This window comes from Pezoporus flaviventris, unplaced genomic scaffold (genome assembly GCF_033815535.1).
Source record: "Pezoporus flaviventris isolate CSIRO_AGI_PZ_B2104156 unplaced genomic scaffold, CSIRO_AGI_Pfla_v1 ptg000006l, whole genome shotgun sequence".
Classification (NCBI taxonomy): Eukaryota; Metazoa; Chordata; class Aves; order Psittaciformes; family Psittacidae; genus Pezoporus; species Pezoporus flaviventris.
In genome coordinates, this window is record NW_026892554.1 from 17630983 (window position 1) to 17735489 (window position 104507).

The 104507-nt window shown below is 37.8% G+C and overlaps 1 protein-coding gene across 4 annotated transcripts; it reads right to left on the bottom strand.

Annotated features, from left to right (window-relative positions):
- Positions 1-10070: 10070 nt before the first annotated feature.
- Positions 10071-101028, bottom strand: VPS13C (vacuolar protein sorting 13 homolog C). 4 transcript variants are annotated; one of them, XM_061447168.1, is made up of 85 exons: positions 100829-101028; positions 99153-99196; positions 95214-95256; positions 94364-94459; positions 93491-93592; positions 91115-91177; positions 88974-89039; positions 86699-86808; positions 85792-85851; positions 85133-85192; positions 84405-84485; positions 81024-81081; positions 80564-80691; positions 79554-79660; positions 78812-78983; positions 78245-78307; positions 76991-77126; positions 76330-76424; positions 74396-74538; positions 73451-73643; positions 73181-73295; positions 72810-72946; positions 71999-72125; positions 71246-71363; positions 70657-70786; positions 70203-70278; positions 69124-69263; positions 68395-68548; positions 67871-67947; positions 67651-67710; positions 67076-67229; positions 66355-66471; positions 65028-65131; positions 64562-64729; positions 63446-63750; positions 62985-63132; positions 62039-62147; positions 61473-61606; positions 59772-59928; positions 58922-59001; positions 58095-58154; positions 56880-57045; positions 55924-56040; positions 55305-55408; positions 54721-54888; positions 53992-54296; positions 53465-53609; positions 52237-52393; positions 51440-51570; positions 50617-50786; positions 49699-49937; positions 47760-47989; positions 47521-47613; positions 46610-46975; positions 45373-45462; positions 44826-44981; positions 43685-43949; positions 43256-43413; positions 42607-42728; positions 42074-42368; positions 40360-40749; positions 40056-40160; positions 39163-39327; positions 38677-38805; positions 36888-37021; positions 36411-36537; positions 35240-35475; positions 34803-34953; positions 33623-33763; positions 32529-32610; positions 32370-32439; positions 28214-28325; positions 27110-27223; positions 25666-25802; positions 25351-25432; positions 24804-24917; positions 24481-24556; positions 23715-23878; positions 22212-22257; positions 20369-20492; positions 19569-19683; positions 14191-14282; positions 13159-13282; positions 12266-12349; positions 10071-11785 (listed from the first exon to the last, which is right to left on the bottom strand). In XM_061447168.1, exons 1-85 carry the CDS (start codon positions 100926-100928, stop codon positions 11684-11686), a joined length of 11283 nt encoding a protein of 3760 aa, XP_061303152.1. In that variant the 5' UTR covers positions 100929-101028; the 3' UTR covers positions 10071-11683. The 4 variants fall into 4 exon arrangements, 3 of the variants coding, with proteins under 3 accessions (XP_061303152.1, XP_061303153.1, XP_061303154.1); XM_061447169.1 differs by lacking the exons at positions 88974-89039; positions 91115-91177; XM_061447170.1 differs by lacking the exons at positions 10071-11785; positions 12266-12349; positions 13159-13282; positions 14191-14282 and adding an exon at positions 15394-18760.
- Positions 101029-104507: the final 3479 nt, after the last annotated feature.

Below are 104507 nucleotides of genomic sequence, written 5' to 3' on the forward strand. Positions count from 1 at the left end.
CTTTGTATTCCTTTTTTCCTTTCTGAAAAGCCGTATCATGTGGGTTCCAAGGATCTTGATCTAATTATTAGGCAGGAAAAAAAGTGAGCAAAACTCAAAATGAGAAGGCCAAACCCACACATAATTAAAAGAGACAGATAAATTAAGGGTTTATGAAACAAGTAGTGAACATTCTTTTCAGATGAGAAATAGAAGCTTCCAGGTATTGGCACAGACCTCTTATTTAGTTCTATACACTTAGAAACCTTGTGTTTAGAAACCTTAGATAACACTTGATCTCAAACACTTATGTGAAACAACCTGTGTTTGTAAATCTACTTACGAGTTTGTTCCTCTGCTTAGTTGCTGTCTTCAGCTACACAGAACTTACATTCTGAAAGAGCATATTTTCTCATCAGAATCACTATGGCAAAAATAACCCCTCAGCAGTTGCTCCTCTATGGGACTTAAATTTGAAATAAAGATAGACCAGAAGGAAAGACAACTGTGTGCTTGCTCAGGGTTTCTGGAATTCCTTAAATGAGCCACTAACAAGACATTGTGGTCTAGCATAGAATACAAATAGAATACTAGGATCCTGCGTGTAGGAATTTACCACCAAACCAAGGAGAACTTGTTTGTAAAGTAATTCTATCATCAGGTATCATTAACAGTACCTGCCCCTCCATAGGGGGTTTTAATTTCTTGCAAGGTAGTTACAACTTGAAATCACAACTTTCTCCTTAGAACTGCCAGTTTTGATACTTCCTAGATTCTAAACCACTGAAAAACACCTTCCTATGTAGTCAACCAAACACTGTGTACAAAATTAGCTTCAGCCCAAAGGACAACTGAACTCAGAGCTAGTTGTTCAGACTTCCCTGCATGTAACAACCTGCTTGGAGAAACAATGGCAACTGTCAGCTACCATCGATCATTTACATTATATTTAGAGTGAATCTTAAATCATTGTCTCTTAGGAAAGAAATAAAACTGAGATAGATATTTAACTGTCAAAAGCAGAAAGCTTTGTAATTGAGGGTCTTTCATGAAAACTTCAGAGCTGAAGCCAACCAGTGGCTATGCAAGCTATTGAGCTTCTAAACATCACGATGACTCACTAGTGTGTGCAATCTGTAGAAACCCTACCCCAGACAAACGCTGTAAGCTTCATCAGGAACTAGAAATGGGAGTCTTGGGAAATATATGGATAAACAGAGCAAAAGCCAATTCTCTTACAGCATATATGAAAAATGCCTTAGTGAATTTCAGCAAGTAGAATCAGTTTAGAAGTATTATAAACAGTGCTTATTGGTTCAGCACTGGTAATAGTGAAAACAGAAACAAGTAAAAGACACAGGGCAACTAATTTTTGGTTTTCAAATTTTAAGGCTTTTTTTAAACTCTGTGGAAAATCTTTAAGGATTTTACTTATTGTAGAGCTATGATTTTTAACTAACTCAATGTAGGCTTCAGAACACACAAAGTAAATACTTCTGAATTTAAACATAACCTAGAAATGTTCACTGCTTTTATTTCCAATCCTTCTAAAGTTCTTAGGAAAACTCTCCAGATAATCACATCTTTTGTAAAAAGGAATGGCTACCCATCTGAATTCCCTCTGTAGATTAGAACTCTGGTTTAACTCTCACACTGTTAGAGAAACAGCTCACAAAGAAGGATCCAAAGTTTGAGCAGTTTGTTATCCCTAGAGATGGCCAATTTAAATGCTCAAAACACTGAAACAGGAGAACCATAGCTCCAACCTCTCTAGAATACTGATATGTCGATGAGAATTCAGCATTGTCTTGTACTCTCCATCCCATGGTATCTCGAGAAGACTGATGTACTCAGCAGACAACTTTTATTCTACATAACAGGAATTCAAGTTGCATTTCAAATCCAGCTTTGATTCACAGCTATAAGGAAATCTGATTTCCTATTCCACTAATACCTTTTTCACTTTTTTTTCATCACTTCATTAAGGAAAACCACTAGGTTTTGAAGGTTTTATGATGCAATCAAAGAAATAAGAGTTTCATCAGCATACAGTTATCTGGAACATGGGAGACTGGTGCTCTATCCATCATACAGAGGGAAGGAGAGAAAGAAGGTGCTTGTTTTGATTTCAGTTTTTAACTGAAAGCCAGCTTGTGTCAACATGCTTATGCTTGTAATGAATCTGCTTTTCTTCCCATTAACAAAATGTTCCATTTATGGAAATTCAATGATAACTCCCTTTCTCAAACTTATTCCCATAACATTATTTGGAAGGCTAACAAGCCAGTCTGTAATTTGTGTGTTCTCTCAGACAGTTTGGGCTCAATGCATTCATTCAGCTTTGCAAAAAAGTTCTCAAACTTTAAACATTTGTTTTCACTAGGATTGAAAATGTGCACATTGTAAAAAAAAAAAAAAAACAAACCAACATTTCCAAGATTGGAATGCTGCTGTAATAGGGAACTGGATTTCATCAAGCAGTAAGTAGGAGGTCTGGATAGCAAAGGATCAGTCTGTCATCAAACCCATTTCTTGTAAAACAAAAAAATGAGTCTTTTGACATAACCCAACAATTTTTTAGATTTCAGTGAATACACAGATTTGGATTAAGGTATTTTACAGCAATTATTATTGTATTTTCTGGTGCCCCACAGGAACTCTCCAAGTAATTGCTACAGAATTGAAGGGCAAGGTATACAAAGAGAGATACAAAATTTATTTGGCATGCTTTAGTTTACAAGCATCAGCCAAAATGAATGTATGCAAAGGGACTGATATTTTCTGAAGTTCATAAAACAAAGGACCACCAAACATTTATCATACTTTCTTACTGACATACTTGCACTGTCAATGCATAGGGTCACTTGAACAGAAATTTAACTTCAGTTAACAGCATTTACCTGATTATATTTGATTAACTTGACAATTTTAACCATCAAATACCAGTCAGTTACAAAAGCTCTGCAATCCTATTTGCCAGATGGGAAACTGGAGTGTTTAAGGGTGAGGCTTTAAAAAGCATCTACGGACTGTGCTGCAAGAAGTCTGGGCAGTGTTAGTAACTGCACAACAATCCCAAACTAGCATTGCAATTCCCAGCTCATTATTTCACAGTGAAGAGCAAACGCCTCAGTGAACCAGCTGTGAAACTAAATTATTTTGATCAGTAGCTACAGTATTGCTTATCGGGAGGCTAAGATACCTTTAAATGACTATCACTTCCATACGTTTTGTTGTAGAAGTCTGCTACTCTCACAGCATCCTCATGTTCCAAGCTGAAAGTGGTTTTTATGATCCATAATAGACTATTCTTGTCAGCACTTCCTTGGAGATCTCAACTACCTCATCTGGTATGTTGCTTAGCTTGTACAAGCTGATAGGATTGTGAAAGACATAATTAATTTCATATTCTAACACTATCACTACATTCTAATACAGACCAGACAACGCAGTACTTGTTAGCATACGGCACCGTCACCACTTACACACAAACTACCTTCTAGCATTCACAAGTTTCAACATAAAAGTGATTTCCCCCATGATCCACCCTTACATAACTTACTGGAACTGGAACTGAAGAAATGCAAGACTATATTGGGCTTTTTTTTCCCCTCCCCACCTGAGTTTTAGTTCTAGTCCAGAATGAATGCTAAAAGCAGGGTTGTAACTGTCTTAGCTATAAAAGTTTTTCCAAAATGGAAATGCGTTCCCCAGAAGACTTAATTTCTTAGCCTTTATCACCTGTAATGGACCAGACCTGGTGGAACATCTGAATAACATATTATGCATGCATTCACTTATGCTATGATCTCCACCTGGATGCTTAAAAAGCAGCATGTCTTCTTAGGAAAAAATCATAGTAGGATCATTCACCTGTTGAAAGGGCAATGCTGCTATTCTGCCCTCTATCAACTTGTATCTCATGAACTGAATCTACTTCAGGTTCCACTGAAAATGCACAGCAAGTCTCTTCAGTGAACTGCTATATATTTGGGTGGCCCCAGTTCAGACACATGTGCTCTCACACTGTTTTCCTTATAAGTTTATAAACCTAAAATGCTAACAGGTCTTTTTTCCTAGAACTCCTTGGAAAGCACTATAAGCTTATGGCAAGTGCATAGGTGCCCTGATGTCAAATGCATAGGTATGCTCACATCTTTGATGGACTTGAGCCTGCAAAGCTTTTATTTACCTTCATTAGGTATGCTGGTGGCTGGGTCCTAAATCAGGCCCTACTTATTGCACAATGACATCTGCCTGACTGATGTCATTGGAAGGATTTGGAGGTTTAACTGCCTACTTTTTGCTCATCTGGCATAGGCCTTTGGAAATGTCACACTTGTGCATCTGCTGGATTCATCAATTGCCCCTGGTTTTGGGGTGTTTGGGAGCATTTTTGGCTTCAGTCTGCCAGTGCAAACATTATTCACCTGCTCCAGAACCAACCAATCACAGACCTCAGCAAATGGAAATGAACAGAGGCAGTGAAGCCATCCGCACAAGAACACCTCGTATCTGACACTGTAACAGTTCAAAACCAGAGTATTTCAGCTTCCAGACAATTTTTATTTTCTAATTTTATTTTACAGTAGTCACTTCTTCAGTGATAAGAATGGAAACACTGTGGAAAGCTGTAAGTTTTCAATGAAAAGCTAAGTTTAAATGAAACACACCATCTTCAGTGTTCAGCTTCAGCCCTGCTAACTTCTGGGATGAAGCTGAGCCAGCCTAAAAGCTTGCCATCATCCAAAGGGAATATTTACTCCCTTTCCTTCCCCTCTCTAGGTACTCAGCTGACTGTTAACCGGGCAATTAATCCAGCATAGGAAAAGTGAAATATTCCTTCAATAACTAATCTGCTCCAGATAAATTTGTTTAGGTGTTGGTATCACAGTACTCAATGTATAGGCAGGGAATAATATTTAACACTTACAGTTCCCACCCTTCCATTGTTTCTTTGATCTTAAAAGTTAAGGCAGTTGGTATCACTGCCTTACATCTCTCTGAATTGACCAGATACAGAGCAGAAAAACAGGACGTACCTTACAGGACAGTGTCTGTTACACAGCCAGCTTCAGATCAATTCTGCAATTCAACAGTAGCATTAGCAGAATGAACACTTAAGTACAGACCGTACAGAAAGGCTTTTACTCCTTATTTCTTTTACTAAAGAAATTTGCACACATGGAAATCTGTACCAATTCCTAGAACACTGTGTACAAGTAAGGAATAACATGTGAACGATCACGGTAGTATTTTTTTTTTTAACACTTCTAAAACTCCAGGCTTAGATCTACAGTTTGTAAACCTTCTGACAGCTCTGATTTATAGCTCTATGCTTTGCCTTGACCACATGAACTAGATGTTTTTAACAGTACGGTATCCAGGCAGGAGGAGGGTGTGCAAGAAAGCTGTAAGACAACAGCGGTAAAATACAAAGATTCATTCCCCCACCTTGTGGGTAACTACTGAAACAACAATTTATAGTAGCATCTCATCATTTGCAACTTCAGAGACAGATTCATCTATCAAATTTCATACACAGATTTCTGCTATAACACAGGGAATCAAACTTAAAAAAAAAATCTTTGCAATTAACTCAGATTTCTGTATTATGTTCCATTTTATTTTTTAAATTCCACAAAAACTTAAGAGGATGTTCACTCTTTTCATACTTACCAGACCACCAATCGAGTGCTCAAGGCGGGTACACTCTGTTAAAGTGTGAAGATTGTCTTAACAGCGTGCAGAAAAGTGCTAGCTAACCAGGGTTTATGTTTAAAAGAAAAGCTTCTCCAGCACTGTCCCTGGGACAAAACTACTGATACTGTTCTCATTTCAAAATAATTGTGCAATTGCTCCCCAATATGTTTGTCAGAATTACACTAAATTACAAAGAATTTACACTAAACTCCCATTTTCTCGTTATTTGATTATATACATGTGAAGCCAGGATGAGAGATGATGCTGGATTACTTAAGTTACTGACTTTGAGATACTTTCTGTGCTGCTTTTACTGATAATTAATCTGCAAAAACCCTATGGGATCAGCTGCAGAAGTCCTTTTACACTCCTTAAGAACATCTTAGTCCAAGCTCTTTAAAAGTCAATGGCAAATTTCTTTCCAACTGGGAAATGAAAATACAGCCAGAGGCGAAGACAACAATAAACAGCAAAATACAGTCCTCATACATCAACTAAGTCAAGGGCAGATTCAGGGCCAGACTCATCAGAGCAGAGACTAGTACCTGCACAGCTCAGTGATTTACCTATAAAGCTTTGACTATCTATGACGGAATTTATGTCTTACGTGACGGGGAAAGGTTTTAAACCCCTAGAAGTAACTGCACTGTACAGCATACAAACAGCTTCCCTATTTTTCAAGTTTTCATCTTGGACAAGCACTTTTGAGAATTATGCATCTTTGCTGTGCTTACCTTTGAGAAACAGCAGAGCCTGGAAACAATGTGGACATACACACAAGATGAACACTGGAATTTGGGTATTGTCAATACAAAGAACTGTTAGAATTGGACAAACTGATTGTTTTCACGTAGCGCAGTCTGTCTTCATAACTAGATAAGGTGTTTTTCCAGTTACTAGTATAAAAGGAATCTGTAGCAGGATTTCAATGTATCAAATTAGCTTTTTAGCAACTTTTAACTTCTGAAGAGTTTGCCATTTTACAGATTTCTCACCATCCTCCTTCCACTTGCCTTCACCCCCAAACCCACCAATCTTCTGGGGTTCCTCCTACCTCCCTCACCCCCCCGTGCCAATCTAATCTGAAGACTAGATCAGGAGAGACAATGCACATTCTCATTCTAAAATAAATAATATAAAATAATTTCAAAGTAAAAGTTTACTTGTTGACCTGTAGGAAAGGCACGGATACAATGAACTCAACCAAGTTTTAAATTCGTACCTTCCCTTTTAATAGGTCAACTCTTTCCTTTCTAGAGTTATTTCTCCTTTCATGCTTGAACTTTTCTCCTTCAGACAAGTCAGGCGACTAGATTTAGCTACACCATCTTAGCTGCTGATAAACACCTTGAAAACTCCAAACCAGGAGCAAAATACAGCAGAGAGATAATAATACTAAAGTCTGATGATCTGTGTGTTTGCATCACTGTTATTCAGTGATTATGCAAATGAGATCCATAATCCCAGGAAGGGAGTCACATCAGGATCAGTAAACTGAACAATATGCATATGCTTGGAACAAATTTTATTTTACAGCTAGATGTCTAATAACCCTTTTTTCCCTTCAATCTGCCCTTCATGTGCTCTGTAGCATTATACATTTAACTGGTAACTGCCCTCTCCCTCAAACGCATACCTCTGTCCAGGAACTTTTAATGAAGACACTAAAACTTTGATTTCTCCAGTGGAACCTGAAGTTGTTGACGCTCAAAATCCCTCCACTTGTTTCTTATATTAAGATTTCTCCTGAAGTGCTCAGTCCACTGATGTCTATTCCAAACTAAGTCTTCACACTCAGGCTTGACTAAATGTGACTTTATAAGCTGTTGAAAGAATTATGTTGTCAAACAGAGGCTAGCTGGTTTCAAAAGGTTTCACAAGTCAGTTTTCACATTTGAAATTAAATCCTTTTTAATGTATTTTTCAATACTCTGAGTGACCCAAGATCCCATTATATAAATACCAAAGACTAAGATTAGGATATACCAAGTGTAACGAGTATGTTACTCTACTACAACAGACGCATATTTACTGCAATGAAATAAAAATATTAGTACCTTAATTGTTAAGCTCTATTACTTAATTCGACGCAGCCTTCAACTTCATAATTAATTCCCTCTAACACTAACCTCTCACTACTAAAACATTATTACGGTAATAAACCAAACATTCTTTCAGATTCTGCACGTGGTGAGGAAATAGTTAAACATGATGGTGAAAGGTGTCAAGTTTTTTTGATGATTGACTTTGTTTCTTTTTAAAGTCCACTTCAATAGTTTTAAGTGGCTGCCTTACTGTAATTCTGTAGAGAATGACTGGTAGTAGTAACCTTAATGAATATAGGGTCCCTGTAAGAGGCAAAAGTGAACACAAAATTCCCATTGAAAGAGATCCTACAAGTCCCTCTGAGGAGTTAACAGCAAAATGGACCAAGATCATGTAATAAATTAAAGAGGCTGATGGTGTTTTCAAAATACAATGTTTCAGCATGTGAAGATTTACCAGTCTCCAGATTGGACAGAAATTCCATGAAAAATATCCAAGCCAGATACCCCATAAAGTAAGTCCACAGACAAGTGCAATCAATAGCACCACCCTTTGAGAACCACAAATAATATCAGTTATCTAGTCCATGTCTTTCTCTTCTATTTTTCTTTCTTAAGCACTATATGGTTATAAAAATATAAGCAAAAGCATACTAAAATATTTTTACATTGAACAGTTTGATTATACCATCATTTTCTGCTACTATCCTTTAAATTGGTTACTAGGTTAAGGAAGATCTACACCAAGGAAGGACACACTGTTCTCTACCTAGCAACCAACTGAGCTTGCTGTCAAGAAAGTGCATGGAAAAGGGCTGAGAAGGTTTCAGAAAGGGGGCCACAGCTCAAGCAGGACACTGAGAAAACAGCTGCAAGGACCAAACACCCATCCAGGCCTTGGAAAAGAAAACAAAAAGTAATTCTTAAAAGCTGGAGGAACATACGATGAGGCAGAAAGCAATGGCATAACTGAAGCCAGTTAAGGACGAGACCCAACCTAACTGCTTGAAGTTCTAATTAACAAGTATTCCATGTCTTAGATTCAGTAAAATCTGGCTTTTGAGACAGCAAAATCTTACAGGAGCTCATTGTAAGGAAAGGTCTAGGAAGATCTCAACAGTCTGGCCAACTTGTGCTCTGAATTAATATTACTAATACTGAAACCATGGAGCTTCATTGAAACATATAATATAAAAGGTATAGGAAATGACTTTATTGCCAGATAGTAAAAAGAAACAAAACTAAAAAAAGCCCCAAACTTGAAAAAAATCTCTTTCACTTCATGTTGCAGCACCTAGCTGAAATTCATCACTACAGGTCATCTGAAAGCACGCTCTACACCAACACCTCATTCCTACAGATCATCTGAACAAGATCTAATTCTGCAGTTGTTCTTATGCTGGTTATATACTTAGGGACTAGACAAGAGACCCTCCTTGTCCCTGAACAGCCTGATCATTTCAAGAGAAGATGCACCTGGTTAAGGAAAGGAGCAGAAAGGGAAGAGGAAAAGAATGTTACCAAATTCAAGAGAGCAAAGCCCAGGAATAGCCAGCAGCATGGGCAGCTGGAGAGAAAACAGCAATAAAAAAGCCTGGATGAAAAACAAGAGGAAAGACAGAAGGATGCATGGTAAAATGGAATGGAACACTTGAGGAAAGCACAGGAAAAGCAGTGGAAACTTCTTGGTCTCGACATCCGTCTTCATTTAAGCAAGAATGGGAATTCCTTATCAAACCATCTCTCTTTTGTCCTCTTCAGTGCTTGATCCAAGTGGTAAAGAAAGTTGTTCATATCTCAGCTGGAATTTGTAGTGCCATCCATGAGTTCAAATTCAGCTAGCAACCCAAACTGCAAAGACATGCATTTCCAAACACAAAATCGTTCTATAGAATCCTACTGCTTCTTCAGACTATTTTAAATAGCAATCAACTTCGTTGCACCTAATCACATATAAAGTGAGAAAGTAAAGTAGCTACTGTTCACAGTTCAAGCTGGAAGTTTATAAATAACAATGAGGAAGTACAGAACCGAATCAAGCAGAAGACTGGAGCCAGAAACATGTCATCAGAACTAGCTCCAATTCTCCATCTCCAAATAGGCACATGGTACCATCTAAACACGCATTGAGAGTAGACTAACAGGAAATCTCATTTTAACTATGACTTCAGAGGCAAGACACATACAACTATCCCTAACATGCCAGAAACCAAGCTGAAGAAACATTCTTCTGCAGTACTCCAATACTCCAATAGCTTTTTTCACACAGTGCCAGTGACACGTGGCAAACCAACAACATATGAAGTATTTTAGAAGCAACAACATTTAAAATCAGAGCACAAATAACTGCATATAAAAATTTATTTTCTTTTTTAAAAAAACATGGGCTTGAAATACATACATCCCAGACAGCTAATTTAGTTCATGTTCGAGCAGAGCTTTCTAGAAAATAGGTAATATCACAGAGTTAAAGCTTGTACCACATTTGTTCCACCACAGCGAACCAGATTAATAGCCATTTGCATACAACAGCAATAAAAACATATTGCAGATGTTCTCTGAAGATTCTCTGTTCTGCAGCCAACTTTGAAACATCTTAAGCTTTCTAGTTTTGACGAGATCATAGGTACATGTTAAGGGTATATTTATAGAATTCACCAGCCCTTCAGTATAAAGTGAGTTTCAAAATCAAGGCCTGGTTCTCCTGATTGCTCCACTTACTGAATAGATCTATGCAAGAATATTGCCACTTTTAGTCTTTGAGTTTGTATCTATAGCTCTTCTCTAGTACGAAACCCAAAACCCCAGAACAGAAACCATTCTTTCCAAGTAAAATTAGAATGAGCAAGTTTTCATGAGTATTTTTAAAGACACTTCATCTCTTACTCGAGAGCCACAGAATGTCAGCAAGAGCTCTCAGTTCACTCATCACTGAGCTCAAATGTGTTTGCTCATAAAATCCTTGAGCTAGACAGTTACTGATGTATGTGCCTACTGTTAAGAATGGAACTTTTCTCAATGAAGTTCATGGCATTATTCCTACCATTAAGAACTAGGCACGTACTTTAAGTGTGCTTAAATATCTTGCTAAACTGAATACTAATAGTCTTCAGGAAGAGAAACTGCAGCAAAAGTATTATACCAGAAGTGACTTTGAGCTTAATGAGATGGCACTCTTCCAGCAGAGTAACTATGCACTGAAATATGGAAAGTTAATTACTTTGATTTAAGCTTTTGATACACAATTCTGTCTAAAACCAGTGTGCTGCTCCTCCTGAAGAAGTCTTTAAGCTACACTGATACAACCAAAACCATATAGATGCATGTGACAGGTGAATAATATTTTCCATTTTTAAAGTGCAGATGTTCATTTATAGTCTAAGTGACAACATTCTAAATTCCAAGCATTTCCTGACAACAAATAGCCTATTCTTTCCTACGTATTCATTCTTATGTTGCTCTAGTGCAATATTTTACAATAGTAAATGGACACGGAAGAAATTATAGTACCTAAATTATGTACATGTGTGTCTCAATTTTAAGAGAAAGCTGTCTAAAACAAAGGGGTTTTTAATTAGTTTCAATCAGTAACCTAAGTATTTTATTTTGCAAAATACTAGAACCATAACTACTACAACCTCTCTGTACACCATAGAGTGCAAATCAGATAGCCACTTTATTTTAGAACCCATGTACAAGAATGCCTGACATGAAAAAAGGCAGAAAAGAAAATTCAGAGTGTGATTTTTAAATTTAAAGTGTATTTTAGGATAACGAAATCCATATTTTAGAAAGAGGCATAGCTTCTTAAAATAAAGTGTTTATGGCTATTACCTTCAAAGGACGACCCCAAATATTTTATCTTTACTTTCTACACTATGTTTCCATGGTCCTTCTAATTAACTTTAGGGATAAAATTGCATACCAAAGGTCAAACCCGACAAATCCTGTCATTATCAAGATAGCATTTGTGGTTTCTTCAACCGCAATGATGCCTGCTTCACCAACTTCTGTTGCTTTCTTCTTGCCTGGGCTTCCTGAATGGCACAACAAATCCTCTGTAAAGCAACGTATTGACAGAAAGGAAATTAAACCACAGTTTTCTTCCATAGGATATGACTAAGAGAAGCTAATTCAACAAACTTTAAAACCTACATACTCACTGGCTAGTTTAAGTTAGATACACAGCTTCTGATTCACATGCATAATATTCAACCCAGAAAAAGCTTCAGTGATACTGTCAATACTTCAGGTATGTGAATTGTTTGCCTTTAATAAGTTTTAATATACAAAACTTAAGACACTGCAATTTCAACCTTAAATTATTATTGTATATAGTCTCTGGAATGCTTTAGACTATGTTATCTCATTTTTTTCCTTGGTAACTCGTTCTTCAACATGAAAGCACAGTGAACGGTCCTCAGGCAGAGCAGCCTATTCTATAACAGGTCTCTGAACATTACCATCTCTTTCACATGCTGAGTTGCAAGAACTGTTAACAATATCAAAAAGAAAGAAGATAAAAAAAATAAAGATACCCTTGCTGTAGTTTCATCCTGAAGCTGAACTGTCTTTACACATTCCTGACCTGTACCGTCCTTCCTCTGGAACATCTTTTGATCCTGTTGCAGAGGGGAACAAAAATGTACTTCAGGTGACTCACAAAACAGGAATGCAGAATATGATACTTAAATGGCTTGAATGTCAACTTCAGGTTACATTTCCATGTGGCCTCTGTCCAACCCAACATACGCTTTCAAGAAAACTTAGTAAATCCTGTCTCATAGTGCCATAGTTAGCAGTTAGAACCATAAAATAAGTTAAGAGCATGTTTGGACCTTGTCCTGGTTTTGGCTGGGATAGAGTTAATTTTCTTCCTAGCAGTTAGTGCAGAGCTGTGTTTTGGCTGTAGTCTGAGAACAACGCTGATAACACACCCATGTTATAGCTGCTCCTCAGTAGCACTTACTCTGATCAAAGACTTATCAGCCTCTCATGCTCTGCCACTGAGGAGGGGCACGTGAAGCTGGCAGCAGGCAGAGACAGGACACCTGACCCACACTAGCCAAAGAGGTATTCCATACCACAGCACATCATGCCCAGTATATAAACTGGGGGGAGTCACCCAGAAGGGACCAATCACTGCCCAGGGCTGGGTATGGGGTGGCAGGTGGTGAGCAGCTGTATTGTGCATCACCTGTGTTTTCTGAATTTGAATTTCTCTTTTCGTTGTTGATCCCTATTATTAGCAGTAGTATTGTTGGTATTATTTCTATTATCACTATATTTTACTTTATTTCAGTTATTAAACTGTTCTTATCTCAATATGTGGAGTTTATATTCTTACCATTCTCCTCCCCATCCCACCTGGGGGATCCATGACAGACCTCTAAATAATGTTAAATTAGAAATGTTTACATGTTTTTCTTACCAAAACAGTTATTTTTAAAACATTTGCTTCATAACAGGGACAGCGTGTAAAGTCTTCAAATAAGTAATCCCACTCTGTTGTTAAATGGCCCAAGATTTCCATTTCTTTTACATGTATCAGTCTCCTGTTCAGAAGAAAACAGTTAATACTCGATTTCTGCCTGGGATTAGAACTTGCCAGAAAAAATAAAACAAAATGAAGACATTTCTTTGAGAAGGTATTTTCTATCTGGACTCAAAGTACCCACTCAGTCACAGCAGAACTATATTTCTTTAATATATGTTCTGAGATAATAACTTTGTCCTTAAGACTCACAGATGATCTATGGTATCGCATAGTATGTGCAGCCAACTTCATCAAAATGCACCCAGCCCTCCAAATCCAAACATTTTGCTAAAATTGAATACTACACATTCATCAGTTAATTCAAACCAGTACCTCAAAGTCAGCCTCTACCAGATGAAAGCAGTCAAACAGCTACAAGCTAGCTCCACAGTGACACAACTACTACTAGACTGACAGAAGATCAGTTGCCACTGCATACAGTTGCTAGCTCTCTGCCTTTCAATTACTCCAAAGCTCCAAGGTCAGTCTGCACACTAAGACAAAAACAGGTGGCAGTTTTGATGAGTTTATTATCAGTTTTCAGACCTGTACAAAAACTTAAGTCTCCATTTACAGTATCCTTTAATTAATAAGATTGTAAACATACATTATAAAAATGTTGGTTTGACTGTAAAAACTGCCTACAAGCTAATGTGAAAAGTCAGAAACAATGATATCCATGGTATGATAAAGGGTCACTGACAGAGTAAACCATCTTCCTGAATTAGTACCTAGTACTGACAACATTACCATATTACATTTTCCATACAGGAAACAAAATAAACTTTAAAAAAGAAAAAAATGAGAAGAAAATGGATAAGGAAAGTAAATATGCGGAGAATAGCAATCGGTTTAAACCTAGCAGATGTCTAATCCCCAAGCTGAAACGCAGACAAGCCCTTAGAAAAAGCCTTCAAGACTTAATACCTATTGGTAACAATAAGGCTTGCTCTTCTGCCTCTTGGAAGTGCACAGTGGTATTGATAGCTCTCTTTTTCCAGCTTTCTGATGTGCAATTTCTGAAACAGAAATAGAAATTAATTTTTGGCCTGTAAAAAGGAAACTCTAAGCAGGGGTTTCAATTCAAAAACCTTTTTAAAAAGTTACCTCATTGAACTGCTTCTTTGAATGCAGTCTCAAAGTGTTCTCACTCGTGACGCTGAGTCACTGAAAGGTCTGATCAGTCCCACTCAAAAGGTGGAACATTGACACTGCAGGATCAGACCTTTTTTCAGCTTTAATTTCCTTTCTGTGCTAATAATTGTTTAGTAACCTTCACTCTGTTACACCCCATGCTGCAGACTTGCCTCAAGAGTGAAAATCCTGCAACAGTACCTTTAAAAGGTGGCAGCACATGACCCAGATCCTTAGAAATAATCTATCAAGTTACCAATACTCGATTTACCTCCAGATCAGGCTTCTGAAGCACTGCATGGACAAGTCTACTCAACATCCAAAATAAGAAGGTATATGAAAGTACAGAACAAATTACCCAGCATGTTTCTGCTGGACAATGATAACTCAAGTGACAAACTATGAATACAGACTGCTGGAAAGAAGATCTGCACACCAGGACTTTGCCTCATTCAGCCAGTGAAAGCATCTGGATTCCATGTATGCTCAAGCAGTTTTGAACAAACACAGGGCTCCAGCACAGGAGTCACAAAAGCCGAGTCAGGGTCACTAATGTAAGTTATATTCTTTGACCACCATGAGCAAAATATAACTTACCATCTATTTCTAAAATAAAGAGCTTTCAGCTTTCATCACAGAGCAATCAACTGAGATGCTGAACTTTAACCTATGGTTCATGCATCTCAAACATATACTCCACCATCTACCAATAAATTTCCCAAGTTGTTTCTGATAAACGAGTGAGAACCAATTGAGGAGGAAGGGCTGAAAATTCAGTATCTTTTTAGTTATTCCTTGTAAAGATGCATTTCCTTCTGTATTTCAGAGCTAGATCAATAAAACTGGCAAGATGAAAACAGAAGCACAACTTGACTCCACATTTATCTACGATCAACCTACCATATAGAGTGTAAGAACTATACACAGTTTAAGTAACCAAAATTATGAGATCTTTTATCAACTCAGCTTGCAACAGAATTAAAAGATGCTCCAACATCTATTTATGTTTGCATTTTATTTTCACATATTTAAAAGTTCAACAACTGTCTCAAAGCATCACCATACATTGCAACCAACCCCAAAAATCCTTTAAGCTCAAAAGTGGATTCATATTCACGAGTTTTAATCAACAGCATAGTGTTTTCCTGGGTTTATTCCCTAGTGATGCAGTGACTGAAAAACATTTTAATTCAGCATTTTACAGCAACCAAAAATAGAGGGTCCACATCTTCTATAAAAAAATATCGCTTTGACCATCTTAAAAATTCCTGAAACTGCTAAATGTACGTGAAAGGGAAAAAACCCCAAACACCAGAAAGACTGCTTATGTTAAATTCTCTTTAAACATCAGAAGAAAGATGGCAGCATATGACTAAAATCAAAGTGTTAACTTATGCTTTATACCTGAACATTAGCTGGTTTAAAATCAAGTACAAATTAAAGAAATACAAAACCCACCAACATGTAAGACTGGAATTCAAAGGCGGCAATCCATATTCTGAATCCTTTTGTTGGCTATGCAGTAACGAGATCACCTCATATTAAAACAGATTTATTCATAAGCATGATCCTCTATTTAAACTCAAAGCTTGGTTAGAAAGCCTGTTTCTCATAACTCAGTAACAATCCTGATCGTATTTTTAGACTTTATATGCAATATGTTGCTGGAGTAAGAGTTCCCACAGAGCCCTGTGCCTAAGAGATGCAATATTTCTCAGCGCTATTCTCAGCACACCTCACAGACATCAGCACAATAACACTATGTAAAAAGGGGATTGCTCTTGATGCAAATTACTCCATGATCTGCACCCTCTTAAAATTCAAGCATCTTTATCAGAAGCTTTTACTTTTATATGAATACTAGAGCACTTGAGAGAAGTTCAGCTCACTCTTATTTTACGTGGAAGTGAAAGAACCAGTGCTAATTTACACAGCAGAAAGCTACTCAACCAGAAACAGAATCTGCAGTTTCTAGCATAGTATTCTCTTCTGCCACATCACACTGTCTCACCACCAGGTCTCAATTATTCATGAAGTGTTCTGCATTCTTTATAAAGCTCCATGCTTTAACTGGGAAATGAAGCAAAGCAATGCCATAGACATTGAATAATGTATGAACTGCATCATGTCAGACTCTAAGTGCTGGGCTTAGGAGACAGTCTCCTCACCAGAGCAGGCATCAATACCTGCGTATTAAAAGGCAAAGACTAACAAAGCCAAAGGCATTCATTACAGTTCTAGCAAATCTCATCACTCCTCATACAAAGATTAAGACTCATGAGAACTTATTCCCTGCAAAACTGTTCTCCTCAAGGTGCCCTGTATGTTCTTTATTTCACCAGCTATATTTACTATGCATTTATGTATCATAAAATACATTCTGTACTACAAAGCCTAACTGCATGAGCTAGAGACAGGGCCTGAAAGACCTGACTTTCCAGATGTTGAATTGACTGAACAGACCCCTATGTATAAGCCCATATATATTAGATCCAGCACTTCTGGGAAAATGCGCTGCATAAACAAGCTTACGCAAGTGCATTGACCTACTCCATCTGGCTACTGTCCTCATCCTGCACACAAAACACCTGAGTGGAAATAAGCAACTTGGGTTTGAAAACCTGTGCATATGCTCCTCCTAAGATGAGCTGCAATGTCTGTCAATGTCTGTACTGCACATCCAAGCAAGTATTTAAGTGAAACTTTCTTTTGTTCAACCACCTGATAGTATTGAGCCATCCATTCCTTAAGGGAACCTTACAAGGTTTCACCCTTGTAAGCATATATTTTCAAGGGACATATGCATTGAAGTCGGTTAAGAAAGAGATGAGATGGTGGAGATTCTGGTTAAGCTACTCCTAACACTGGGCCAAAACTGGATCCAAAAAATCAACACCACTAGTACCTGTAAGTTGAGTTATTTGAGAATAACTTTGTAAATCTATATAAAACTGAATTCTGATTTGTCTTCCTTGTTAACTATCCTATTTCCTGTAAAGACACTGTCCCTCTCTGGCTTGTAATTTATTTCAGAAAACAAAACCTTCCCAACACTAACCTCTTGCATAATAATCAAAATTAGTTGGTTTAAAAAAAAAAACAACAAACACCACCAAACAAACCTGTATTCAGTTAACTGACTTTTGAAAAGATGAAACTGTATGCAGTGAAATATAAAGAGGATTCATTATTGGTTAGCATACAATTCCAATCTACACCATTCAGATCTAAGAAAAATACAAGTATTAAACATGCAGGAATTACATAATATCTATTTCTCAGTGTTACTTGTGATAACTGTTCCTTTTTGACAGATGCAAAAAATACAGTGCACAGAACAGAAGTATCTCATTACATGAAGAATTTCGGTCAGCTCAGTATGTCACAATGACTTCATTTCATCTAGTCAACTGAAATCAAAATTCACTAAATGATTTATTTTCTTAAGCAATTTTAAATTATATAAGCCAAGTATTCACATTAGGCTTTAGCAGAGAGATGTCTCTGCTCAACTACTTTTCTGTGTATCAGAGGCAACCAATTTGCTGAGAACAGCTTGTGAATTTATAAGATGGGGCATTAGAAATCATATTTATGCCAGCACTTAATTTAGAAACAGATATTTATATATCTGTTATATATATATATGTAAATTCATGTTAACAGCTGAAAATTTACATTTCAGTATGTTGAACAAGAAGGCCTCAGAAGACTCGGTGAATGAAACCAGAGTCAACTGAGCTGGCTGTGTCTTTTAATTGACAAAATTTCATAACAAAGTAGTAACAGCAGCTTGAAGTCTTGAAGTGATAGTGGATCATCACATGTATAAATGGCAGGCCTATGGCATAATTCAGAAAATACAAATCCAAGTTTTCTTAGCATTTAGATGGAAACAGTATTTCTATATCATGAAATTATAAGCATTTTCACAGAATATAATGTCATTCAATTTCACTATTTAAAGTTTTACCCAAGTATCAAAATGTTGCTTTCTCCCTTCTTCCACAGCCCTAGCTCTAGGAGAACACTTATAAATGAAGGAACAGCATCTACCCTACCATGGTTTGGTTTTTTCCCCAAGTACCTTTTGCTGCTGCCATTCATAAGGAGCTACAAGTCCTTAGAAAAACAAATATCTAGTTTTAACTGAAGATGGTTAGTTCAAGTTTATTTGTTTTTCTTAGGCAGGAGAACATGAAACTGTTTTATTCAATTGCTACACAAAAAAGATAGGAATGAAGTAGCAAGGACATGTGAAATGCAATCATGCCCTTAATCTAAATACTTAAGGCAGAGAAAAGACTGTGACAAAAATAAGGAAGAAATATGGAAAAGGTTTACTCCATTATTCCAGTTCTTGCTGCGTATGCCAGGGGAGAAAGAGAAAGAAGAGTAACATTAGAAACAGAATAGGAGACAAGGACTAAAAGAACATCTAGAAAGAAGTAGCAAATATGCACGTTTTGGTCTTAAATTGTTGGTGCAGACAGTTCTTTCACTTTTTAGCAACAAAACAAGCATTGTAAGATAAGTTTTGAGAACATGATAGCTGAAATATAAATTAACTGGATTACCATTAAGACTTGGAAAGAACTATTATTCATCCTCTATATTTTAGCCAGATCCAGATGTAAACACAAGTGCAACATCCACACAATGCATGTAGCTATGACACGTTGCTACTAAGAACAACATAAGGCAACACAAAAGGTGGTAGTTTGAGAATTCATGTAGTTTTTTCAACTGCTGCTACCACCAAAAAAAAAACCGAAAGCCAAATCCAAAACCAACCAAACCAAATTTCAGTAGTTGTATTTAAGCTCTTCCTGTCTCATTTAAAAGTTTAGTTTATAAATCAATCTGAGATTTGTTATAAAGCAAAACATTAGAACTGAGTACCGAAGTGGTTTTGTTGCCACATACTCAAATCATAATCTTAGTAATTCTTAATAGCACTACGTCCTTCCAGAGAGTGAGATATGCTATTACAGAACATAATGGGCAGAAGATCATTTAACAGCAAAACTGTAGGTTTTGTTGTAGGGGCAAATTTTCACTACAGGTAATGACTGCCACAGGTTCCTGGCAGCTTTATTTTTTTCCTAACATAATCCTTATGGAACCCTATGGTTAGAGAATTTTAACTGTATTTACAATGCAAGTCATACCTCAAATAAATCATAACCCTCAGCTTCCACCCTATCGTATGGTCGGATGATGCCATCTTCACGAATGAAACGTGGAGGACGGAGGTTGGATACTTCTTCAGTTGATTCTGCCACCCTGCAACAGACAATAATTCTGAGTTTCAACAATACATCTTTAAAAATCCCCCGTTCACTTGCCACATAACCCTCTTGAACTTCCTAGGTACTCTACAAGGTGTAGATAGTAAAAACACACTGCTAGTAATAAATCCAAAGTAACATTGGTCAACTAGATAGCTACAGAATAATTTGCAGAAGTCTACTCCCAACCACAGATAATTTACTAAGGGTTCTCATGTTTATTAACACATGTGTAAGTTCCCTTTAAAACACAAGAAGCCCACGATGTGCGCTGCTAACCAGATTTCAAACTGGCAAACAATTGCAGTGGTTGATTTTGTTGGAGCAAGTGTAAGTGCCATCTAGCTATCTGCATTCAGCACTACACAAATCTAACCTCAAAAGTGAAGTTTGCACAAGATCTTTTGGTTACTTTCTGATCAGGGGAGGGAATGACAAGAGAAAATTGAGTAGTTATTGATTACCTCCACTCCAGCGCTGCAAGATGTATTTTGAAGCAGCAATTTCCAGATCATCATAAAATACATTCATTAGAGGCTACTTCACATCTCTCAACCCCATCTATCCTAGTGCATATTGTACTTACTACAAACAGTTGTGTGTTACTACTGGACCACTTTACCACCTGGTACCCAGTATATGGAGATTAAGTACTTCAGAAGTTCCTCCTGACATTTTACCTTTGAATTCCCTGGAAGGTACTGCTTGCCATATCTACAATGCCTCCTGTTGGGCGGGCTACTACCCCTACAAGCCCCTTTCCAATGCCTTTAAAGAATCCAGCTGCACCTTCTTTTTTAGCTCCTTTAAAAAAAAGAAAAAAAAGAACATAAATAGTTTTGAAAACATAAAACACGGAATAAAACCATTACTGCTACAGGCTGCACTAGAACTGGTCTGTATGGGAAACAACCCACAGCAATTCATCATGTACAATCCACTCACAAAAAAGCCCTTCTCCATGGGAAGTCACACATAGCTTCCCTGTCTGTTCAAACACATGGCTATTCACTTAACACCTTACCAGCCTCTGAAACCAGCATAACTAAGATGTTAACTCTTTCCCATACTTCCACTCTGGACTGAAGGCCAAAATACTAATTTTTATAGGTGGATAGGTGGAAAATAACAACAAAATAATCTAAAGACTCTTAAGAATGCACAGGTACAATGGAAGTCAACTATTTCTATCTCAAAATTACATCTTTCTGCTAATACGCAACTATGGAAAAGCCAAGACAACGTTTAGAAAGCATGTGTTCATCCACCAGTGAGAGAAGGACTACACCTCAAAGTATCTGCCAAAAAAGTATAAAATACAATACAGTTACAAATAACTTCTAACATTTAAATCACTTTGACATGAGTTTTAATAAGAAGTATTTAATCTTGTATTTCTTCATCATCTGTCATACTGATAAAGTGACTGTGTTCACAAAAACATACTGATCTCAGACATAAAATCAAATATGCTTTTATAGATTACTCCAACCTTTGGAGTCTCCAAAAACCTTCTCACTTGTTGCTTTTTAATCTATTATTTTTAGTGGCTTTTTCTGTCTTCAAACAGTAAATTGGGTACTACAGCAGGCCTAACAAAATATATCATGAAGATACATTCACCTTTCCTTAATTCATATGAAGGCTGAAAAGGTGGTAAGCCAATAACAGCTAGGAATAGATTCGAGTAAATCATCACATAGGGTCACATTTGAATTAGAAATATAAAGATGATTTTTAGACTGCACTGGGAACATAAACCAGATCAGTTTCATGATCAATGATTCTATTGTATTACAAGTCATTACCATAAAGTACAATGGGATTGTCGTGGTTTAAACCCAGTCAGGTAACTTGTTCACTCACTCCCAGTGAGTGGTGCCAAGCTGACAACAATCAAGGTCCGTGTTCGTCTCCCCCCCCTCCCTGCACCGGGGCTCTCCCCTTCCCCGCTCCCGGAGGAACGGGGAGGAGGATCGAGAGAGTGCAACTCCTACGGGTTGAGACAAGAACAGTCCAGCAACAAATCACCACCGCTACTATCAGCTAAAACAATGATAAGGGAAAATAACAAGGGAAGAGAATACGATACCACCGGCCAAGAAAACGAGTTCCACCCGGAAGCCCCTGTCCTTCCGGGCAACTCCCAGTTACCCCCCACCCCGGGCATGACGTGCTGTGGTATGGAATACCTCCCCGGCTAGCCCGGGTCAGGCGCCCCGTCTCTGCTTCCTCACAGCTTCCCCTCCTCCCTGGCAGAGCATGAGCCTCACAAAGTCCTTGGTCAGGGTAAACATCACTTAGCAACAACCGAAAACATCGGCTTCACCAACGCTGTTCTCAAAACTAGAAGTCAAAACACAGCACTGCACCAGTTAACACAAAGGAAAAAACATGACTGCTACTGCTGAACCCAGGACATATGCCTTATCCACACTTGGTTTAATATTTCTTAAAATTACAAAGTAAATTATAATGTATTGGGAAACCATTCAAGCAGCGCTGTGCAGCCTTACTGCTTACCTTCTACAGGCTTCGTGATTATGCCAGTCACACCTCCAACAACACCCTAAAATGAAGGAGATAATTATGCTCCTACATAGAAACAGGAATGTTGTAAATCCAACTAGGCAACCAGTTGTCTCTCATCCTTCATTTTAGAACTTTATGATGAAGTTCAACATCAGAAACACTGTTTGGCCGGGGTTTTGGGTTTTGTTCTTTTTCACTTTAACATTTTAAGAAAATTATAAACAAGGGACAGAAAAGAGGGAGAAAACCTAAAATGGGTGAATCAATATTTATGCTAGCAAGAAAGACCAACAGGTGTTTTGTACAGCAAATCAGTCTTGCAATAATTAAGAAAGTCACTGTTTCACTTTCAGAATTAACAGGAAACTGCACGAATTCGGTCACGAATGAGTGATACCACATATTCAAGATAAATTAACATCAAATAACTTCTTTAAGTGAAGTTATTTAAAGGTCAAGTATTTTAATGACACTAAGGCAGAAGACTAAAACTCCACTTCGGTAACTTCCAAATTTGCAGCAAACAGTATCAGAAACAACTCCACAATGTCTATTACTTATAATTATTTAGAAATAAGTTGACTGCTTTGATTTTAAATGGAAAGTAATAGAACTTATTAGAAGACTCAAATGGCATTCAGGTAATACAGATCTCTCAGTAATGGTTTACATGATTAGATACTAAGTAGCTCTTCCCTGTGAGGGTGCTGAGACACTGGCACAGGGTGCCCAGAGAAGCTGTGGCTGCCCCGTCCTTGGCAGTGCTCAAGGCCAGGTTGGACAGGGTTTGGAGCACTGCGCTAGTGGAAGGTGTCCATGGGTTGGAACTGGATGAGCTTTAAGGTCCCTTCCAACCCAAACCATTCTATGATTCGTGATCCTACTTAACACTTTAACTAGGAACAGATGTGACCTTACAGCAACCTGAACAGGTTCCTGATTTTAGATTTAAAAAAAAAAAAAAATACAGGAGTTGAACAGCTTCTATTTCAGAAAAATCTCTCCAACCAAACACAGTACTTACCTTTATACACATTCCACTTGCTTTATGTTTACTTCAAGTCAAGAAAACCTAGCAGTTTTTATAAGACCTCAGCATAGAGAAAGCCATTCCCAGTATGCAGCACATGCCCAGAGCTCCTAATTCCAATTGATTTTAATAACAGAACTGACTGCAAAGTAAAGTAAGTGCCCAGTTACTTAAATTAGATAAAACATTCATTGAACATGGAAAACTACTTGTTTATTTATATGTCACGGGAAAAATTAGTAATACTTCCTACACTTTTCCTTTCTGAGACCCTACCTTCAATTCCCTCAGGTTTGCTAAAAACACAACCTTAAACACTGAAGCTGACAGACTATTCTCAGTCTCCTATAAATCAATTGCCTGTTTGTCTCCTGTATTTAGTTCATGAACTAATAAAGAAAACTTTTTTGCTTGTAATTTTCAAGCATTAGTTAAGGGTTGGCACATCAACTCCAAATTCCTACCCGTAACAAGCCTTTTCCTCCTTTTGCCAGGCTGTCACCAAAGTCTTTCGGCTGCCGACCCATTTCCTCTCTTCGTTTCTGCTGAAACTCTTTATCCATAGTAATAGCAGCCAAACCTTTTCCAACAGAACCCGTGATCCTAGACACCACTCCTGCTGCACCACCTGATGGAACAAGTCAGAAAGCAAAAGTCACTGTTTTTCGCAATTTAACAGCAAGCAACACACAAGAAACCACAGAGATCAGTGATTTCCTTCCATACTCAGTTTAGATATTCCAAATTATGCTGTGTAACTACCACATGCTGTCCCTGTAAAAACTCCAGAATCTAGCCTGAAATCCATAAATGCAGCAAAAGGTAACTCTTTAAATGACTTCAGTACATGTTATACAGCATACTGGATGGAATAATACTTCCCATCATTACCACAAACACATAGCTAAATAAAAATCTAAGGCAACTGCAACAGTAGCTGCTCTTAAGAACAGTTCTTGGGCTTCTCCAGATATTTTAGGACCATTAGAATCATTTTCCTTATTCATCCACAGCATATTACAAATGCCTCCCAGTTTGCTTGCTTAGTCTGCAAGACAGACATTTAGACAGTCTCAAGTAAGATAGGTATGAATGATATATCATGACTACTGGCAACAGTAACTGACATACACTCATCAAAAAATATCACATAGATATGTTAAAAATATAACTTTGCTTCAAAATAAGAAAAAAAAAAGCAATCCATGAGTTAACCTATGAGATACATACCCACTGTGTGCCCAAGAAGACTTCTAACACCAATTACAAAGCCTTCAGCAAATTCTTCAGGTCCTTGAACTGCACCCTAAAAATAAAGTTTATTAGTAATAACAGAAAACTATACATTTATGAGTCTGTTTCAAGAAATACTAGCAATTCCTTTACATTGATAAAAATAAGGCCATTTGAATAAGTTATTCAAGTTAGCATACAGAATTATTGTTTTCTTAGCTGTTGAAGGGGCAGAGTACAGTGGCAACAAAACCACAACTCTACCAGTATATTCAATCAGCCTACTATTCATCCACAGTTGAAGAATCAGGAAGTTATACCTGGAATGGCTCATAGAAGAAAGCTTCAACTCCCTCAGACAAGCCTCTGATTAAGCCGAATGGATTTCCAAGAACATCTAACCCAAGTACAAGAACATACATCTGTTTCAGGAACTAAAGAAAGAAAAAAAAGGGAAAAACAAAAGCAGTGTTATTATTTATTGTTACACACAGTTCCATGCTAGAGCCCACGGTAAATTTTTTACTTTACTATCCAAGTAAGGTGTTAGAGTACTCAACTAAGTATTCCTACTAGAATGAAGACAGGCTTGGGCAAAAGATGCAATATATGTGTGGATAACTACTAGAATACTTTGGTGAACAGAGATACACATAAAAAGAACAGAAGCAATCACTTAGAATTCTTAACACACATTGTCAGGACACTTCTGTATTTACATTTTCATAATGTGCCACCAGATTCCTACTTCAGCACCACGAAATACAAAATTAGTAGCTTTTAGAGGTATTCACCTTTTCTTTCTTATTTTCTGCATTCTGTAAGACACATAAAATCTTACACAAAAGCTTGATAAAATAAGCTTACTTGTTCACTATAATGTCTAACAACCCTCTTCATCAGCTGGTCTCTCTTGTAGAACTGATACTTAATTTCAAAGAAAGCAAGTCTGAAAGACAAGTAATCACGTTAGTTATAGATACCCTTCCTCCTTCTAAATAGTTCTCTTTTCTTTCAGATAATCCTGAAGCCCTCTTCTCTTAAAAATGAGCCCAAGCCCTACCTTCCCTCCACTCCTCCTTTTTCCCAATGGCTGCATACATTTAAACTAGAGTCAGTTTAGCATTGACCCAATTATTAAATGCATAGTAGCTTTTCTAAAACCAAACTTCCTTAGCTTACTTGAAAATAAGATCATCCACATCTGTTAGAGTAGCTCCAATACTTTTCAACAGCAAATTCAGAGAATGGATGGCTATCATCTCTTCCCCTTTATCTGAATCTTCTCCACCAGAAGACAGAGAGAGACTCAAATGCAGCTGTCATGACAGAATTAGTAAAACAAGACAAGTGAAGACAAAAAGATAAACGCCAGAGAGGCTGTGTGGTGCATATGCAGTGGTGCAACAGTGATAAGGTGGTTTTAGTTGCTCTGAGGAAACGTACAGTTTCAAACACGTTTGAACTGACAGTGGTATAACTTCCGTAACATATGTACTTATTACTATTGCCATAGAGAAGAGTCAGATTGCCCTAGCTTTTCTCATGTTTGCATCTGTAAACTTTGTGTAAACACTTAGAGAAATGACATGTTAAATAGGTGGAGCCTAATTTCCAATACAAGTTAAATTTTGAGTTCTGATTTCTTTAACTAGCTTGTGTGTATTTTTGCAAATAGTCATGCTTTTGGGGAAATACATGAACTTTAACACTGCAAAATGAGATTGCTTAGTGTGGATAAGACACTCACTTTTCTTAGGGGTGGAGAGGGCATTATCCAGTAGTTTAAAATATTAAGATAAGTCACTGAAGTAAGGTGAAAAAAAACAGGAGAAAAAGAAGCCCAAGCCCCTTGCTGTACTTAACAGTCAGTAAGTACATCTACACATTTCACATAAAAATACAAGAGAAACTTAAAATTATAACCATTTCTTCAACAACTTCAACCAGACTAGCTAGAGGTAATATTAAAATGCCACAATAGTGTCTTGTTCTTATAGCATTTTCCCTGGTTTCACATTCCTAAGTTTATAAGCACAATCATATAGGAAAAAAAACAGTAATAGGGAAATCTAAGGGTATCCTAACAGATACCAAGTGAAATAACTAAAAAGTTGAAAAAAGTGCTGGAATTTCATCATCTGTATTGAGGTCTATGCCTGTCTTGTATATCTTCAATGAAAAGAAAAGTAAGTGATTTTTTTTTTCTTTCAAATTCTTATTCAAGCTGATAGGGGAGCATCATGTTGATTCAGAACAATGAATAGTTACTGATGATCAACCTTTCTTGCTCCAAAAAATTGAACTGGTTCAAGACAGACATGAAGACAAGCCCAGGAAAGTATATTTTATTACAATTTATCACATATCACCTTCAGGTCAGCATTTTATCTAGCTTTCCTCATTATTATACCCATTGAATCTTCCCACTTGGTGGTGGTTAAAGGTGCATTGGCATTCATAGGCAACTAAAAGTTTTCCAGCAAAGTATTAAGTTCAAGAGAATGTAAATGTAGCCAGCCTGAAGACCTTGATTATTCAAAGTCTGCTCTGAGGATGTATTTAAGAAATTGAGAGATCATTGCTATAAAGTATTTTATTAATCAAAAGTACCTCTATTACATACCTTTACTGGAGAAATGTGGAAATGCTCAAAGAAGCTGAGCATTGACAGGTCTGTTAGGGAAGACTCCATTAGTTCAGTGTTAAGAGCATCCACATCTTGCTGAATTAACTTAGACTTTTATTAAAAAAGGAAGAAAAACAGAAGTTTATCTCATCAAAATACATGTAATATAATTAATAAAATTCTATGTAAATTTATATGAAATATACAAATGTAAGTAAACAGCAAAAATAATAATCATAGTCAAATCTAATAAAAAACTTACCTAACTAGTTAAATAGCCAACATCTCCAAAACTAGAAATAGACTAACTACTTCTGTATACTTGATTATAACTGCACTAATACATTTCTTTAATCCAGGGGAAAAACAAACCAACCAACAACCCCACAAAACAAAGCCCCACAGGAACCACACACAACAATTTCTGCATGACTTTCCATTTTATGCTTTATGACTTGATATTCCTTAAATTGCTCAATCACGCCAGGTCTCTCTTCTAAATTAATTTAGAAATATTAGTGAAGTAACTCACTTCCTGAGGGTCTTTGCATTTTTGTATTTCCTTACAAAATCAGAGTTTTTATATTGTACATCCAAAGATATAACTTCAACAAAAAAGAAACTTGTATGAATAACTCTCCTACACACACTAGAAACAAATGTGATCTTTCTGAATACTATCCACCTATATAAGAACTAATTTAGAGTCACAAAAATCTGTTCCTTCTGCTCTCTCAAGACAAAAGATACTGTACACTGACATTTAAAAGTACATTCTATAAACCCTAAGGTTGTTTCATGTCACCTGTAACACATTGTAGCCACAGCTAAAACAACTGTGTCAATCAATGAAACATTAAAACACCCAGAAAACAGTCACACACACCCAAGTAGAACAGTTACTCAAACTTGCCACTTGGTAATGTTCACAGCCAATTTAACAGAAATAATCAAAGCTTCACTGACAATTACCTCACCACATCCCTTTAGCTCCTGTTGTCAAATACAACGTTCACTCATTTAAACCGAATTTTCAGAAAATTACAATACTGCTACTATAAAGGCCCTGTTCTGCAAGAATGAGTTTCCCTCATACGTTACCCGTTGTTTCTCAGCTTCTGGGTCTGTAGATGGGGTGAGAAATTCACTCAGCGCTCCTAAAAATCCTTGATCGATTTTAAGTGCCATTTCCTGGATGAGAACCATGAAGTACCTAAAATGGGAAAAAACAAAACAGTATATAAACATAGAAGTTTAATTTAAATATCACGTTTACCCTATGTAACTCAAGTTTTGTTATGCAGTGTTGCATATTAAGACATACAATCTACAATATCAACTATTTACAGTTAGAAGAGCTTACCAGCCTCACAAAGCTGTATATTACTGTAGATTATTCATAGCCTAACACTATCAAAATAATCCAAAAAATACTAACCATCACCATATACTTATGCTCATACATTATGATTTCATATGCTCCATGAATAATATTATCTAAACAACATATTACTTCTTATCCTACAGCCTCTCCCCAAAAATCGTATTATAGAACCTTTCTTTTATTAAAATTCACCATCCTCAAATCTCCTATCCCTAACAGCTGGATACAGATACTTGCATTAGAAACAATCAGCGTAATGTTTTTAATTCATTTTTGGTACAAAAACTCCAGATGCAACTATATTAACTAAAGAATTGTTGTGGTTTAAACCCAGTCAGGTAATTCGTTCACTCACACCCCCCTTCTTTCCCTCCCCCTACTCCTGGAGGGACGGAGAGGGGAATCGAAAAGAATGCAACTCCCACGGGTTGAGATAAGAACAGTTTAGTAACTAAGGTATAACACAAATCACTACTGTTACCACCGATGATAATAATGATAAAGGAAATAACAAGGGAAGAGAATACAACACCTCAGCACCAGCTGACTGATAACTCGCCCCCCAGGCCCGACCAAGCTCCGACCGATACCTCCTCCAACCCTGCAGTTTCCCAGCCCTTCTGGCTAACTCCCAGTTACATCCTGGGCATGACGTGCTGTGGTATGGAATACCTCTTTGGCTAGCTTGGGTCAGGTGTCCTGTCTCTGCTTCCTCCTGGCTTCCCCTCCTCCCTGGCAGAGCATGAGGCTCACAAAGTCCTTGGCCAAACCAAAACATCCTTGTTATCAGCTCTGTTCCCGAGCTGAAAGTCAAAACACTTCACTACACTAGCTACCAAGAAGGAGAAAAAATGACTGCTACTGCTGAACCCAGGACATTATCCACCCCTTATTCCATACCATTCACGTCATGCTCAGATCCCACATTTTCAATATACCATCACTCTTATCTAAGTGCATGGACCAGTAGCTATAAAGCTGCTGAGTCCATCTGGTCCATGATGTCAGGCTCCATCTCTTGTAACAGTCTTCCAGAGCAGGAGAGACTGTGTGCAGTGTTCACACTCATGAATAATCTGGGCAATAGTGTCCATTGCTAAGTCCACCCCTCGATCATGAGTCCATCTCTATGTTGCATCTCTGCTCTGATGGCCTGAAGTGCCATGGGCCCACCAGGCTCAAAATAATTCACTGTCCCCTTCAGCAGTTTCTGCAGCTTGTTGCTGGGGACTCCACACAGCTGCCTTCCATCTCCGATGCTTCCAAAGCACTGGAGGGGCCCAGTGGACTAGATACTTGCCCATACTGTCCCACACACCCTGCCACTCATGACTGTCCAGCCTTGGGGAAAATCTCTTGGTCTCCCTGCATTGTTGTCTAACCCCAGACAAGACCCAAACCTGACTCTGCTTAACTTTTGAGATCAGACAAAATGGTTGTGGGTAGAACACAGCCTGTGTGTGTGCCAACATGCTGATCCCCATCACGATCAGCAGGCAGGTCCCAAGGATACCCAAAAGCCATTCAGAGCCTTCAGAACTCTCAGTTGATGCTGCTGTACTTGTCACTGGGGCTGGTGTAGCTGCTGTGCTTGCCGGCTCTCCCACCACCGGCTTCTCTTTTCCTGAGTCCAGCTCTTCCTCCTCTGCCTTGCTGGGAAATGCTGCGTGGTCTCCTGCATCCTCCTGGGGCTCGGCGGGTGGCTGCCGGGGAATGCTCTCGGCCGTCGCGGAGCTGGGCTCCTCCGCGGGGCTCGGCTCCTCCGCGGGGCTCGGCTCCTCCGCGGGGCTCGGCTCCTCCGCCGCCTTATCCCGCTGCTCGGCAGCCGCTTCCTTCTGCTCCTCGACCTCCCCGACCTCCTCCACCGGCAGCCGTCCCCTCGCGGCCTCCGGCCCCGCTCCCGCCGCCGCTCGGTCCCCGGGGCCGCTCTCCCGGGCCGGTTCGGCTGCCGCCGGCTCCCGGGGCCGCTCCCCCTCAGTTTCCCGCAGCCTCACGAAGACGGAGGCGAGGGCGAGGGCCAGGACGGTGAAGAGCAGCCGGACGGCCAGGTACAAGTCCACGGCCACGTCCGTCCCGCCCTGCTTCTGGAGCCCGCCCGTATTACAAGCCATTGCCATAAAGCACAGTGAGACAAGAACCTTAGCCCAGGCCCCACACTTGATAAACACTATCACAGCAAATACCGGCTCTACGTAAGTTACAACGGTCTGAAGCTGTGAGATCAAGAAGAACAACTCTGATACCCAATAAATCAGCATTGTGACGAATGACTATTAATCCAGTCAAATCTGTCGTTATCTCAACCCTTCGGGCCCCACGTTGGGCGCCAAAAAGAACTGTTGTTGTTTAAACCCAGTCAGGTAATTCGTTCACTCACCCCCCCCTTCTTTCCCTCCCCCTGCTCCCGGAGGGACGGAGAGGGGAATCGAAAAGAATGCAACTCCCACGGGTTGAGATAAGAACAGTTTAGTAACTAAGGTATAACACAAATCACTACTGCTGCCACCAATGATAATAATGATAAAGGAAATAACAAGGGAAGAGAATATAACACCTCAGCACCAGCTGACCGATAACTCGCCCCCCAAGCCCGACCAAGCTCCGACCGATACCTCCTCCAACCCTGCAGTCTCCCAGCCCTTCTGGCTAACTCCCAGTTACATCCTGGGCATGACGTGCTGTGGTATGGAATACCTCTTTGGTCAGTTTGGGTCAGGTGTTCTGTCTCTGCTTCCTCCTGGCTTCCCCTCCCCCCTGGCAGAGCATGAGGCTCACAAAGTCCTTGGCCAAACCAAAACATCCTTGTTATCAGCTCTGTTCCCGAGCTGAAAGTCAAAACACTGCACTACACTAGCTACCAAGAAGGAGAAAAAATGACTGCTACTGCTGAACCCAGGACAAGAACATACATTTCACAATAGAACACGCTGTACTAATGTAATGGGCTTCATTAGAGACTGTATGAGCTGTCTGTTGTTAGAGCACCTGTCCTGGGTTCAGCAGTAGCAGTCATATTTTTTTTTTTTTCCTTTGTGCTAGCTGGTGCAGTGCTGTGTTTTGACTTCCAGCCTGGGAACAGTGTTGGTGAAGCCGATGTTTTCAGTTGTTTCTAAGTGATGTTTACCCTGACCAAGGACTTTGTGAGGCTCATGCTCTGCCAGGGAGGAGGGGAAGCCGGGAGGAAGCAGAGATGGGGCGCCTGACTCAGGCTAGCCAGGGAGGTATTCCATACCACAGCACATCATGCCCAGGGTGGAGGGTGACTGGGAGTTACCCGGAAGGACAGGGGCTTCCGGGTGGGACTCGCTTTCTTGGCCGGTGGTATCGTATTCTCTTCTCTTGTTATTTTCCCTTATCATTGTTGTAGTTGATAGTAGCGGTGGTGATTTGTGTACATTGGTTGCTGGACTGTTCTTGTCTCAACCCGTGGGAGTTGCACTCTTTCGATCCTCCTCCCCGTTCCTCCGGGAGTGGGGGAGAACCCCGGTGGGGGGGGGACACGGACCTTGATTGTTGTCAGCTCGGCACCACTCACTGGGAGTGAGTGAACAAGTTACCTGACTGGGTTTAAACCACGACAGCACCCAATAAACCCAGCACTGTATGGCAAACAGGCAGACATGCATCTTGTAGCACAAGAGGGAAATCGCCCTGATTACTATGTAATTTGCATAACAGCTCCCTTCATGTGGTCGGTCCTGACTTTCTACAAGTAAGTTTCTTCTAGAATGATGTTTTTATTCACTGGAGCTGTTTAAAAATTCAATCCAGAGACAAGAATTGTTTGGCTATGAGAATGAGAACTTTAGAACAAGGTTCACTTCAAAAATGCATTGTCTCTCAAACTGTACTACAACACACTATTCAACTCACTTGAACTGTAGCACTTTGCTGTATTCATTGAATCTAGTGATGACACTGATGTCAATGAAGGGTTTTGGTTCTAAAGAGGAAAAAAAATGACTTAATTATATACAAAAATTATATTGCCATGTTACTACTTTCAACGCTGAATAAATCTCATTCTCTTACCTGAATCCAAAGCAATCGACTTTGGAGGGGCTACAGGGTGAAATACAACAGGAAACATCGATCCTGGTAATTGGTTATCAACCTAAAAAATTATTCCATAATTACAGTAATATTTTAATGACATCATAATCAAAGACCATTTCCATCTTAGAAGGCTTGAGGCTATATAGATTGTATTGAAGAGCCACCTCATTCTTATTTAGTGGGAAAGAAACAAGAGGAAGAGGATTACTCTCATTATTTTGGAATGTTACCTATTCAATTATAAAAGGTCAGATGGTTCAAAGTGTTGCAGAAGGGATGCTTTCGTAAGTTCACACTCACAAAGATTCATTTAGAGGGTCTGCAGCTGATGGCATACATGGGCTAGAAGAGTGAAAATTACCTTAAGGCAAAAATTAAAGTACAAAAGATAGAAGGAAAGAGGAAGCCCTTCCCCACCAGCAAATCAGAAAAAGGCTCAATGACTGCCCTCCCTTAGGAGACTCTGAAATGCAGCAAATGGAGCTGACAATGAGAATAATGATGATTTCTCATCATCATTTTCTTCTGGTACCAAAAACTTCTCACTAGTACCTCCTCAAGCACTTTACTGGTTAATTTAACAACACCATTAGTCCTGACTGGAGTATGCTAATCACTGCAAGTGTTGCACATTAAGTCACGGGTAATATTACATGCAGATATATTATTACATGCTACTTTTGAGTATTTAAATCTCTATTTTCCATCAGACAGGTAGTTTTTTTTTTTCCTGAACCTCTATATACACTCTCTAGAATAACAGTACACGACTATGTACAAGATAGAGCTTTTTGTTTGGTTTAAAACACTAAACACTCTCTTTTGAAATAAACTTTCATCATAGCACCCTGCTTTATATCTACCCAGTTTTGTGTATTTGTCTTTCCCATAGCACTCACAAAATCCTGGGATGGCAGTTCTGCAGTACTTCATAAATTTCTAGCTCCTCTGCTACTCTGATGCAGTGAGGAGAGCACCATATAGGTACAATTTAGAGATACTTCTTCATAGAAACCAAAAGCCTTAAAAGTGTCTGTTTAGTTTAGAGAACATGATAGAAGATGCGGTACCTGCAGCCAATACAATTGCGCCCGTAAGCTTCTTTGGTGAGGCGACTGCTTGAATTCAACCTTAATTCCTGGCAAGAAGTTGCGTCGGATGCTGCATCTGACTGGGAGACGCATTTCCATTGGAACCTTGCTAAAATTCACCTAAAATATAAGAAGGGAGAGCTTCCGCAGCTTAATAAAAGAAATAAAAATATGTCATGCTACTAATGAGCAGACTAGCAAATAAAAGCTGTGTTTTTCCTTATTTCATGATCACACAGCTACGGAATTACTCAATCCAATTATCTTCATGGAAAGGAACAAAAACCACAAGTTACTCCAATAAGCACATTACACTACAACTTCACATGCCCCTAGCAGGAACCTCTGTGTCATCTTAGTGACTATTTCTTTATGAGCTACACATTACACTGGCGTAATAATTAGATATTTACATGCAGCTGAGTACTTTCCCAACTGATGCTTTTACCCTGATCCTGAGAAGCAAAAGGAAAAACCTCTCATTTATTCCGAGTCAAATGTAATGACTTATATATACAAAGTTTTGATATGACATAGTTCAAATGCACTACTGCAATATACAAAACTTCAGTATTCATATAACTGGGGCACCCATGTTTTTCAAATGAAAGGATGATACTGAAAACAAGGCTGATTATGGTACTGTGAAATGCCTGTATTTTACTTAGCCATTTGACCATGTTACATTTATGCATGGAATACAGGCAGGTATAATTAATATCTGAAAAATTTCAGCTAAGTGAATTAATTTCCAGAGTCTTTGAGCACTATAGGCCCCTTCATCATACCAAGTCATGGGAACTGCAGCTTACTAAGAAGCTAAAGCCAAGATTCTGCAAGAATTTAAGTTACAACCCTGAGAACACAGGTTCATTACTAATGTGCACACACCAAGAAATCTTTTCTACCACACAAAAGCAAAACTCCTTGAGATTCTTTCTTCACAATACAATTCTTCTAAACAACTCAATACTGCCTCTGCACTGCCTCCATGCCAAAATATTCTCCTGTGTACAATGTGAAACTATTCCAAAAAAGAGCTTGCTCTTTTTCACGTTTCTTTTAAAGCAGCATCTATCCTTACTTAGCAGCACAGAAGTCTGTTTTAACAGTTACACATATTCTGCAATCATTCTAACTCTGAAACCTCAGAACATACCTCAACATTGCCGTCTAGTTTATGCCAACCTGGAGCTTGGGAAGCAGTCTTACAAAGATACTTCTGATAGGCTTGTTCCAACAGATTTATTTGCTTTTGATTAAATGGTTTCCACTTTTGCTTCTGTTTCTGTTCCCAAACGACACCAGAACTGCAAGACAAATAATGTTAATAGTTTAAAAGTAGTGAAACCTTTCCTATGCAAAACTATTGTTCACCATTTTTTTAATAGACTCTAAGAAAGAAGGCAGTTAAATCCTGTATATTCAAACTGCACAACAGGAATAAACGCAGAACTTTATTTTACATAGAAAGGATCCATTTATATTAATTTAATTTGAAAGATATCGCCTTCAACTCAAATGTACTGCTAACATTACAATATGCTGTCAAATTTTGATTACTCAAAGGAATAGTTAGGCCCCCATGTGCAGTACCTAGTAATTCCTATATAGGAGATTTCTTTTTTATTTTCATTGTTAACAAGAGAAAGTCCAAGACTATGGATTGACAAGTTTATTTCTTGATCAGGTTGCTCCAGCTCCTCTGCTTGTCGTGCTTTAGAAACTAATGCAACATCATCTGTGAAAAGTAGCACTCGTTGACGTCCATCCAGGAAGGACACCCAGTGTACTTGAGTATTTGCATTGTAAGGGAATTGGCCACATTCATCCTGTATTGGGAGGGGAAAAAAAAAAAAAAAAAAAAAGAAGTAGGTATATAAGTATATCACAGGAGTAAATTCATGAAGTATTGAACTCCAAGAAGTTCAGCTGTGAGAAACCAAACCCATTCCCAGTCTAACTAAAATACAAACTTGCTTTCCTGTCCCTACTTTTAACCACCAATATTCTCAGTTTTCTTAACTCTGTGCCTAGTCAACAGAAAAAGCAAGCCACCTCTGAATTCAGAGTTTGGTAAAAGGGGCCAGAGGGCAGCTATTTAGAGACAGACACACAGGACTTTATTTAGCCTACTGGCCAGTTAAGTGAGAAAAAGAAAAATATCTTTCTCCATCAATGCTTGCTTCTCCATTCTTTAACCAAATACTTGTGCCCAGTCTTACCCTAGATTTACTTCTGCTCCTAGGTATAGTTCCCTCTTTCCCCCACTCATTTTCTTTCTAGATCACTGTTCTTTTACCCCCACTTCATTAACTTTTCATTTTAATATTGCACAAGTCAGAAACGCCAAAATAGCTCTTAGTGAGCAACTCCATGCAAGCATTCCCCATAAGAACAGAGAGTCACAAACAGCAGGGTTTTTCTCCGTCTTCAGGGAAATTCTTTAGCCAAATGTAGCACTGCTAGGCAACTGGTGAATTACTCATCCTCTTTACTACTTGGATACATCCACAGCTCATACACTTTATCCTTCTTCTTTCATATACAAGAACACCATGGAGAAAATGCAGTTTGCAGTTTGTGTCCTGTCCTCCAATTACATTAATCTAAACATCTAAAATCTAGCTAATTGAGAATAGGTTCAGAAGTCTCTCACAGGACAAGTGAGACTCAAAGTTACTCAAGAAGCTTTCTCCCAGCTAATTTTAACCTTGTTGTAGTCCTAGATTGGTTCAGCATTTACTTCTCCCCTTCTGAAAATTACCTTAAGCAGGTCATGTTCACCAAAATTTTGGGAGTAACCCCAAATCAGTTTTCTTGTTTTAGTCGGATCTGTCCATGCAAACAGGCATACTTGCTTTGGTTTCAATTCCATTTCCTCTTGTAATCCACTGCAAGTTCAAAGAAAATGAGTAAAATGACAGCATTCCTTGGTTAAGACCACTGATTGAAGTGGTGCAAGGAGATCACAGCACTCTACCCCTCCCCAGCCTTATGGGGTGAGGCATGAAGAGCCGAGGGCATCCACTCCAAGCAAGTGAACTATGATCTCTACTCCCCCTTTATTCTCTGCAAAACTATGAGACTTCTTAAAAGTAGATAAAACTATTCTCTAAAATAATACAATAAAGAAAAGGGCTTTCTCTATTTTTCAAGGTACCATAATGGTAGAGAACTACTTGCTTCACAAAGGATGCCCCCCCGGTTAGACAACCAAAGGTGAATTGTTTCTTTCACATACCTCTGTTTGTATCTGAGAGAGTCCCATGAAGTATGGTTAACAATAAGAGCTGGAGCAGCTCCCTCATGGTAATCCGAGAAGCTTATGAGAGTAGAATGCTCAGAAACATTCACATCTACCAGCAAGCCCCCATTCTGGAGAGAAAGTTAGAAAGAAAGTTCAGTATTTGTTCTAGACATAAACTGAAGATGGAACAGACTAAACTTATTTTTAAATCAGTCTTACAGTGCCCTTTTACAAATCAAACAAGGAAATGTACTCTACATTATCCAGTAACAGTAAGCTCAAATACATTGGGCACTGTCTTAAGACAGACATCGGGAACATCCACATAATACTTACTGATTTAGCCTCATTGAAAAGTTATATTCAGATTGTATCATTTTTACTTACTTTATTTGCCTAAATTCAGTACCAAGTAGAGGCAAATACCCCTTTCAGTTTCTGTTACAAAACTTGACATTCTATTTAAAACCTGCAGTTTCCTGCATGCTCCTTAAAAATCTGAAGGACTACTCTAGACAAACATGTTAAAGTCTTTAAAGGTACGATAGACATAACAATAACTGATCACTGAGCAGAAAAGTTCTGTTGATTAAAACCCTCAACAAATCATTCTTGAGTATCTTCTAATGGCTTTCAAGATTCTGCTTTCTTCCAATATATTTGCAAGATATTTCCAAGATACATATAGCACAATTTTTCTCATTTGCTTATACAAAGGAGGCACCTCATGCTTTTGCTTTTGAATACTCTCTTCAGATGTCTCTATCAAATGCTTGTATAAGCAAGATAAATTGACATTTTTGTTGGTAAGATCTGGAGAAGAGATGGAAGGGGACACACCTACTTTTGAACAAGATGATTTTACAGATTGTCCAGCTCACATCAGAGGGATTTGAGAAATTATGTTTAGCACTCTACACAGTAGTAGTAAAACCTCACTACATACAGGACTAGAAAGGATTCTACTGCAAAGCTGAGCTATTTACTATTACAGTCACAGAATGGTTTGGGTTGGAAGGGACCTTTACAAAGCTCATCTAGCTCCATGAGATCAGGCTGCTCATGGCCCCATCCAGCCTGGCCTTGAACACTAAACACTTGAACACTATCGTAAAACAGTGAAGAACACCCCCCCTCTCCCCCCTGTTCTAATGAAGTGCAGCAAGCAACAGAACAGCAAATCACTGATGACATCTTGTTCCAAAAACATTTTTCTTAATTGTTTCAGCAAATGTGGAGAGTTCAACTATCCTCACAGTCACCTGTATTTCAGCTAGTTATGATAAACACCATCTCCAAACACTTGTCTGATCATTCTACATTTACATACATGCTTAATGTTAGGCTAGGGTAAGTTTTGAAATTATTAAAATTGAATCATAAACTATTTTAGCCATGAACTGTGTCTCCATGTATTAACTTATCAAGAAATCAAAAAATACATTCTATTTTAGGATCTTTACACCAACTGAAGGCATCTAAGAAATGCCCTAAGCAAAAGAACACATTAGAGGTGGAGTATTCCATTTTTAGTTCAATAGCAATAGAGCTGTTCGGCTTCCTATAAGCTTGTCAAAACAAAATGAGTACTTCCCACAGCTATGAAAACATTAACAACATTGATTCCAACATTTTTTATGCAACAGAACTGAAGTGCACTGCACCAACAGCTTAAGGAACAAGGCTGCAATCTTGATCACCCTGGTGAGTCAAGCTTTCCTAAGTTCAATATCACAGAGCTAAAATGAAGTATTAAAACCAGACCCCAGAAAGCCAGTCTCACCAATTCTTCCAGCCTCAGCAGAGTACCATTATCCTGGGCTTTAAACAAGAATGGTCTGGATGTGCTTTCATAGCCAACTACTCGTACACAAAGTTCACCAGATGAGTTTTCAGGCCAAAATGGAAGACACTGTAAAATAAGAAACATGCACAACTTCATAGTTCATATATGTTCAATATAATAAGCCAGCAGTAAACCAAAGTCTTGTGGGACTAAACCTATTTCAAATGCATTAGTTCTTACCCCAGTACCTACTGATTAACAGCTAATCTACCTTTAGTAAATTATCTAAAATGAAAGACTTGATGAATTTACTAACAAATGCAACCTGTGCTATTTAATTTATTCTGAGATGTGATGTATCCATATCCTGCCATCAGAAGTGATAGAGCTTCTGTAAAAGAGCTGCTTTTTCCTTAAGTGACAGCTAGAGACCAGTCATTTGTCTACAATAACTTCCAAAGGAAAAAAAACCAGAAACATTACCTCTGAAGCTGAGATATAATTCCATTTATTAGTTGGAAAAGAGCCATTAGGACCAATTTCTCCAACTTCTAGTTCCAGTGAAGATTTGTTTGCTATTGTGTAGAAGGGAGTGAAGGTAACAATCCTGGTAAGGTTAAAAGTACTCATCTTGATGCTAACCCCCACCTGTTGAACAAGGACAAACTGAGCAATCAACAAGCTTAAGAGAAAAGCCAGGATGAAAAACAAGAAAAGCCAACATTTCCTGTAAGTACAGACTAACATACAACACTTCTGTTCTGAACGCCTGCAACAGAAGAGCCAAACAACATGCAGTAAAATGAGCAAACCATGCAACACAGTTAACGCAGTGTCAGAGCTTTAGCTGTAGCATTTTCTAGCTGTAGCATTTTTAGGGAGAATCCAACAGGAATGCCTCTACAGTAAATCAAGACATCCTCAAATGATCATATCATGAGAGATCAGTTATAGAGTATACAGAAACACAACACCCCACATATCTGCATAATATTATAAAGTAGATCCTTTATTGTGCTTAACTGTGGAAATGCGGTCTTAAACAAGGCTGCTGAGTGAAGACCTAAACACTTGCAAATAACCTGGAATTTTGGATATGAACTCTCACATCCACTACCTGAGTTCTCCTATGTCTAATACTATACATTTAGGGTATAAACCACATGCTTAGGAATTACACTGGAACATCTGTTGGAGAAACTACTTGTCACATCATGCAGACCTGACTGGCTGGGGCATAAAACTTATTACCGTAGATGTTAAATACCATCATGATTTAAAAGCACTGCAAGTAGTGAAACAGAGGCCTTAAGGAAAAAAAGAAGACAAGCCAAAAGAACCCCACGAGAGCCCCACAAAACAGAAAAGTATCTTACCAGATAGTCCATGTTATTAGCTGGACACCTGACACATCCATAGCTTCCTACGGTATCAAGGGAAAAGCTACTGGACCACGTGCTAGTTGAAATACATAACTGGATCTACACACAAAAAAGAACAACATGGAAAGTACTTCAATAAATTAATTTTAATTGACAAAGAAGAAGAAAGCAGCAGCCAAATAAAAGTCTACAGATTTAGATACTACCTTAAAACCCCCTTAAACCAAATGTGTGTTTCCCCCCTCAGAGCAGGATTTTATACCACCACCACCACAACCAACACCTAAAATAAGCAAACCTTATTTTTACTGAAAATATTTTTCTTTTTAAAGGAGAACAAAACAATATCTCTGTAGTCTGCTGGATGCTTCACGTGAGTGTCCTCAGCTCGATACTGGAGAACACGGGAAGTCTTGTTGATTATCCAGTAAGGACTGAACACAGACAAGATCACACGGCTTCCAATTCTCCTTGTGTGTATGTAAATATCTACAGTCATCACTGTTGCAGAATGGGATGTGAAACACACAGAAAAAAATTCAGGCATCCCACTGCGGATTTTTAGATGCCCATTCCAGTCTTGTCCTTGATATTTCATCAACACAAGCTCCATTATTTCTCCATCAATTCTGGAATGAAAAACATCTGCAGCACTCCCTTCCATCAATTCACGAGCTTCTGCTGTCCCCTGTAGCCAAATTAAAAGAGGCAGATGAAGTTTTTAATCTATGAAATTCAGGTATTCAAAAAACAGCATTTTATTCTTTTCTTGCAGGATGCATGTTTTGGATACCTTAGTAACACATGTCCCAGTTTCCAGTCACTTTCATTAAGCCTGATCCTAAGAAAAATTAGAGATCAATTGCACTTTTTCTGCAGGACAGTAAAGACTGCTTAATTCTGGATTTCAGGAAGGCAAACTAGTTCCACTCCCTTGTCTCTGTTCTTCCCATTCTCCTCCATGATTTCCAGTGGATTTTGGCAATGAGTTCTTATTTATATACTTACAATACTGGCTACAACACTGAATTGGACAGTTCTGCAGATGTACAGCCAAGACTTTTCACATTAAGTAACACCCAAGGCAGAAAGCTGGCAGCTGTGCCATATTGTTTGATAGCCCAGCTTTCATCAGGCAGTAGCATCTAACAACAACAGCTTTCCTAATTTTTACTGAGAAACAATGTATTTTACTGTTTTGAATGGTAAGGGACGTGAAGACAATAAGCACATACTCATCTATGGGTACAGTGACTTCACAGAGATTTTACTCTATTTCTGGCTCCTCAGTCAAGGCACTGGCACTCTGTTATCCATTCTGTGACTCTGAGTGCTCCAGTACACAGTGAAGGTACGAAAACTGGAAACAGTGCCATTGGGATTTTGAAGAGAAGTGAAAGAAAGATATAGATAAATGCCACAGCCAGCTACAGGAGTAGGACACCACAGGAAAAAACAGGATGATAGTTCTAAATCCTCACACCTTTTCTGTTTGCTAAAATCACTCAGCTGTCTTAAAAAAAATACTAGATACTGGAAATACTGGAAGAGAAGGAAAAATAGTCTGTGTAGCACACCACAAAGAAATGTTCCCATTTGTGCAAGGGAGACCTTAAAATAGTCTTTAGTAAAGAACCAGTACCAGAACAGAGAAAAGTTGTGTTTTGTAAAGAGAAGAAAAGCATAAGGTTTTTCTTATGCCTCAACCTGTGAAACCAAAGATATCTTGCAAACCACAAACACGATCTCAGGAAAACGTAAAGGAGAAAGACCAATCCAGTACAGAAGTCACATTTAAGAAGCAAAACAGTACTGGCCAGGTACACACAAACTGAAAAGAACTAATCCCCAAAACTCCCAGAATCAATCCACCAGCTGACTCATTTACAATAGAAAATACAAAACCCAACGTTCAGTATCTTCCACACTACATTCACCTCCACTTGTAAGTAGATATAGCCTTACTTAAAATCAAATAAAGGATTTACAAATAAAACCATGAAATAACTTACCTCAAGTAAATATCTCAAGGAGTAAGGTAATAGATTCCTCACAGTCAGTGTAGGGTGAAGGTGGATAATGTAGGCAGGATCCCACTCCTCTCCGTAAGTTGAAATGAAGTTTAGTTCATCAGGTACAGCAGTTGAGCTGATGATTAGAGGCAAGAAGTTTGTCTCGGTGGCTGGGCACTGTAACAAGCACTTTACTTCATTGCTCCTATGCAGCTCTTCCCTCCAGGCAATGTAAGTCGTGGACTCTTTAAACTGACCCTCTAACATTCCTGCTGGTCGAATGTATAAATGACACCTATGGAAAGAATCAAAGAATGAGTAATAGTACACAATAGCTTTGCATTGACAACTAACTTCATTCATTTTAAGACCCTTTCAGAAAGGCTTTTGCAGCACACTCATTGCCTAGTAAAGGTAGCATTTTGGTTTTTTTTAGCCTAGGCCAGAAGAGTTCCAAGTGCAAATGTAAGCTTCCATACGCTGTATTTGTGCAGTCTCACAAAGCTTAGCCCTCCAGAACAGAAAAAATATACCTGTATGAATGTAAAGGAACATGAAATTCCTCTTCTGGCTTGGATATGCCAATTGGCTCCAGTGACTTGGAGTCTCTAGCCAATTTATAGATCATAAATGGGATGGAGAAATGGTTCTTAATCTAGGATCAAAAAGCATAATTCTCATTACATTTCTATGGTGCAAATTTCTAAAGGCAAAAGTATGAGTAACAACAAGGAAGAAAAAACATCGGTAGATTTAAACAAACTCCGTTGGAAACAGACTTCTGTGCATCTCAGTAAGAAATACAATTCTGAAGAATGATATGCAAGTACATGAGAAAACTGCTACTTTAAAGTTAAATGAACTGAACTTAATTGTAATTGAAGACATGCTTAAAATGTCAAGTCACATAAGTACCACATATTCCAACCTCAATGTTGAGGATATTGCAAAGCCAAAAGTTTAAAGTAAAAACCAAATTTTTCATTTATCAGGAAGACACACAACAAACAGAATATAGATAAAAAATCTTGTAATAAACAGAATCAATCTCTTCTTAATAATTTGCCTTTAGGTAACTTTTTGTTCTCAAAAAAGAAAATGCATTAAGGAGGAAAAGCAAAGTTGCTCTGAGAGAGAAGCATTGATTTCAGCTTTTTGGTTTCTTTGGTTGTTTTTTTTTACCTGAAGAGGAGATCGTACAGTAATAACCTTATTTCCTTCCGTAGCATCTATCTGTACAATGATTGAGTCTGAATGATTAACAAGGTTTCTGACGTTGTACAGTCGTCGACCTGGTTTGGCTATGGGAATGTTTACCCCTTCTTTATATCCGTGAAGTCCTAATCCATAAAAATATACAAAAGTCTTGTGAATTAGGCAAAACACATCACATCACCATTTTCCAGTTGAACAAACTTCATCTTCTCTAAACTCGGCAACAACCCAGATCAAAGCACTTTCTGGCAAAAGTATCTTGAAATGGGATTTGAGCACTACTTCTGCACATCTGCAGTACTTCTGAATTCTGATCACATGGAATTTAAGCATATTGACTCCCCCATCCTCCCATTCTTAACATGTCAAAACACATGGTGTTCCCTAGCATAATACCTAAAGTCAAGGAGAAGACGGAGCTTTCTTGTCGGTGCAATGCAGACAACTTTCCTTGTTGGGGCACTTCAAAACCAGAGTATTCCAGTTCCATGTTCTGACCAATTTCGATATCATTCATAGTTTCTTTTTCAGCTGAACCAATTATCCGTATACTTGAGCTAGGAAGCACTTTGAGAGCAACACCGAGGGCATTTTTCACTACAAAAGGTGCTGTGTCTTTAAAGGAATAGTCAAACGTGGATGCCGTCCCTTCTGAAAATGCCTGTAATTAACAACATATATAAGGTGTCGTACACAAATAGCCGCATCAACGTATATATAAAGGCTTTTAACGACCATTCCCAGGAACCACCATTTTAAAGAAAAAAAAAATAACACATATATTAATACCTATGCTTTGTATAGCAGTATTTCAGGGAAGTAAACTTTACTATCATGGGAGTAAACTATTACTACTATCAGGGAAGTAAACTTTAATATCATTACTATTCTGTGATTAGCAACACATGTTGATGCTACGATGAGCATTCACACTCCTCATACGGAATTTGCTTTAAGTTGTTGAGTACTAAGAGAAAAATCAGATCTGGAACACATAAGTCCCAAGTACCTTCAACACATACATACTTCATATTCAACCACAACTTATGCTTACAAACATCTGTTTGATTACACAGAAGCCATGGAAACTGACTGCCAATAGAGACTTACAGTGTAAGCAAGTACCAACTTAGAGAACCGTTACTCATTTAGAATGAAGAACTGAATAGCGATTACTCACATTCAGTAAAAATATCCTGCTTTAGTAACCAAAACTTTTCCCCTCCCCCTAAAAAAAGGGGGAAGAAGAGGAGCATAGGACATTCATAAGCACACACATATTACAAGAAAAAATAGGAAAAAAGTGTATTTAACACACTAAACATTCTATTTCTATGATTTGAAGGCAAATACCGAAATGAATACTTTTCTTAGTATTCTATTAAGGACAAAAGATGGAAGGGAAGTAAACTTCTAACACAGAAACGTCTTTCAAAAGCTAGCATCACCTTTTTGTTAACCATAAAGGACTAATTAGAGTGAAAAAAAGCTTCCTACAGAACCACGTAATTTGACACCTTCTGCCTGCTGGGACTACCTTGGCTAAATTACTGAACACAGCAAGACAACATTTGGATATTGTTATATTCATTGTATCCTTCGAAGCTATGTTAACTGCAGTTTGTGGCTCAGGAAGAACAATGAAGTCATCTCCAGGCATCAAACTCCTCTCTTGGACAGGGTTAGTCTTCATCTACAACAAAAATTGCATTAGGCAATTATGAACACATACGTTACTTTTCCTCTGTTAAAACAAAAAAAAAAAAAAAAAAATGGACCTACACTTGACAATTTCACCAAACAAAAGAAAAGCTACTTTCCCATGAGCATCCCGACCACCTTACACAAACAAATCGTACACCACTTGCTTTCCTCTCTGTACATGTGGTAACACACTACATTTTGCCCATGCATTAACTTCCTTCAGAAAAACCTTAAGATGTCTAAAGACTGATATTTTATAATGTAAAACAACCTGGCTCTCAAAGCAACAGCAATCAAGAGGTTCATGTTGCGTCACAAAGTTTTTTAAGAAGAGCTGTCTGTTACAGCTTCTTCACAAAGTTTCAAGTCCGTTTACATACTTCCAGCTTTAAACTCCATTGCTTCTTTCCCCCTTCAATTTGTTCAATCAGCGGCTCCCACACTGCATAGGTTTCATTGTAATAATGTATCTAAAGAAAGAAACAAAATTAAATAAGACAAACAAAAATAAAGAATGGAGTTCTTTCCACTAACAGTATAAAAAAATATAGTGCTGAGAAAACAATCCATGCTCATTTCACATTTTGGAGGTCTAGTATTAACTTTTAATAGCTTCAAAAATTAATACACAAATATGTAATGTATGATACATATTGCATAAGTGACATCATTTTTGAAGAACTGACAACCTGGCTTGCTTAAAGCAACCAGACAGCATGGTAACACCTCCAATTAATATAATCAAGTCTCTAACCTTTCCTACACTGTTTGAGAGAATGACTTTGCGATCAGAAATCTCAGCACTGCAAGTAGTTTATTGTACTATGAAACAACCATTAGTCTGAGAAACCTTTAGCCAGAACCTGGTCCACTGGAATAATTCATCTCACTCATAGCCTATACCTGCTTCTGGAAGCAGTGACTTCCCCAGTTGTATGTGATTAGGCATACACTTTTCCACAGCTTGTTATGACAGGCACATCTAGCAGCGAAAGAAGGCTACTGGTATATCCAGTATAAAATGGAGTATGAGGCACATTCCATAAACTGACAAAATACAAGATCTAGTTACTCTATCACACAGAGCAGCTGCAAATCTGGATGTATGAAATTTTAACATGCTGCCTCTGTAAAAGACTTATATCATCTTTAAATTACCATATCTTAGGGAAAAGAGTTTCAACAGCTGGCAAAACAAGTAAGGTGTGATTACAATTGAAGCTGCGATTTTGAGAATAGAGTGTAAATTCTATCTTACCGATACACACAATGCTACAGAAACAAAAGAGTGGTCAATAAGAGATAAATGGGAATAGTCAACTAAGCCAAGTTCATTGTTCTTACAGCAAGAAGTGAACATGCAAATACAATAGATAAAAAGGGAAGACTAGGCTATCCCACAGTAGCAACTGCCATTAAAATCTGCCACTGATTGCAAAGATTCTCTAAAACGGCATTATGCATAGTCACTCTTGCCTGACTACTAAGAAACTCCAAAGAGCATTCCAATTTAAACTTGCTACCAATTTAGCACATAGAAAGTGCACTGAACAGTTAGTTGAATGCTATGAAACATGCAGAAGTGTTTTAAACTGCTAACAAGTTGATTCTACATACCTCCAGTGACATATCGGCAGTGACTGCCATCATTGAGGACCAGTTTTTAATGACACCTGAAAACACAGATTCGACTAACAATAAAGGGACAGTACGATGACCCAGACCACATTCCAAGGTAATCTGAACAGATTTCACTACAATGTCAAATTTCTCCTGTTTCAAAATATGTTCACGGTCTGTAAAAGTTTCTGTTGCTTCCGTGGCTATATCAACACCAAGAAACCAAGCATTGCACTCGTCTATAGGCTTCACTTGCCACAGGTTCTCAGGAACTTCAGTCACTCCTCTAGAATCCTCCTCTGTTGGTTTGGGCTTTATGGCAGCCATAATGGTCATTACAGTGTTCAGAATTATTGGTGAGATCTTGAACAAAGAAAAAAAAAATCCCTTACAGCTTAAAACATTTTAAAACTGATACAAAAGATACCATCAATGGACACTGCAAATATCTCTCAGGTTCTTTATACAGGTAAGATAGGCAGCATTAAAGGCCCTTATAAAAGATGCAACTTAATCATGCAAATCATGTTAACAGCCTTAACAGTATATGTGCTTTTGTGCATACTTCTGCTTACAAGTCTCTCTGAAGAGAAAAGCAGTGGTGGAGGCAGCAGTGGGAAAGGACTGTTTCATAAATTTGAAAGACTGGTAGCAGGAAGCCCAGTATCTGAAGATTTTAGATTAGTCCTTTTTTTGACAAGAACTTGTCAAAACAAGGAATATGTAATGATTGTTTTCTAACCCAGAGCAGCATTAAAAAGGATAAATGGCTATTTCTGGCATTCAACTCATAGGGAAAATGGAAATTTTAAATAGCAATATGTAAAAAGTTAAAAAAAAACAAACCAACAACCAAGCTACAGCTTGAGAAACACCCATTCCTCCAAAGACAGCTTCAATCATCTTACCTTTACAGTAAGTTCTTCTATTGTTACTACCACAGTTTGCATCCCTGAGGCATGCATCATATTTTCCATGACCAAAGAACATGGTCGTAACACCTGAGTGAAAAATTAATTTGATTATTAATATAACTCCTGGAATCTAAGCTTTCCTAATGTTCTTGTACTTTTTATTCCCATAATAGAACAAAGGGATGCTGCTTCCATAAGATATCCCATTTCAGAAAAACAACATTATTTCTTACCGTAGTAACACTATTGTCTTGTTTTGGTTTGAGAAAAGCACAGGCCAACACTTTGAAGCCCTTCACTTGAGCAGTCATCCTTTGTGCAAGCTTTCCAGATGTCAGAGAAAAATCACATTGGAAGGAAACTTTTAAGGCAGGGGCATCAGCATTGGTCAAATTAGCAACAAATACAATTTCTGGATCTAGGATCACAGCTTTTACTGTCATATTTGGCCGTGTAGATATTTCTGTGAAGTAAAAAAATCCATTGAATATAAGATGTTTGAAAGCATTATCATGCACATAATACCTGAACCATGAACAAAAAATTGCTACATAATTTAGAGGTACAGATTTAACAAATAGTGTCTCAATTTTTACAGGAATACATTGCTGAAACGGAATAGGACACGGTGTTCAGAAATGAGCAGCAAACTGGTCACAAGTTTTGTTTTGAAGAAGCTCCTTAAAAAAACAGTATTAGCTCTATACACTGTAGTCAACCTAAGCACTGGCACTACAAATCCAAGTTAGAAATAGTTATCTTGTGGCTCAATTCCTAAAGTAACTAACTTCTTCAGAGTGAAGATTTACTAATTGAAACCAAATCAGCAATATACAATTTCTTGTCTGAACACTCAGTCTCCAAACAGAAGGGGAGAATCTTAACATATTTATCTAAGTTAAAAGCAAGACACTCTAACCTAGTGATGGATTCAAGTCACTTTGGTTCTCAGTGTCCTGGGTTCAGCAGTAGCAGTCATTTTTTCTCCTTCTTAGTAGCTCATTCAGTGCTGTGTTTTTCACTTTAGCCTGGGAACAGCACTGATAACACCGATGTTTTTAGTTACTGCTCAAATGTTTACTCTGACCAAGGACCTTCTCAGTCTCATGCTCTGCCAGGGAGGAGGGGAAGCCGGGAGGAAGCAGAGACAGGGCACCTGACCCAAACTAGCCAAAGAGATATTCCATACCACAGCACGTCATGCCCAGGATGTAACTGAGAGTTACCCAGAAGGGCTAGTTCACTGCTCGGTCGGGCTGGGTATCAACAGGTGGTATTGTATTCTCTCCCCTTGTTATTTCCCTTATCATCATTATTATTGGTGGCAGCAGTAGGGGGTTTGTGTTATACCTTAATTACTGGACTGTTCTTATCTCAACCCGTGGGAGTTACATTCTTTTGATTCTCCTCCCCGTCCCTCCGGGAGCAGAGATGGGGGGAGAAAGGGTGGGGAGTGAGTGAATGGGCTGTGTGGGTTACTGACTGCACTTAAACCACAACAGTTCTTTTTGGCACCCAGCATGGGGCACGAAGGGTTGAGATAAGGACAGGAAGCTGCAGAGGCATCACTGTTTGTAATTAGAGAAAGACGAAGTGCAGGACCACTACTCACACCAGGTTTTTTTACCCCATCCATCTTTTCCACCACCACATTATGGTAGTGTGTGACCTTCCTGCACACTAGGACCCACTGTAAGGGTTACTCACATCTAACACTTGTTGGCAATATCAGTTTATCACATCTATTCAATGGAACAGGTGCCAATTTGAAGCTTGGTGCACTAAAGGAAAAGCAAAGCCAGTAACACAGTTGGCTAGTTCCAAGAGTAAGTTGCTCTTTTTAAATCCTTAACTACTCTGTGCATGGCACTTTTTATCCTAAAGATGCTTCCTTTGCAATACTACATTGCAAAGGAATGAAATAAATCCTATCTAGCGTGAGTAATTTTTATATATTTAGCTCGGCTGAAGAGCACAACTCTACTAAACAGTCTTACAACTACTACTGCTTAAAACAATGGTATAAGTGGCCAATTTTCACATTGTGAAGAATAAAATTCTTAAGTCTGACAGCAAGATTGCATCTTAAATACTTAAGGATGATTTATTTTCAAGGATGGAGTTTGTAAAGGAAGGCAGTTGCAGTGGGAGGTGAAAGTAAGTTTTACAGACCTGTTTCTGGCTTGGATTTCCCAGGAGCAACATGCTTTAATTGCAACTGTGCAGATCTTTCAGTTGAGGATGCTGGCATTGAGTTAATGAAAAAATCTGCTACTGTCAACAAAAACTCCATACTGGCACATATGTACAGCTTGTCAAGGACAGCAACGACTTCAGTTCCATTTTTATCCTGCTTGTAGTTTATATCTATCATAGATGTGTCACTTATGTCATCTTTCTTGTCTATCATTCTAGAAAACAAGTTTAATAAGAAATATTTCAAACACCAGAACACAGATCTAGAAAAACAAGGATGTGTAAGTAGTACAACTTTTTTTCTCCCCATGCCATTTGTAAATAAGAAGTACAATAAGCAATCTATGTTTCCTCCAGAAATAAGATGGTATACAGTTCCACAGTAATTTCAATTTAAAATCTGTGTGCTACAACTTTTAACCTACATATGTGGCATGTACCAATCAGACTGAAGTTTCAGTGCATAGATATCTCTAGCTGAGGCTGGTTGCTCTCTACTCAGCTGTTCTACACAGTTTACTGCAGTATTTCCACCCAGGGGGTCAGAACTAGATCTTCTTTAAGGTCCCTATCCAACCAAACCCATCCTGTGATTCAATCCTCCCAGACATTTCTTTATTCTGGATAATCTGATTTCAATGTATAAAAGAAGAAACTTCCTCAATGTTATTAAAATGACAACATTCATATATTCATTTTATCCCCAATGTTTTTCTTCATTGCTACATTCACTGCTTTAGTGCACAGTATGACATTCAACAACTGACAGCCCTATTCCACTAAACAGTCTAAACTGAAGTTTCATCCATCCCATGTGAAGCAAATGACAGAACAAGGAAAGTCTTCCTAACAAACCGCATGAAGCATTTTCATTTTGTGTGCACTCAAACTTACCTTGCAGTCACATTCTGAATTCCTTCTCTGAGATCATCCAGGGTACATGCCTTGAGTTTAACATTAATATCCATTGACCCATCTGAAAACATCTTTCCTGATGATGCCATGAGATGCAGTCGAAGTTCACCAAGGCGTAATTTGTCACTATGCAGTGAAAGCAGAGACTTCTACATAATGAGAAACAGTAGGACTAGTTATTACAGTACAAAGTAAAAACCATGCTTCCCTTGCTGCTAGCCACATGAATTTAAGGATCTGATTAAATTTGTTGGTGTCTTCAGCCCTCCATTCTTATAAATTAAAGTACCTCAGTAAGAAAACAGAAAATACAAGTTGGCCTGTAGTACCAAGACTCAAAAAGCAAGCACCTTCCCACCAGGACAAAGGATATGAAGTCATAAAAATAAGACAACATTGCATATCTTTCTCTACTCTTTTCAGCACAGGAAAGATTCTCACTACTGCTCACAGTCAGAGATATGCAGAAGAGAAGCCTGGGCCATGTATACCTTGGATCTTTTTTTTTTTTTGATAGGTGGAATGACCAAATCAAATGCTGACTGGTTTTTCTAGGTTGGTTTAGGTTGGTTTCTTGCCTTTATTCAGTGGGATTTTTAGAAATGCACTTACATCCTTCAAATTAAGGACATCTTCTTCCCATAAAACCTCAAAATTCCAGGATAAACTGCATAAGCTCCATAAAGCAGGCATTCCAAAGCCAACACAACCAACAAAACTCTGGTTTACTATCCTGAGTTCCATCCACGGAAGAAGCCAAACTTCCCCACCCCACTTATATGATAGAAGCTTTGTCACAAACCTGATTCGTATCACTGTTGTAGAGAGTTACTGAAAGTGACTCAAAATTAAAGTCAAATGTAAGTGTTGTGTAACATTCCACAGAAGACTGAACTGCAGAAACACTTTTTTCTCCAGATGCAAGAAGAGGACCTGTCAGTGAAAAGAAAACAGTTTTACATTTCATTAGAACAGCAAGTCTGAGGTGGTTTTTTGGTGGTTTTCCTTGTTTGTGAATTTTTCTTCATTTGGGCTTTGTTGTTGTTGTTGTTTTGTTTCTTTTTCAATTAAGATCAGAAAGTCACAAAAGGAGGAAAAGCCCCAAATCTGTGAGACTACTCAGAACATGCCACACTTTCATTTACTCAACATCACTTTGTTCTATTCAATGCTTGTAAAGTTACTCAACACAGAGTGGCTTAAGAACCTTGAAAGAAAACTGTCATTAATTTACTGCAGTTCTTGATTTACTTTAATGAACAAGGAGTTTGCACTGCTCTTCCAGTTTTTTCTCATACTATAGTAAAACAATTGTTGGTTGAACAGTAGTTTTTTTACAATGAGAATGTTAAGTTTTGGACACAAAAAGATCTTTACAAAGTGTTAACAGTATTTCATCAAGAGATATACAGTGCTTACATTAACACACTATTTGAATACTAATAACATCCTCAATTGTTATAACTGTGCATAAACGTAATTGGTTTGGCTTTCTTTTTCAAACCACATGCAACTTACAAGAGTCATTGCTATACTGAAGAATTATCATATTAAAAAAGATGAATCACAAAAAGCACACTACAAAAGGTACGAACATACCTTCATAGAAATCTGATTCATTTGGAACTTTCCCTTTCTTAAGTATCTGTGTATCTTCGATGTTTTCTTGCACAGTATTTGGCTGGGAGGAAGCTCCTCCAAGGTTTTCAAGTAAAATTTTCATGACAACAGTTAGATCTTCTTCACTAAGCGCAATCTGTAAAGTGATTAACCCACAATTTCATTTTTAGTGACATTATTTCTTTCCAACACAGTACACAAATGTTGAGAAGAAGCAACATGCTGCTTCCACCATACACAAGCTGTCTAGTCAAAACGATCCTGGCCAAAAAACCCTAAATGATTTGCCCATTTTTCCTAAAATACCATTTGTTACTTGTTATGAACAGGAGTTACAACAAGCACTAACACTCCACATGAGAAACACCAGTCTTGCAAAAGCTTTTTGCCTGCTAAAAAGACGAGTAATTGAGGATCATAAGCACTTCTTAACAATTAAGCAATCCAGAAACATTGCCAGATAACATTAATGTCAAGATTTACATTGTATATGCTAAAGAAACTGTCATTCAGTAGGCTTTTAAAGAGTTAATGGATCTGAATCCAATTATAACGAGTGTGAAAAAAAATAAGCAGTATCAAGTCACAAGACGCAGTCACTAAACCCATATTACAGTGTTCAAATATTTTTTCTACATTTTCACAGTGCCACATTTGGCCACAACACAGATACAGCAATGAATTAGGACTCATGAACAAGTAAAAGCCCCCCCCAGTCCACTTTTACCCACTTATTTCATATGGTTAATGTAGAGAAAAAGTAAAACCCTCCCTCTGCAAACATATCAACCCTAATTTTTACCTGTTGTATATCAAAGTTTCACACCTACCCTTCACATTTCTAATAAATCTAAACACTCAAATAACTTGAACATTACAGATTAAACAATTTAAAATTTGAAATCTGGATTTTAAATGCTGACTCAACAGATAGCCACAAGGAATTTACTGACTGTTGAGTCAAAGGATAGCTCCAACAGACCCTCAGAAAAATTACAATAGGTTTTACTCCGTTTGTATGAAATACTTGCTGCTACACCAAAAATATTCATCATACAGATCTAGAAATTAGACAGTCAAGCTGGAAGTCTTTTAACACTGTAATAATTACAAATTGCAACTAGTTCACAAGCTCCTTCACTAGGCTAAATACTATTCTGAGAAAACATGTAACTTTTGATGCACCTCTGCTTTGCCACGGCATTACCTGCATTGGCTTCAAGTCTCCTTTAATACCAATCGTTGGTGCTTCATGATACCAAGTTGCTGCTAAATTTCTCTGGACCAGTAAAGTCAAACTCACAGGACGCAGAATTTCAGAATCTGGTTGAGACTCTGTGGATATGATGCACCTACAAAAGACAGTGGAAGCAGCAGAGGAAACGTTTAGTAGCTACAGAATCCCAAATATACTGATCTAGCAGGATTATGGGTATACTTAATTTCATAATAATAATGTGCACTTACATGCACTTACGTGCAGGTATGCACTTAAGATGAACTCAATTATTGCCCTATTATTCCTTTCTTCCCATGAAACTTCAGACACTGCGGACATATGCCCCTGTCTAAAAGCACTCCTAAACTTAGCTGTGGGGTGAGCAAGATAGGTGTTTGGGTTTAATATGTTTTTATCACCCATCATCTTTAAATAATAGAACAATTCTGCACATCAAACATGAGCCTGTTTTCCATATGAACACTTTTCTACTCAGAAGAAAAGCCTGTGTATACCTTGATAATTTCAAATGAGTTAGCTGCACGTCCATGTTGTCAATGACTGGAGGAAGCAAAGATTCATCTGAAGACACCAGCTTGAATTCATTCTGAACTCTGATTAAGCCAAGATCAGCTACCAAAGCATTAGATGAAGTTGAGGATTCGGGAACAACTATAACTGGCGCTTTCAGGTTGACATCCATTAAGAGGCGGAAGCTCTTTTTAGCAAAGTCTTTCATGCTGGAAGCAGCCATTTCTGCCGCCTGGACAGTGACTGCCGTCAGGGCTTCTTGTGCCGTTTGGAAATTGTTTAGGAAGTCCTGTTGGAAGGTAGTGAAAAAAGTAAGAGTTCTATGAGAGCAAATAAGCCCTGCAAAAAAGGCAAGACCCAGGGAAAACATAAACTTAAGAGAAGCAATATAGCTCTGGCAGAAATATGAACTTCCCATTCAACCAGATGAGTTTCAAACCAGAAAAAAGTTAAAATCATGCACAAGCTAAGACACTGCTTGCTTATTTAGGTTTTAAGATATTATTAAAGCTATCAACTTTAGTTCTGTATTTGTTCTGTCATCCTTTTCCTTATTTGTCATTCTTGCATAAAGCAGTGCAACTTAAGTGACACCTCTTCAGCAAAATAATTCTTATAAGCTTGTATAGAGCTCAGGTTACAAAGAGTTGACTGCATTTTATTTTCTTAATAAACTTCTAATGTCAAGAAAAGAACTGAAACTAATGACTTACCAAGAGAGACATAAAGAATTTATGTAGGTAAATTACTTGGATGCAGCCCACTTTCAGAGACATTTTACCATCCACCCTTGACATATCACTGTAGGCTTCCCCAGCAGTAGCATCTGGATAAAGTGATATGTGAAATCTAAACACTTCATCTCCCATTATGGAGACAGCCTAGAAGATTAAGTGTGTGTAGTTAATACTAGCAGACAGTAATCTGTGATAGAATTACTACTTAGGTTTATCAAACAAGAAATATTCCTACATAAAGATTAATTGCAACTTATCAGCAATACTTGGACATACATAGGTTAGGCACAAAAGGTTTGTCTCTTTGCACTTAGTTATCTGTAGCCCATTTTATATTTAACCCATGCTACACAATTAAACACATGAATGCAAACATGATTAGAAAGAAGAATGGAAACATGTTTTGCTACCCTGAGATAAAGGAAATTACCAGTGAAACTTTGCTTAACATTTTGTACATTACATTGCACTTAATATTATACAACACCACAAACCAACTACAGAGCTGTCATTAAACAAAGAACCAGCTAATTTTGTTTAAAGTCCGCACATCACATCACCTTTTTATGGACTGTTTTTGGATCAACGTTTGTAATTACAATGTCCTCAAGTCTGGAAAACACCTTAATCTTTTTAGGTTTCATTACTACAGATGCATCCATTCCTGATTTGAGACAAAAGGAAGAAGATAATAATTTGTTGAAGTGCATTTTTAAAGTCACCAGCTTTTTAAAATAGAAGCATTATTTATTACTGACTATGAAGAACAAGAACAGCTTAGAAATCAGCATTCTACCATGTAACAACCAACGCTAACCTTACTACACATGATAAATTTGCCAGCATAAATTGACTCTAAGAGTGGAGTAAAAATTCCCAACAGTATCTAGTATCTAGCTAGTGAAAAATGGAAGCTTGTTTTATTTATTACATAGTGCCTTCATTTCTTTTGAGTTTACTCCACTTAGAAATTGTCTTCTTTTTCCATGTCAAATATTTTCTTCCCTTGTAGGATTTTTGTTTATTAAAATATTTAATTGCAATCATATCATACAATGAAAACACATTCAAACATATACTAAACACATCTATGATGCACTCATGCTAACCTTTCAGAAGTGAAAGAATGGAGGGGAACAATATAACTTTTGCTACAGCCAAATAAACTGATACCCTTACCTTGTATTCTAATGTCTGCAAGGCTACAGGTCTGATCACACACTGTAATACTGAATGCATTTAGCTTTGCAGTGAGTTTTAGTTCACAGATATCATCATGGGCTGCATTACCAGACACTGGACAGGAAACACAAGAGTCATGTAAGAACTTCAGAAGAATGTCAGATTATTTGTTTTGTACATACATCAACTATTCCAAAAGCAACCTGGAGTTATTCCTTAAAAATTACTCTATTTTTTAGTTAAGACATGAAACAATTCTTCTATTAACACAGTTTTCTTCTGGCACAACAACAGTCAACAACTAACCCAGGCAAAGAGCAATCAAGATGATGTTTTTTGCTCCTTTTTTATATCTAGTTTTCATGCAACAGTATGCAGAATACAGTGGGCATTTCATTATTACAAACACTACTTCACATGAGGAATGCTCCCTGAATTTCCCAAACAATGCTACAAACACAAGAATCAATCACACAGAACCTGAGAAAACATTCTGAAGTAGATTCCATACAAAAACCTCACACTATTTCAAGGTTACAGTACCAATCGTTAAAAGAAGCACAACAGCCTTGAGTTCAGAACTTCTCTTTTCTTCCTCTAGGCTTAAGAATGTTTATTTTCAGCTATAGAAGCACCCTTTTGAGCCTTTTTCAATTGGAAAGCAACATGGTTGTGACACTGACGCTTTGGAAAGGCTCTAGTACTGGTCATTGTAATATCATTTATTCAACTTCTTTAATAAAGTCACACCGCTACCTAGGGAAGTTATATTGAGTAAGGAGAATCTGTAAAATTAAGCAATGGAAAAAAATATCTGGTGCCTTTTTTTTTTTTTTTTTTTACAAGATTATTTTCTCACCGAAATGTACTGCAACCACCCAAACCAGTATTCTGAAACCAAAGGTGAGATGCTGTTAAGCAACAAAAGCATGGCCTTTCTAATGCCACATTACCTGGTTTAACTGTACTTCCTTTTTCTTGTTCTTTTATTTGAGGCTTGTGGTATGATACTTTATCAGTACTGGGAAGACCACCTGATGGAATACTGAACGTGAGAAAACTCATGATGGAAAGCAAAGCCTCTGTGTGGAGTACTATATCCAAACATGAAAAGATGACCTAAAATGAGGGCAAGACAGAGTGACACTGTTATTTAGTAGCAGTCTATTGCATAAAAACTCAGCTTTATTATCACAGAATTAAGCTTCTATTTCCTCCAAGTTAACACGACACAAGCTCCAGAACAGATGAGGGAGCTATGGAACAGGAGCTTAATACAACTATAGAGGAACTGTGTCAATCTGAAAATGGATGCTTTGTGTGGTTATGCTTTTTCGGTAAGCTTAGTTCTGCTGCATTTCATTGTGGACTATTGAACACTTTGGTTGACACCTCCAGAACCAACCACAGGTAGGGATATTTTAGTATGTATGACAGAATAAAACAAGACGACTCAAACTCTGCAATCAGAATAGAAATTATGTGAGTAGCAACTACTCCATCCAGTACTACTTCATGAAACCAAATATCCGCTACCTGACTTCTGGCTCAAAGCAATTCTTGGTAAATGCTGGTTTTACTGGTTACATTAAGGATGTCATTCTCTCAACTCTGAAGTTGCTCAGGCACTTCAAACTCCACATACGGCTGTTAAGAAGCGAACTTCATCCACCACTACTACTTTAAAGGAAACGGTTTAAAAGCAAAAGGACCTGAAAATGCTTGTTTGACCTGTCACTGCACATCTAAATTTCACTGTTACAAACTTTTAAACTCTGAACACAAAGCCTTCGTTCCACACAGTACCAAGTGTATCACCCTAGAAATAAAATTTATCCTACAGGTCTCAGTTAGAAATATGTGCTTATAAATTATAACTAGCTAAAAATGTAAATCTTCTAGTTTAAAAAATTAATACAACTAAATACTTCTGTAAAATAATAATAATAATCCTTTTTCCCTCCTGGATTCCTCTTTGAAGTAGTTAAATATAAAGCAGTAAGCTCTCATAATGACAGAGTTAGGAGATTGGGTTTTGGGTTGAGTTTTTGTTTGTTTCCTGGGGCTTTTTTTTCCCTTAAATGAGAAAACAAGTGAGTAACTAACTATTTCACACAACTGTTGCTATTTGAGAAGCTTAAAGCAAATTACACACATCCAGTACTCACATTGATGTTTTGCTTGGTGCTTCCGTAAGCAGTAACAAAATCTGGTCCATCAGCATCTGCCTAAGGGAAGAAATAAGAGAGCCCAAGCACACAGTCAGTCTCTATTGAATTAACTGAATTTATTAACTGAATTAATTGAATTTGCCACACACACAGGTATAAGGATTATTCCCACTGCAAAGAAAACAAAGGAAAGTGATGCATAAACAAGTTCTCTAAATATAGCACATGATCAGTGCAACCAGAACAGGGTACTAGCAAATGCTCAGTGACATTTTATAACATACATGTTGTAAAAGTTCAACTGGCCAGTTACAAGATTTTCTCTTACCTAGGATGTTTTTAAACTGGATCAATTGATACTTAGTACTCTGTCAGAACGAATTCACTTGTTTATGCTATTATAGATAGGAAAACTAATAGCCCACTGGTTCTACAACCTATCAGCTTCCCAAGTTTTTGTGCAGTTTTTGGAGGTTGCTTGCTACCTGTAGAGAGCCACCTATCACTTACATAGGCAAAGACTCTCTCAATCTGCTAAATTTCACAAAGGCTCTAATCTGTGTTGTTCACAGAGAACGCATACAAACATTTGGCTTCACCAGTGATTTCAGTAATTGTGTTGACTTATGAAGCAAGCACTATATGGAAGCAGTGGAGTGTGGACGTTAAACAACAGGCATTTGGAAGAAGACATACATAAGCTTGAGATATAAATCCTACAGGTTTTAAAACCAGCAAAAAAAAACCCAACAAACCCAAACACAGCCCAAGTATGGAAGCCTTATTTTAATTCCCATATAATCTTAGTTAAAAGGTATTGAAACCTTAATGTATTCCATCTTCAGAAGATGTTCATCTGTCTCACTTGAAGAATTAATAATGCAAAGGGGATCTCCTTTTGAGTCTGAAAATTAAGAAATAAAACCATAAATTATTTCCACTGATGAGCTTTATTTCACCTATGGAATACCGCCATGCTAATTCTCAGTAATATATTATTGTTGCTTAAACAGTTAAGGTAAGCATCTCTTTTCATTGAGAAGTTGCAGATTAAGCATTACCTTGTGAAATGCTGTACTGATTTGATTTTATTTTTAATTAAGATAGAAAAACTAACTTTCTTGGTCCTGGAAGAATATTCAAAACTGGAAAGTTATTTGCATTCCTTTAATTAGTTTTTCATTCCTGTATTTACATTTTTCTATTTCTAGAAATAGACATTATATATTATAAACTTTATATATTTTTATACGCTATACTTTTCTACTTTGAATACTGGCTATTTCTGTCATTACTTCAATATTACTTTGAATTGCTACCTGACCCATCAAGGAAGCAGGCTGGATCTCCAGTGTTGTCAGAACTGGCCATAAAGCGCAGCTTCAGAAGTTCATCAAAACCCTCCGAACAGATGGAATACTTCTCGGGAATGACCCTTCCTACTCAAAGCAGGCAACTAACTCAGATTAACTCAAGCTAACTCTAGCAACAGGAGTAAAACAGATTAACTCAATCTAAATGACACATGACATTTCATTAAGTTAAATCAGAACATAGCTTTTCGCCCTTTCCTTCTCCCCGAGTTATTATTTATGACTGTGCTACCCTCTTACTACACAAGCTGCCTGCACACACTGTACTGTAGACTGCGTTTCAGCTTTCGAGATGACTTACCATTGATTTCAATACATCTCATCATAATTTTTTTCAGATATGCTGCTGCTGTCAACTCATGATTTCTAATTTTGGTTTCAGTTCCAAGCTGCAGCACAGTCAGAATATGTAACGGATGTCTCTCTTTCTGAACCTGCTTCATCAAGGTTATTGCAACCTGGAATACGGAAAGGGAAACAAGTCTGCTATCTCAGTAAAGCTGTCCAGATATTATGGCATGCAGTTGTAACTAGGCTTCAAAAGCAGTATTAATCTAGACTAAATCTGGCTAGAATTTACTTTTGTTGTGGCAGTACATCTTTATCTTATCAAGCTATGCTTCAGTGCTACAGTGCTACACAGAAAGTTTGATTATGGAAATAAGGATTACTACAAATCATACTGGTCTGGAGGGAAGGACAGCATAAAACAGCAACATGAATCTATCTCTGAATATCTGTTACTATGAAAATAACAATTAAAGCCACAAATGTTGCAACATTACAATTCCTAATTTATAGGAGGTTTTAAGCATTACATGATCAGAACTTTGGAAATGAGAAAAAACTTGTGTTTCTAAATGTAGCTGAAAATTAAAGTAGAAGTAGCTATAGTTATTTAGGAATTATGTTCATTTCAATGCATTTATTTCATAAGGCAATCATCTTCCATTGCTGCAAACTAAGAATTGCCTCGCCTAACAGTTTACCACATGAGGAATTTAAAGAATTCAGGTTTGTCGATACTTCGTCTGCATCACCAAGTGGCATACACTTTGTATATTAACAAATTAGCATTTTAACAGTAATAACCCAACATACAGAGTACACAGACAAAGTGGACGCTGGTAAAAAATTCCATGCGAAGCCTGTGTAAAACCATATTAAAGAAGACAAAATTGTTCATAAGATAAAATGATTAAATGAGACAACACAAAGCACCACAGGTTAGCCTGTAATAATGCCTCAGTCCTACCATTAAAATAAAATTCTTCACAGCCAAAACAGCTATTCTGAAAGCTAGAAGCTCCCACATGTACTAGTGATACCCACTGGATAACTACCTGCTCTTTGTTGACTGGTACCTCACCAGCCAATTGCAACTGTAATTCTGCAAAATCAGAAAAACCCAAAACCTGGGATGCTAGCAACTTGCTACCTGTTTACACTCCAGCTATGGAACAAGTTTTTCTAATGCCCTTAAAACTAAGGCTTTTTACATGATCTCCTACCACGCACATAGAATACATTTCCCTGCTGGCCCTGCCTGCCTGGATGATTTCTTAGGCATAGGTATCTTTGTTAACCGATTGATTGCATTAGCCAGTACTTCATCTACAACCTAACCTTCAGACTTAGTATCCCTAAAGGAAAAACACTAGTTCTAGCTTATTTCAGCTGGTTTGTTAATAAGAGAATCATATACAGCTTAATAAAGGATTAAGGCTAGGAGAGTGCAAAACATCTAAAATAAGTCTGGTTTTCCCCATTAGATGTATTGCCTATGTTAAATATTCCATAAATACAATCTCACATAATACAGACAAAGAAGACAGATCAAGAAACAGCTGAAGAATCTGGGTTCTGGGTTTTTATTCTCTTCTGGTTGCTGTGTATCATCTTAAAGCAGCTAAAATGGACTTGGGTAGCCCACTGCTTATGAGAAATAGACTTAATTCACTTACTGGAATCGTAACAGTACAGTTTACAGATGGATACATACCTCTTTGATTTCAAAATTAAGTAGCATATTGACTACATCTTCATTTAATGTTCTTTTTGTCTTTTCAGGCAGCATTCCTTCTAGAACACTCTTATCCTGTGTCAAAACAGATTTCTCCACTTCTCTGGTTTTACCTGTAACATTCACTAAATTGGTTAACTTTTGAAATTGCCACCACTTGCTTAGCTCAAGAAACACATCCGATTCTTTTATTCGTTTAGATGGCTTATGTTCACTTAAAATAAGCTAGCAACATTTCCACAAGCACAGCCTTTAACTTCAGAGCAAGCAAATGAAACAGAAACATGTTCTGCAACAAGAAAGTTCTGACATCTCAATACCTTGCTAGTTCTGAGACAATTTAGCTAACGTAATTACCAACTTTTATCTTGTAATGCTTTCACTTTTTTCAAGTATTAAACACTGTCCTTGCAAAATTATGACACATTTATCCGTCACACATGATGCTCTCAGATCTAAGCTTGCTTTCCAGATAATAAACACTTCCCCTTATTCCTGAAAGCTAACATACTTAACATTCATGACAACAAAATCCCATTTCTGACCTTCCCTTTGCAGTACTGATTTTGCAGGAGTTAGTTTTTCTTCTGCTTCACCAAGGTTTTCGGTCAACACTTTGAGAAAGACATTCAAATCCTCTTGACTCAATACAACCTACAAAATTGCAGATTACAGTTCGCAAGACAAACATACTGTTCTTTAATATATCACTAACTAGCAAAGCAGAGCAATGTTTCCTGGCAAGCAGAGTGCTTATTTACAGATCTATTGTCAGCTGCTTCCTCCCTTAAATAACACAATGAAATTCATTTAACCCTTTATTGTTGAAGGATTAGGACATTAAAGAGGTTCTAAAGTTGCATCAATATATATCACAGCCTTTATTTAGTGTTTCTGTGCTTTTAGTATTTTTGTATAAATGACATGTTACTTCATGTTAATTAAATTCCAGTTTCACTCAAAATGTATCTGGTATTTTCTTTCATAGTATATAAATTGCCAGGAAAAAAAACTATCTGGAGGTCATTCAAGGGAGACAGGAAGTAACGACGCTGGAGTCACTAAGGCAAATATTTGCATTAATTTCAACTCCTCTCAAGAAGATTCCATTTAAAACGAAAAAAAATGAAAAAGAGATTTGCTCAGAGAACTGGACACAAAAACATTTGATTTAAGTTGGTCCTGCCTCCTGGCAGGGGATAACACAGACTCCTTGACACCCCTTTCAGTTTTCTTATTAGAGTTTTTCCTTTTCTTTCTCTCAGTTCCACAAATGCACACAGAAGTCTGAGTAGTTTATATAACACTTTCAAACCTCCACATTCACACAGGTAGGTTAAACCTTATCAACATCCCTAAAATGCAACTTAAACCTTATTAACATCCCTAAAATGCAACTTTTGCATCTTTGTGTCCAGAAATAACATAAAGCTTAGCCTTGTGTTAAGAATTATCATGAGCTTCTCACCACCTTTTTTTCACAAGACTTACATTCATTGTATCCAGATACCCCGTGACCTCCAATACTGGTAATTCATGAAACCAAGCTGCAGATAGATTTCGTTTCACAGACAGGCTTAAATTAATAGGGTGAAGTATCTCAATGTCTGGATGCAATAAACCTGTCTCCATAGTAGTCCTTAAAACAAAGTGGGGGGAACAAAAACAAAACACATGGTGGACAAATTAGAAGTTGAGTCATATGCTACATTTTCAAAGCAACATCTTAAAATCTCAAATGCAGTATCTCTATAGGCTTCCACGGCTTACTAAGCAGAACAGTATCTTATTCTACTACTGATATATTTGCCTGAAGATAATAGGTTAGCATTTAAATTTGCCAATTTTTTGATACTGCCACCAACCATGGTTTCTAAGCAAGCAGATTAATATCCTACAGAGTATTAATATTACCAGTTAGCTACTGTGTTACTTAGTAAAGTGCACTTTACCTAGACAGCTTCAGCTGTGTCAGCTGCACATCCATTTTGTCAATGACTGGAGGGAGTGAACTGCCTGCTGGAGACACCAAGCTAAACTGATTCTGAACTTTAATCAAGCCAAGATCTACTACTATAGCATTGGGGGAAACTGAGGACTGAGGAATGACAATAACTGGTGCTTTCAAGTGAATGTCCATTGCAAGTCGAAAACTCCTTTGAGCCAAGTCTTTTACACTTGTAGCAGCCTTCTCTGCAGCTTGGACTGTAGCAGCACTCAGTGCCTCCTTAGCTGTCTGAAAGTTGTTCAAGAAGGTCTAGAATAAGAAAGGAAAGGAAATAAGAAAAGAAAGGAAAAATATCTGTAAGTGTTTTTTTAACCTAGATTACTTTCATTTTACATGATCAACATAACCAATATCAACAGCCAATTACACTGCCTAGTGTGTTAAATTCCATCCCGGGTAAAGACAACCTAGTGCCTTCTGTCATGACCTCCAACAGAGGGTCAAAAACATACTAACCAATACAATCACTAATTTTAAACCCATCCCTACATATTACTTTTAGATCCCCTCTTTGTCCCCAGTGAATACTAATTCCTTTCAAAGCCAGTACTGAATGACAGAAAGCTCACTAGTGCTGTAAAAAGCTAACATTAGGATATTAGAGGAAGGTACAAAACAAATGTTTACAGTGATTAGCTTGTAGTCCTCACGGCATCTAACCTTGCAGACAGTTTTGTCTCTAATGTTAGTTCAGATATGTCTGCAATCAACTCAGACTTTTGCCAAGGCAGAAAGGGTAGCAAACACAAAACCTCCAAATTACTTTAGTAGCACCAAGCTTTTCTCTGTTTCCAAAGCAGAATGTGGCAAGTGGCCTACCTGCACTGTGTTAGTTTTTGAATTTCAAACCAGTTAGAGCTTCAAGTTTTTTCACAGTACACACAAAAATCAAGCCCATCCTTTTCTTTCAGAAACTTCAGTTATCACTTGCACTGAGACAAACAAGGAAGACTAAAGTCTTGGGTCTGCACCAGCTACTAAGGAGAAAAATGACTGCTACTGCTGAACCCAGGACAACTAATTTGAGCAAGAACATACAAAGGAAGAAAAAAAAACTTACCAAAAGAGACATGAGAAATTTGTGAAGGAACACTATCTGAATACAGCCCACTTTCAAAGATACGGTACCATCCACTTTTGACATGTCAGTGTAAGCTTCTCCCTCTGTGGCATATGGATCTAATGTCAGATTGAAACTGAAAACTTCATCTCCTACTATCGACACAGCCTAGAAAGAGATAAACAGTACCTAGTAGCCATCAGCAGCTTCTAAAATGGGACTCAAGAGCTAAACATATCATCAGCCTAACAGATGCATACTAGCTTCATTTTTTTTTAATCTTTTGGGGCACCCATTCTTGTAATATGAAAACCTATGCTTTACCATCTATCTGATTTGAAAAGAGGTATTCATAACAAATCAATGTTTCAGAAAGAGTGGAATAAGAATATGCATTACATTTCACTTTTATACACACAAAACTAACCAAGAATCAAGTAAAACTTAATATCTTGTAGTTGAGTACTTTTTTATGAAGAGTCCTTGAATCAACATCTGTAACAATTATGTCCTTTAGTCGGGCAAAGAATACAGTGTGACTTGACTGAAGGAGAAGAGACGAATCAAGACCTGTAAAGGATCAAGAGAGAAACGGTAGTATCCCATAACAGAAGTAATCCTCATTTTCACACCACACCAGTAGTGGAAGTGAAAAAACTTACAGAAATTAGACATTGCAATAAACTAATAAACTTTTTTTAATAGTTTGCTAAATTCAACAATTTTTTTTTTAAAACCCACAACAAATACCTAAACACACTTGATTCTTTTGTCAGTTATGAAATTAATTAAGCCAGTTACCACATGCCTTGCTGAAGGGACTGTAAATAAAAGAGCTCTATCTGATCCAAGGCACTTTAGTTTTTCTGTATTCAGGTCAGAATAATTAGAGGTAATTCTCCAACTATCAAAATAAAGTATTCTAAGTTAAATTCTGGAAATAAAGACTTTCTGCATTTTATCACTCAGACACAGAAGACAAGTATATTGTCTAGAGTTCAAACCCAAGTGCGTCCACTATGGTGTCATTAAGCTTTGAAAATGCAGCCACACCATAGCTGGCAACAAAACAAAATAGAAATATTTCAAGTACAGATACTGGCTCAGTATCAATCATGTCTGGACAGAAATGAGCTGCTATTCACAGAAAAAAATTCAAACAATAGTTCATCTCTTAATAACCAAGCTACTGAGTTAATTACAGAGATTAGTTTGTTTAATAAGAAAAGATGTTACTGTAATGTATTTGAATACAACCCTTCTCCATACAAAATCTGGTGTGAATACATCAAATGAATTAGAGATGGGCACAAGCAGAAAACTTTTAATGAACTGGATTATATATTCTTGTATATCACACATTCTTTAATATTTATATCCCGTTGAGGGGTAAAATAAAAGAAACAAAACCAGAACAAGAAACCCAAACAAGCCCTAGGAGTACAGAACCAAAGTAAGCAGTTTTAATGGGTTTCTTACTCTAAATAATTCAGGCATAGTAGAAAAATACCCAAAGCTCAATACAACATGAAAAGTCACTCATAATCCAACTCCTTCAAAACATGAAGGAGATTACCTGAAGGATAATTTATCATGCTTTTCTAGCTGGAGGCCAAACCATTATGACACACATTTTGAAAACAATACCATAAGCCATGTTTGTACAACAACTAAATGTTAAATATACAGTTATATACTGAAAATTTATACCTTAAATATTTTCAGTCTAATTATTATCAGTTGCTTTGAAACTGAACTACCAAATCAGTTATTACTAACTAAGAATTCAATACCTTGTATCTTGATTTCTGCAATGTTCTTTTTTTCATCACAAATATTTAAATAGAATGCATCTAGCTTGGCAAAAAGCTTGAAATCGAAGACATCTTTATCCTTGGAAGGTCTAGCCACTGGAAATGAGAGAGGGGGGATTTTCAGTGTACATAGAATGAATATTTTTCACTTAAAATTTAAATACCTAAGGGTATGTGAGGGATGTTTTGGTTTAGGGTTGGGGGGGGGGGTCATCCAGATGACTTAATTTTGTGTCCTATAGTTTCTTTCATCACCATTACCATGACTAACTCTGTAAGATCCCATCTTAGAACAACAACTCTCCCTCTGAAGGCAACTCTATTCATAAAAGTACAATATGTCAGCACTTGCTTGTAATTCTATGTCTGGTATGACTCCCATTCTAGCTCTCTACTGAAAAAATTCTACTCTTTTTAAATTCAGGGTAATTGCTGGGTTAAGAGGAATTAAATAGCACAGTATAATTATTTTAAACATTAGATTAATAACTCAATAGTTTCACAGTAGTGGGGTTTTCTTTAGGTTATCTATATCTACCCAGTAGCCAGCTATACTCCAGCCTGGTAAGCCACATTAACATGAGCTTTGATCTTCAACCTACACTACAAAGCTAATCAGGTTTCTCTAGATTTGATCATTTTGACAGCATACAACAGATATATATCCTTTCAGAACCACCATTTTGACAAACATAACTACCTTTCTTCAATATTGTGTCATCTTCTTGCTTTTTGTCTTTAGTTGGTGTGTCTCCAGTGCTTCCACTGCCTGATGGACTAACAGCTGTTAGAAAACTGACAGCAGACATAAGGGCTTCTGTATGCAGTAGAAGGTTCAATGATGAAAAAGCTACCTGTTGAAAACATGAGACAAAAAAATATAACGTAAAAGAGTTCAAGTTAGTCAATAGAGTGCTGATTATGTGGAACTCACAATACAAACAGATCCAACAGTATAGGGAAAGACTTCTGGACCCGTTAATTTTCTTATACTCAGCACTTGAACTTCATCTCATATGCATGAGAAGATGCATTCCTACATTAGTTTGAATTTTAACTACATGAACTAGCTAAACAGCTCTTATAGTTAAGAAACCAACTAACATACTGCTTTAATATTAAGTTGTATAAAAACCCTCAAGGATTTTTTAATTCTTTAAATATCCCTGCTGCAAAGCCGGGGGAACACGAAAGCCAAAAAAAACCATTCTTGATCCCTCCTTTGCAAGCAAGCAAACAGAAAGAAAACAGGCAGTAAAATCTGAAGGCACTCACTCGAATCATCTGTTCAGTGTTGTCAAAAGTAGTCTGAAAGTGTGGCCCATTTCTGTCAGCCTGTGAAAATAATAATTTGCATGAAGGTTAGCATTAATTCCAACCAGTCACTGTGCTCTTCAGAAGATTCAAAACAAACCACTAGCTCTGAATTGTAGGTTTAACACTTGATAATACATGCGAGTGCTTTACAAATAAATGTAAGAAGCTGTAAGTATACCTTGATATATTCAACCTTCAGGAGGTCTAAGCCAGCTTTATCTGAGGAGCTAATTAGATGAATGGGTGCTTTTTTACCTGTAACATACCACACAAAATACACAAGAATTAGGGTAATTCCTGCTCTTTCAGAGAACCAAAGAATTTGTGCCTTAAATATTGGGATTAATTTTCAATATCATTTCTTAAAATGCACTGCACCAACACATAAGAACACCTGTTTCTCTTTGTTAAGTCCAAAATGGCAAGTCTGTACCCCTTCTCCATCTAAAGACTGAGCAATTTGGATGAAGTGCTATTTATTTAAAATTAAGCTACTTATTTATCTAATAAGTATCATGGCAGGATTCCAGAGCTCATCATGAGCTGTGTATCAATGGGACAAGCGCTGCCAATGGACAGTACTGTCACTGGAAAACTAGAACCACATTTAGATTTCAGTGAGCACAAGAGACAGAAGAGCCAGTTTCAGACTGATACACACACACACACACACACGTACACTTCTCTCCCATTGCTTAGTACCTCCAATTTCATAGTAATCCAAGCTTATTTTCTTTAAATATGATACAGCTGCTAAATTATAGGTTCTGACAGTAGCTTCTGTCCCAAGGTGCATTACATCAAATACAAGTACTGTTTCCTCAGTTTTCTTCTGCCTAGTGAGTTCTACTAAAACCTGATGAGCAAGAAACACAGAGTTAATACCATCTTTTCACATGTAGTTCAACAATAAAAAAAGGAAAAAAATATTGCCTTGCCTGCTTTACTGGAAGCTCTTATTTTTATTGCAGAGTTAAAGGGTAAAAATAGGAAAAAGTGATTGATGGTGAAAGACAGAAACAACGTAGAAATATCTGGGGATTTGCTCTTTGCAAGTGGTCTGCCTGGGTATCTACTTTGTTCTTCCAGTGCAAATTTCCCAGCACCCACCCCCAAATTATGACTCGGTACTATTGTTTTCTACCAAGAATTCTCCAGTAAAGGGGTTTGGGGCCTTTTTTTATACATACACCCAGATGAACTAGATATATGTTTATTTATATACGTGCCGTATATAAAAAATAAGTCGTATGCATACCACATACAAATAACCCACAGAAGTACATCTGTACAAACATGTGGGGTTTTTTCCTGTAGTGGCTACGTTTTTGCATTCACTACATCTGAAGAACACTGGCAACAGAATGCTGGGTTGGGGATTTTTTTAAGTATTCTTATGGAGAAGGTAAAAATAGAATTCAAGACACATACCTCTTTAATTTCAAACTTCAGCTGAAGATCTATCAGTTCCTCTTTAGCAGTCTCCTCATTTTTTATCTCTTCTCCTTTACTTAGTGACTTGTCAGTTGGTTCAGAACTTTCCTCAAAATCAAAATATTCTTCTTCAGAGTCTATAGAAAAGAAGTGATTTCATCCTTAGTAAACTTTATGTCCATAAACAGGGGTAAATATCCCACCTCTCTTTCCCATTCTAAGGGGATTTTAAACTGTATGAGCGTCGTAAACCTAATACAGGTAGATCTATACCACTTTCTTACCCACTGGATGAAAAGTGAAGAAAATTAAAGGCCTATTAAGAAAAGGAAGGAGTATAGCTGTATCATTAGACATGCAAGAACACAGATACGGAAAACCAATTATAAAGCCAGAGGAAACAGGTTTCCCCAGACTCCACTATAGGAAAGTTCTTCCCTCGAACAGGCACAGAAGTAAATGCTCAGATCCATAGCGTCAACACATTTTCAGAAAAAAAGAAAGACTTGCTATTGCAAAACACTCAGGACAGGACACATAATATTTGTAACAGACTATTTTTGCCACATCTTAGCTGCTTAATGCAAGTGCACACATCCCTTTAGACATGTTATTCACCTTTTTTATGTGCCCAACCCAAACTATGTGCCCTGGAGTGGCAGCAGCAGATTAGTATTTGATTAAGTTCATCTTTGGATTTAAATCAATTTTGAAAAAACAGGTTTCTCAATACGCTCCGCTAAAAAGATGCCTCATGATAACTGAATAATTAAATTGGTTTGCTAATGACATCCTAATACAGTTATTAATAGCTCACATTTGCAGAGGTTGCTTATGCATAATACTAATTAATCCCCAAAAGGGGTTGGTTCTTTTGCTTTTTAAAAAGCAACTTCATCATTCTGAGGTAGCATCAGCATCTTAATCGAATCTTCTTACGCACTTGAAATGAGAGATGATGAATCATGCTCATCTCTCCTGTCCTTATAATATGCTCTAAGATCAATAGCTGCCTGAGAATGTTAGCTACTCCATAAGTTATGGCCTTCTACAAAGACATAGCGGTAGCTTCTTACCTGACACCATTTCTGCTAACAACTGGGGTGTATGAAGTAAGCCTTTACCAACAGAAATTGTGGGAATAGCCGGTACCTAGAGAGAGAGGAAAAAAGAAGAAGAAAAAAAAATCACTATTTTACACTCTGAATAACTTGGTATGCGCAGTCATATTTTTTGCTGCTGATGTATCTTTAATCTTGCCTCCTCATATTACATAGAAAGGTCAGTTTTGCCAATATTTTCATTGAAACCAGCATGACAACGACAAAGGCTAAGCTACACTTGTCTGAATAAGCCCAGCACCTACAGATTGTAAGTCATAATGAAGACACTTCGCCTAATTCAGCTGGGCAACAGATCTCTTACTTCAAGTGAAGAAGACCACAGCCATTAGCAGGAATTCACATTTACAATGACCACTTTAGTGATGTCATTTTTGTATTTCAGTTTTCTTAATTACAGCCAGCTTACTTTTGTGCTTGGAATTGACACAGATGATTTCTGAGGCAATGGAATGCTATCAATCAGATCAAAAACTGCCTTGATTTTCTGGTCAGAGAGTCTGACATGCACCAAAGGAAGTCCTCCTGATACTTTAAACCTATAGAAACAAAATAAAAACAAAAAAAAAAACAAAAAAAAAACAAACAACTGATTCAACACCAAGACAAATACGAATTCTTGATGCAAATCTTAACAATATCTATACTCATCATATAGAATCCTAGAATGGTTTGGGTTGGAAGGTACCTTAAAGTCCATCCAGTTCCAACCCCCTGCCATGGGCAGAAACATCTTCCACTAGACCAGGTTGCTCAGAGCCCCATCCAACCCATCCTTGAACACTACCAGGGATGCGGCAGCTACAGCTTCTCTGGGCACCCTGTGCCAGGGGCTCACCACTCTGACCGGGAAGAAATTCTTCCATAGATCTCATCTAAATCTCTCTTCTGTCAGGTTAAAGCCATTCCCCCTTGCCCTGTCCCTACAAGCCTTTGTAAAAAGCCCCTCTCCAGTACACAGTAATTAAAAAGAAAACCTTTCAACATTAACATATTACCTTGCCATCCTGGTATCTCTTTCCACCATTGATTTTGCCAACTGTACATGGATATCCATAGGCTGTAATATGTGCAAAGTTGATGGATGTTGAAAACGAGCCTTCTTCCAGTCTTCACCTGCAAATGTTCAGTAAATTTAGACAAATAAAACAGTGCTTTGTAATTGCTGTAATTAAGGTGTAATTAATGTAATCAAATGGCATCACTAAGAAAGGATAAAGAACCCACTCACCAACTAGAGAAACCTAGAACAATTGGGGTAAAGTATTATAACACCTTCTGAATCCCACTTTCAGTAGTTCTCAATGCTAGATTGCCTTCGAACCCTTAAGGCCAATTCTACACTAAAAGACGTATTTTAACATAGAACCCTAAAAAAAAGTTGATATACATATATCTAAATACAAATCAGTAACCTAGCATTTTGTTGAGTGCACAAATTGAAGTCCAAATGAAGTGTTAAGGACAATTTTAGCTGTATTGTGCTTAGGACTGAAAATATAGCAGCCCAATCCATTTATGCTGCTTGCTGGTGTCAAAGTAAAGAAGTGATATTCAAGTCCAAGCAAAATGCAAGCTGCTGTCTGAAGATAAATCAATGATCTTTCACAGCTGAACGCCAGGCATGTGTATTACAATCTATCTTTTAGTTAAGTACTAGCTCTGGTTTGCCCTTTTCTTTAAAAAACATACTTATTACAAGCAGCTTGGCTTACCCCACCTCTTCACTAAACAGCAACGTTATTTGTTACCTGTTCTTCCAAAAAGAAGTTGCACATTTTTGATTTCCACATCAAACTTGTCATAAGCTTTGTCCATAATCTCCTCTAAAGATGAAAAGGTAGAAGCTTGGCTACTGCCTTGATTTATGCTGTTTAGCTAAACACACAAAAGACAAGGTAATGTTAAGTCTAAAAATATGCTATTAATTCTAGTGAAGATGAAAAGGGTGATTCATAGGAGTTCATGACAGATACTTGGAGAAGCAATATCTTGGTTCATCTCACACTTCACTTATCAAGAATAAGATTCTTTTTTGTTACTTTATCAATCAACTTAATTCAAGTTACGCAAAAGTACTTTTTTCTGTTCACAAGCTTACTGCTGGAGTACAACTAAAAGAAATATTTAATCAGTCACCTAAAATCAAGCTAAATTATTGACATTTTTCAACTTTCAAACTCCAAGGGAAAAAATCTGTTCTCTTTTCTTTATATAAGGCTTGCATTTTACAATAAAGAAAACAAATGCTCATGTGTTTAGCTGAATAATTAGAAGATATTCAATGATAAGCTATTACAATCATGATTATGAAATGAAAATGTTTCCTGAGGAGATTTACTAGTACAAGTATGTCAAAGACAAGCATTTGATCAATACTCTGAACACTGATCGAATTGCTGACCCAAATTTATTTGGTAAGAAATATATAGTAAGTTAAAACCACATTCACACAGTTTATCATCTTTGCCTTCTGAGAACAAGATAGCTTCAGGTGACAGCTATGTTAAGAGAAAATACTATATACTTCCTGTAAACTTTGAAGAGATGTCATTTAGATACCTGAAATGTACCAAAGTCCAAAATCAGCAAATCTGATTTTTCATAGTAGAAACCCGTCTGTGGAACCACAAGGTAGGAAGGTTTCAGATTAATCTTCAATTCAAGGACTTTCCGCATTTCAATAATATGAACTAATCCTTAAATAAAAAGGAAAGCACATTAAAATTGAAATGCTCTTCTCAAGTGAAGCATTTGTGTCAGTCAACATATAAAGGGATGCTATCTATCTGAAAGATAACACATCTTGAGAAGACTTATTCCTGTAAGTCTACTGATTTCTCACTAAACTCAAGAACATCCACTAACACTCTAATTGAAACATTTTAAGACATTCAAGCATTCACCTCAGGTGAGGTTTGTTATTATCTTACCTGTAGCAGTTCTCTCCTTTATTTCTTCCAGTTTCATTAATGTGGCTGATGTTAATCTTTCAAGATCCATTCCCTTACTTGTCTGAAAGAATTCTACCATTGCATTTATTGTTTTCTTTCAACAAAAAGAGGGAAAAAAATAAAGAGAAGAATTATCAATATACACAGATGTCACATGGTCAACGTTCAAAACCAGATTGTAACAGAGTAAGAATAACAGCAGAGAAATGAAAATGATTAAAAGAGGTAAGAGTCTTGGTTACTACTCACTGCATCATATTTTATTTCCACAGCTTGTGATTCAATAGTAAGCCTCTGGTCAGCAGTACTATCTTCAGGGTTAACATCAAACTCTATCTTAAGCAAAGAAGACTTGCTATCCCCTATGGAAGCCACAAGAGATGGTACAATGTTTTCTTGTCTCAGGCCTGTAACATACCAGTTTTCCAGCTTTGCTTCAACCCTACAGAAGATGAATAGTTAAATATACTTTATGAGAATACAGAACAGTTCCATCTAGGAAAGACGAGCAAGATGAGAAAACCTTTGATAAAGCCAAACATGAGCAGCTTCACAGGACTAATCACACAGTTCAGAAATTGGATAAATAAACAGAAGGCAAGAATATTTCAAGAGTCAGCAGCTGAGCTTTTTATGCAAAAAGCCAGAAGATGAAGGAACTGTAAATAAAAGCAGGAAAACTGCACAAGCTCATTTTCCAGACACTGAAAAATCTTGATCATTGACTGAATAATCCAGTAATTTGTGTTCAATATTTCTGGTGTGCCTGCTCTCAGAAAACAGGAAGACTCCTACATGCTGGTTTATCTCCTACTCACAACACAAAGACATAGCTTTTCACTTCAGCAGGAAGTAAGCAACGCATTCAGTAGCTTGGCTGGAGTTCATTAGCCAGACCATTTCACACTGCATAGGTATCAGTTCCCAAAAGTAATATGCAGCACTTCAACATCAGGATTCAAGAAACAGCTTATTATTGTTTATGAAGTCTAACAAGTAGTATTCCTTTCTTCATTCCATTCTATGTTACTCACCAAATTATGTGACTGTAACTTTTCAGAGTGCAATTGCTAAATAGCCATAAATTTAAAAAAATCAATACAGAACAAAAAGCACTACCCAAGAAAAGATTTTAGAAGTCAGGAGTGGAGGAAGGAGATGTTTCTGCAAGAAAGAAAATTTCAATCCAATTACTTAATGGCTTGTGCTCCTGGGCGCTGTGATATTTTGGTACTCAGATCAATTATCTGGACTTTCAGAGTTTCTGCCACATTCTTGTCTTCTTTAATTGTAAGAGAAGTGCTTAGCAGCTTCAGTGTCACAACATGGGCAACATACTAGTGAGGACAGAGAAAACTGACATTAGACATCCTGATATGAACAACTTGCTGAACTTCTAATTTCAACAAATCTAACAAAATGTAGTATTTAAAGCTATTCCAGTTGACAATGCTAAGAAACGGATCTTTATGTAGGAAACGAAGTATAGAGTCTTTACTTTCTTTCAAACCTTACCAATCATTTCTTTAACATAAAACAGAGTATTTCAACAAATGCAGATCAGATCTAGTCTGTATCTCTTCAGGATTCAGGGAAATTTCTTTTCTAAACCACCAAAGCAAGCACAGCTAAACTACACTCAGTGAAGAGTTTGCAAGATCAACAAAGTCATCATAATCCCATCAAATAACTACACTTGAGAAGACACTGCATATACGTCTTTGCTGTTCTTGCTCCTGAATATCGTATCTTGACCTCTTCAAGAAAGGATTTTGGCTTCCTGACACATGTAGCATTTTGTAACTGCCAATTAGTACCTTCCTATCTGCCTTTGAAGCCTGCATCTTTCTTCAGGGTACTCAGAGAGATGAAGGCACTTTTACACTTAATTTACCCAAATTAAAAACTGAAGTTTTTCCTACACAGGAATGCAAGGCAAGTGTGAAATAGAATTTAAAAAGAAAGGCATCAGTACTGAGCACTGTTCAGGGTGTCTCTCTTCTTTGCTAGCAAGAGATGCTGCTGCTGCTCTGCTCTTTTCTAAGTGACAGGAATATATGATAGCACATAGGCCTCCTTGTTGCCACACAAACAATTCTGAACTTCCCTGTTTAAGGCACACGTAAGCCCTCAACAATTAAATTTCACAAAAATATGTAAGACTGGAAAGTTGGAGGGTTGGGCTGGGGGGTAGGGAGGCCTGTGGGGAGAAAACACCCTCCTTGAAGGAAATAGTCTTAATGTATAAAGCGCTTCTGTAAGTGGTGACCAACTTGAAGCAGAACCACCAGTTGTGTTAAGATTTAAGATGTGTAATAGTGCCCACAGAAAATAAGTCTACTGAGAGAAACCTTACCATTTCACATTTTCTTAGTCGTCCTATAAGCCCTCTTAAGAACACTATACTTGTAAAGCTTTATCTTTTATCCCTTTGCTTAACAAGCCAAAAAACTATATGTCTCAAATATGCTTTTTTCATTCTATGCTTTCCTTTGTGTAGTAGAAAAAAGTACTATTGAAATCTCCTCATACTTCTCATTAGGAAAAAAATTTAGAGAGAAGCATAACATGATCCTTCTAAAAAAAAGCAACCCTTAAAGTACAAACATTGGGTCAAATACAAGCTAATCACATGCTGGTGTTCACCTTCATATGAGCAGTGACTATTCAATTATCAAAATCAAAATACAGACTAATTTAGTTTTCACCACAACATGTAGCAAGAAAAAGATACAATGAAAAAGATAATATGGAACCTTTATTTCACTTACAGATATCTTTTCTTATTTCCTTCCAAGTTGCAAAAAGATATCTCATTCAGTTTGTTACTTCTAAAGCACTCTAGATCAGGGTTGTGCACCAGGCAGAACACCACAAAGAAAATGTTTGCTATTCTTTGTGTTTTCTGAATAACTGTTTTTTATCTTCTTTGTGCATTCACCAGATGTGACTTGCACTGACACACATTCTACTGCTTATCTTAAGGCTAACATGCAGTAGAAGGTGTTTATGTTTTCATTTTTTTAGTTTGGAAGCATATGAAGCATGGGGTTAGTTTTTTAGTTTGGGGGGGGGGGGGGGGGGCAGTGGGGAGGGGTGTTAAACCATTCCTATAAGAAGTTGCTTACCTGCTTTGGTAAGGAAAGGTGATAGGAGCTGTCACTATATCCAATGGCAGTGAAAAGCTTTGCTTTCTCTTCTGGTGTCATTAGTTCATCAATAGCTAAAACAAAGGAAAAAAGACCCAAAAATTTGCCCTTTAATGCATAATGATACGGATTTTTCTTTCCATTTGTTTTCTACTGCTGACACATTTCTTTGATTCTTCACATTGCACTAAGATCCATGTTGTGAAAGAATTTACACAGAAGTCTTTGTATATGGCATTACATACATAGCACAGACATCAACATAATTTAGATTACAAGAGGTACCCATAACTCCTAGTGATGAAAATAGCTTTGAGGAGTACTATTAGAACAAATCTCTTGTCCAGACAGCAAATCAGCAGAATACAGTATTCCAGCCATTGCCTGTGACACTACAGCCATACTCTTCTCCTTACCGAGGTTCTGAAAAGCGAATGGCTGTTTCAGAAGTATGTCTTATTTGCCAGCTCAATATTCATTAACAGTAAGTAAAACTATAAAATGGATCAATATTGCATTGCCATACTCTCTCCTTCTGCACAGTAGGAACCAAGACATACTATAACTTTCTTCTTTCTATATATATATGTATATATAAAAACTTCATATCTCTATAGAATGCATTATAGTCTACACCTACTTTCAGGAACAGGTGATTCTTCATCTTCCTTTTTCCTAGATTCTTTTTTACTCCAGAAACCACTAAACCATCCTCCACCTTTTTTTTCTGCTTCAGTGGTTTTCTTCTTCAGCAGTTTTTGTCCTGATCTTATTGTCTACAAACCAGATATTAGGTTAGATAATTAAGTACTCTATATTTTGTTTTGCTTTAAATAATGCATGTATTCACACACATTGAACAGCCATTTAACTGATGGACAGCATCATCACCCTGTAAGAGATGAAGATCAGGGATGGAGGCATGTGCATGCATACATGTGTGGAAACAAACGTGTTACTTTAACTTTGGATGGCCTTTTTTCCTACAAATTTCACTGGCACTTAGACTACAAAAAAAGGCAGTAACCACATGAAAAGACAGCATTTAAGAAGCAATTAAGTAAAATCTTGTAGTAACAAACCTGAAGACTGATCCTGTACCACTGCATGTGTTTAGAACTTCTAATTAGTAGGCAGGCATTTGCTTTGCATTTTAAAAATCAAGGTATGACCAAAAACATCATAAAAATAAAAATCATTATTATTTTTTCATTTCACATACCTTCCAGATGTGTAGACAAATACAGAGGCTACACTGGTGTGAACGGTAATTATATGATGCGACTACAGAGGTTAATTTTCATGTTAGGAAAATAGCTACCAGTAGCATGCTTCTCACAAGCTGGCTATTTTGAGCTTGCCTTCAGTATGCTACATGGTTTTAACCTCAACTGCAGATAGAACACTTTTCATGATGTTATAACATGCAACCCCCTGTTAAGTGCCACAAATTATTTCCAAAATAGAATGCAGCTAGAGATTTGATCTGCCCTTTAAGAGTTCTCACAGAGTTGTCTTTTAATTAGATTGGCTGCCCCCTGGAAAGGGTATCTGAAGGTGTAGGTAGTATGGGAACAGCTCTAAACGCTTGATCTTGAACAGCTGTAGAACCAGTACTGAAATAACAGAAGTTAAAGAAAGAAGATAATCCTTAAATCATCACTCTTCGACAATTACCTGACACTACAAAGTACGTAGCAGTAACACTGTGCACACGCGCTGGTAGGTTTTTAGAACTGGTTTTCAGTTTGACATATTATTTCTACTCCTGAAAGGACAGGAAACTTGCCTTCCCCCCTCTCCATCTTATCATACTCATCAGCACAAATTTTTTCATGACAAAACCATCCTATTTGAAGTGTTATAGTATTATTAACCAAAAATTATTTCTTACCTCAACTTGTGCTTGTTGTCTTCCTAAGATTATATTGAAAACATCAAGCTTCCTTTCTAAGTCCTGTAAAAATGATGAAATCATTTGCCTCAAACACATTTAAGAAAGGCTCACCATTACAAATTCTCTAGTAGCTCCTTTGTATTTACACTCGTTTCTTTCTAGACCTGCTCCTTTCTTTCAAGAGTATAGTCCCCTCCCAGCAGTTCACTAGAAGATGAAACCTGATGTTAGGCAGTCTAATCTACCTTTTTTTAAAACAGTTTAATCGTGCACTTCATTAAATGTGTTTGTATTCATTAATCCACAAAGAGCATTTAAATGATATTTTATCAGTGTTTTCATTCTTTCCACAATAAGCTACACTCAGCTTCAGATTAAAATGGTAATTGCTCAGAATTCTTGCTGTTGTAAAACCACCAACCTTGATTACTGTCGTGCATATTTAAATAATTATTTTATAGAGGGACCACAACATATTTCTTCAAATGGCCTGGTTTCAGCAGTAACAGTTAGTTTTCTCCTAGTAGCTGCTGAAGTGACACCAATGGGAAAAAAAACACATACCTGAATTTGCCTCTGTGTTTCTTCTGACAGTTTACTCTGTGTCAGCTTGTTCTTGTACATATTTTTGTAACTCTTCAGAAGCTGCCTATGCTGTTTTATGTTACTCCATGACCACATTCTAGTATGTCTTCTGATGTGAACTTCAAGAACACTGTTGCCTGCGTATTTCCACCTACAACAATTCCACACTTGTAAGTAACTTACCATTTCACTGTGCATTACAACTTGAAACACGGCAGACAGCTTTTTAATATGCCAACACTTTATCACTTGTCATTTGAGGAAGACAAATGGTTTAATGATTTCAGCATCACTTTTGAACAGCGGACTGAGTGCCTATACTGAACTCATGAAGCACTATAAATCTGCATTCTCTTTTGACTTCTGCATGTTTACAAATTTGGCTGTAACAACATTAAGAACACTCAGGGACTTCAATAACCAGCATCAGTTAAGACTTAGGGGAAAAAAAAAATCCATGACAATGTCTATCAGCCCCAAACTTTAAAAATTACAGTTGACATACATATTCCAAGTCAGATTTTCATCACTTGGTTCTTTAACATGTTTTCTTCCACAAGTCTTTTGTGGAAGAGAACATTTTTGGCTAAGCAAAGCTCTGTGAAAGTTATAATGCTATACAGAATCTCATCTTAAAACTACATTTAACCACAAAGGAGAATGAAGAGACTGCAGAGGACTCCATCATCTCTCAAAGAATGCATGAACATACACAGCTTACCATTCTCTGGCATTTTTATGTAGACATACATTCGGTCTAAATCTTCTGTAGGGTGCATTGCGAACCATGTAATCTATGGACTCCAGAAGGTCTATCATGCTGAGATACTGAGCACAGAAAAACAAGTTTCTTAGCAGAGGTTCGGATTTTGTTGTATGCAGTGCTTAAAGCACATGTATATCATGGTCTTCAGTAGCCCCCAAGCTACACAGAAATTCAAGCCTATGCATTTTCATTGGTATGCAAAGGTGGACCAGTTATACTCATTGCTCTCAAAGGACACCACTGCCAGAACTTCTGGCTTCCCTGAATAACAAAACCAGTTTGTATTTCTGTTAGGCTGCCGAGTGCAAATTCTCAGGCTTTCTCAAACCAATCCTATTCTCTTTATTTGTCAATACACAGTTTCCCCAGTTTCAGAATTGACTTTGCGTTAGGTAAATTTACTGGTACTGTTCTGAACTCAGATTCCACTCCAACATCAATAAAGGCTAAAAAGCTATCTCGCAAATTAACTGTAAATTATTACTAAATAAATGAAATCACTAACACTGTTGGGGAGCTATCTAAATAAGTACCTTCATACTTTAGCAGCCTTTATCAGCAAAGCCAATATACTCCATTCATTCCACCCTTGCTTGTATCTTGACATCTCTGCAGTTACAATGGTGTAGTTCTACAAGCTAAGGGCTAGTCAGAAGATTGACCCTGTTCTCTATGTGAAAGAAATGGTATTGGAAGAGCTGAATACGGACCAGGTGGTCCCCAGAGGGTCTACATACAACAGGGTCAGAGCAACACGATCTAGCACCATAAAGTGACTGTTACACAAAGGGAAAAGGAACCTACACTTTTCCCCATAGTTGTTGCTAAATAGTTTAGACACTCTACCTCCACATAAGCAGAAAATTCTCAAAGAAGGTGGCTTTCCAACAAAAAAAAAAGTCCTATACTTTATCACAGATTCTGATACAAAGATACAAAGTAAGCTGGATACAAAGACAACTTACCTGTGGCTTTGTGAATTCAATGACAATTCTCTGTACTTCTACATTACAATCAAGCTTTGGAGTTTTCAGTTCTACTTCTGCATAGGGGTTGATATACAGTCTAGCAGAGGCTGATATTGGTCTAAAAACTTGAAGATAAAAAAAATGAGATTCATTTTCTGCTTACAATAAAGCAGGGAAGCAATCTTCAAGTACTTATTTCCACTGATGTATCAACCACTTTGTACTGATAATGTGCATGCCCAAGACCCACAGAATCAGGATGCAACTTTTACTAGAACTTAAGATAGCTCAGGAGCAGTCAGAAGGCAGACAAGCTCTAATGCATCCTGTTATGCTTAGGCTTTTGTAAAATAAAGTTAGTTTGGGCATGCTGCATGATCAGGTCAGGCTGTTAGTACACTATGTGTTAGTACAACATGCTCAGAACAGTTTATACTCATATTCACAGCTTACTTACTATACTGGTAGTCTTGAGGCTGGTTACCACTACATGGAATTCCTCTTTTCAGCTGATCCTGTAAAAGAATGTGAAACTGTCTAGCAATTGCTAAAAAAGCATTACTCATTTACAGTTCTCTAAGCTTCGAGCAGACCAGCTTAATTTCACATGTATTTTGCAAGGGCCTATTGCCTGTAAATGTGAAAACTTTTATAGAACAAGCACTTAAGAGTCAAGGGTTTAAATATACCTGATTAAAAAGAACTCTAACTTTCTTCTATTAAGCAGACAGTCCATATTCAACTTCTAAATTTTGCAGTAACAACAAATATGTGTTCATTTAGGCAAGTAGCTCACATGTACATACTAGAGCAAACGTTTGTTTTTCAGCTCCTTGAAGGTACCAGAACTATCTAATCACATTCTGCCCTTCCTCATTTAAACACATAAGGAGGCCACTTGAGCCTTCTGGTAGCTGCAGGTACAAGAGAAAACATTGACAAAAAGTAGTTAGGAAAATATCAGAACAGCCTAAGAGACCTGACAAATGTCACGCTAAACCTGAGTCTTAATTCAGAATAAGGGCTCTCTGAAATTATAACTCTTCAGAGTTTATTGGGAATGCTGCATTCATGCCCAAACATTTTATCTAGTTTCAGAATTGCAATGGCACAATCACTTAGAACAGGATGCCTGCTTTTAAGAAAACATAGAATCATAGAATCATAAAATAGTTAGGGTTGGAAAGGAGATTAAGATCATCCAGTTCCAACCTGCCTGCCATGGGCAGGGACACCTCACACTAAACCATGCCATTCAAGGCTTTGTCCAACCTGGCCTTAGCCATATTATCTATTACATAAAGGCAGATGAAGTGCTTGTTCCCATTACATTTTATAAAGACTATCAATATTAAGAGTTGCTTTTACAAGAAAAATATTTTCTAAGTTCAAATTTCTTTGATCTAATCCTTTCCCCACTTCCTTATTTAAAATCTGGCTTGTCTTTTATAGAAAGGTACACTTTCTCATTCAAAACACCTGTATTTCAACCTATTTCCCGTCTGCTGGTCTATATTAATGAAACCTAAATTCCAATGAGATTAATATAAAACAGCTACTCTCAAAACCAGCCATATACTGATGTTATTTAAATATGAAGACTGTTGCATGAAAGTAACAGATGCTACAGATTCCACAGTTTATTCTTACTATAACATAGTCCGGTTAGCTACTACAATAAATCTGATTTCCTGATAATGCTGCTTAAAATTACCATATGTATTCAGGTATTTATAAGACGTAACTAAATGAGACATGTTGTCATCTGTTCAGTTCCTGTAACTAAATGAGACATGTTGTCATCTGTTCAGTTCCTGTATTGGTTTTAAAGTTCTGAAGCAGCAAAGACTTAACAAGTGGCAAAGAAGATGTATGCAAGTAATCTTATGCTTATGACAAACTCCATTCTTTCCCTGTGCTTCTTCAAATCTTCTCAGATGTTTTCTGAGCTTACTCCTGCTCTCCCTCTCTTCCTCTTTTAGGCACAAGGGCACAAAGATGACTAATCACAACTGAAAAAAATTATTTAACTGTCATGAAACAGTCAAAAGATGCAAAAAACCCCCAAACCAAACAATGGAGATGGTGCCAGTACGCAAAGTGATACTAGTATACAGCACCAAAAATCTGTAAGTGGTGAGATGCTTCAAGTCAATAAATGGTCTGAATACTGCTCGCTACACTGGAAATGCTCTGCCTCAGCACTCAAAGAAAAGTTTACATGCAGGACAAGCCACAGGCTTTGGAAACAGGCAATTGCATTTTACAGTCCTGGAGGGCAAAATCCCCAATTCTTTCAGGAAGAACTTGTTAAAAACCTGCTAGATGATGGAAAAGGAAGTGGTACTTCCTGACACATAAAACAAGTTCAACAAAACTCCACCAGCATTCTTCACTTGCAGCTTATTCAATAGTAAATTGAAGTGTCTATGAGAAGTGCTGAGATCTAACATGTCAGACAACTCCAGGGAAGCCCACAAAGCCATCTGTACACAAGCACATCAAGGACTGATTCACAAAGGATCTTTCTGAAGTGCTGGAAAGACATTTGAAGGACTAAGATTTTTACTGCTGTCAGTTCAAAATGCGTATTGGTTTGTGTTTACACTTCAGACTGAAAAGCAATAGAGAAAACATCCAAAGACAGGTAACTCTGAAGGCTCCTGTAGCTGAAGTAGCTTGGCTACTACTAAAAACATGTAAGCATTTCTGCTAAAATAAAAAGACAGAAGTGGAAGTCCTCTGAAGATTTAAAGAACAAACCAAGAGACTGTAGACAGGAAGAAGAAACAACATATTCATAGTTATCTTCTACAGTGAATAAAAAGCCCCAATTTTGAGACAGTAAATAGTGCCCTAAAAGGGGAACCAGAACAAAAATAAAAGGACTTTAGTTTCAAGTTCCACTTAACAGATAAGATTCTGGCTGATTTTAAACACTTCACAGTTTTGATTCAACCCTCCCTAGTACCAAGCTCACCAGGTTACATGTATATTTTTTAAGCAGGGAATAAAACAAAAATGAAAGATATCTGTAAAAATGAGCACAACAGAATAAAGGAAACAAGCAGTGTTGTACAAGAACACACAGAACACCTATATAACCTTTACAAACATAAAGGGTCAAAAATGTAGCATTTTGGCAGAGAGCACTTATTCACACCAAAAATAGAATGCAGATAATATATTCAGACAAACTAACAGCAGTAATCAGATGTCTGCTATCCCAAGCAAATGATTTGCTCTCTAATTCATTCTAAGGTTTTCTTTCAGAACCTAAGATACTTGGTAGTGCTCTACCCAAAAGCTCACTAGAGTGACCACATTTCCCATTACCTAAAAATGTCTTCTCTAACCAAATGAATCAAGTAGCCATCTGAAATAAAGTTTTTAACAGTAATGGTGCTCTTGTAACTCACAAGTCCTCAGCTGTTGTACAGAATGTGTGCTCTCAGCCACAATTTATGTCTATATAATTGTCCTATTCATACTGCCCAAGTTCACAGTTTCTTTTCTGGGAAAGTAAGACTTCACAAATGACACACCAATGAAACGAAAGCATGAATGAAAGAACATGAACAAAAAACCATGAAGAAACATGAAAATATGAACAGAACTTTTGTTTTAAAGTAGACATAGCCCCTAGAAAGCCCCCACCCACAAACCTGATTTTATTCTTTCCCTGTAATTCCCATTTTAAGATACTCACCTCTCATTCTGTCTTATTTACCCCTCACTGCCCTTATGCTGCCTCATCTTCATCGTAAGTATGGTGCAGTTGTGATACTACAACAACTACAGAATATAGTACTGTTTAGTGCATTTTCTTCTACATTACCAGTATTTCTTCACGGGAGCCATGATAATAAATTCTGCTGTGTATGTTCCAGTAAGCACTGAGGCTGTCCAGGCACAAAAGCTGTGCAGGAAAGAAAACATGCAACAGATTCCACACTCAGTATTCAACCCATTCTAAGAAATCAGGTTTCCATTTGTGAAAACAGAAATCAAATGAAAGCGGACTAGACAACAAATCCACCATTAGCAGTGAGATGTATTTAATCTTATAACACTATTTTTAAAGTGAAAATTGAATTGCTAAAAATCAAGTTCTTAATGCACTATTAAACCTTTCTTATGTCATTCCAATAATTTCTTAGGTCTTTGTATACTCCTTTGGATTTGGGGGGGCAGCGAGAAGAGAGAGACTGCTCAGAAACAAGAATCCCAATTACATCAGGCATACAAACTAGAGGAGAAAATGGCAACTTGCCAACCTATTTGAAATCACAGTTACCATGCAAACTTGCTGTATAAGACATTTAATGAGGGGATCAATGTTTGCATTTAAGAGAAATTATTTAAACCATGGACTTCAAAGTTATGCCTTACAAAAAGCCAGTTATTTGTGCTCTACTTCTGTTTGAACACACAGCAAAATTAGGAAAAACAGGAAAAATCAAAAAGCAAACTACTTTTCCAACTGTTATGTAGAACCCCAGATTACTGCTCTCCAAGACCAGCTGCACTTGTGTAGGAAAAGAAAAGAATATCAAACAACATTACCTTGTATATTATTTTTGCAGCTTCATTCAGAATAGAAGGTGTCCAGTTCTCATTTGTTGTCTAAAAGTTCAAAGTGATAAAAGTCATGCTTTGCATCTTATTTAATGTATGTGTGGTTTTATTCTCTGCTTTCAGGCACAGAATGCATTACTTTGGTTTCCCTAGACTGTACACACTTAAGTGAAAAATCCAATATAAAATCTGACCATTTACTTTGATTTTCAACTCTTTATCCTACCCATAGCATCCCTATCATCTAAGGAAAAGAGGGGTTAGCTGAAATTTTATTCCCCCATTTCTCAAGAGACGCGGCAAAATACCTTATTATTTATCATCATGATGTAATTTTTGCTCCAACATATTTATTAGGCCTGGAAATACCCTGCCCTATGAAATAAACATACTGAATTTTACAGAGAATTTTACGGATAATAAGAACAAATCACTAGTCTCAGGAAGGTGATGTTCTCCAATCATCATCTCTTCTGCTAGCACAAACTTCCAAGTACTAATGGCATCTTTTACAAATACTAATGGCATCTTTTCTTCCAGATGTATGCATACTTTCTTTATATCATCATCTTGATATGTTACTTTTTTTTTCCTGCTACTCCAAAGTAAATCCAAACCAGCAGACCATGCATGCACACACACATTACCAGTAAACTAAGCTCGCTCAATGTCATTCCCAAGGAAATTGGACACTGTGGATCCGTGATCTACAAAAATAGAAAAATAACAGCTATGTATTTCTTCTGCTGCAAACAGAGATATATCACTTGATTCAAGTTGACTGAAATCCTGACCTGTTCTGAGAATCTTCCTTTGCTTAATTATTCTAGATGAAGCATTCTTGGAATATCTAAGTTGGGCCAAAACTAATATGGCTGCAGTTTCAAGAGTTAGGACTTCAACTGAAGCTGACAATTTCCTTTTGGCTTATAAAATCTTCATTAGGAAAGAATTAAGAACTATAGAGTACCACATCTCAGTCAGCTATATCATTTTGACTTCCACCCTTATAAACCTAGTGTCTCTGGAAATAGTCTCAAAATAGGTTTGAGAAATATTCTTTATCTAATGCTTTTCTTTCACATTGAATTATCTCATCACAAACTGCTGCAGCATTTTCCTAAAGGAAGCTCGAAGGAGGCTAGAATAATACCAGTTTGGTTCACATAACCATTCATATTTATGAGCTAAGTGGTTCCAACAATTCACTTCCTTTCTAACCTGTAAACCCATCAGTATCTGTCTTCCAAACCTTACCCAGGACACTGAAAAATTCTGCACATCATCTGCACACAGTAACATAAGAAGAACAGCCATTATCTACAGATAACGAGCAAGGCAATACTGGACAAGGCAAAAAAAGAGAATATATATTTCAAAGATCCAAAATATTTGATTGTCAGTCATATCTGAAGTACTTTATCTGAAGAGGTGCAGAAGAAACCACAGCAACTTTCTCATGATGGCAGAAAACAGTTTCTCTCTATGGACTAAACAATCATGCCTGCACTAGAGCCCAATATAAAATGAAAAGAGTGTGTTCCAGATACTTACATCATCTTCGTATTTCACATGAATGCCTGTGATTTTGACTTGCACATTTTTGATAACTTGAGTTGCAAGCTTTTCTAAGAAAGTATCTTTCTTCTCCACCTTCGGCTTGTCTAAAACAGTAAGTTTTAAACAGTCAGATTTCGATGCAGTTGTTGCATCCGGAGTTTAACCACACCAACCAGCTACACTCATGTACATTTAAAGTTTATTTTAAGGTGAATTCTTGACTTTAAGGTATTTTTATTTAGATTACATATTTTCATTTTTTTCCTTTCCTGTACATCCATATCCTGAAGACATGATGGTAGCTCTGAGTACACAACACAACCATAAGAAAATTTATCTCTAAGTTTCAGTCAAAGCAGTTTAGCTTACAGCAAGTTCTAGTTTAATATACTTCTCCCCACTCCTTCCAAGGTAAAATGTTCTCTCAAGAGTCCCTCAGCAATTAACGGTGAGTTTCAACAAGCAAATCAGTAAAATAGCGTGCTTTAGCACAACATACTCTTGAATAACCAGGGGAAGGTAATACTTGCACAAAAGACCAGTCCATTACAGGCTTTTAAACAACATTCTCTAAGAAAGTTAAAAAGCTGGAACAACAGAAGTGAAAAGAAATACTCCATTTCTTATACTCTGAAATATTCCATTTCTTCCATGCACTTATACTGTAACCATCTAAGCTAGGTCCATATCAGACTTTGTTATTCCATGTAGTGATACTTGAACTTATGCTGAACAAGAGAAGGTAGCAGAAGTTAAATATTCAGGGAAGTTCAGCATTCCACCCACAACAAACGTGCACATGCCAAGACAGTGACGATATTTACAATCCCTCATTACTTAATGACATAACTCTAAAAATATTATCTAAGGCTGAGCATCTTGACATTTTACTAAAATATGTCTAGATGAGCTGTTTGTTCTCTATCTTCACAGCTCCCTTGTCTTGTTCAATATTCACCTTCCAAAGTGGCTATCCCAGAGAATGCCACTAATCAGCCTGGCAAGCTTGTACATCTTTGTTGGAAATGCTACACACAGCTTAAGTTGAAGAAACATCTTGCTACAAATATTGGGATTGTTTTTTTCCCTAAGCTCTAAGGGAGGTTCAGGAGATTCCTTTAAGAATGAAAAGACTTGACTACTGAACACTGATAGAATACTATTTTAGTCAAGAGAGTATTTGATATCTGGCCGTGGCAGGGGGGTTGGAACTAGATGATCTTAAGGTCCTTTCCAAACCTAATGATTCTATGATTCTATATCTAGTAAAAAAAGTAGTCAGAAGCTCAAAAGAAACCAAAACATTACACCACTTTTACATGCAGCTCACATTTCCTCCTGTTTATCTTTATTTCACAACTCCCACTCTCTAGCAAAAGAAGCAAACACAATAATGGGGGGGGGGAGAAGGTAGAAGTGCGTATCGAAGCTTTGTAACTTTCAACTGCAAGCAGGAAACCCATCAATATTTTTCCAGCCAAGTGCAGCTACCAACACCAGAAGTCTGATACCTTAGAAAGTTTATGTAAGGACCCCACAAAGCTCTTACCCCAATTATAAGCCTACGCTGCAGCTTCTTCAAGACCAAATACTTAACGATACAACCACATGGGATAAAGCAACCCAGTATTAGTATGTGACTAGGAATGAAGACCTGCACAGTTTGGTACTTATAGACAATGATGATCCTCTTGGGAAAAAAAACATTAATTTCATTGTGCTTGAAGTATCAGTCATCACACTATGTTAGCTATTTAGAAGAGAAGCTAAAAGGTGCTGAAAAAACTCTACTGCTGTACCATCAGATGGTACATCAGTACTGCTGTACATCAGATTTACTTTACATAGGTGTTACTGGAATGTTTACATAGGTGTTACTGGAATAGTTACATAGGTGTTACTGGAATAGTTAAATAGGTGTTACCAGAATATTACAAAGAATTAAACAAAGAGATCTTTCCACACGCAGTTTTTCCAGCAGTCACAGCAAGTGCCACTAATCAGCCTACCAAATGCATACACTTCTGTTGGAAATGCTAGAGATAGCTCAAGTTGGAGAAACAAGCACAGCTAGCTAAGCAGAGAGAAACAAGGATCCAGAGAACAGATAAACAGCAGAAGAGCTCTCTCCAATTTACATCCTCTTTCAAACAGGAGGAAAACAAAAGGTATCACTGGATGTACATCCAAGCCTAAGAAAAACTAATCCAAACAGAAAGAGAAAAGAAAAAAGTCTTTAAAAAAGTTAAACACCATAATTTTTACCCACCTTTTGAGTGATCACGACCTTTAAAGGGTCTCTTAAAATGCTTTTTATACTTTTTACGCTTACGTCCTTTTTCAGTGCAAGCAATTTTTTGGGAAAAGGATAAAACTCAAGTTAGTAAAGCAGAAGTGTAAGAAAGCATAAGAAAAGATGGAAGAAAGTTTAGCTTGTTTTAAAGCAGAATGCCTTAGTGAGGTCTCATTAAAAGCTTTAAAAGACTTTCAGATCTGTTAAGGAAGTAATCAGCTACTTCTCATAGCACAGAGCTTAATTTTTCCTAATTTTTCCTAATTCATATATACCTACCTTTCAGGCAAGCAATTGGAGCCTTGCTTCCTCCTCCCGCCCCCCCGCGTTGTTTTTTTTTCCAAGTCACCACAGTTCAAAGCCCAGGTAAACTAAGTGACCAGTAAAAACTAGACTAAGGATACACATTTCTACTGGATCAATCATCCTGTCTATTATAAGGTCAAGCCATTTAAACGTAATGTCTGAAGAGTTCAACGAATTACAAATAATCACCAGGCTTCTCAGCAAATACATACCCAGACTCCTTCAGGAGTGCATTGCTTAACACAATTCCAGATCGCATATGGTCAAAAGAGAGATAAAAACAGAGCCATGACTGCTTATTAGAAAGCCTGGGGAAGAAGCCTTTCAGTAATTTGTTTGGTTTTTATTTAAGGCCCTCAGGCAGGTAATTGTCATAACTGAACAGTTAATAATATAAAAAAAGAAAAAAAGAAAAACATGGAAGTTTACATCCAAAAGAGGCCTCTACCATACAAGGGCACAACCTCCAAGTTAAAATATTTGAGATGTACATGGAAACCCAACAAGCACTCTTCAATATGACTCTCATGTAAATCACCAGTATGGTATCAAAGCAATGGGAAAGAACAACAGAGTAACTGCAGAAAAGGCATACAAAAATTATGGCTCTTTAAAAGCTTTATATGAAACCGAATATATTATTTACACACAAATTACAACCAGTCACAACCATTTCATGGATTATTGTTCATATATTTGCACATTTCTAACTTTGGTGAGTTGCATTGTTTCTTTTCCCTCTCTGGCCATGTACGGGTAAAAGAACTGGGCAATAGGGCTGCTGGTGCTTAACTTTAAGAGGTTGCAGCATGATAAGGGTGTATCCCACTAAAACAAGAAGGAAGCAAGTGCAGTAGTCTATGTCTGGGCAACAGCTTTATCTTTATGTAATTTGCATGCCTGTTCAAACAAAGAACAAAGTGCCTGCCAAGACCTCAACCTGTCTTGCAAGTAAGGTGATCACCCTATAAAGAGAAACTATGCCAAAGAGAAGCAACATTTTATTCTGCATAGTTCCTTTTAACACTACACGTAATCCTCTATAAATGATATTTGTGAAAGACGGCATCCTGCCCTTACTGTTGATTTTGTATTTCTAAGACCTTCATTCCCATGTATGAGAAAACCAAGGCACCACAATTTTCCTCTTGACTACCCTAAGCCATTACTATAGAGAAACTAACTGCATGGGTTTATGTGTGTTCTAAACCTGCACTCAGACAAAAGCCTGCTAAGTAATATGGGCTAAGAATAAATTTCTGAAAACTTGTCTCAAGACAGAAGTATAGCAGACACAACATAGTAACAGTTCCTCTAAATTTCAATGGAAAATCTTTACTTGTCTAACTTCAGAGCAGTCCAAATAAACAGAACCAGGGGAAAAAAGCATGCTAAATGCCCTCAATTTGCTACGGTTCATTTTGCCTGTCCGTGGCTTTAACACAGACTGAACTTCCAATGTCTCAAGCCCAGACACTCCGACAGTAATTACCCTCTATTCTCAAAACACCTAAAGATAGTGTTCTAAAACTACAGTAGAATGTTATTAGCATTTTATAACATTCTTGACCTCAATGTGGCTAATGGAAATCTTTCTAAATGGCACCGAAGTCTTTTTCAACAGCCATTCAATTAAGACAGGACTTGTCATTGCAAGTTTCCTCTTGAATCCACTGTCATTAAAATCTTATTACTAGAACCACCAATATGTGGATGATGACCAAATAAGTATCATTTCCTCGTTTCAATGTCTGGGTATTTTGGGAGGGGTTGTTTTTATGTGCAAAATATAACTAACCATGCATACCCACCAGGCTTGGTGTCCTTGTAAATCAGACTCTCCAACCCATACAAGGAATCTTGTGAATGAGTGCCTTGGTCCACATGGCAGCAAATAACCAAAAAAATCATTTTGTTTAAAAGAAGGAAAGCAGTTCCCAATTTAATATTAAGTTTTCAAAACTGCTATGACACATTAGTATTTCCAGTACAGTACCTGACAGCCAGTCACTTCAGAATATCAAGTCTCACACATTATCTACATAGACAAATTATGCAATTTTCATTTTACTCATAACCAGCCAAAGAAAACTGCTGCAAGCTTTGGTCTCCATATATGACTTTTCATACTGACAGATTTTAATAACTTAGAAAACAAAAAATGTTTTGCCAGCTCAGGTCAGCAGAGCTTGTTATCCTTTCCCCATCACACAACACTAAACACACAGTGACATGACTATTTTACTCAATATTTGAACAGCATGTCTAAAGAAAATATCCCCAGGACTGTTTATGCAAGGAAACTCAAATAAATGCAGGTGCTGATACAAGGTTCTAAACACACTAAGGTAAGCTGAGTACTAACCAGAAAAGCAAATATTGCTGAGAATTCATGGACACTGGCAACTTTCTATTCAATGTATTTCCTAGGTTTTCACCAACTATTGTGTTCTTAAAAGTGTACAGGAAGAGCTGAATTTCTTAGTTTATGGTGCAGCAGAGCAACTTGGGTCCTAAGACTTCTGCAAAAGCAAGGGATTTGCTCATACAACTATACAAGCACCCCTCAGTACAATATTCTAGTACACCAGAAACACAAATATCTATCACTGAGATACCAAAGAATATCTCAAGTTGGGAAGGACCCATAAGGATCTTGCTTGCAGTGTGATTGAGAGGATAACTAGAGTTCAGAAGAACTCAATGTGAATGTTCCTCTAGCTTTCCCTTCACAAGGCTGAAAGTTTAAAACTGCAAAACATGACTGAATCTGATTCTAGTTCTTTATACAAGGAGTTGCGCTCCTGAGGTATCATTTTACATGATTCCCCACCCCCCCCAAAAAAAAAAAAATTTTAAATCCTCACAAATGCTGAATGCATTAAGTTTCTTTCAAAAACTATGACAGTCACAGGCACACAGACTCACTCTTAACTTTATGAAATTCCAGAACTGGAATTCCTCAAGCAGTACTCATTAGGCTAAACTTTTCTCATTATATTAGCTCTTCATCCCATTGCTACTACTGCAAAGAATAATGGCTGAAGCATTGGTACTTTACAGTATCCATGTCCTACATAACCAAGGTTAAACTTCTATGAACATTCCTTTGCCCCAGTATAAAGTATGGCTGCAAAATTCATCGACTTAAGTTTCTTAGCTCTCATACAGTTTCTGGCACATTAAAGACAAGAAATAAAGCAAGGATTCTCTAAACAGATTGCCACATTGCTATCTGAAGTAAACTGCAAATGTAAATCAACTAGCAAAGCAGAAACAAGGCAGTAAATAAACGAAGAGATTACAATCAAACTATCTTTTTCAAGTGTTCCGTGCTTCATTTCATCTTCAGTAACTTTTCCAAGGCAAGTAATTTGCAGCATTACATGAATCGTAAAGATGCATCTTAAGAACCATTATACCACCCAACAAACAGGTCTCACTTCAGACAAAAACTTCAGTAATAACGTTTTCCTCTATCATAGGCAGTTACCTGTCATTGGTTTAGAGCTTGGCTTCTGTTCAAAGAAGCCAGTCATATACTGTAATTGCCACAGATATTTGTTACAACAAAGAATAACCCCACCACAAATCAGGTTAACTGGAGTGAAATTATCAATTATTTTATCTTATAATTGAAAGTTGAAATTTTTTTAATGACCTAGGTCAAAATTTTCTTATGTTAAATCGTGTTCTTGTGTCATTAATTATTTCCTGCTCAAGACAGTCTCATTTCTCAAACCAGTCAAAATGCAGTGTATCATAAAAGGACAGCAGAAACTGATATGAAAGTAGTATTCTTGCAAACTTTACCACTATCCTTAGATAAACATCTATTACCAAATCTCTAAAGCAATATAACAACATCAGCCTCATGTAATGCAATTTCCATCTTTGGTCCTGTTTCCCTATAGCTTTAAGAAAAAAAGGAAAAGAAAAAAACAAAGACATACCATACTATCAAATTCCCATTTCCAATGGAAGCTGACTGGATAAATGAGTGGTAAAAGTAAATAAATAACATTTCTTTCAAGCCTTACAGGAAAAAGGTTTTTCAAAGCACTGCAGTAAGATTAGCCAGACGCTTGAAAAAACAAAATTCATTATGTCAGTCACAAAAAAGAACAAAAAGAATAGCACATTAAGTCCTCAAATTCCAGTGGATATTTGTATTAGTAACTCAGTACCTTTCTCTGCTGCTTTCAGCAAGGCTTCCTCAATCCTTGCCAGTTCCTTTTGTTTATTATCCTGTAAGTATTTTTCTTCCTTCTCTGCATCATATTTAATGCCTGTAAGCCAAGTTGTGACAGCTTTAATCCTAAATTTCAAGTTACATAAATGTATAATCAAGAAATGCATGCCACATATTCAACATGATGTTGCAAAATACCTTGATAAAGGCTATTCTAGGTTTAATTGCTGAAAGCTGCATCCAGCCTCTAAAATAGTTAATTTTTACACAGCAAAATACAGAATGATCACACCAACAGTCCAATATTAATTCATAACAGAATCTTTCCTTGGAAATTCAGGGCCTCCAGTGTGATCTGTGCAATATCCCGCAGGTTTGTAAGTTCTACTACATGTATATTTAACACCCTAGAAACTTGCAAGTTTTCTTAACACAACAGAGGTTCTGATTTCAGAGAAAACTAATCTAGCTCTTTGATCCTCTTCCCTCTCCCTAAAAACAGTTCTAATGGAATTACTACTTTCAACTGCTCTCAGTTAGAAGCAGAAGAACAGTACCATGCAACAGCTAAAAGACCCAAGCCATGCCAGAAAAGTGGATTCAGAATAAGCACACTTCAGAGGAAACCTGGCTGTTGTCTTAAACTTGGAACGGATACAACCAAGGATTTACATAAAAGCAACAGGGGCTGTTTTCTCCCACCCCTCTTCCACTAACTTTTGCATAGAAAAAGCATTTGTATATAAATTTCCCTGAGGGAACAGAACATATAAATGGCATCTTACATGAACTACTTGCTATTATGTATATGCATCTACAGGGTACCCTTTCTTTTCCATTAAATTGTGCTGTTGAAGAATTGACGTACTTGCTCCAGGAACTATTAGAAGATACAAGCCTTCCAGAGTTGCAACAACCGCCTCACCATAGAGATTTTTCCAAGGAATCTTCAGAGTAAGTTTATCTAAACAAAGCAGATACAGTTAATCAAAACCAAAATCTACACTGTTGTCCATGCAACACCTCGGACATCAAAGAGCATTAGCCCTGTATCTTGACGTCCTAAACAGGAGGCAAGCAGAAACCATATGGGCCTAAACATTTTATAAAGTCCTTGAAGTGATAAAAAGCATGCAGAGAAAATACAAACAGCTATAAGCAAGAAAATACAGTTTGAGTCAGAAGACTTCAGCTCAAAACTTGAGATCATGACTAGAGTTCAGTTCACTGGGATGAATGCGATTTTCCCACGGAAGTAGAAATACAACACACATCTCCAACAAATATTTCATGTGAAAAAGCAATGCAGGGAATTTTTTTTTTTAAAAAGCATACATCTGAGAGTCCCTAAACCCTTGACATGTTTGCCAGTCTCAGAAATCTTACTTAAATTCTTCGTATTTCTTATCTGTCCTTTAAAGAGCCATGCGCATTCTGCCCATGCTGAACAGCTCTCTTGATCAACCATGTACCTGGAAAAAACCTCTCAGACAGGTTTTTCATAGCAGCTGGTAAAGTTACACAAACAGGGTTTGCCAGATAACATTTTATGATTTATCCAGGGCAGTTACATTGGACTTCAGCATGTTTCAACAGCACATAAGAGATCATTTAAGAAAGCTTAATGAAAGAAGCAGGACTCAGGTCAGAGGCAGGACTGACCTTTAGGCCTATACTAACGTTTCCATTTCAACAATTCCATTGAAGCAAAAACTTACCTATCTGACCAACTTTTATTCTAAAAGGTATATCCAGTTCACTCTGTACAGAAAAAAGAGAAAAAAAAAAAGAAAAAAAAAGAAGAAACATTGAAGAGATCCATGTATTTTAAAGATAAGCTGGTTTATACAGCAAAATTACTATCTTCTGTTACGATGATTTACCCAGAACTGAAGATGCAAAACAGAAACAGTTCTACAAACAACAGACTTAACTATTCAGCAATACTCACATGAACTCAGGAATTCATAAATGCAGTTAAGGCTTGTAGAAAGCCTCAAAACAAAGAATTTACACATTTCTGGCAATTCTCTCCAAGTATGATAATATTTTCATTCCAAAGGTTACTAAAGAGTAAAATTTTATCCATATACAAGAATTTGCATTTTATATTTTTTATTAATTTGCCACATAGGTCTTTTGTTTTTAATAACAGCATTTAGTATTTACAAACATATAAAAAGTCTTGCTAACAGTACTGAGAAAGCCTCTGCAAAATGCCTACCAAACATCAAGATACGCTCACAAATGAGAAACATGTTATTATTACCATCAATTACCATCAATTAAAATCTCACAAAGTATCTCTACTTTCAGCAAAAGCAAGAATGTAACCATAGGAATATCAAGAACATAAAAGGAGAGGCAAAGTAAAGAGGGAGCACGAGAAAATAAGTGGAAATATTACGAAGTGAACACATTAAGCTTCCAGAAATGTCTACCACGTCAGTATTCTTTTCAAACAAGTTAACCACAGTTCAAAGACCTGAGGATAAATCTTAACCTCAAAGATTATAAAAAGCAAACCCATTTTCCCAAAAGAGATGGATGCTAACCACTTCTCTCTTCCCTTGTACTAGAAAACAACCTTGACCACTTTTCCAACAACTTAAAATAATTTAAAAGGGCTGCTCCAAACAAGAAATTAACATTTCTGCCAGATTTGCAAAGTTTTTAAGTAGCATTCTGAGCTGCACTTAGGAGCCTCTCATCAACCTTTTTAATTAAAAGTGATTAAATGTGTGACACTTCCACAGATTATTCTTTTTTGGTACCTTGAAGAAAGAACTGAAAAGCAAGAGCTATGGAATATTTTAACCATGTTCTGCTTGTAACTGCATAGTCCTAGAAACTTTTCATAAAGCTTTAGATTTCTCATGGTCACAACTATTCTTCAATACTTCCCAAATATTCCTTCCTGCAGGCTGCTACATGTTAAAAATCTGGTCAATAAACTTAACCGGAAGCTTTCTGCTCAGTTTGATTGGTTTTGGTTGCTTTTTTTTTTTAATATATCAGAAGTGAGAGAGCAAACAGACTCACTTAAAATAGTTTGATCTCCAAACTTTCTTTTTAGTGGTAAGAACAGACATTAAGAAGAAGCTGAAACAAACTGTGACAGCAAAGAAAGATCTCTGCTTTTAATAAAGTCAGAAGGAGAAGACTGCTCCACCAACTAAATCTACTTCATTTAATACTGTATTAATGGCCCATAAATTAAAACCATGGGAGCACAGTGGGCTGATGTTAACACAACAAAAAGATGATTTACTGAAAATAGTTCAAGACTATAACTAAGAAGAAACATGCAATATTAGCTTTGAAGATTTTAAAAGCTGGATACTGGATACAAACTGACAAATACAGAAGCTCAGATTTTAAGCTTTTTGAAGCTTATAAGCTCAGAAATAGGTAAAAATTTCTAAGGAGCCTAGATCAGTCTGTCATCAGCCATTTTTCATTATAATTGAAAAAAAAAAAAAGAAGGATAAAGCTGAAGAAATCCATTGGAAAGAATTCATTACTATCATAAGTTTTTAACAAAGTAAAAAAGGAACATTAATAGCAACTACCCCATTATACTTCTGCACTTTTATAAGTGAAGTCACACAAAACAGAACAAAAGCCTCGAAAGAGAGAAGTACATTATTTCACAGAATGACACTTCAGCAATGTCAGCAAACTCTTTTTCTAACATGTTTTGCGGAAAATAATAGTTATATGGTTACTTTTTCAAGATTAATAAGAATTCATTTGTAAAACAATTTTGCACAATTTTACTTCAGAAATCTTACACTAATCTTGTTTAGTTGACTTTGCATGAGCTGAAGGCTAAATTCTGAGAAAGGTCTGACAAACCTCCATTTTAATTAAATGCTCTTTTATTATGACCAAGGAAAAAAAAGCCACTTTCAGCGAGCATAACACTAAAACTAACAGTTTGCTCATCTCCCTTTTCCTTAGGAATTCCTTCTGTCACATTTGTAAAGTCCAGTATCTACATACAAAAATCAAAAGTTAGTAATTTTCTAGTGGAAAACCTCAAAAGGAAAACAAAACCAGTCCAGACAGCAGCAGACAGGCAAACTAGGACAGAAAAAGTTGCACCATATCATATTCCTTTAATCTCTTCTTTTTCAGGAAGGTATAGGTACTTCTGTAAAAATGGTGTTCAACATCAACCTTCCATTAATTACTTTTGCATAGAAATCTAATAAATTGCAATTGGAAAGCAGTCAGAAACATCCCTTAGTTTTAGTTCTTGAATTTGCCTCAGCTCGCTCTCAGCTCTGGTCAGTCACACAAAAGACTCTGCATTTTTGTAAGTCAGAACTCCTAGAAGCATAATCAACTATTATAAGAAAGAAAGACAAAGCAGATAACACGTTCTTCCTTCCTTTTTTTTAACTACCAGATTATGAAGATACTTGTGTCAAAACTTTTCAAATACAACGTTATCTGGAATTGATGAAAAGGGCAGGTAAAATATGAAACTTCAGAACAATGAAGAGAAAACAATAGTTAGGCCATACAAAGATCCAACAGGTTTTCAGTTCACAGAAGAGTAATACTTCTCTTTATTGAAATCTGAAGCACACTAAAAGCTGCAGTGAGATTCTCTCAGTTGCACAGGTGTTTATTAGCTCAATTAAAGAACATTAAAATCAGTCAAGTTCTTTCTTCAGGCAAGAACATGAGTACTAATGCAATTTATTTCTTGTTTTTCCTTCACTCCATCACTCCGATTTTGAATGGAGCATTTGAATAACCATATTTACTTTCACAGAGTACACATCTTACTGCCTGCCAGTTTTAATATGCATCAATTTACACAGAACATCATAAAAATAAAGTTTCAATCCCATCAACTGATGTAGAAGGATTTATTCTCCCTTCATTCCCACACCAATAACTGAGAAAGGAACCACTGTGTTTCAGAAGACTGCAATTCTCAGAAGATCAACCAATTTGCACAAGTTGTACCTTGAAAAATCTATTTATTCAAGCAAAGCTGGGGAAAAAGAAAAAAAAAAAGTGCATATATAGGCCTATGCCAGCCCATTAGATCTAGTAAATCGTTCAGAAACATAAAAACATCTATTGCATGGACATAAAAGTGCAGAAAAAAGATCTCCCCAGGAGCCTTCTCCAGGCTGAACCAGCCCAGCTCTTCCAGCCTGACTCCAGAGCAGAGTTGCTCCAGCCCTTGCAGCATCTTAGTGGCCTCCTCTGGACTCCCTCCAACAGCTCTCTTGTGGTGTTGCCCCAGAGCTAGATGCAGGGCTGCAGGGGAGTCCTCATGAGAGCCAAGGAGGAGAACCCCTCTTCAACCTGCTGGTCATGTTCCTTTTGATGCATGCTTTTAAATATCTTACCATTTCAAGCCTCAAATAGTAGAACAGGTTCTATCTGCATGCATGGATAACATGGAAAAACTTCAAAATCCTATTGCTAAGTTCTCTTCTAGAGGACTACACATCGTTTTAACCACAGCTTCTTTTCTTTTGTTGTTCAAGTAATGAGCAAAATTAGAAGCAGTTAAGTAAGGACTTACTTCCAATGACCAGTAAAGAATTCATACTGCGTAACATGAGACTACAGTAATATTTTACCCTATAGACCCATAAAAGCAATTTTTAAATTATTAGAATACTTACTAGTGCATTCTCCTTTATCTGTAAATTGTCAAGTGCCACATTACCTGTTCAGGAGAAAAAGTACAGAACAAGTGACTACAACTATTACGTAAATCAGAACAAGAAACACAACTACAACCCTTGCAAGTACACGTTATTAAAATCTGAAAAACTTTGTCCAGATACAGAATAGCACAGTAAATGTCTAATTTGTTAGTTATTAAACACTGATTATTCAGACAAAATTTCATGGATGAAGAGATTACAGATGCCTTAGATGTCTGCATGTTTCTATTCCATTAAATATATGTACAATAATAGGAAATCCTTCTTAGTATTCATTGTGAATGTCCTACCAAGGTAGCGTAGACTAGGAACACTGCATCTTGTTTTTGATTTTAGATAAAAAAATCATGAATCATAGAGCCACAAAAATATACTCCTATTTTCACAAACACATTAACTGTCATTGGCAGCATAACAGGATTTCCAAAGGGAATGCTTTCACATAGAATTATACTTGAGAAAAGGACATACACCTCTTAGGACTTTAATGCCAGATTCCTCAGAGCTATGTTCCACAATAGAGACACTAGTATTTTATAAATGTTAAATTATTTACTACCATGGCAAAGTTAAAACTAAGATGACACGAAAAGTCTTTGTGTATGGAAGGCATCTAAAATACCCAGACTTCTCTAGACAGTATAGAATCACAGAATCGGCTGGGTTGGAAATACCTTTAAGATTAAGTCCAATCTTTACCCCAGGACTGCTAAATCCGTCACTAAACCATGTCAAACTCCATCAGTACTTCAACTGTTTCTTTGCATGCCTGCAGGGCATCAAACTGACGTGCGGGTGCGCTCACTGAGCACTGCTACTCCACACTATTGCACCGTCACATCTGTTTAATGCACATTGTTTTAGCAGGTGAGAGACACAGCTCGGCAGGCACCACAACCAAGACCTGCCCTCCTCCGGGGGCCGCCATGTAGAGTCCACCTGACGCTCCACCACGCCACAGGCAGACCTCAGAGCACGCTTGGGCTTCTACCCAGTGTATTCTCAAGAAAGAGAAGACAAAAAATGGCTTTTTTTTTTTTTTCCCTTGCCGACAGATTCCTCCCTCAGAGCACTCGGAGGGCAGCGGCGTGCACCCACACCTCGCCTCAGCGACTGCCACAGCTGGGACCCCAACTTCGTTCTTTCTCCCCCTACAAACTGGAGCCCTGTCACTGTGCTTGGATCTCTCCTGCAGCTTTCCTCGAAGCAACAGCAGGACCCTCCGGCCGCCACCGGGCAGAGGTCGCCGCTGGGGGAATGGGGGAGCCGCCACAGATCGACCTCAGCTGCCGACCCTCACGAGGAGGGAGGGAGGGAAAGAGACAAGGTGCAGAGGCCACGGGCACAGAGGGGCAGACTGTCTACCACAGCGAGGCGAGCCTGCGGCCACACGCTGACCTTCCGCCGCTCACGACGGGCCGCGGCTCCGCAGCTCGCCCCCTCCTCACTGGGGGAGGCAAAGTACAGACCGACCGCCCCTCAGAGGGGCCGCCGGTGCCTCAGCCCGCCAACCCCTCACGGGGGGACCGCAGCCAACGAAATCCGTTTCCCTCCCACCACCCTCCTCAGTGACAGCAGCGGCCCCGCAGCACCACGGAAGCTACGGGCGGGAGAGCGAAGGGGCTCCTTACCCCCCCATATGCCCAGCTTGAGCTGAGACTTGTTCAGGTTCTCCACATAGTCGCCCAGGAAGCGGTTCAGCAGATCCGCCACCACCGACTCCAGCACCATGTTGGAGGCAGGCTCCGCTGCGTGCGCACCGCGGCCCACCGGTACCGGAGAGCGGCGAGAGGAGGGGGCGGTGTGAACAGCGCCGGGTGCAGCCCCGGCAGTCAGCTGACGGGGCGGGGGCAGCCCGGCGCCTCACGGGGGGCGGAGCCGCGCGCAAGGGGCGAGTGGAGAGAGCGGAGCGGCTGCGCAGCGGTGCTCGGCCGCGGGCTGATCCTCGGGTGACTGCCGAGGCGAAGGGCCGGAGCGTGGCGGGCAGCCCCGCGCTGGCAGAGCCGCGGTGCCGAAGGAGCGCCCTGCGGCGGGCAGCGCTCCCGCGCGGTGAGGTGCGGTGTCGCCGCCGGAGCGTGGCCGCAGTCCCCGGTTCCCCTGGTCCTCTTGGAGAGGAAAGGCACCGTGCGCTGAGCGCGGCCACGGAAACCTTCGTTTGTCACCGGCACCCTCTCCCCGCCTCCTCCGCAGCCCGCGCGGTGACTGGAGGCTGACGGGCCTGGCGCCCCTGAGGCGATTCCCGCCCAAAGCTGTGTACACCTGAGGGGCAGCGAGCGCCCCCTGGTGCAAGTGAGGTAAATCCACAGTGCTCTGCTTGGATCTTGGAAATAGCGGGCGGATACATATCATTCTCATTCCAGTAACAATGTCAAACGCATCTTCAGTTTGTTGAATATGGAATACGCCATAGGATCCAGTCCAGAGCATGCAAGCAGCACAAGATTATTTAGCACCTTTATTCACATTTTAAGGGACAATTGCCACACCTGTACCCCATTACAGTGTATGTATATGCCTACCTTTCCAGCAAGCATTTTTAAAACGAAGGATTCAGTGGATAAGTCAGATTTATGCCACAAAGACCAGTGTTCAGGCCTGCACTGCATGTTAAACACAATGGCCCAGATGCAGGTTTGACTGGGGAAGTCATACTGCTGAATGCTAGAGATGTATGGAAATGCTAGGGAGGTCCACCAGGCTCTCTCCTTGTGCCCTCTGTAAGCCATGTATCAACATAAAAGTGCAAAAAGATGTTACAAAACCACACATAGTTTAAGGAAAAGAAGCTTTTCTCCCCCCACCTATTATGGCAGTTCTTGCCCAAGCACGGAAAGATGCTTTATTAATGCTCAAAATCATCTCAGCATGTTTAATTCTAGTCCTTTTGCAAAACTGGGCTGTGCCTGAAAGGAGGTAAATCGGTTTATGTTGACTTGTTAGTGCTGCCTTTGTTCTTTATGAGAAATGCAGCTGTGGTGGCAACCCCAGAGGTGATTTCAGGGACCCTAAGTCTGTCTCTGTACCTTCAAACTGAGCACGTGGTGATTCTGACAGGATTACTTTAACAGTGTAATCTCAACACTACAGGTTTTTTATATGTGGATGGCATTAAAATTGTCTAAAACTGTGGAAGAATAAGGCATGCTGTGAATTATTTTAAATAAAGCTATCTTTAAAAACACCCAGCATTGACTACAGCCTCTCTAGTAAGTTACAAAGTTATGGAGGGAAGGTGTACAAGGGAGTTGTGAATGCCAGGCACCAGCCCACACCACTTGCATGTGACCACAGGCTGCAGTATACTAAGGAGTAATGCTAGTCTGTTCTCTGGAAGACAAGAGTTGTTTATGGACAATTGAGCACACTTTTGCCCCAGTAAATGGGAGTAATGTAACAAGAAGAGGCCAGCTATTAGGGAAAGGGTTTACAGTTTTAATTCAGAGCTGAGACCCAAAATAATCAACCCCAAACTCTTTTTTTTCTCATCTCGCAATACAAACTGTCAGCCTCCAAAGACCACGACAGTTATGTGTATCTCTACAGCTAAGGGCTGGACATACATAAAGCTGATTCTATATATGTATATATATATATAAAACTGTTTATATTCTAGTGAGTGACTTAGCAGTAATGTTTGTCACAGAGACAAACTGCATTTGGAAGGTTTATTTCTTTCCATCGTAAGAAGAGGTTGCACTGATTTCTAAAATAAAGCTTCTCTTACAGAAGTATTCCCTGAAATTCCTGAGCAACATGACATTAATTTTATTGAACAAGTGCTCTCATGCCAGTTTCTCTGGTTTTCCAAAGTCAAACTCATTCCTGACAATTTTTTTAATCTTAAGTAACATGTTAATACAACTTATCTTCTATAATGCCTTAAAAGTTCTTCACCACTTAATTGATTTCTGCATATCCTAGTGTTGAAGTAGAGTTTTAGTCAAAAATTCCTGAATTCTCATTTTATGGTCTATTTAGTTTCAGAGAGGAAGACAAATTGCTAATTAGGGAAAACTATAGAAACTGGCAATTTATGTTTTATTTGTTTCATTCTTTTGTGCAGTGTTGTCTGTTCAAAGTCCTTCCTACCGCAGGAAAGTGGCAATGCAAGCAAACACAACAAGGAGTTGTGAATAGAGCTTCTGCTGCTCTTCTGATAAGTAACAAACTTTCATTTGTGCTTTTTGTTTTATGAAACTTTCAAAGACTTTATCTTATTTTGCTTTTGTATATACAAGCCACAGGTGAATAACTAAGGTCTGAGCAAAAGTACTGGCTAAACAGTGGCAGCTCATGCTCTTAATGTATGTAAATATAAGAACAGTTGTGCAAATTAACGGCATTGCATGTTCTGTATAACAATTATACAATACAGCCAGCATGATATATCCATTTTCTACTTCATGTTTCATAACAGTCATAATTTTTGCACAGCAAAACAGAAAGTTAATCACAACTAAAAAGGGTGTTGAAAAACATAATAAAATAGCTTCTATGTGGTTAAATACTGTTAGTTAAAAACTGACTAAAATGTCTGCCTAAAGAACTCCATGAATTTTTAAAATCTTGTTATAGTATATATTTGAGTAAATTAAATTTCTACTGCTCTTTACAAACGTATTTTCCTACTGAACATGAATATATGACCAAGTGGATCAAAGAATTGCTCCTGAAGTAACATGATTGCTAAGGCACATGAAAAACAACAAGGTGCTTGGTGACAGCCAGCATGGCTTCACTAAGGGGAAATCCTGCCTGACCAATTTGGTGGCCTTCTATGATGGGGCTACGGAACTGATGGACAGGGGTAGTACAGTTGATGTCTTCTACCTGGACTTGTGCAAAGCGTGCGACACTGTCCCACACAACATCCTTGACTCTAAATTGGAGAGACATCAGTTTGATGGATGGACCACTCGGTGGATAAAGAACTGGCTGGATGGCTGCACACAAAGAGTGTGGTCAACGGCTCAATGTCCGGCTGGAGACCAGTAACGAGTGGTGTCCCTCAGGGATCAGTGTTGGGACCGGTCTTGTTCAGCATCTATGTCGCTGCCATGGACAGTGGGATTGAGTGCGCCCTCAGCAAGTTTGCCGATGACACCAAGCTGTGTGGTTCAGTTGTTACGCTGGAGGGAAGGAATGCCATCCAGAGGGACCTCGACACACTTGTGAGGTGGGCTGATGCCAACCTCGTGAAGTTTAACCATGACAAGTGCAAGGTCCTACACCTGGGTTGGAGCAATCCCAGGCACAGCTACAGGTTGGGCAGAGAAGAGATTCAGAGCAGCCCTGCAGAGAAGGACTTGG

Coding starts and splice junctions, on each gene's coding strand:
- VPS13C (XM_061447168.1), bottom strand. CDS start 100,928: ATGGTGCTGGAGTCGGTGGTGGCGGATCTGCTGAACCGCTTCCTGGGC. Junction 78,984..79,553: donor CATAAAAATGCCAGAGAATG/GTAAGCTGTGTA, acceptor GAATTGTTGTAG/GTGGAAATACGCAGGCAACA. Junction 33,764..34,802: donor AACTAGACGGCAATGTTGAG/GTATGTTCTGAG, acceptor CTTATATTTTAG/GTGAATTTTAGCAAGGTTCC.